The sequence below is a fragment of the Stegodyphus dumicola genome, chromosome 11 (assembly GCF_044657685.1).
Source record: "Stegodyphus dumicola isolate Sdum_Otavi_A_Nest chromosome 11, ASM4465768v1".
Lineage (NCBI taxonomy): Eukaryota > Metazoa > Arthropoda > Arachnida > Araneae > Eresidae > Stegodyphus > Stegodyphus dumicola.
Window position 1 is genome coordinate 162,614,461 of NC_140778.1, and position 144,179 is coordinate 162,758,639.

Below are 144,179 nucleotides of genomic sequence, written 5' to 3' on the forward strand. Positions count from 1 at the left end.
GTATAAACTTCCATTGTATACCTTCCTCGGCTAGAAAATTAGCTAAAGTTCCATTCTGCTTTAGAAAAATACTCATTATTTTTTTTATTTCTGTATTTGCACTAACAAAGTTTTTTGCATTGTCACTAAATATTTTTTTTGGTTTACCTCGTCGGGCAAAGAACCTCTTCAGACAAGCAATGAATGCTTCTGCGGTTAAGTCATTGACAATCTCTAGATGAATTGCTTTTGTCACCATACAAACAAAAATACAAACATATATCTTATGATAGTTACCCTTGCGTTGCCCTTTGTACTTTATCAAAAATGGGCCGCAGTAATCAATAGCACAACAATTAAATGTAAAGTTAATATTAATTCTCTCTTTAGGTAATTCTCCCATTAGTTGTTGAGAAATTATTGGTTTTGCCTTAAAGCAAATTATGCAGCTTTGGACTATCTTTCTAGCTATATTCCTGCCATTAATGGGCCAATAAATTTGTCTAATAGAATTTAATAGTGATAAATAAATAAATATAAGTTCAGTTAACTTATTCTTGGCAGGCAAAATAATGGGATGTCTTTGACTATTACTTAAATTAGAATTCTTTATCCTACCACCTACCCTTAACAGACCTTTTTCATCTAAGAAGGGATCAAAATATTTTAACTTACTCCTTGATGTTATCTGTAGACCTTTCTGCAACGAAGAAATTTCTTCTGCAAAATACCTACCTTGGATATATTTAAGGAGTGTATTCCTTGACAGTTCCATTTCATCTATACTAATACTACCTGTTCGTTTCTCACTTGTGTTCCTACAGTTGTAGATAAATCTGAAAAGTAAACTAAGAATTCGTATTAGTTTCAAGAAATCATTAGTTATTTTTAGGAAGTCATCAAAGAATGAATCAGTTTTTAAAGTCAACAAGGAAGTCGTAACTGGTTTCAGTTCTGAAGAATAAAGCTCATCACTAAGTCCATTTTTATCTTGAAAATTGTCCTTGTTCAAAAAATCAGGACCTTTCCACCACAGCTTGTTAGATCCAAGAGTTGTAGCATCTGATCCTCTGGAAATGATGTCGGCTGGGTTCATTTCTGAAGACACATGTCCCCACTGATAGTTAGAAGTAAGTTGAATTTGTGAGACTCTATTACTCACAAAGGTTTTCAAAAGATGCGGTGATGTATTGATCCAGGCTAAAGCAATGCTTGAATCTGACCAGAGCTTAACGTCATCAATTTTGAGTTTCAAAGCTTCTAAAACCTTTTGCATAAGTTTGGACAGGAGTAGACATGCTGATAGTTCTAATCTAGGAATATTCATAGTCTTGATTGATGCTACACGAGATTTGCTACAAAGAAGTTTACTACAATATTCACCAGGGCTTGTAATGCTTTGAAGATATATCACTGCCCCAAATGCCTTCTCGGAGGCATCCGCAAATCCCTGTAAAATGAGCATTGAAAAGGTCTCCTTTACAATGCAACGAGGTACTTGTATATTTTCTATACTCTGAAGAGTTTTAATAAGCACATTCCATTCATTGGCAAGAGGTGGTGGTAACTGTTCCGCCCAGTCTAGCTTAAGCAACCAAAGTGCTTGCATGAATATCTTTGCCTTGCTAATAATAGGACCGAGTAGGCCTAAAGGATCATATAATCTTGCTATTTGAGATAAAACATCTCTTTTCGTAACATCAGGCTTTTCATTAACAGTAACTTTATATTGCAATGTATCCTTCTTATTATTCCACAACATACCTAACGTCTTCACAGTTGTATTACTATTACGATCAAATGAAAAATTCTGTAAATCAGAGTTCTGAGAATCAAAACTAGTACACCACTTGTGTAGATTCATTCCTCCTCTTTGGAGCAATTCTGTCTCTTTCTGGAGCTGAATGCATTCCATCAAATTCGAAGATCCAGTAAGACAGTCGCCTACATAGAAATCTTCCAAGACCACTTTCGATGCTACAGGAAAATCCTTTTCTTCATCCTTCGCTAGCTGTTGAAGAGTCCTTTGTGCCAAATATGGAGCGCATGCTGTGCCATAAGTTACCGTTTTGAGTCTGTATATTTCTATAGGCTTATCTTCATCTTCCTTCCAAAGTATTTTCTGATATTTGGTCTGCGATGGCAATATTTCAATTTGTCGAAACATCTTCTCAATATCGGCAGTAAATGCATAAATATGCTTTCTAAACCGTATCATGATGGAAAAAAGTTCCTCTTGAATCATTCCACCTTTACATAATATGTCGTTCAATGAACAACCGTTAGTAGTTTTGGCACTAGCGTCGAACACAACGCGTAACTTTGTTGTTTTACTATCAGGTTTCAGCACGCCATGATGAGGAAGAAAATATCCTCCTTCAGTTTCAGAATAGTCTTCCATCCTTTCCATATGATTTAATGATTCATATTCCCTTAAAAATGAAACATAAAGTTCTTTCATTACAGAATCACTCGACAAACGTTTCCACAACTGATTCAGTCTTTTTTCAGCGATTTCCTTTGAATCCCCTAATTGTATGTTTTCACCAATATCTGGCTTGAACGGCAATTTAACCACATATCTTCCATCCGCATGCCGGTAAAATGAGTTTTTAAAAAGTTCGTTGCAATAATTTAATTCAGAATTAACTGTAGATTTAGTTTCATTTACTTCTTCAACTTCCCAGAATGACTTTACTAAGTTATTTAACGAATTAATTTCTGTTGACAAAAAACAATAATTTAAGTCATAATTTTTTACATGTGGAATTCTAACGCTTCCAGAAACTAAAAAGCCGAAGCAGCTGTTTTGAAGAAGTAACTCATTATCTTCTAAACGTATTTTATCTGTTTTTAAAAATTCAAAAAATAATTCCGCACTTAATAATAAATCTACCTTTTTTGCCTTGAAAAACTCATCATCAGCTAACTTTATTCCTTTCGGAATATTTAATTTCGAAATATCAATAGATTTCGATGGTGTCATGTCAGTTATTTTGGGAACAACTAATAGCTCTATTTCCCATTCATTTTCCTTTTTTAAGTTCGATAAACTCGTCTTTATTTGCGATTTAACATTCAAAGTAGTGTTGCCTATTCCACTAACTGGAATAAATGCTCGTTCTTTTTTTATTCCTAATGAGTTCATAACACCTACAGTACAAAAATTAGAAGTCGAAGCTGAATCAAGCACGGCTCTAAAAGGAATTCGTTCATCGTTAACATCGCTGTATTTATTAACACAAATTTAGATTTATTTGCAGCTGCCATCAAAGTTGTGTGTGGGGGGGAGAGGGGCAGTCCTCTTTCCCATTCACTGACGAAAGGTTCAACGTCAATTCATTTTCTTTCGATGATTCATTTTGTTTTTCGTCAATTTTATGTAACAGCGAATGATGTGTGTCTTTCTTACAGACATAACAGCTAAATTTAGCCTTACACTGCGATAATACGTGTGATGGAGAAAGGCATTTAATGCATAATTTATATTCTTTAACAAAATCATACCGCTCAGAAACAGAAATACTCTTAAATTTCGAACAATGATAAATTGGGTGTGGTTCTTTACACATAATACACTTTCGAAAAGGGTTTGTTTTAGTTACCAAGGATTTTGAATTTCTAGAGCGACTTAATTGATTTGATACTTTAGTAGCATAGCTCTGCTTAGGAAAACTAACTTTGTTTATTTCTTCAAGAATGCGAATTCTTTCTTCGAGAAATTCTAAAAATTCATCAAGTTTGGGAATTTCATTTGATTTTACGTTTAGTTCAAATGCTTTCCTAGATTCTCTATCTAATTTATGCAATAAAATATTTAATATCAAAACATCAGATAAATTATTTCTATCAAATTCTAATACACTTAAAGATCTCAAACATCTTTTAACATTATCTACCAGTGATCTCAACTGAGAAGGTGAGTCATTTATTTTTTCAAAGTTCAACAAATTATTGATAAAGGCATCAACTACTGCTCTTTTGTTTTCATATCTGCTTTCAAGTGCAGAAAATAGCGACTCAAATGTATCCTGACATGATTCTAACATTTTTGCTTCACCTTTAAGTGATGCTTTCAAATAAAATAGTTTCTCAGTATCATTTAAATTATTATTATTACCAATCATAGACATAAATTGCACTTTAAATTTTTTAAAATCTTCATATTTACCATAAAATTGAGGAAGAGGTAAATCAGGCAGTTTAAAATTTGATTTAGAAACAGTTTTGGTTTCAAATTTATCTGTATTATTTGTTTCACAATTAGAAAGAAAAATTCTAAATCTTACTTCGAACTCTTCGATGCTTTCTTCCAATTCTTGTGTAATGCTTAGATTATCCTCATCTATTATCAGTTTCCTCTGGCAAATTGGTGTATTCCACTATGAGTTGTTTAACCCGAGATTTTAATTCCAACAAAGAATCCAATTTAGTCTTCATAATAACATCATGGTTGAGTTTATTCTCCTCCATTTTATACTCATCAAGGAATTTTATCAAAGCTCCGAGTTTCGTTTTCACTACGCCGCGTTGGCGATTCAATGAAACAATATTAGTAGCCATATTCTTCTCCGGCTAACGTGAGACCAAACTGTTCTTGCCAAAGATAGCTCGAACTTATTTAATGATACTTAACTTCAGTAAGTGGACTGTAATATTAACAATAACGATTTTATTTTAACAAAAACAACATTATTGAATACTAGCACACGCATGTGCTTATAGTTACCTATGTAACTTAGCTAAGAGCGAGCAACCATATGCTCTTACAGCAAGTCAGAAATCATTCATACTAATACAGCAAAAATGAAATAACTTTAGGGTTACACTAAAGCCAAACTCTGCTTGGCGTAAAACAATGCTGCCAAGCAATACTCTTTCAGACACCGAACATCCCGCCCGGCGTTGAAATATTAATTTCAATACAATAAGTAAAATTCAAAAAAATAATAAATGTTCATACAATACAAAATGATACAATGTAAATTAATACACAAATTATAATACATGTAATTACAATGTGAAAAGAACAAATATGATAGATTACAATTCAAACCTTCAAATAAACATAAAAATTCGTACATTATTTCTCAATTGGCAGTACAGCAATTTTAGTAACTGCTCGTTTATAAATACCATTTTTGGTTTTGACAGAGACAACTCGCACTAGGTTGTCCTTCCCATAAAACACATCTACAATTCTCCCTAACAACCATTTACAGGTAGGAAGATTTTCTTCCTTAATCACTATCCCCTATTTTAATATTTTGTTTAGCAATCATCCATTTATTTCTTTGAATCAAAGTGCTCAAGTAATTATTAGTCCAGTTCTTCCATATATTTTGTACCAATTTTGTAGTTTTTTGCCATAAACTAAGTCTGTTATTATCTACTTCTGTTAAATTGGGTTCAATTATTGAATTGATCGGTCGACCTATAAGGAAATGACCAGGGGTCAAAACATTTTAAATCATCAATATTAGAAGTTAACGGTGTAAGAGTGTGAGAATTTAAGATTCCCTCTACTTGAACTGTTACTGTCAAAAATTCTTCGTAGGTTAATACTGAATTTCCTACTGTTCGTTTAAAATGAAATTTAAAGGATTTTACTCCTGCTTCAGATAGACCATTAAAATTTGGTGCTCTTGGGGGTATAAACTTCCATTGTATACCTTCCTCGGCTAGAAAATTAGCTAAAGTTCCATTCTGCTTTAGAAAAATACTCATTATTTTTTTTATTTCTGTATTTGCACTAACAAAGTTTTTTGCATTGTCACTAAATATTTTTTTTGGTTTACCTCGTCGGGCAAAGAACCTCTTCAGACAAGCAATGAATGCTTCTGCGGTTAAGTCATTGACAATCTCTAGATGAATTGCTTTTGTCACCATACAAACAAAAATACAAACATATATCTTATGATAGTTACCCTTGCGTTGCCCTTTGTACTTTATCAAAAATGGGCCGCAGTAATCAATAGCACAACAATTAAATGTAAAGTTAATATTAATTCTCTCTTTAGGTAATTCTCCCATTAGTTGTTGAGAAATTATTGGTTTTGCCTTAAAGCAAATTATGCAGCTTTGGACTATCTTTCTAGCTATATTCCTGCCATTAATGGGCCAATAAATTTGTCTAATAGAATTTAATAGTGATAAATAAATAAATATAAGTTCAGTTAACTTATTCTTGGCAGGCAAAATAATGGGATGTCTTTGACTATTACTTAAATTAGAATTCTTTATCCTACCACCTACCCTTAACAGACCTTTTTCATCTAAGAAGGGATCAAAATATTTTAACTTACTCCTTGATGTTATCTGTAGACCTTTCTGCAACGAAGAAATTTCTTCTGCAAAATACCTACCTTGGATATATTTAAGGAGTGTATTCCTTGACAGTTCCATTTCATCTATACTAATACTACCTGTTCGTTTCTCACTTGTGTTCCTACAGTTGTAGATAAATCTGAAAAGTAAACTAAGAATTCGTATTAGTTTCAAGAAATCATTAGTTATTTTTAGGAAGTCATCAAAGAATGAATCAGTTTTTAAAGTCAACAAGGAAGTCGTAACTGGTTTCAGTTCTGAAGAATAAAGCTCATCACTAAGTCCATTTTTATCTTGAAAATTGTCCTTGTTCAAAAAATCAGGACCTTTCCACCACAGCTTGTTAGATCCAAGAGTTGTAGCATCTGATCCTCTGGAAATGATGTCGGCTGGGTTCATTTCTGAAGACACATGTCCCCACTGATAGTTAGAAGTAAGTTGAATTTGTGAGACTCTATTACTCACAAAGGTTTTCAAAAGATGCGGTGATGTATTGATCCAGGCTAAAGCAATGCTTGAATCTGACCAGAGCTTAACGTCATCAATTTTGAGTTTCAAAGCTTCTAAAACCTTTTGCATAAGTTTGGACAGGAGTAGACATGCTGATAGTTCTAATCTAGGAATATTCATAGTCTTGATTGATGCTACACGAGATTTGCTACAAAGAAGTTTACTACAATATTCACCAGGGCTTGTAATGCTTTGAAGATATATCACTGCCCCAAATGCCTTCTCGGAGGCATCCGCAAATCCCTGTAAAATGAGCATTGAAAAGGTCTCCTTTACAATGCAACGAGGTACTTGTATATTTTCTATACTCTGAAGAGTTTTAATAAGCACATTCCATTCATTGGCAAGAGGTGGTGGTAACTGTTCCGCCCAGTCTAGCTTAAGCAACCAAAGTGCTTGCATGAATATCTTTGCCTTGCTAATAATAGGACCGAGTAGGCCTAAAGGATCATATAATCTTGCTATTTGAGATAAAACATCTCTTTTCGTAACATCAGGCTTTTCATTAACAGTAACTTTATATTGCAATGTATCCTTCTTATTATTCCACAACATACCTAACGTCTTCACAGTTGTATTACTATTACGATCAAATGAAAAATTCTGTAAATCAGAGTTCTGAGAATCAAAACTAGTACACCACTTGTGTAGATTCATTCCTCCTCTTTGGAGCAATTCTGTCTCTTTCTGGAGCTGAATGCATTCCATCAAATTCGAAGATCCAGTAAGACAGTCGCCTACATAGAAATCTTCCAAGACCACTTTCGATGCTACAGGAAAATCCTTTTCTTCATCCTTCGCTAGCTGTTGAAGAGTCCTTTGTGCCAAATATGGAGCGCATGCTGTGCCATAAGTTACCGTTTTGAGTCTGTATATTTCTATAGGCTTATCTTCATCTTCCTTCCAAAGTATTTTCTGATATTTGGTCTGCGATGGCAATATTTCAATTTGTCGAAACATCTTCTCAATATCGGCAGTAAATGCATAAATATGCTTTCTAAACCGTATCATGATGGAAAAAAGTTCCTCTTGAATCATTCCACCTTTACATAATATGTCGTTCAATGAACAACCGTTAGTAGTTTTGGCACTAGCGTCGAACACAACGCGTAACTTTGTTGTTTTACTATCAGGTTTCAGCACGCCATGATGAGGAAGAAAATATCCTCCTTCAGTTTCAGAATAGTCTTCCATCCTTTCCATATGATTTAATGATTCATATTCCCTTAAAAATGAAACATAAAGTTCTTTCATTACAGAATCACTCGACAAACGTTTCCACAACTGATTCAGTCTTATTTCAGCGATTTCCTTTGAATCCCCTAATTGTATGTTTTCACCAATATCTGGCTTGAACGGCAATTTAACCACATATCTTCCATCCGCATGCCGGTAAAATGAGTTTTTAAAAAGTTCGTTGCAATAATTTAATTCAGAATTAACTGTAGATTTAGTTTCATTTACTTCTTCAACTTCCCAGAATGACTTTACTAAGTTATTTAACGAATTAATTTCTGTTGACAAAAAACAATAATTTAAGTCATAATTTTTTACATGTGGAATTCTAACGCTTCCAGAAACTAAAAAGCCGAAGCAGCTGTTTTGAAGAAGTAACTCATTATCTTCTAAACGTATTTTATCTGTTTTTAAAAATTCAAAAAATAATTCCGCACCTAATAATAAATCTACCTTTTTTGCCTTGAAAAACTCATCATCAGCTAACTTTATTCCTTTCGGAATATTTAATTTCGAAATATCAATAGATTTCGATGGTGTCATGTCAGTTATTTTGGGAACAACTAATAGCTCTATTTCCCATTCATTTTCCTTTTTTAAGTTCGATAAACTCGTCTTTATTTGCGATTTAACATTCAAAGTAGTGTTGCCTATTCCACTAACTGGAATAAATGCTCGTTCTTTTTTTATTCCTAATGAGTTCATAACACCTACAGTACAAAAATTAGAAGTCGAAGCTGAATCAAGCACGGCTCTAAAAGGAATTCGTTCATCGTTAACATCGCTGTATTTATTAACACAAATTTAGATTTATTTGCAGCTGCCATCAAAGTTGTGTGTGGGGGGGAGAGGGGCAGTCCTCTTTCCCATTCACTGACGAAAGGTTCAACGTCAATTCATTTTGTTTTTCGTCAATTTTATGTAACAGCGAATGATGTGTGTCTTTCTTACAGACATAAGAGCTAAATTTAGCCTTACACTGCGATAATACGTGTGATGGAGAAAGGCATTTAATGCATAATTTATATTCTTTAACAAAATCATACCGCTCAGAAACAGAAATACTCTTAAATTTCGAACAATGATAAATTGGGTGTGGTTCTTTACACATAATACACTTTCGAAAAGGGTTTGTTTTAGTTACCAAGGATTTTGAATTTCTAGAGCGACTTAATTGATTTGATACTTTAGTAGCATAGCTCTGCTTAGGAAAACTAACTTTGTTTATTTCTTCAAGAATGCGAATTCTTTCTTCGAGAAATTCTAAAAATTCATCAAGTTTGGGAATTTCATTTGATTTTACGTTTAGTTCAAATGCTTTCCTAGATTCTCTATCTAATTTATGCAATAAAATATTTAATATCAAAACATCAGATAAATTATTTCTATCAAATTCTAATACACTTAAAGATCTCAAACATCTTTTAACATTATCTACCAGTGATCTCAACTGAGAAGGCGAGTCATTTATTTTTTCAAAGTTCAACAAATTATTGATAAAGGCATCAACTACTGCTCTTTTGTTTTCATATCTGCTTTCAAGTGCAGAAAATAGCGACTCAAATGTATCCTGACATGATTCTAACATTTTTGCTTCACCTTTAAGTGATGCTTTCAAATAAAATAGTTTCTCAGTATCATTTAAATTATTATTATTACCAATCATAGACATAAATTGCACTTTAAATTTTTTAAAATCTTCATATTTACCATAAAATTGAGGAAGAGGTAAATCAGGCAGTTTAAAATTTGATTTAGAAACAGTTTTGGTTTCAAATTTATCTGTATTATTTGTTTCACAATTAGAAAGAAAAATTCTAAATCTTACTTCGAACTCTTCGATGCTTTCTTCCAATTCTTGTGTAATGCTTAGATTATCCTCATCTATTATCAGTTTCCTCTGGCAAATTGGTGTATTCAACTATGAGTTGTTTAACCCGAGATTTTAATTCCAACAAAGAATCCAATTTAGTCTTCATAATAACATCATGGTTGAGTTTATTCTCCTCCATTTTATACTCATCAAGGAATTTTATCAAAGCTCCGAGTTTCGTTTTCACTACGCCGCGTTGGCGATTCAATGAAACAATATTAGTAGCCATATTCTTCTCCGGCTAACGTGAGACCAAACTGTTCTTGCCAAAGATAGCTCGAACTTATTTAATGATACTTAACTTCAGTAAGTGGACTGTAATATTAACAATAACGATTTTATTTTAACAAAAACAACATTATTGAATACTAGCACACGCATGTGCTTATAGTTACCTATGTAACTTAGCTAAGAGCGAGCAACCATATGCTCTTACAGCAAGTCAGAAATCATTCATACTAATACAGCAAAAATGAAATAACTTTAGGGTTACACTAAAGCCAAACTCTGCTTGGCGTAAAACAATGCTGCCAAGCAATACTCTTTCAGACACCGAACACCTGCAAACACCACCCAAATAAAGATTCTGTGGCTACTACATTTCTTGAAATTCTTTTAATTTTACCAGTAATTATACAATAGTAGAAATCTACCCCTATGAGAATATCAATTTTGTCACTTTTCCTGCAACAATCTGCTAATCGTAAATTTTATAAAATTTTATTTTTCTTAGCAAAGTTCAAATCTGGAGGAGAGATAACAGTATTGGATATATTTTCGGTTTCAAGAAGCTCAATATATATATAAAGATTAGGATTGTTAACATTTGTAACTGATCTGATATCAAGTTTTCATTTACAATTACTTTCATAGTTAATAATTCACTATGATCATTATTTACTTTACCCTGCAAACACCACCCAAATAAAGATTCAGTGGCTACTACATTTCTTGAAATTCTTTTAATTTTACCAGTAATTATAGAATAGTAGAAATCTACCCCTATGAGAATATCAATTTTGTCACTTTTCCTGCAACAATCTGCTAATTGTAAATTTTATAAAATTTTATTTTTCTTAGCAAAGTTCAAATCTGGAGGAGAGATAACAGTATTGGATATATTTTCAGTTTCAAGAAGCTCAATATATATATATATAAAGATTAGGATCGTTAACATTTTCTAGTTTTGCTCTAACAACATTAAAGGTTTTTTTCTAACGCACTTTTATCATCAAAGGAATAAACAGAAAGTGATTCTTTTCTAACAATGGGAAGTTCCATTTTAGTAGATACATCTTTAGTTATGAAAGATCTCATTGAGCCATTATCAAAAAGAATTCTGACATTTTCAGATTTATCATTATTTCGGATCAATGCAGAAGCCGTTTGTAATAATATTTTATTAGATCTATTTTCATCGGAATTATATGACGAAACAGAGGAAATAACGCTCGAATCCGACGTTTTCTTTTCAGGTTTTTCATTATCTTTTTTTCTGATGAAATGAATAACAAATGGCTTTCGAGTGTTTATTAAAGCAGAAGGCACAGTTTATTTTTTGTTTACAATTTTGAATCCGGTGAAACCGACCCAAACATAAAAAACACCGCAATTCACGTTTTAAGATCTCTTTTTTCTTTTCTACACTTAAAATTTCGCAATCCGCAGATTTATAATTTGTGTTCCCACAGAACAGACACTGTGATTCGGATGACGCCGCTAATAACTCAACTGTAGACGGCTTGCTCGTTATGGCTGGAGAATGTTTATGTTTGAAGGCCAAATGCTTTTCCAATCGCAAATATTTTTCTCTAGAATTATAATTAACAGAAGCCGCGCGTTCTCTACTGAATACTTCATTCCTCAAAAAGGCTACCAAACCTTTAAAATCCCAATTTTCGTCTTTAATTTTTCGGCTATAATCAAGAACGAATTCATTAGGAAGTAATTTCAAAATTAAAGGCGTTAACAGATTTCCATAGGTATCAGAGTCTATTTTTAATGCTTCAAGATTTCTTATCTGTACTTCGGCATGATCTAGAAGTTTTCTTAAGCCGTTTATATCATTAGGATTTCTAACAGGAGAAGTACTTAAGAGTTGTCCTAAATGCGAATTAATTAAGATGTTCTTTTGACCAAATCTCGAACGTAACAGTTCAAGAGCAGCTTCGTAATTATTTTCGATGAGAGCGAAACCAGAAATAGCTTTGGCGGCTAGCCAATGCAACAACCCGGCTTCAATTATCAGAGGTTTTTGATGCCCTCTCTCTCTCTCTATATATATAAACATTACAAAAAATCAGGGCACATCTTTAAAAAAAGAAATTCAAAAATTTAATTTTATATGTATGGTAGTTTATGGTACAAAATACTGAACAAAGTTAATGTTAGCAATATTCTCCAAAATAAATTTTTAATATTTCTCAGGCTTTTGAAAGTTTAAATAAATTAAACTGCTTTCTGAACGAATATGGATCTGATAAAGGTTTCAGTGATATGCTCACCGAAAGTAAAGAATTGGCATCTTCTTTAGATGTTTATACAAATTTTAAAAGCCAAAAAATATTAAGGCCTAGAAAAATTTCAAAAAATAAATTAAAAAAATTAGGAAAGCGAAGCCCAGTCTATACAGAACAAAAAAGTAAACTTTAAAAAAAAAAAAAAAAAAAAAACATATATATATATATACAGTCAAAAGTCATTAATTCGGACCTCAAAGCTAAAAACTTTCTGCGCGTGCGCGTAAGACCTTGACTACTGCGCATATGCGTGTGCGCAAGTGCAGAATACGTTTTCGCCTGCGCGTTTAATGTATAACGGACGGTGTAAGCTAAAATTATCTATTTCAGTTAATGTTAATGATTGCGTTGTTCCTTAATCTTCGAATTGGATCTCGCTTATTATTTTTTGAAGACTGTAAGAGCAATTTTATAAAAGTAAACTTGAACCTTCGATTATGTCAAATAGAATTTCCAATGCTGTAACTTCCAAAGGATCTACAAAACGAAAGTATGTTTCGATGTCCAACAAACAAAAAGTGGAATTGCTGCAAAAAATGGATAAAGACATGAAGAATGTGACAGAGAGGTTAGTGAAAACGAAAAAATTTCGATTGACAAGTTAGTCAGTATTCTCGGCACAGCAATTAACGGGACTTGAACAGCGGAACTTTGTAACTGAACAAGAAATTATGTCTTTTTATAGAATTAAAGAGAAAGTATTATCACATAAAATGAAGCAACTTCAACAACTTACATTGAGAGAAATGTTTAATAAAGTAAACAAATAAATATTAAGCTCTTTTTTTTTTTTTTTTTTTTTTGTGTAAATTTTGATACCCTTTAGATCATAATTGTTCTTTATTTCATAAATTACGGTTTCATATTTTTAATTTTAGAATTTGTGCATGCCATCTTACCAGATTTAAACTGATGATCTATAATCCGGAATCGCCGAAGTCCCGACGAGTCCGGATTAACGACTTTTGACTGTATATATTTTTAAGATGTTGCAATATTATCTTTAAGTGAAAGGTTTGATTTCATCTTCTTCAGAAGTTTCTAATTTTTTTTGGAATATTTCCGATTTCAATAAATACACTGAACAAGATCAGCTCAATTTATGTCAAAAACTGCAAAAAGCATTAATTGATAAAAATCAAAGCGATATAAACAGTGTATATCTTATACATGAACCACAGTTTTTGCAATTACAATACAATTCTGAATACAAGACCTCTTATCTAAAATAGCAACTTAGTACAAGGGACAGAACGAGGGGCTGAAGATGCTCTCTTTCACAATCTAAACACCCTAACCAAGAATATATTATAATTGCATTATAGCAGGTAAACAAAAAGGGAGAAATGACAGCACAGATCCAAAACATATAACTGGTTAATTAACATAAAGGAACCTCACAAACTATTTAATTTTACTTATACACTGAAAATAACCAAAGTCTGTGTTTTACATTATTTATACAATTTACTATTCAGAATTTTGCAACTATATACAAAATTTCCAACTATATACAAATATAACTATTGCTTTCACAAAGGAATAAATAATTTGCACGAGTTTTTGTAACCAAATTATAATATTAAAAAGTTTCATATTAAAAACTTAAGAGAAAAATCATTCAGTTTATGATATTTTAAAACATTGAAATGTTTGCTCTAGAAGAAATAAAAATATCTAATCTGATGTGCATATAAAAAATTTATTTCACTTATATACATATTTTACAAAGTCCGGAACAACTGCACTAGCATAACTGTTCCTCATTTCTTAAATACTCTCCTATGTCTGCTTGGTGATATGCAATTATTGCCAGGGGATCAGCATTCCGCGTCTCTTCTGCAGATTTTGCTGCTACTCCAAAACCCTGAAAAAGTATGATTATTATAAGATATTGAGACTTGTCATTTTCAGGATATTTTATAATTTACTTTCAAATATATATCACCATAAATGTTTAATATTATAGAAATATGGTACAGAACTAAATAAAAATATTACAAAGATTACACATATTTTTTCTTCATAAAAATTTTGTTACTTTAAATTTGTTTCACACTTTTTTCAAAAAATATTTTGATTTTTTTTTCAAAAATATGCTTTATATATACAAAAGTTTTATATATACTGTTTAATATTTCTAACCAAAATTAATATGCAGTCTGATTTTTAATAGTTTTTATTGATTTTTGTACATGCACACATAAACACATAGGGCATTATTTTAACTCCATGTACATTTCGAAACTGACATAAAATGTATATGGTTCTTGATGATGATTACATTTATCTAAGGTGCAATAAAAGACAGGTTTGCATTTTGATACATCAAGATTTTCAAAAGGTTTCTTATCCTTAATTTGTTAGAAAAGTTGGAGATGCCTGTACACACATATGCAACACAGTCTCAATCTATTATTTCCACAATGACCTTTTTCAACACGTACGATTCAAAATTTTTAGTTTCCAATCAAGTTCTACATTATTTATTTCCACATTATCACCTGTAAGTTGCAGGACCAGCGCTGCATTTCATGAATGGATGTTTAAGGAAAAAGTGCAAAATACATATTTGTGTCATTTTATTTTTGAATTATACTGTCAGCACAGCAATACAGTAATATTTTATATATGACTCTTAGCTTTATGTCCAGATTAATGACTTTTGAATATTATTTCATTATAGACTGGGATAAGTTCAGGACTGGCAGGTTAAAACAGCAATGGCCCAAACAAGCTTCTACCATAAAAATGACTTGAAATAACTGAAAACAGATCAAATTATTGCTAAGTAGTAGTAGGAAGATAACAAGTTCAGCTGCAATGTTTACAATATTTATTTAAAGGTTAAATATCATCATCAAAGTTTAGCTCAACATTTCCTATAAAGTAGTCTATAGTAGAATACCATTCAGCTACTCTTTTAAAATTCAAAGAATTTTTTCAATTTATTGTGAATAAATTAAAAAGCTAATAAAAAGCTTTTTCAAGCCACAGGATTCATACATATTTCTGCACACAGAAGTCAAGTACCTTTAAGGATTATCAATAAAAAAATTAGGAATCTATCAGAAAATGGGAAATGAATAAATTAAAGCAATTATCTACTCCTGAACTTTACTTTTGTAATTTCATTTTAGGAATACAACATACCTATATGCTGAATGCATTATTATTAAATATAATTTAATATTTAAAATAATTATACAACAAACTCAAGAATAAAATCAAATTTGTAAAATTTATCAAATAATTAGCATAAAGTTATAAAATTTATTGAAATAGTTATATTAAGTTTTACTAACAATTTTATGTTGATTCTTTCTTTTATGCCCTGTTTTATCATATACTCATTAAGTCTAGAGGTTTATGCAGATTTGATGTCAAGTGGTTAAAATGAGAAGTAAAACCATAAGAGCATGATTCATAACAGATGCATGGCCGTTGTCACCACTCACAATGCTGGTGCAGTTAGTAAGGATTGAAAGTTAGTTGTGCTTTGTCCATCTGAAGCAGTTAATAGCTTTGTGTAGGAATTGCTGGAGTCGAACTCACTTAATATACTGTAAAGTTCCACTAAGCCATTGAAGCACCTGAAGTGATAAGTTGTTTCATACTATTTCTAGTCTCATTAGGTGTAGAGAATAATGTTTGTCATGACGTGATGACCACGCATGCGCAGTTTAGCCGAACGGCCTGCAACGCCTCTCTCTCATGAGACTTACTAGAGAAGTAGTTAGTAGGGAGTAGTTAGTAGGGAGTAGTGAAGTAACGAAGGAAACGTGTTGTATGTCAGCTTAGATGCAAAATACGAAGTTATACTTGTGTGTTAATCGCTTGTACTTATTATTTTTATTTGTGTGTTAATAAAGTTTTGTGCCGTTAAAATGGCTGTTTTATGCAACGCACACAATACGATACGTCTACGGTAGGAATTAAATATGTATCCAGAATCTACACACCCAAGAAAAAGAAGGATATGACAGTGGTGTCAGAACAGGAGGATATGTCATGCAAAGTTCACGGATAAATGCGTAAGTGAGTCTTCAGAAAGGTAAGAAATTTGTTCAATTTACTTTGTGGTAAAGTGGAATTCAAGGTTACAAAAATGGCTGAAGAGCTAACGAAATCTAAGAAAGAACAGAAAGTTATTCGTTCAGCCATTACTAAAGTAACAAATGCTATTACTAAAGTAAAAAATGCTAAAGTAACTATGCCTATAACAATCATTAATTGCAGCAGGTAACCTTGAAGACCTTGAAGAATCACTGGAAATTTTAAAAGTAAAAGCTATTTCTTTGAAAGCGTTAGACGAAAAAATTAAAACTTTGACTGATGTTAATGACATTGAAACCGAAATCGAAAGTGCCTTGGAATACGAAGAAAAAATTGCGAAATGGAGCTTTAGAGGCACAAAATTATTGAAAGAAAAAAGAAATAGCAATAATTCGCTAGTTTCTAATGGTTCTTCTAATGATAGTAACAATTTATCTATTTCTGGTGTCGATAAAAGTTCTGATTATAATGTTAAATTGCCAAAGATTATGATTGATAAATTTTATGGGAATGCTGAAGTGTGGCAGACATTTTACAATTCTTTTGACATGGCAATAAATCAAAACGAAAAACTATCTAAAGTAGATAAGTTTAATTACTTGCTTAGCCTGTTAGGCGGTGCAGCTTTAAAAACAATAGAAGGCTTTTCTTTATCTCCAGAAAACTACGACGAAGCTTTTAAAATTCTCAAAGATAGGTATGGTCGAAAAGATCTCCTTATTAATTCTTACATACATAAACTTTTAAATTTACGGCCTGTCCGAAGTTCTAATGACATTAATTCTTTGAGGGAATTATATGATACCTGCAACGTACAAGTAAGGTCACTAAATTCGATAGGGGTCAAGACCGAATCGTATGGAAAGTTACTATACCCTTTGTTAATGAAATGCATACCTCAGGATATAACGCTTGATTTTGCTCGTCAAAACGCAGATGAGGAAACTTTTAATGTCGGCAACCTCATGAAATTTCTAAAACGGGAAATTGAAAGTCGCGAACGAACTTCATTAAATTTATTTTATTCTAAGAGTCACGCTAATTCTCTTGGAAGGCATTCACAACCAAATGAAAAGCGAAACAACTTCCACACTCAGAATTCATTCAACGCCAACAAATTTGGCACCAGCTATTCCCCTAATGTAAGCAAAATTGCAGTTGTTCGAACTTTCCTTTGCTTATTTTGCGAAAGCGAGAATCATGCTTCGGAAAAATGCGTTATGTCTCCGGAAGAAAGGAAAAAGAGTTTAATGGCTTCTAATCGGTGCTTTCTTTGTTTCGAAAGGAATTGTAGAATAAAAAATTGCCCTTCTCAATTAAAATGTAATTCTAAGTATCATAATATATTGTTGCATGAAGATAAGGAAAGGGTTGCTAAAGAAGAAATTAAGAATAATTCTAACGCCATAACTGCAAAGATTTCTTCTAAATATTTTACTGCGAATCAAGAAGTTAAAGAATTAATAGATGACTTGCTAACCGTTAAACTTATATGTGATGGTAAATTAATTAATGCAGTAGCAGATACAGGCACGCAATTAACCGTTGTCAAGGCCGACATTGTACCAGAAAAATACCGTACGCCACATGGAAGTGTTATCCTTACGTCAGCTTTCGGGCAAGCTTTAAAAGCTCCTCTCATTAACCTACCTTTAGTAATATATTCTGAAAATGATAAATTTATGTCACCTATTTTTATAACATGTGCAATGGTGGATAAGTTATGTAATGATTTACTCTTGTCGTTAAGTGCTTTTAATGAGTTAAGGGGAGATGATAAAAGAAAGTTTAATTTTGAATGTAAAAATGTAAACATTGCTACTGATAGTTTCGGTGAAATGCCTTTTCATGAAACTGAAAATTTTGACGAAATACTTAACCATGATAGGGAAAACCTAATTAATGAAAAAATGTAATGAAACTGTTAAGAAGATATTAGAATGTTGTGCGCTTGTATATGAAGATACAGGTAAGGATGATTCCAAAGGTAGCACGGGACACGATCAATGTGCTTCGGATTCAGAACTGTTTCGAGTGCAACAAATGAATGACCCATCTTTAAAAACATGCTGGCAAAATGTTAAGAACGGAAGTAATAACTTTATTGTTATTGACAACTTTTTGTATCATAAAGATAAAGTTCTAGGAGAAAGAGTTTACCAGTTAGTCGTTCCTAAAGAAAGAAGAAAACAAATTTTGGACTTAGCTCATTCTAGCTTATGGGGAAGCCACCTGCGAACCAAGAAGACAGCCGAACGTTTGAGATATTCGTTCTATTGGCCGGAAATCAAGAAAGATGTAAATGAATACTGCAGTGCTTGTACTTCTTGTCAACTTCAAGCGAAAAAGCGTCCCTTTGATGAAGTTCCGATTACGCCAGTAACACGTCCTAAAGAACCATTCCAGGTAATTAATGTGGATATCCTAGGACCTGTAGAGCCAAGCTGTAGAGGTTACAAATATGTTCTGTGTGCTGTTGATCAATGTACAAGATGGCCCGAAGCGGTGCCATTGAAGAATTTGAATGCCAAAGCAACATACGATGCATTGTTGCAAATCTTTTCATGCACAGGAATTCCTGAAATTGTTGCTTCAGATCAAGGAACTAATTTTACTGCTTCGTTGACCCAAGAGTTTTTGAAAAGGATCGGATCGTCCCCAAGGTTCTCGACTCCTTATCATCCAAGTTCAAATGGCCTGGTAGAAAGATTTAATGCTGTTTTAAAGGGAATGATACATCATACCGTTAGAGAACATTCGAAAGATTGGGAGAAACATCTACCGTATTTACTTTGGGCCTACCGAGAAGTTCCTAATGCTACGACTGGTGTTAGTCCGTTCCAAATGCTTTATGGAAGACGTCCTAATGGCCCGTTGTCTATTTTGAAAACGTCTAATGGACTAATGAAACTCCTGTTCCTCATGGACAGTTAAGTTCAGTTACCGATTATCTGAATGATTTGAAGACGAAATTGGAAAAAGCTGCTGAATACGCAGGACTTACAGATGTTGGAAAGCAAAAAGCTTATGCATTCTACCGTAACTGAAAGACTCGTCATAAAGAATTCAAGGAAGGTGACAGGGTTATAGTTTTAATCCCTGATAGCCAAAGCAAAGTTTATGCCAAATGGACGGGATCTGCTACGATCATCAAAAAGCATACTTAAAAAGCATATCAAAAAGCATTTGTTACATAGTACAAATGCTTGACAATTCATCGAAGCACGTTCACGCAAACAAGATACGAGAGTTCAATACCGCTGTGAATAATGTCGGTGTGATATATGATACAGATATTGATTTCGGCGAAGTTGAAAACGTTCCAAGAATTGTTCCACGGAAAGCAAAAGAACACTATTCTAATGAGGAATGTGATTTTACACACCTTGAACCGCATAAGAAGAAAGAACTTATGGAAATTTTAAGAAGGCATAAGAACCTAAGAACTGGTATTCCGAAAATCGCCAATGTGGGAGAACACAGCATGAAACTGAAACCTGGATGTATGCCAAGAAAGCAGAAACCGTATCGAATACCTGAAGTTCTAAGAAATGAAGTTGATCGACAAATAGATGAGCTATTGCAGCTAGGGCTAATTGTTGAGTCGGAGAGTGAATATGCACATCCGGTAGTTTGTGTATCCAAAAAAGACGGAACTGTTAGATTATGTGTGGACTATCGATACCTGAACTCACAGACGGAAACCGATGCCTTCCTGATGAAAAACACTGTAGACCTAATTTACCAGGTGTCAAAGTCCAAATACATCACTTTGATTGATCTTCTTAAAGGGAACTGGCAGATACGACTGAAGCCCGAGTGCCAACCTTTGACGTCGTTTGTGACCCACAGAGGACAATATGCCTTTATAGTTTTACCCTTTGGATTAAAGAATGCCGCTGCAACTTTTCAGAGAACTATGAACAAACTTCTCGCCGAACATAAAGACTACGCCGATTCTTATATTGATGACGTGATTATAGTTTCTGAAGACTGGAATACACATCTGGAACATCTTAACAAAGTCTTAAGTACGCTAGAAAAGGCAAATTTCACGGTTAATTTCAATAAGTGTGACTTTGCAAAGCATAAAATCAAATTTCTAGGACACATAGTTGGTTCCGGTTCACATGAACCTGACCCAGAAAAAGTTGAAGCCATGCAGAATTTAGAAGTTCCCCGGACTAAGAAAGATGTAAGAAGTATTTTAGGACTATTATCGTATTACCGGTCTTACGTACCCAATTTTTCTGCGATAGCACAACCTTTAACGGCAATAACAAAAAGAAGGGCTTTGAACGAAATTACTTGGTTGAAGGAACACGATGAAGCGTTTATTCAACTAAAACGTGCCATTTGCAATGCCCCTAAATGTTACTCTCCAAATTTTAGTTTGCCTTTCATCATTTACGCAGACGCATCGGCATACGCTGTAGGAGCTTGTTTAGCTCAACAAGATGAAAATAGTGTAGAACACCCAATAGCCTTCACTAGTAAAAAGTTGACCGAGACACAAAGAAATTACGCTGTTATTGAAAAGGAAGCGTTTGCCGTTATCTTTGCCCTGAAGAAGTTTGAAGCTTATATCTTCAGTTCTGAGATAGTCATCGTTAGTGATCATAACCCTCTTAGATTTCTCACCGAATGTTCTTCACATAGTTCTCATTTACAACGCTGGTCTTTAGCATTACAGCGATTTCATGCAGTGGGAGCATGACTGACGTTATGAACTATGAACTATAAGACATTTTGACTGTTTAGTTTGATTTTTTTTTTTTTGCTAAAATGCTAAATTTTGTTTTTCTAACGTTAGGTAATGTGTTTATAGATTTAGCCAGGGTTTGCTAAAGTATTATGTTTAATGGTAATGATTGATTTGCATTGTCTCGTTTATATGATAACTGCTTATATGACTATGATTATGTGAAGGATTTAAGATTTAAGTTTGAAAAGTTAATTGAATGTTACATCCTTTTAAATGAATAGGATTACTGAATTTATGTTGAAGTAATTTTAATTTAAAATGGTAAGAATTGGTTAATTAAGTTTGAAAATTTCATAAATGTTATTTTATTTTGTTTCAAGAAATGTTTATATATGTGAATTTGACAAGTCATTGAAAGACGCAATCAAATCTTTTCGAGGGGAGGTGTCATGACGTGATGACCACGCATGCGCAGTTTAGCCGAATGGCCTGCAACGCCTCTCTCTCATGAGACTTACTAGAGAAGAGTAGTTAGTAGGGAGTAGTGAAGTAACGAAGGAAACGTGTTGTATGTCAGCTTAGATGCAAAATACGAAGTTATACTTGTGTGTTAATCGTTTGTACTTATTATTTTTATTTGTGTGTTAATAAAGTTTTGTGCCGTTAAAATGGCTGTTTTATGCAACGCACACAATACGATACGTCTACGGTAGGAATTAAATACGTATCCAGAATCTACACACCCAAGAAAAAGAAGGATATGACAATGTTTAATGTTAACTTTTACAATTACGCAATCTGAAATCAGCACGTATGCTAGATTCAATGCGCTGATAAATGGGCACGTTTGCTAGATTTGGCGCTTTTGCGCATACATTTTCGCTGAAATTCTTTTTACGGTCCTCAAAACGGAATAGTACCGACAATTCTTAAATATAGGCAAATAAATGTTCTATTTAATAAAAATGAATTAAATGCATAAATGTGTAATATAAAATAAAGAATTACATAACTTTGAGTTCATGGAAATTCGGATTTTATACATAAAATGAAACCATAATCATATTTTTACCCACTCATTTAACCCTTTAGTTCCTAATGGACACATAAGTCCCAGAGATTAGATTTCATTCTCTATTAGAAAATAAAAGCAACTTTTAATTATTATTATTATTTATTATTTTTTGCATTTGCAGTATTTTTAAGGATTTAGGGAACAAACAAATATAAGACTAAAGAAACCTGGCCTATTTTGCCACATGTGTCAGGTTGTACTTTGTAAAGATAGCTTTATGCCATATCATATTTAATTTGTACTGCAAGAATAAAATATTTGGTACATTTCATATAACTTTATTATTTATTCGCATGCAGTGTTAAGGTTATTGGAACAACGATCCTAGATGATTGGGACAAATTGTCCCTGGAGATTTCCAGAAAATGGAAAAAAGTTAAAAACTTTAAACTCGTATTACACTTTTCATAGTTAAATTTTAATCATGCAAGAGTCGGGCGAAAATGGTTATGAAACAAGGAAAGAGATGGAAATGGGAAAACTTTAACCTTACGAGTATTTCATAAAATTGGTAACAAAGTATTTAAAGCAATACAACTTTAAACAAAATTTAACAAACCTAAATCACACAAAAGTACTTACAAGGGGAAGATCATTCAAAGAGTAAACAACAACACCTCGATATTTAATTGTGTTTTCAGAAATTCTTGCTAGACCAGTCTTTAATATATTATGACCATATAAAAATTGCTGTTCAGCATTAGCCTTCAGCCATATTTTGTGCTAGAAGAAGATATAAATTCATACATTACATGTTTGATATACACAGATCACAACTGCAAAATAAGACTTTTTATTCATATTTACCTAAAAAATGCTTATCACATCTTTTAATTAGGATATATATGCTAAGTATCTATGCTATATTTTATTACTATAAAATACAGCTATACTGGATTTTATTACATAATCAGTTTAAATGATACTTATATTTAATTTCATTTAAAGATTAAATCTAGTTAAAAATTAAACCTTTTTACTTCTATAAGATATAATTTAAAAAAAATTCTATTCTTTAATTCTGTGAAAGCATACAAACTCACACCTACCAACATTACAGAATTATTTTATTTCATAAAGCATTCAAGCCGTTTGCATTTCAATTAAAATAAAGCAATGAAATTCACATTTCTTTCTGAAGATTTAAAATAAATTTAATCTTGTTTATTCTCCATAAAAATTGAACTAAGAAATTATTTCCTTTTTGCCTAAAATAAAACTCACAGCCTCTTTTATTACAGTACAAAGTCTTTAATCCGGACCTCAAAGCTACAACCTTTCTGCGCATGCGTAGCGTTTAATATATAACGGACAGTATAAGCTAGGCTAAAATTATCTATTTCAGTTAATGTTGCAGATTGCGTTGTTTCTTAATCTTCTAATTGGATTCGGCTTATTATTTTTTGCAGACTGTTAGAGCAATTTTATAAAAAGTAAGCTTGAACTTTCGATTATGTCAAAAAGAGTTTCCGATTCTGGAGCTGCCAAAGGATCTACAAACCGAAAGCATGTTTTGATGTCATCAAACAAAAAGTGGAATTGCTGCAAAAAATGGATAAAGGCATGAAGAATGTGACAGAAAGGTTAGTGAAAACAGAAAAATTTTGATTGACCAGTTAGTCAATATTCTCGGCATAGCAATTACAGGACTTGAACAGCGGAACACTGAAACTGAACAAGAAATTATGTCTGTTTACAGAATTAAAGAGAAAGTATTAGCACATAAAACGAAGCAACTTAAACAGCTTGCATTGAAAGAAATGTTTAATAAAGTAAACAAATAAATATTAAGCCTTTTTTTGTAAATTTTGATACCCTTTAGATCATAATTGCTCTTATTTCATAAATTATGGTTTCATATTTTTATTTTTATAATTTCTGAATGCCATCTTACCAGATTTAAATTGATGATCTATAATCCGGAAAATCCCCTAATCCGGAATCGTCGAAGTCCCGACAGGTCCGGATTAAAGACTTTGTACTGTACCAATCAACTAAAACTAATACGTTTTTTTCAATTAGTGAAACAATACAAATTATATTTTTTTGCACTCAGGTTTGCCTGAAATTTATGGCCCGCCGTCTATATATAACAAAGTGTATTCAACAAATGTTTTAATGGGATGCCACACTTTTTATCAAAACACTTTGCATTCCAAGTCCATTTTTTATTCAATGAATTAAAAAAAAATCTACCGATATTTTCATTCTATCATGAAAAGAATATTTCATTGGTTGAATTTACTACGCTACATACAGTTATGTACAAATATCTATTAATAACAAATTTAAATATCTCAGGAACTGTGTTAACTATAGCATGATCTAGATTTGTTTTCTGAAAGAGAAACTTTAAGTTCTATTACCAACACAAAATAATTCCCTCATTTAATTACAGGTGAAAAATTCTGCATATCTACTTTAGTTATTTGACACGTCACGCTGAGATTCAGTCTCTCTTGAAATGTTCTGCAACATATCACAGATTAATAGTGACAATACTTTCCTGAAGGTTATCCAAGCCTTGCATAATTGAATAATGGGCTGTTATGCAATATGCAACTAGACATTTTTGGTCATGGGTAAAAAGTAAATACAGACTCCACTAACTTAAATATTAAAAATTGGAGATGTATTCTAAGCACGTAGATACAATGAAAAGCCACAGAAAGAAGGTGAATACTGACCTAAAGCTAGTGTATAATAAAGAAACTTAAAATTCTAATATAATTTTTATTTAGGCTTCAGATTTGACATTACCTCTTCTATGGAGATAAAAAAGCTGAGAAATTCTGGTAGTTTGGCATGGATTTTGTCTTGATGTATCCCTAAAAAATCTATGGGAATCATTAAATGGAGCTTTCTCTCTAATTGAAAATGATGGTTATGATTTTGGAAATTTCAATTTGGTGAAACCAATAAAAATGTACATAACCCCTAAAAAGGTGATAAGTTTCATCAAGAAGTCCCAGACGACATACGGCTGTACAGAATCATAAAAGTATTTTGATTACTGATACTGTCTTGCTGCCCTATTAATAACAAAATATGTAAGTTCGTGACTTTTCTGCATGTGTGTGCAAATAATCAAAAAATACCAATATTTTGCATTAAAAACTTATAAAACAAATATTGTTTATGATATCAGTTTAGTGTTTAAAACATTCATAGAAACCTAATTTGATAAATCTCCATTTAAGAAACATTTTTATAAGATTACTTCACTTTGTCAACTAGAGTCTTCCAAGACTTCTAAATTATAATTTTTAAAGCATATCTTTATTAAAAATATTACTAAATAATACAGACCTTAGCATAAGGGGCAATGTAATCTAAAGCTGTGATATGAAACTTAAACTGTAAAGACTTTGTAAATTTTCCAAAGCAGGTTCCCAAGCTCAAAATTGCTTCTTTGGGTATATTACAGGCAAGTTTCATATTTACTTCACTGGAAAAATAGATATTACATAAATTGTAACTTATCTGCAAACATAAAAATATACTAAAGAGAAGAGTTATTACTTTATATTTACCTGACATAAAATACTCTGTTCTTGTGTAATCTGAAGCAATAAATGCCGTCTGGACGATCTATTAATAATTTCACATTCTCTCCAATACTGAAAAAGATATTTTAAAGTGATTTGAATGCATAACTATTAACCATGTCACTTTATATTATCTATCTGGTTAGTAACAATAAAAACACAGTCATTATCAAAATACTTAATTAAAAAATCATTTCCTGAAACAAAAAATAATAATAGTTAACAATATACGTATACATGTACAGTGGGAACTCTATAAAATATCTGGCATACAGAGAGGGGGTCCAAAACCAACAGTTTTTATAAAGAAATGTGTGTGCAGAAATGACACATTGCGGTGATATGTCATTTGAAATCTTCACACCTATTTCTGCGTTAATGGATGGGGAACCCCACCAAATTGCATCAAGATAGTTGCATTAATACATAAGTATCTACTTACCTACTGCTACTTTTCATGTAGTTTAATATTACAATACCAATAGTTTCTTTTGGTTCCAATAATGGCTCATGGGGAGTAGGTCACCCGATGCGGGAATATCCTTAATTCTTCAACAATGATCAAATTTTTATTTCCTTCTTATGACTGTCATCTCTCTTTCAGGAGGAGGGGACTAAGGAAGGGTGGGGTGGCTTTTTAATTTCAAAGTCAATTTCCATCATGAGACGTGTCCCCATTTAAACAATGGGATGCATATGAGGATTAGACGGAAAAATGAATGGAAGCTTGCCACCGCTTTACTCATTATCATTTATTTGCTTATTTATCACAGTTCATGCCATGGCACAGATAATCTGTCGAGAACAGCAATGCATTTGAAGCCATTTTGAATGCAATGCTACACGTTACGCAAATCAAAACACAGATTTTTATCACCAAAAGATTGTTTGTGGTGTACCTGCAAAGATACTTATGAGTTATACAAACCACTTTAGTAGAAGCTGCCATATTCTGGTAATCATGGTCATAATAATCCTCAGATTTTGTAGGTACATATTTTGTAGAGAAGTGTGCATTATGATGAATGATAATATTCTGATTCATGGTAAAGGAGCAATAGTTAAAGTGGATGAGAGTAAGTTTGGAAAAATTATATATGGAAGAGAAAAGCCTGTAGACGGCCACTGGGTACTATTGAAAGAGGGATGAACTGATTTTTTTTTAGAGATTGAAAACAGATTAAAGATGAGTTTTGAGAGAACGATAGTTGGATGAGTGTTGCCAAGATCCTCTGTGGTTTTAGACTGCTGGAAAGCATTATGGTGGGCTGAAAAAATTTAGGTTTTGACCATATTATCATCAACCACTGTCTGCCCTTTGAGGATACTGAGACGGGTACGCACACCAATTCCATGCAGGGTCCAAACATAATTTGCATCGAAGTACAAATCACATTGATGGCAAATTTGGTTCATACTTAGCTGAATATATGTAAAGAAAATGGCACAATCTCTGAATGATGAAACTCTTTATGCGTTTCTAATTGTGATTATAAACCTTTATTTGCCAGAAACTACAGATAAACATGAGTAATTTTTTTTCAAAGTGGGAGGTTGCCGGGGTGTCCTGCCTGACATGAAATTTGTAAAAAGAATATCAAACTCCTCAAAAAAGACGTTTTATTCCAGTTTTGCTGAAAACAGTAAGGGGAAAAAACATCAGATTTTTTTCAATTACGTTTCTTTAAATTTAAAAAATTTGTGTAATTTTTTTAAATATTTGTTCATTTCTTGGTTGCCATTTTATTTACATTTCTGATGAGTGTCTCGGGGAGGTTACAATCCTAAAGATGTCCCCAGAAAAATGGCAAATTGCCAATTTTCAAAAAATTGCCAAGCAGTGGGCTAAAGTACATTTTCACCTTAAAACAATTTTCTTATTTATTATTACACTTTTTTCCTTATGTTAGGTTATTATAATTATTTTTGGTAAGAGTCTGGTGATTTTTTACAGTTCCGGTAACAGAACTGTATCCTTTTATCTGGTACTTGCAGAACAATTCACACAGAACGTGTTGCAATTTAAAAATTGTGGCTTATTTTTTATGACAGCAATTACTACACTTATTCCTCCAAAATCCGAAAAACTTAATCATCCAGTATGTAAGTGCAAATTTCAAATGTCAACGGAGGCTTAATTTAAAAAGGAAGTCACATTGTAGTATTATACTAAACATTGAAGGATGTGGGTGAAAACTTTTACAGTATTATAATAAATACAGTCAAAAGTCGTTAATCCGGACTTCGGTGATTCCGGATTATAGATCATCAGTTTAAATCTGATATGATGGCATGCAGAAATTATAAAATTAAAAATATGAAACCGTAATTTATGAAATAAAGAATAATTATGATCTAAAGGGTATCAAAATTTACAAAAAAAAAAAAGCTTAATATTTATTTTTTTACTTTATTAAACATTTCTCTGAATGAAAGTTGTTTAAGTTGCTTCATTTTATGTGATAATACTTTCTCTAATTCTATAAAAAGACATAATTTCTTGTTCAGTTACAAAGTTCCGCTGTTCAAGCCCAATAATTGCTGTGTCGGGAATACTGACTAATTTGTCAATCAAAATTTTTTCGGTTTCAATAACATCTGTGTCACTTTCTTCACTATCGGAAGCGAATTATAATGATGAGGAATTTGATTTAAATCATATCAAAGACGGAGTACATCGAGATGAAATACTACAATTAGTAAGGAATTATAAGCCAAATATAATAAAAACATCTGCCCTGAAGATAAGGATAGTGCTGACAGATCAACTTCCAATTCATTGCGCGCTGCTGCTCCCCCCCTCCACCACAAAGCAGCGTGAAATTGATAAACAGATTTCGTAACGGTTAGAGAAACAAATGCCTTTATCCATTTTTTGCAGCAATCCACTTTTTCTTTAATGGACTTCGAAACATACTTTCGCTTTGTAGATCCTTTACATATTAGTAAATATATATCGGAAATTCTATTTGACATAATCGAAAGTTCAAGCTTACTTTTATAAAATTGCTCTAACAGTCTGCAAAAAATAATAAGCCGGATCCAATTCGAAGATTAAGGAACAACCCAATCTGCAATATTAACTGAATTAGATAATTTTAGCTTAGCTTATACCGTCCGTTATACATTAAATGCGCATGCGCACACACATATTCGCAGCCGTAAAGGTCTTGCGTGCATGCGTCAACGTGACGCATGAACAGAAAGTTTATAGCTTTGAGGTCCGGATTATGGGTTTCCGAATTAACGACTTTTGACTGTATAAGTGACAACAAGAAGAACCGACACACAGCATAGTTAAAACGTACATTTATGAGGGAAAGGACAGGCTTGCTGATGTCGCATTAGAGAAAACAGGTGTAGTGTCTTTTGATGGAAGCAAAAGTAATTAATTCCTCAAGCTTTCCAACAAGACTTTACGCATCGGAAACTGCTAAGTGTTAAAACTTATTAGTGTGTTATTCAACTTAACCATGAACTGCACATTTCTGTTTATTCCTGACAGTAAATGATAAAACATACTAGAATGATGCATATTGTATGCACTCATAATACAGCATAACTAGTTCTAATGTTAGAAAAAGGGAGTCCATTTGGATTCACACCAAATATCAACCTTGGTTTTTTGCTAACCCAGAATCAACTGTTTCCCCAATGTTACAGCAACCATATTTTTGTTATGTGCCAAAGTTTCTCTTAAGTTTAATCTGACTAGTACTTCGTAGTTTAGAGATCGAGGGCTACATGATTTGTAGTATGTGTATCACATGCTACAAATTGCATACTTTGAATTTTGACTATATTTCGAACTGCTGTTGGTTTTCGTGGGGGAACGTGCAGAATCAGCCATTGCTTGGCGCGTTTTTAAGAATTGCACAAATTTGGTATTCGTTACACATCGACTTATTTTCACTTTCACTAACATAAGAGGACTGCACTAATTCAGCACTGTGCACTTCCTCGATTTTGTCCATGTACACATCGATGGATTTTCACTTAAAAAGTCAAAGGAAATTGAAAAAAATCCAATTCTTCTTACTCTTGTAAAAAGCGCCAAACATAACGCATCAAATAAGGGGGCGATTATGCACTTCACCCATTTTCGTTAGCTGGCAGGTTCTAATTAATTGCTGGGTTGTCACTTTCACAAAGATTTATTGCTCGTAAGATAAATATTCATTTTTCTTTCTCATGATTAGGAGTGAAATGACAGGAAAGTTATTATTGACTGGAGATGAATGAAGATTCATACTATACACACAGTATATACCATCAAAAGTCGTTAATTCGGACACCCATAATCCGGACCTCAAAGCTAAAAACTTTCTGCACATGCGCCCGTAAGACCTTGACTACTGCACATATGCGTGTGCGCAAGTGCAGAATACGTTTTTGCCTGCGCGTTTAATGTTAACGGACGGTGTAAGCTAAAATTATCTAATTAGCTATTTCAGTTAATGTTAATGATTGCGTTGTTCCTTAATCTTCGAATTGGATCCCGCTTATTATTTTTTGCAGACTGTAAGAACAATTTTATAAAAGTAAACTTGAACTTTCGATTATGTCAAATAGAATTTCCGATGCTGGAACTTCCAAAGGATCTACAAAACGAAAGTATGTTTCGATGTCCAACAAACAAAAAGTGGAATTGCTGCAAAAAAATTGATAAAGATATGAAGAATGTGAGGTTGATCTTTACAATAATGGTAACTGGTAGTTTGGCGACATTTTGGAGGCGATAAAGGTTACTACCTGGGACTTTGGTAATAATGTGAGCAGTACTCAGTTCCGATTACGCATTATTTTGCGTGAGGGAAATGAGAGATCATGGGATATGTCGTGATATTAATGGACGAATTACGGCTCTTTAATCGGAAAAGGGGGGAAATCGGGAAAAAATGTGGAAATTTTGTATTTAGCTTTATTCTGTGTTGTGTGAAACAGTGTTGTTAAATTTTTGGATCCCATGGCCCTAACTAAAGTGAATTCGAAATGGGTATTTAGGCATTGTGATAAAGAGAAGTTTGCTTTTTATTTAGCGGAGGAAGTATGGAGGAAAAATTCGCAGAAAAAATCTTTCAATAATTTTATTGAATGAATTAGAAAAGTGTATCCGCCACGTAATCAAGATTCTGAAGAAGATTAGGTAAGTTAGTATTTTTAATTATTTGAGGATATTATTTTTATGCATTGTTCTAAATGTAATGTGGAAAGGAATTTGGTATTATTGGGAAAATTGTAATTAGCAATGATTTAGTTTAAAGTAATTAGGATTGTAAGGTAATTTTTATTAATTTAATGTATGTGCTCATTTATATTTTAGGTAGTGTTTTTGAATTTAATTATATTTTAATGAAATGATAGTTATTTTGTGAATTTTATGTTTGTAGGAATTTGGTATACGTTTCAGTTGAAGTAAACGTGCATGGAAATAATTTAAATATTTGATACTAAGTATTTGTAATGCTTGTGGTATGAATTCGTTGGTGACGTTTATAATATAATAGATGATTTAGAGGTAAAAGTTTTTGGATATTTTATTTATTTTATATGTGGAAATGTTCATATTTGAAAAGGGTAAATACTTTTTCGCGATCAGCTAATTTCATATATGTTCTTTTTACCGGGTTTAAAGATTGAGAAAATTGTCATGTATTTTCGTGAAATTTTTCTAATTTATGAGAAAAAAGGGTACTATTCGGTTTTGAGGGCCGTAAAAAAATTGCAACAAAAATGTATGCGCAAAAGCGCCAAATCTAGCAAACGCGCCCATTTAACAGCGCGCCAAATCTAGCGTACACGTTGATTTCAGATTGCGTAAGTTTACATAGTTCTATATTTCTTAAGCCGCCATTGACATACTAGTTTAATTTTTAAATCCTTTTTTGATATCCTACAGATTTAACAATTTGGGAATTGCCCATGACGAAAAGTCGGCAATAGAATTTTGGGTAAAGTCCAGATTCACCCACTGCTTGACGCGTTTTTAAGAACTGCACATGCTCGGTATTCATGTGCACATCGACCTATTTTCACTTAAAAAAAGTCCTAGAATTAAACAAAAATGGCACCGCGCACACCCTTGACTTTATCTATGTACACATCCACCTATTTTCACTTAAAAAGTAAAAGAAAATTGACAAAAATCCAATTGATTTTACCCTTGTAAAAAGGGGCAAACAAATAAGTGAGCGATTCTGCACTTTACCGAAAATATTTTCAAAGAAAAGGCATCATTCATTATAGACAATTACGTTTGAACAACCAACGAGATGAAATTATGCTTTAGCAATAAGTCGGTAGCGAAATTATGCTTTAGCGATAGTCGGTAGCGAAATAGCGAATAATTTATCCATTCAGTTATGTTTAGCAATTTTTATATAAATATAATAATGATCTGAAATAGTTATTCACTCTTATGCTTCCATTCAGTCATATTTAGCCTTTTTCATATAAATTATAATAATAAAAAAGTATTATATGAAATTAACCTTTCATCTAAATGAAAACATCAATCTTAGATAGTTATTTACTATTATACTTCCTTTCTTGCCGAAATTATTTTTGGCAGCATTGGCATCAACAATAGTTTGGCGATTTTTTACGGCCCTCGAAACCGAATAGTACCGAAAAAAGCAGTGTACATGGATATAGTGAAGAGTGTGCGAAATGCCATTTTTGTGCAATTCTGGGATGTTTTTTTAAGTAAAAATAAGTCGGCATGTACATGGTTTATGTGTATGTGTTATTTTGAAAAACGCATAAGGAGTATGGTATTGTGCACTTTTTCCCAATTTTGCAGTGAATATTTGTCATGATTAAGCAGTTTTGTTTGATAAAATTTCTAGCATAAGTGTAATTCGGCTAGTAGATTGTTGGAAGAAGTGTTCAGTAGATAAGAAGAAAAGAAACATGTCTTTACTTCGTGAAGACAAAATGGTGGTGGGGAAAAAAAAAATAGAGGGTTGCTGTAGGAGAGTTGGTTGCCAAATTTTCGCCAAGTTACCATAATGTAAAGATCAACCGAATGTGACAGAGAGGTTAGTGAAAACGAAAAAATTTCGATTGACAAGTTAGTCGGTATTCTCGGCACAGCAATTAACGGGACTTGAACAGCGGAACTTTGTAACTGAACAAGAATTTATGTCTGTTTATAGAACTAAAGAGAAAGTATTATCACATAAAACGAAGCAACTTAAACAACTTACATTGAAAGAAATGTTTAATAAAGTAAACAAATAAATATTAAGCCTTTTTTTTGTAAATTTTGATAACCTTTAGATCATAATTGTTCTTTATTTCATAAATTACGGTTTCATATTTTTAATTTTAGAATTTCTGCATGCGATCTTACGAGATTTAAACTGACGATCTATAATCCGGAAAAATCGATAATCCGGAATCGCCGAAGTCCCGACGAGTCTGGATTAACGACTTTTGACTGTACTATGCATAACTATACATATTCTTTGAATGAACTGTTTACTACTCATCATATATGTCCCGTTTTTACTCCTCATCATAAACTCGTCAAATCCATGTGCACAGCCATCTTGGTAACATTGTTTTTTTTGGCGTTATAAAAATTGTCAACAATATCAAGGGGCACCCAAGTGCAAATTTTTACTGCATGACTTTTCAAAGTTTATCGTTATTTGTAGACTACATGATTTGTTTGCAAAATGTTTTGAATTCGAAGTTTTAAAAATCTCTTCCAGGACATTTACCTGAAAGTATCCGTGCAGAAATGGCCCCGTTCACTTAAGAAATCAACTGATTAGGAAACAGGGTGAATCTTCACATTATGGTAACTTGGCGATTTTTTGACGACCAACCCTGCAAAAGCAACCTGCTAGGGTACTCTTCTGTTTTGAGGGCCGTAAAAAAATTGCGGCGAAAATGTATGCACAAAAGCGCCAAATCTAGCGTACGCGCTGGTTTCAGATTCCATAAGTTTATATAGTTCTATATTTCTTAAGATGCCAATGAAATACTAGTTTAATTTTTAAATCCTTTTTTGATATCCTATAGATTTAACAATTTGGGAATTGCCCATGATGAAAAGTCTGCAATAGAATTTTGGGTAAAGTTCAGAATCACTCATTGCTTGACGCGTTTTTAAGAATTGCACATATTCGATATCCATGTGCAAATCGACATATTTTCACTTTAAAAAAAATCTAGAATTGCACAAAAATGGCACTACACACACCCTTCACTTTATCTATGTACACATCGACCTATTTTCACTTAAAAAGTAAAAGACAATTGACAAAAAACCAATTGTTTTTACCCTTGTAAAAAGCGGCAAACAAATAAGCGAGCGATTCTACACTTTACTGAGAATATTTTCAAAGAAAAAGCATCATTCGTTATAGAAAATTACGTTTGAACAACCAACGAGATCAAATTATGCTTTAGTGATAAGTCGGTAGCGAAAGAGCGATGCAGGCATCCATTCGGTTATGTTTAGCAATTCTTATATAAATTATAATAATGATCTGTAATAGTTAACACCTGTTACTTGTCTTTTGCTTCCATTCAGTCATGTTTAGTCTTTTTCATATAAATTATAATAATAAAATAGTATTATATGAAATTAACCTTTTATCTAAATTAAAACATCAATCTTAGATAGTTATTTGCCATTATTATACTTCCTTTCTTGGCGCAATTATTTTTGGCAGCATTGGCATCAACAATAGTTTGGCGATTTTTTACGACACTCAGTGTTGGTGTATTTAATTATGGCAAAGCACACAAGGGCTATCTGCCTAAGGGGAGGGATGCCTTCATGGAGGACATTCTAAGGAAAACTGGCTCGTATACATGTTACACATGGGGAAAACCACGAAAACGCCCATGCAGCCAGCCCGTTCGCGGGATTCGAACCTCGGACTGAGCTACCAGTGTTCAGCGACTTTACCGCTCGACCGTTGGTGGGCCTTACAGCCTTCGAAACCGAAGAGTACTCCTGCTAGTTTTTTTTTTTTTGGACGCCATTTTGTTTTCACAAACCCTTTTTTTTTTTACTCAACATTTTTTTCAACAATCTGCTAGCCGAATTACGCTTATGCTAGAACTTTTATGGAACAAAAGTGCTTGATCATGACGAAGATTAGGTGCGAAATTGGGAGAAAGTGCAGAATCGCCCACTGCTTCGCACGTTTTTAAGAATTGCACATACACGCTATCCATGTACACGTCGACCTATTTTCACTTAAAAAACATGCCAGAATTTCACAAAATGGCATTGCGCACACTCTTCATTTTATTCATGTACACATCGACCTATTTTTATTTAAAAGTCAAAGAAAATTGACAAAAATCCATATTCTTCTTACTCTTGTAAAAAGCGCCAAACAAATAAGTGGGCGATTCTGCACTTTAGCAGCGAAATCGTTTCTAAGTGATTATTAGCTAAAATCACGATTGGAATTTTCCGGAAAATGTCACATGACATGTCTCATGATATCTCAGACAAAATAATCTGTGATTCGAACTGTGTACTTCTCAGATTATTGTTAAAGTCCTACCTAGTAACCTTTATCGCCTTACCAAAATGTCGCCAAATTACCTGTTACCATATTCCAAAGATTAGCCGGAAACAGTTATACTAAAAAAATGCCTCATTAAAATTTTATTAAGATTTAACTGTTTATAACAAGTAGTTATAAATACTTACTATTTTGATAATTTTTCAAATAGAACTCTTGTCTCCTCATCCGTAAGCGGTCGCATATTAAAATGCTTCAAAAGGCAAGAATATAATCACAGTACTTAATTATAACTAGCTTACAATTACAAATTCAAATTTTCGGTTTTACACGTGCAGTTTTTATTTTTTTTCGAAACGTCAGAGTGTTGAGTTGAACAAACGCTGCTCTTCCGTTTCTAATAAATGATAACGATGTTGATTTAAAAAAAATGAGAAATTAAAACTCAAAAACATTCTTTTTCTGTATGGCAAATGTAGCAATAAATTTATATCAAGTTTTCCCCTTCATTTAGACTTCATCTTTGTATTTAAGAACTATGGCCATTTATTATATTAAGAAAAAAAAATGGTGTGGCAATACTAAGCCAAAACGAAAGTTGTGAAATTTGAAGATTTAAAAGAAAAATACAAATTTCCTCATAATAAACTGCAAAAAAAGAATCAGAAATAGTTACATTTATAACTTTCCTTTGATTTAATTGTAAAATCAGTCTTGATTTTTTTAAAGAGGCATTGATTTTTAATATTAGACACTTTAATTCAGTGCGTTATGATCAATGAGTATTAATTCTCTCCCAAGATCTTAGAATTCTGACACCCGTGAACGAAACAATGGTTACCAATGGTGAAGCAAGTAGCATATTTAAAGATTTTTGGGCCTGGCGTTTGAAAGATAGTCCAGAATTTGCTACTCTCATTGGTGTACATTTACATGATGGATGTTTGCAGGAATATAGCTTAGACTCGTTTGCAAAAAGAAAGGTATGATTTATGAACAATTTTTCATTTATGGTTATTTCTGTTTTAATGTGTATCATTTATAGATCTTCAGGAATTTGCTTTAATAATGTTGCAATGCTTAATATAGGTTTTAGAATATGTTTAGACATTAGAATGTGTTTTTTTAGAATATGTTCACCTGTAACACCTGTAAAAATGTAATTATTCTTTTTTGATTGCTAATATCCATTCACTTGTAAATATTTAACCTTTTTATATTGTGAAATTTGTATTTAGACCACATATTAATTGGCTAAATTTTTTTCAGCTTATCATTTAATTTATAAATTAATATTTATTTTTGAAATTATTGTTTAGAGAAATATAATCTGATATCTTCATTATAATCTTTAATGCCATACTAGTGCATAACTCTTGTGTTTGAATGACCATATATACTAATACCAGTTTACATATGCTTTATTTATAAATTGAAAACTTTTAAAATAAGTAACGTGCAGTTTTGTTTTGCATTTTTGGTCATCAGGAAAGATATTTTGAAGGAATGACATGGATTATGAATTATCTGAAGATAATTGCTGTCTGGAAAGATAACTGCTCTCTGTGTGGAAAGAGCAGATTGGCAGGACTTGAACTGCATAGATATACCTTGTGCATAAGTATGGTGGATTTGTTTTCACCTCTTATTGGGTAATCAGAGTGATGTTAGTATTGATTCCTTGAAGATCAATGAGGTCTTCTATTTTTCTTTTGCTGTTTAACTCTTGAGAAGATTTCTATATGTTTTTGTCTGATCCAGACCATTTTTCAACCTTATTTGACCTCTATGCTAATCAAAGCAGCTAGGTGGAATTATTATGCAAAAGATATAACAGTAAAAGTTTACAATTGACTGCCCCTTGTTTTTTTTTGGTGATTCTTTTTTGACACCAAGATTGGTGCGTAGAATGTACAATTTCAAGATGGCCACTGCACAAAACCAAAATAAGAAGTCAAAGAATTGCATGAACTCTGTGTCCATGTACACATCGATTTATTTTCACTTCAAAAAACATCAGAGAATTGCACAAACTCGTCATTGCACTTGCTTTGACTTTGTCTATGTATCTTTGTACACCGATCTGTTTTCACTTTAAAAAAAGTCAGGAAGCTGAAAACAAATTAAAACTATCATGGTAATCAGAAATGGGGGAATTACTCATATATATGCCCTTGGTTGGTGACAAATTTCTTGCCAAACATTTTTTGCGAGAAACTAGACAGCACCATATTATAACCTAAATTTTTTGTCTATATTTTGAAACATTCAGTTTATGCCAAAAATCCGAAACAAAAACAAAAAATTTAGATAGCGAAAACATAAAATTTCTAACCAAAAATATTTGACAAGAATCTATGTACACAGCGATCTGTTTTAACTTAAACCTGTTAGGACGGGTGTCCCATATACGCATTCCTTAAGAACGTCTATTACAGCCGGGGGTCCCATCCACTCATCGCTAGAGATTGCATTCAGAGGACGGGTGATGTGTATACTCATTTTAAGCTGGAACATTTTTTGAAGGCCACTAGATGGCATCCTATGTCCATTACTTTTGAATAAACACACAGTTTTAGGTTCCTGACCTTGAGTTTGATATATTCTGCTTGACTTTGGTATTTTACTCATCAGCTCTTGCGAGGGTGGGGGGTAGAAAGCGTAAACATAGGTGAGCTCTTTAAATTGCTGCGTGCTAATGAAAACATTTGCATGTCTGATTTATATCCAATTCCTTTTTTTATTCTATTTTTTTTTTCCTTTACTATGTATGGTCTTTTAGGTTTAGTATGTGGAGTATTCTTACGTTTTGCATTGCCTTCAGATATATTTCCGTTTCGTCTCTTTTTATTTCGGAAAGCCTCACCTCCAGTCTTTTATGGCGGGAAGGTGCTATTTATCAGAGGAAGAATACTCTCGTATGGTCAATGAACCATTTACTCATGCAGATGAGAGTGATGATTCATTTTCTAAAGAGTGTTAGAAAGCGATATTTTTTCTAAGAGTTAGAAAATGATTCTGCTCTGTGCTTCGAGATTTACCACAGTCTTCATTTTGTTACTTCTTACCGTAAATAGTCTTTATTGTGTTGTTTTATTAATTTTAAACTTTACTAACGAATTTTATCAATTAAACTTTCGAATAATTTGGATAGCGCTTCCAAAAATTATTTTACAAGGTAAGCAATTTTTTAAGTATATTTTCATGTAAAATAAAGAAAAAAAAAACGTTATTAAGTGCTAATTTGAACATATATAAGAGCTCAAGTAATAATCTAAAATGATACAAAAAATTATAATGCTAGAAGCAAAACTTTTTTTTTTCTGTTTTTTTTATAAAATTAGGCTTAGCGACGCAAAACCTCCATCCTATATGGTGACTGCCTTCCATTCCGCACGAGCATCTTAAACAAAGTTGCGCCATCGCGAAAAGGTTAAAAAAAAAATCAGAGAATTGTGCAATCCAAGCAGCGAAGGAATCTAGAAATTACGCACACCTCGCTAAAATAAACTAACATAACAACAATAAATTTCAAACAATACCATGTACACAGCATTCTGTTTAATAAAAAAAATATCACCAAATTGCACAATCTAGGCATTGCGCACAGCCTCAGCATTAGGCACAAATCAACAAAATAAACTTAAAAAAAAAAAAAAAGTGAACGTAACATTCTGCAAAATAACAATAAAATAAAATGTACTTATCATTGTGAATTCTTCTTCAAACAGCAGAAATATCAATTTCAAACATCAGCAAAATTTCAACCACTTTATCCTTTTCTCTATCTTTTGAGACACGGAGCATAAATTCGTGAATAAAATTTTGGCAGTCACACAACATCTGTGAACAAGAATGCCATGATTTTTGTATATCACACATCTTTTTGCAATTAAAAATTTCAAAAGTAACAATAAAAACTTCCTGCAAAGTTAACTTACTACACGAAAACCATGATCTAAATCTTAAACTTTGCTGACAGTTATGAAGCTATTTCAAAATGCCCACCAAACCAACCAGCAGATAAAACCACTACAGAAAAATCAAGTTTCAACGTGAAAAGAGTTGCATACAAACACACAGAACATACGATAGTGCCAAAAACTAGCGTAGAACACATATCGCCACGTTTGGCGTTATATAAAGTATATAAAAGTAGTACCGAAAGGGAGTTTCATCACCAAAATTGAACAAAATCGAAGGGGCACCCAATTGTATACTGGAGCCAATATAACTTAATTTAATCAAAGTGCTACATTTTTTAATATACAGTGGAACTTCAAGATACGAGCTTAGTTCGTTTCAACATTGAGCTTGTATAAAGAATTACTTGTATCTAGAAACAAACTTCCCCATTGAAATTAATGGAAATCCAATTAATCTCTTCTGCACCCCCAAAGATGTTAACATAAAAATTAATTTTTCTAATAAATAACACTGGTAAGTAATATAACGGTAGTTTACCTTTATAGAAGCTTCCGATAAATGATAACTGTCAACACTGAATCTCCTTTTAACTGCCTCTTGTTAATCCACACCAAGCTTCTCAACATCTTCTAGGTGTTTTGGGCAGTTCTTGGAAATAACAGTAACTCCTTTGGCCACATCAAGTTTTTTAATTTCTTTCTTCTTCTTCAGAATAGTGCAGATTGTTGGATATTGAACAGCCGTAAGTCTTCCCCAGTTCCTTCACTCTTAACCACATTTATGTTTATCTATAATTTCTTTCTCTATTTTAATGACCATGGCTTCCTTCTTTTTCTTTGCAGCACTATCTGAGACAACAATCTTCTTGGGAGGTATTGTGAAGTAATTATTTTCGCGTTAAATGTAAAAAATAATTAACTTACAAGCACAAAAACACAAAGAACAAAGAACACTGAGTGATCTGACGAGATTATTCCCCGAGTGAAGCCGAATCGGGAAATAGCTCCACGCATACCAACAACATGGCTCTTTGCTCGTTGCTTGAGTCGGTGCTCGTATTTAGAGACGAAGGTTTCGCTCATACTTTCCTCGTATCTCTAATTTCTCATATATAGAGGTGCTCATATTTTGAGGTTCCACTTTATTATCGTTAAAACAGTACTTGAAGAAAATCACGAAAATTTATGAGATAAGTAATAGGTTTAAATATGTGCCATAACCATTAGAGATAGGCAAGAGGGCAGGTACAGATACAGGTGGGTGGTATGTGAGAGTTTCACTATTGTCTGTGCAGATATAGTCCCAATGAATGCAGTTCCATTCTATCTAATACAAAATGAAAATTTGTATTAGAGGTTTGCCATTGCTGCAAAATTAAAATATCTTATATATACATATCTTGAATCCATACTTTTCAGATGCTATTTGACTATAGATAACATGGCCAGGAGCATAAATATATGTGTACAGCTCATGCCAGTTTATTTATGAAATGGGCAGAGCTTATCTAGGGTTTTCAGCATCTGGATACAACTGAAGATTTCATGCTGCCTCTTGTTTGCCAAGAATGGAAAATATTTCATTCTAAAATTTTGTAACATGAATTTGGCATCCCGTAGATGCTGCACCAGGGCACAGATATCCTCGCTAGTTATACAGCTGGAAATGCAGTTGATATGATCTTTTCAAGAGGATTTTATTTTATTTTTATGTGCTTCCTAGAAATTCGTGAAAAGTGAAGGTAGAGCAAAACAAATAAAAAACTATGAACTGTTTTTCATGTTCCTTCAGATATCCATTTTTCCAACTAGTGATCCTTCTCTGCAGGTCTAAGGGGTTTTGCAGAGAGCTGACTAGGGCTATGGTAATAAGATAATACCTTTTTTCTTTTAAATGAGTTTCCTGAAAGCAGATATATGTATATATACAGGGTGATTCTAAATTGTTTTTACAAATTAAAAGGGTCTGATAGTACTCATCCAGATGAGCAAAAATTACCATAGAAAATAGGGTCGCATTCCACTCTGAGAGGCAGAAAAGAGAAATATTAGAATTCCAACCTGAACTTGCAACAATGTCGAGTGAGCGAATGAACGAGACCAAAAGTTGCATAATCAGTTTAGTGAAAAACTCTCTGAGGACTCAAAACAGATAAAACCAAAAACTTGGAGTTCGAGTGTTAATTCGAGCTCAGACTTTGATGGCAAACACTCAAATGCACATCTTTGGTTAGCAAGGTGTCACCCTTGCAAATGATTACAGCAAGTTAATTATCTAAATTATTAGGGGAAAAATTGCTACCTTAATATCAAGTATCAATGTAGCAGTTTCCCCCCCCCCTTCGCCATCTTTTATCCTGTTCTCCTAAATTTACTGTGCAGCACTCATTTTACTTGAAGCACCCTTCTATGGGACACGAAGTTCTGACAGCCCGAACACAGCATGAACTTTTTATGCTAATCTCAGCATACAGCAGAAGTTAGAATTAGTTTATAATATTCAGCCCTTGATTAGATAATTAACTTGTTGCAATTGTTTGCAAGGTTGAGACCTTGCCAACCAAAGATGTGCATCTCAGTGTTAGCCATCTTAATCTGATCTTGAATTAACTCTCGAACGCCAAGTTTTTGGTTTTATCAGTTTTGTGCACTCTATGAGGTTTTTACTAAACTAATTGTGCAACTTTTGGTCTCGTTCATTTGCTCTCCCAACATTGTTGTAAGTTCAGGTTGGAATTCTAATATTCCTCTTTTCTGCCTCTCAGAGTGGAATGCGACCGTATGTTCTGTGGTAATTACTGCTCATCTGAATGAGTACTATCACCACTCTTAATTTTTAAAAACAATTTAGAGTCACCCTGTATAAGAATTACTTATTTAAAAACTTTTGGCTGATTTAAAATTATTTTGTTGTAATAATACTAAATATTATTCATGGCTGTTTTGTACACATTAAAAAAATTTTTGATTTTAATCATATGTGGTAATTTTAATTTCAGAAAAAGTGTAAAATGTTTTTAGAGGAAGCTATCCAGTATGCTTCACATGTTAAAGAAGATAATGAATTAAAAGAAAATCTACAACTGTTTATTGATGAATTATCTAATTATATAAAAGGACTGGATGCGAAAGGGTAAAATATATTGTAACTTTTTAAAACTTGGATATATTCATGATATTTTAGATCTAATGCATGTAACATTTTAAAACTGAGAAATTTTCTGAATATGTTAGATCTGCATATAATTTTCCTTATACTATTCTCTTTTTGAAAGCAGCATGAGTTTAGCAATATTTAAAATGCACTGTTGTCTAAAAATTGAACATAATTAAAAAAATGGGCAACATAAAGGATTAATGGATACGCATATATTACCCAGCAGTCATAAATGTTGGCTAACATTGAGCATGAAAGTTAGTAGAGATCCCACCAAAGGATCACTAAACAATCTGTTTCAATTTTTTGCTGCATAAAAAGGCTTATATCAGTTTGTACTATTTTGTTAGGACTCTACCAGAAGCTGTTTTAGAATGCTGTGAGAATGGAGACTTTCCCCAGGTTATTGTTCCCATCTATTACTGTTTTGTTGGCCATATCCAGTTGTTCATTTCTCTGTTTAACATATCTTGGTAAAAATATATTTACGTGTGCCCCTTGGTGACAATTGGCGATTTTTGGCGGTACGTGGACACTGAGTTTGTGCATTTCTTTGACTTGATATTTTGGCTTTGTGTAGCAGTGATTTTTGTGGCAAAAATCGTTGCTACACAAATCCAAAATAAAAACTTAAAGAATTACACAGACTCGGTAGCCATGTACATATCGACCTATTTTCACTTTAAAAAAAATCAGGGAATTGTGCAAACTAGGCATTGCGCATTTTTTTAACTTTGCCCGTGTACACATCAATCTATATTCACTTAAAAAGTCAAAGGAGCAGCGAAAAAAACATATATAATTTCAATAAATTACATTTTTTAAGTCAAACAATGATATAATATAAAAAAGGAAATTTATCTTAGTAAATGTCCACTTACCTTATTTACAAACTTCCATCTCTTCAGTCAAACAAAATTCCTTAACAGCATCCAAAAACTAACTAAAATTGTCCAAACTAGAATCTGTGTACTGGCATCACCACATGAATTCACAAAAATAAGAGTAAAAAATATCCTCCGTAGTGGCAGTATCCTCCAATGTTCGACCATATGCATTTCCTTTCTACAAACAGGACACTTATAATGACTACTAATTAAACCTTCATTTACACACCAGTCAATTAATGCTTTTTCCCTTTTTGTACCAAATTGTACAGAAACTTCAAATTAATCTTACCATGTAATGTTGCGCGGCCCCAACCTGCACGCAACAATAGTGGTGACTGCTGAGAACTGGAAAGAACTGGAAAGTCTTGAGAAGGGTTTAAATCCCTTTTTATTCAACTTTAAAAATTACAGATGCGTGCTCTTGACGCTCACAAACTACGCCGACTCGGCGGTAAAATAAAAATAAGAAACTAAAAATGAATAATAACAAGTGACTACCTACGAGGCTCTCTAAACGTAACTAACCTAACCGCGTTCTAAGATACCGCTGATAATTCAACAAACTTCTGAATATTACGTTGAAAGATTTAACTATCTGCCGAGGCAAGCACACAGGCCGAAACGCGCGGTTCTTCAATTTCTACCTAGCCACCTCCACGCTCGTGAAGCAAGAAAGCACACTTTCGAACTCGTTTCCCTTCTATTTAACTCAGAATACTTCCGCTGACTATTTTGAATACTTTGCGCGTTCTACTAAAATTTACATACTCTGGCATTGGCAATTCCAGGGGAAAGTAAGGCTTGACAGGAAAGAAAGTTTAAATTTAAAATAAATGTTAGTTAAAATAAATATAAACCCTACAACCATATTCAGCTATTTCACCATGTAAACCACAAAATAACAATATACTTCTTATCCAAAATCCGACACAAACAAGCATTTCAAAATCTTTTCCCATCATTCAAATTCACTGCAATCATGCAACCAATTACAAGTAACCCTCGTATAACAGGGTAGATAGGTTATGAGAAAATGCCGTGCTGTGTGAAACCGTGTTGTACGAGACCCAGAGGTAGTATAAAATGGGGGGTTATGTTCCGAAAATTTATTAAAACAAACTTTTTAAAATTGTATTTAAACATTTAAATTTTTATTAAAAATATACACAAAACAAAAAATATTACATATTAATGCAACTTTAGTTTAATAAATTTTTTCATTGTCACTGCTCCGTATAATCAACAGAGAACGCTTTTTCGTTGGAAAGAGATTGGTTTGGATGCCATTTCTATCGAAATCTTTGTCAATTTCTTCTTCTACTGTTAAATCTTGAATGTCCTCAATAGCCATGTTCACAAAGTTTTCACCTCCAATTGATTTAGCAAGTTCTAATATGCCACCACTTTCATTTTCTGACAATTCACGCATGTTTTCTAGTTGAACTGAAGAGGGCCATATCTTCTTCGAACATGCATATAACGTTGATGCTTTCAGTTCTTTCAGCGACAAAGAGATGAAGTCGATTCAGTTCTTGATTGAAATGTCTTCCACGCATCCATTATATTAATCAGTTTTGAATCAGTTACGTCTAAAATCTTCTGCAATGCTCTTCTTATGTAATATGTTTTAAAGGTATAAATAATATCTTGATCCAATGGTTGGAGTAACAAAGTAGTGTTATGTGGTCGGAACAGTATTTTAACATTGAGATGATTGAAATCCTGTGGGTGACATGGAGCATTATCTAATAGTAATAGAGCCTTAAAGTTCAAATTTTTCTGCCTCAAATAACGTTCAGCGTTTGGCACAGAATAATTTTAAAACCTTTAAATATATTCCCATCTACCCAAGCTCTTGATTTTGCTTTCCAATACACTGGTAAGGTGTTTTTATTTACGCTTTTAAGTGCACGAGGATTTAAAGATCTATAAATCAACAAGGTTTTTGTCATAAAGTTCAAAGTCATGCTGCAGAAAAATACAAAAATAGCGTTAGACAATTTTTAGACACCTTTAAATCAGGATGCAATTTTTTTCTTTTTTCAATATAAAGGTTCTATTGGGCATTTTTGTTCCACCAAAACCCAGTTTTGTCGGCATTGAAAACTTGAACTGCTGTATATCCTTGTTCTGTAATATTCTGAAATTTTTCAGGTAACTTCCTAGCAGCTTCATAATCAGCCGATGCAGATTCTCTTTGAATTCTTATGCTATGAATTGCAAAATGCTTTTTGAAATTTTTGAACCAACCTTTCCTTACCAGAAAATCTGGGTTGACGGAGGGTTCTCATGTTCTTTGAGGTGCTTGAAAATTTTGATTGTTTTTTGTTTAATGATATTACCAACCGACAAAATTCTTTTTTGACAGCTATCATCAATCCAAATGCTGAGTGCCTTTTCCATCTTGTCAATTATTGGTGGCCCCAGGGGCGAACTGCACATTTTGCGGATGTTGAAGATTCTTCAGCAATTGCACTTGTTATTTCTTTTTCATTTTTTTTTTAATTGTCTGAACTGTTTCTTCATTCCAATTAAAACATGTGAGATTAAATTAAACAATGTGAGATATCTTTTCTCCTTTTAGAAGACGGTCAAAGATTTGTATCTGTTCTTCAAAAGAAATTAATATCCTTTTAAACGTTTTTTTTTTTTAAATATTTATTGGACATGTTTCGGGACTGAAACTTAATGTTCTAAAGATGAAAAAGTTATTCTTTAACACACTGGGAGACTGCCAACCAGCAGCGTGAGACACTTCTGTTTTTAATCCATGGAGACGAAAATTTTAATTTTGGAAGCCGAACTTGCAGGTTGTGTATTTTAGAGCACTTATTGTGACCTTATGTTGCTCACCTTCTGCGATAGTGAGGTTTTTTCATTGTTATCTGGAACATTTGTTCATACGGGTCATCTGAGGACATTTGTTCTTACGGCGACCAGATCTTGGAAGACATCTGGCAGAACTTACGAAACAAGGATTCTTATGTATTAAATGACTATATGGGTGCTTTGCACAATATGGAAAAACTTCGTGCGGAATTCGTTGAATTTCTTTGGATTGCTTGGGCAGTTTTCTTACCGTGTTAGAGCGAAACCGTGCTATACGAAAACTGTGTTATGGGAGGGTTCTCGCAATTTATGAATCATGTTATAGTGAAACTGTGTTGTAGGTGGGCTACCTGTATATCGTAATAGGGTTTCCATAGCATTCAACTACTCAGGTTACCATAAATGAAACAACAACTTGGCAATGAATGAAACAACAACTTGGCAATAAATGAAACAATGTAGCGATAATCCAAGGGGCACCCTTAAATCTACTCTAACCCAGATGTTAATTCTCTCAACCAGCTGTAAAAGAACTATGGGGCTATCACAAATGTTAAATCCCCATTGTTTATCCATTTTCAAATAAAGTACCGTATCATGTCCATTAATACTCATTTTTGATGGTAGAATCCCGTAACTTTCAAAATAATCCAATGTCTGCTATTCTGTAGAAGCCAGGTCCTGAATTTTAATATTTTTTTTGTTTTCAAAATGCAAGAAAAAATTTTAGTAATAGCAGTAAATTTATATCCATGTTTGTAAAAACAAAACGTAGCCTATCGAGGATCAGTTGGGGTTACATCAAATAAAAGCTCATATGTTCATGCTTATTCATAACTAGCATTAAGTCATACTGCTTGTCGATAGTTTCAAGATCAGTGGAGTAATATGTAAGTATTAATTAATCTAAACTGAGCATGGATAAATGGATTATCCATTGACTTTAACAAATCTCTGTTATTTCAGGTAACATTATATACATATAATTATAATTCATAGATGCAGTTCATAATACTATAATCAGTGAATCAAGTTTTGCTCTCCACTCCTGCAACTTAATGCAACTGTGGATAACCTAAGCCCTCTGTATTATGTGGGAGGAGTAGGTTTAAGCAGACTGGTCGTTATGGCTTACAAGTGGTGTTTGAATCCACGTGGACACTCAGATTATCGCCCTCCATATTAGGTTGGAGGAGAAAGATCTAGTGTTGCAAATTAGTTCTGCGATAATAACAGTGCATGCCTTTGGCACAAACATTTAAGACAGAGGCACCACGTGGCGAAATTTATCTGTCAGTTTTACATCCACATTATGACCTCTCCGACTGGAAGATTTGTCTGCTATAATGGTCTCACCATCAAGCCACTTTATTTTAAGCCAGTATCTTCTTAACTTTATTTTATTAATAATATCAAAAATATAGAGCAAGATTAAATTTATGTACAATATTTTAATGAGGAGATGTCATGGTGGAGCCATGCATTTACATGCATTATAGATCAATTTTTTTATTTTACATACCTTTAGCATACTCAATGCTCCTCGTCTACTGCAAGTTTAATGATCATTTTAATCCTCTTAACTCCTGCTGGGAATTTTTCTAAATTTTTCCATTGCTAATGATGAAGAGAAGGTAGTCTTCCTTTTCTGGTCTAGTAGAGGACAGCTGCTGACGTAATGTGTTGCATCTGCCAGCGAGCCATTCGTTCTGCTGGTGCATCTCACTTGCCTTTTTTGGAATCTGGTATAATAACAGGAATTTCTGGTGATTAATAAGGGCTTGGTTTTCATAATATTCACACTTAAGTCTGTTTGTTGACATTTTTGGGAAAACCCAAAAAGTCATCTTGCCTGTTTGATCCTCTTCCCAACTGGTTTGCCATTGTCTTCCAAGCCAAGATTTCCTGGTATACCTTGGTCTTTACCGCGTCTTCTGAAAGTGGCACTTCAATGTCTGTGTCTTCTTTTTGGTATTGCAGCTTTGGTTTCTTAGTCGGTTTTCTCATTCCCTATTGTACCTCATGCTTTGATCCAGTTGATCAATACTGCATGGGTATTTCTTAGCATTATAATTAGTTCTTTTAAGGCTTGGATATTTCTTTTGCTTATTTTTGAACTGTTCAAGGTGGAGGGCACTTTGGCTATCTGTGAATGTCTTTATTGGGATATCCTGCCAAGCATATTGTTTAAGCCAGAATGATACTTTCTTTAAGGCTGGAACTTCTGCTTGGTAAACTGTGGCATCATAATAAAGTTGAAGACTTTAACAAACTTGAAGATTCGAAAACTTATGTATATAATTTAAAATCATGGTTAGAGCTGAAACAAAGGTTGGAAACAAAGGAGGTCAAGGTTACGAGGTCTCATTCTTGAACCATGATCCAAAAGCTGTATATATTTTTTGCATTGACAACTTTTTTGTGGCCCATATTAAGAAAACACCTCAAAGCTCTTAGATTGAAACCATTAAGCGACACTTATTGAGAAAGTCATGTAGATTCTCTAAAACCTTTACGTTTTGAAATAGAAAATATTAGCTGTACTTTATTTAGTGTTTATGAAAATATAGAAGTAGATAATTTGATTTGATATGAAGCCAGTGTTTTTTTTTTTTTTGGTCACAATAAAACAATTTAAGTTTTTATGTTTGATCATCATTTGGGATAATTTTGAGTCATATTAATTCGATAAATAAGGGACTTCATTCAAAAGATTTTGATTTAAACTCAGCTATTGATTTATTAAATAGTTCATTAATGTTTTTTAAAGATTTAGGATTGGATGAATCCTTTGACAGCCTTATCTTAGAAGCTGAAAAATTAGCTAATGAAGGGAGCATAGGAAAACACTTTGAGTTGACTATGCCACATCATTGTGTTTGATGTAAGAAACAAAATTTTTCATATGAATTTTCTAAAAACCTCTTTATCATCGAATTATGTACTTCCTTGTCGTGCTGCTTGATCAATAGTTGCTGTTTTTCCTGCTCGCTTCCTAAGAATGGCATCAATTTTGGGAGTTATTGCTGCTTACCTAAATTTACCAGTGAGATTTGTAACTAAATGAATCAGTTTAATGACTAATGGCAAATATCCCATTCATCCTCCTCCTTTATATTTATTTATTAGTATGTCAATAAAATAGAAAATAACTATTTATTAATGTATATAGTTCATAAATAAAAATAATAACTCAGCTTGTCATTAATTTTTTTCAATTAATTTTAATTTCATTTCAAATTCAAACTGTCCAACAAAAACTGGAATCGGAGTCAACCTGTTTTTAGAGACTCCAGCTCCGACTCCTTTTACCCCAAAATCATCATCGACTACGACTCCACAGCCCTGCTCAAAAGTTGATATTTTCGCCCCATAAATACATAATACTGATACAAAATCACTGATATTTAGTACATAAAACCAAGGTTATGTTGTTAGCAAATATCTAACCTTAAAATATGACGTTGTCGTTGTCTTGCCCATATTACATGGAACTTTGATTGCCAGAGCCTACTCCAAAGAGAGGTTGACATCTATTTTCCACCTTCAATTTTGAGGGAAAACACCCCAGGGGTATTTAGGAGGGGTCTCCCACCCCTCTCCCCTTCCACCAGTTCACAAGAGAGGACTTTCAGCATGCTGCATATTTAGATTGCAGCCATGCCACACAAACACTATACATTTAAAACATCCACGTCTCCTCCAGGATTCAAACCCGGTCCCTTCGGTACCTTAGTAGACTTCCCTAAACACTATACTGTCTGGGCGACACGATGTGACATTTTACTTCAGTTTTAACCATAACTTACTGGTGGCGCCATTTTTTTTTTATCAAAGTGGAGAGTTATTTGTACTTCCAGTAAAAAAAATAGATCTGAAAGAAGTTATGCATGATTTTACAGAAAAAAAAAGTTCGAAAAAGGTTATTTTAATTTAGGTTTTAACTTTGTATATTGTACGGGTATTTTTTATTCTTTGTTATTTTAAAAGTATTGTTTTGTACTAGCTTTAGTTCCAAAGTTTGTCTGTTTTTATATATAAAAAAAAATTTAATTAATATTTTATGTGTGTTATTGTCTTAATTTAATTAGATTAGAGTACATTTTTCTGGTTATTATTATTATTTTTTCTAAATCTGTTTGTAGAGTATTTAAAGCTTGTATACTCTTTTGAGGTTTGCCTATGATGGCAAAAATGCTAGAGGTGGCGGTGGCATTATATAAATGACAAATGCTCTTTAGACAAAATATTAAAAGGTTTTTATTGAAAAGACGAGATGTTAAACTTATGATGATGACAAGATGTTAAGCATTAATGGCTTCTTTAACAAGATAAATCAATTTTTATTTTTCTCTAACATTACATTATAACAATTCAATAACAAATGCATAGTTCATGGTTCTTTCTTAGTAGTCATTTTGACATTTTCCTTGCTAACATCTGTTAAGTAGTTTTGCAGTAGACAGAATCATCATTGCATATCAACATGCTATGATTTCTTCTTGAATATTACACCTTGTCTTTCCATTTTCATACAGACAATAGCGTGGAGGTTTTGCTGAGCAAATTCAGAGTAGCATATTTTGTCACTTCCCAACAAAGACTGAACTGTAAATGGTGAACTCTGTATCTGAAGCAAGCATCAGTCAGTGCCTTGTCATGCAGTTGTTAGTATGAGTATTTTATATTGTGCCAGTTGTCTTTTGGCAATCCACAGAATGCCTAGGAAATTTGTCAAATATTAATTGTTTTGTACTTCAGCATTAAATTTTTGGCATTCTATTAAGTGCTGCTTATATACATTAATTAATATTAATTATTATTGGACAAGTCAAACAACAAGAATCAGTATAATATTTGTAAATTTTGCAGACCTACTTGTTAACTATAGAATCATCTCCTCAGCTGCCTAAGTGCAAATGAACGAGATAAGATATGATGATAAGAATTACTAGAAAGAAATTAAGGTACTGGTGCCATCTATTGATGAAACAAGAAAACTAAAACAAAATTTCCATAAAGGCTGAAGGTAAAGATGGGTTGGAATTAGGGTCATCAACTAGAACATAAAGATTTTTTTGAATGTGAATTGCACCTAGAAAATCTAATTATAATGACAGGAGCTTTTCAACCAACATTATTAACCAAGCAGTTAAAAAAAGTTCTTATTTCAGCACATCAAAAGGCATACTCTCATTTTTTGAGATTGTAGGAATTCTGTTGTCATTCCTTTATTTCCATCGATTAGCTATAAAACTGCATGTATTTTATAGAAATTTAACTTTCTGATTATTTTTTTTCCTTAGCAATAAAATTCGCAATTTCGTACTTAAGGATCCCATTCAGGATATGAATTCCTGGAGTATTTACAGGATCCCTTGCCAGTGTGGTTTAATTTACATTAATCAAACTAAGGCAGCCTTAAAATATCATGTTAAAGAATATGAGGCATATATTAGGAAAAAGGCTCCAGAAATCTTCTATTGCCAAGCATTGTTGGTCAGGAATTCACACTTTCCATTTTTCTGCAGCCAAAATTATTCAAAAAACATCTTCCATTGGTGAATTAGATTTTCTAGAGGTGTTTCACATTGGGGGGGGGGGGAAAGAGCTTTTTCATCTAATTAACAACCCTAATTCCAATCCATCTTTACCTTCAGCTTTTAAGGAAATTATGTTTTAGTTTTTGTTTCATCAATGGGTGGCTCCAGTAGCTTAACTTTTTCCAGCCGTTCTTATCTTATCTCGTTCATTTGCACTTAAGCAGCTGAGAAAGATGATTTTATAGTTAAACCACCAAAACAAGTCCTGCAAAATTTATAACTATTACTCTGATTCTTGTTTTTGACTTCTCAAGTAAATCATTATTTGGTGTGTTATTTTAACCTAAACTAATATTAATTAATATGCATCTTGGTGAGTGTTGCTGAAGACAGAGATTATAGTTTAAGCAAATTAATAAGGTAACTGGATTAAAATCACATAAAATCGTATAAATTTTAGGGTTACCTTAATCCAGAAACTTCTGCAGGAATTAGGTGATACAGTGTTGATGTAAACTCACCAATATATGCATCTACATTTTGTGGGTGGCAGAATAATATGAAGATGTCTTTTATATAAGTTTAAATAATTGACTTTTATATTTCTTTTTAGCCCAAAAGGGCTTTGTACCTGAAGGACTATTGTTTACTTTTTGTGATTTTGTGTTGAAAACTTTAAAAAGCTGTATGACTTTTCAAATCATTGCCACCAAATACTATCGCCCTGTATTATATTTGGTGAAATTAAATAATGAAAAATCTGCATAAATATATGTATGTTTCTCACATTGTGATAAAATAATGGTACCTAGAGCCGTCCAGTTTTGAATGGCGTAATCCTACTGAAGCCCAAATTTGATATTTCGAATTTGTTTTATTATCGATTTCATATTTTGTAAAACTTTAATGAATTTTTGATTAACAGATTCAATTATTTCAAAGCGAGCAATGGCAACGTTGTACGGAAAAAACATTTTATATCCAGCTCGTGAGACTGTGTATCGGAAATTCTAAAGATATGCTCATTTTAAAATTATTTTGCGATATTGCTCTTGAACTGAATTTTATGGTTTCAGTGCAAAAACATGATATTTAATGGAACATGATATTAAAGGTAACACACAAAATGTTAAAAAAAGCACCCCTTTGGACGTAATTTACAATCTGAAACCTTTCAGTTTTATTATTATTATTATTGTAGTAGTGTTTTTAAAAGTAGTATCCTGAATTTTTCTAATGATATGCTTTATATGCTTTTTAAATATTAAAACTAACATTTTTATGCTTTATAGATATGTGTTTCCAATTAATTATCTCGAAGGAGTGCAGTTAGAATTTGTGAGACTAATTGAATTAATGAAATTTGAAAATGAGCGTGATTATCGTAACCTTTTTGCCAGGTATGGAGGACTAGCAGGACAGGTTGGTAAAAATATTTACTTACAAGTAATTCTTTTTATTTTGTGTGTATTCATTTGATTTTTATATAATGTGGTCATTCATATACAGAGCCATTGAAAAAATGCTGTAAGTGTAGAAGTACACGTTTTAAAAATTCAAATGCATTGAAATAAATATTGAAAAATGTCTGAAATTTTCATCTGGTTTTAATAGCATTGCAACATCAAAACATAACAAAATTTTTACTGATAAATTGAGACTTTTTTGCTGGGCCTGTTCAAATAACATATATAATATATGTGTGATATGCATATGCTTTTTCCTTTTACACTGTCAGTAGTACTACAGAAGATACGCTCTGCATGTTTTCAAGAATTTTTTTATAGTTAGAAACTGATGTCTTTTTATCATAGAAAAATCAGAAAATTCTTTTAATTTTTGGTTAATTTCAGCCATTGTAATTTTTAACTGAAATACTTAACGCATCACTCAATAAGTCTGCAAACTAGCTATGCTCCTCTAACTTTAGGATGTCCTTTTTGTAGAGCGATTTGTCTTTGCTCCCAAAATGGGCCTCACTTTCAGCAATCACTTCCCCATTTGAGGCAGATTTCTTTTCCTGGAGCATCTTTCTGATCATTGGGGGGGGGCAGGTTTGGGGAGTGTGATGGGTGGGGAAACAATTTGAAGTGTAATTTATTCAATTTAACCATTGTTTTCATCAACTTGTGTGACACAAGGCATTGTCTTCGTGAAACAGCATTTTTTTCTTTTGCATATGATGCCATTTTTTCTTGATCCAGTAGTGCCATGTAACATTCACTTAGTTGATCCAGTAATGCCACGTAATATTTGCTATTGATAGTTTAATAGTTCAATCTTTCTCGAGATAGTCAATGAGCAAAATGCCGCAAAATACCTACTACTATCCAGAAATCTAATGGGTCTTTTCAACAGTATTGCCATATATGTGTCAGACTGGAGACTTGAGTGATGTGTTGTGCCTTTAATAATTTATTTGGTACAACTCTGATATACGCCTTAATTTCAACAAATGTGGTGATATATGTTCTGCGCTGGTTTTTGGCATGATTGCGTGTTCTATGGCAACCCTGTTGACGTTGAACAATCTTTCGCTGGAGCTCGTCTGTGTCTGAGAAGATGGGAGGGAAAGATAAAATGGTAGAAGTTGTTGAATTGAAGTTCGGCAAAAGGAAATATCATTGTGGCTATCCTGTTGAGGGGTAGTGGGTATTTGGAGGTGTGGAAAGAGGGTCTGGGAGATTATTTTTAATGGCTGTGCATGATAGAAGTAGGGATTTGTGATTTTATTTATTTGTGAACCATAGTATGAATTTTCTGGAGTGCATCTGGCTGTCATGTAAATATGATAGTGATTACGTGACGGCATGTTAAAGGCGGTATGAAATTGGTATTTCTGCTGCTCGAAAAAGCATTAATTCATGGTAAGTGCATTTTATTTTATTCTTGTTCTTATTTTGTAGAATGTTATGATCATTGGTTATTTAGTATGAATTTCTGTCGTTGTTGTTTTTGAAACAGAACGCTGTGTACATGGTATTATTTGAAATTTATTGTTATTATGGTATTTTATTAAAGTGAGGTGTGCGTAGATCGTAGATTCGTTCCTTGCCTAAATTGTGCAATTCATAGATGTGTTTTTAAGTTTAAACAGGATGCTGTGTACATGATATTCTTTGAAATTTATTGTTGTTATGTTAATTTATTAAAGCGAGGTGTGCGTAGTTCGTAGATTTGTTCGTTGCCTAAATTGTGCAATTCGTAGATTTTTTTTAAGTTTAAACAGGATGCTGTGTACATGGTATTCTTTGAAATTTATTGTTATGTTAATTTATTAAAGCAAGGTGTGCGTAGTTCGTAGATTCGTTCCTTGCCTACATTGTGCCATTCATAGATTTTTTTTTAAGTTAAAACATGTCACTGTGTACATGGATTCTTGTCAAATATTTTTGGTTAGAACTTGACATTTTTGCTATCTAAATTTTTAGTTTTTGTTTCGGATTTTTAGCTTAAATCATGTGTTCGAAACGTAGTTTTTGCATGTGCGAAAACCGCATTTTTGGAGACATTTTAGGCTTAAAGTTTGAAATATAGACAAAAAATTTAGATAGTAATATGGCAGTGTGAAGTTTCTCGCCAAAAATGTTTGCCGAGAAATTTGCTGACTTGAGGGCGCATATCAGAGTAGTTCCATTTATTTTGCAGTGCTCTTAAATGCTTATTCTTTTACAAGCAAAACATTCTTATTGGTTTTAAAACATCCAAGTTTTATTTTTTAAATCTGTCTATAATGCATTTTTATAGAGAATGAATTTATACTGTTGTTTGATGCAATTTTAGCATTAGCAGTTAATTTGCTTCAGCTGCAAGTTTCTTTGATAAAAATTAAAATTGCTGTTAAAATATTTTGCTGTAAAACATTAATTTATAAATTTCCTGACATTAAATGAAATGCAGAATGCACATGCACATTATTTGTGGATGATTTGATACACAAGTAATGTGCAGCCTCTGTTTTTCGAGTAGCACAAAAGGAATTAGTCTGCAGTTGTCAAATTTGGAAAGTGGGATGGCCAAATCAGATCACTAGAGTGAGAAATTGTATGATTTAGAAATTCGTATAGTATTACAGCCATACCATGTTTGCCTTTTCAATTTTGAGAATCTTCATTGTTCCACTGTAATACACACTGTGAACATCTGTCACTTAGTCTGTTTGAATAAAGGCTTTTTGCAACTGTGGTCTGCAAATGTATGCCAACAATATATGGCATACTAGTTGCTTGATTCCTGTCGTGCATTCTAGGAGGATTGTCTGTTCAAACTGATATATTCTATTTGTGCCCACCTTTTTCTATATCCACTAGTTTCCAAAAATTAAGTGAAAATCACAAAAATAGTCATAACTTGTTTTAAAATAAGCCAGTTCATATAAAATTTGAATATGTTATCAAATAAGAATTGCTGTCACTGAGTAAAAATACATCATCTGCGAGGAGCTTAAAGTTACACATTTGAGAGCAGGCCTGTGAATTTTGCTGTGATGCTAAGATAAGAAATCTGGAATAGCCAATTCATAACAGTGACCTCCAGGCATTATTTGCCTGAAGAACTGCAGTGGAGAGCTATTGAAAGACTAGACACATGTGTCAGACAGAAGTAGCCAAATGTGAATGTGACTGGCTAAGTGTGAATTCACCGTGGTTCGTAGACTTTGGCGACAATTTCTGACCACAGATTTGGCATCCAAGAAGTTTGGCGAAGGATGGCCAACCACTAGGCTGTGCGCTGCTGGTTGATTTTTGTTGTTATGTTCACGAAGAAATAGAACCACAGCGCCAATAACTCAGTTCCTCCCTTACTGCAGCTACCAGAATGTTGGTATTGATGTCAGCGGTCTATAGAAGGCTTCATGAAGGAGGTCTGTATGCGAAGCGACTAACCATTTACGTGCTACTACTTGTGTGATGTCATAGAAGGGAATGTTTGAGTTGGGCACATCAACATGCCCACTTGACGGCTGATCAATGGAGGGCTGTTCTGTTTATGTATGAATCCAGCTTTAGGCTCCAAAGCAATAGCAGGCATTATTTGATTTGATGAGAACCTGGAACCTGTTATCATCCAAAAAGATGCTTGCAGAGGAGACAGTGTTTGTGCTTGAGATCTTATCTCTTTGGGTAAACACATAGACCTTTATGTCTTAACCACGTGGAACTGTGAATGCTCAGGCCTAGTGAATGCTTAGGCTCAGTGAATGCTCAGAGATGAAATTCTTGATGCTTATGTGTGCCCTTATGCTGGAGCAATAGGTGGTTTGCTACAGGATGACAGTGCTAGACCACATACGACTCGCATTGTGGATGATTATCTTCAGCAGCAAACAATTCAGCACATGCAGTGGCTACTCGAACACTGGATCTGAATCCTATCAAGCATGTTTGGGATGCTTTAGGAAGACATATAGCTGCTCTAAGTCCTCCTCTTCAGACCCTTGCCATGCTTGCAACTGCTTTGCAAGAGCAATTGCTTCTAAGGGAGATCATACTCCATATTGAAAGTAATTTTCCGGTACCAAACTTACACATCCGATTTGTTCGTTTTATATGTATGTTAATTTCTATAACACCATTGTCTGGTAATTTCTTTATGTGTTATTTTATACCTTACTATGTGTCGTATATTGTGAATCAGTTTCATTAAAGTCTACTTAAAACTTGTTGAGTAATTGCGATTTTCGTGGTATTTCAATAATTGATGATAACCAGTGTAAGTTGCCAACTTACCCAATTTAGACAGGAGACTTCTGATTTTTGATCGTTCTCCCGCCAACCTGATTTAAAGCATATTTCTCCCAACTTTCTCTTTTTCTTAAAATTTCTCACGATTTTTATGTAGCTTGACTTAAAATGAGTTTCAGCATCTGAAAGCACTTGGTTTTTCTCCAGATTACATATAAAAGTAAACTAAAGTCCTTTCATCAGTGAGAAATAATGCCGCGCTTCTGCTTTGTGAGTAAGAGCACACATACAATTCCAAAATGTCATGTTCCAGTTCTTCAGTCAGCACAGAACAAGATCAAGGTTGTTATCTTGTTGCTGAGCAGTGTTGAGTCATGTGCTTTTGAGAAAAAGTTTAAGAAATTAAATGTTTTGTTTTAGTTATGTCTGTGAAAAAGGTAAACTTTCAAAAATCATACACAGATGACAGCTTTATTTAAAAAATTGTTTCCTGGAAGCGAAATCGCTAATAAATACTCTAGCGCAAGGACCAAAATGCCTGCTTGTTAAAGAAATGGGAATGAAAAATAAATCTTCGGTTATTGATTGCATTAAAACAGTTCTACTCATGGAAGCCAGTAATATCAATTCAAAACTGTATCCAATTGTTGTTTCGGTTGATCTTTACATTATGGTAACTTGGCGATTTTTTGGCGAAAATGTGGCGACCAACTCTCCTACAGCAACCCTCTATTTTTTTTTCCCGCCGCCATTGTGTCTTCACGAAGTAAAGACACGTTTCTTTTCTTTTTATCTACAGAACACTTCTTCCAACAATCTACTAGCCAAATTACACTTATGCTAGAAATTTTATCTAACAAAACTGCTTAATCATGACAAATATTCACTGCAAAATTGGAAAAAAGTGCACAATACCATACTCCTTACGCGTTTTTCAAAATAACACACACACATAAACCATGTACACATCGACTTATTTTTACTTAAAGAAACATCCCAGAATTACACAAAAATGGCATTGCACACACTCTTCACTATATCCATGTACACTGCTTTTTTCTCATAAATTAGAAAAATTTCACGAAAATACATGACAATTTTCTGAATCTTTAAATCCGGTAAAAAGAACATATATGAAATTACCTGATCGCAAAAAAGTATATACCCTTTCCAAATATGAACATTTCCACATATAAAATAAATAAAATATCCAAAATCTTTTACCTCTAAATCATCTATTATATTATAAACGTCACCAACGAATTCATACCGCAAGCATTACAAATACTTAGTGTCAAATATTTAAATTATTTCCATGCACGTTTACTTCAACTAAAACGTATACCAAATTCCTACAAACATAAAATTCACAAAATAACTATCATTTAATTAAAATATCACTAAACCATGTACACGTCGACTTATTTTTACTTAAAAAAAAATCCCAGAATTGCACAAAAATGGCATTGTGCACACTCTTCACCATATCCATGTACACTCCTTTTTTTCTCATAAATTAGAAAAATTTCACGAAAATGCATGACAATTTTCTGAATCTTTAAACCCGTTAAAAAGAACATATATGAAATTACCTAATAACAAAAAAGTATATACCCTTTCCAAATATGAACATTTCTACGTATAAAATAAATAAAATATCCAAAAACTTTTACCTCTAAATTATCTATTATATTATAAATTTCACCAACGAATTCATACCGCAAACATTACAAATACTTAGTGTCAAAGAAATAGAATTAAATTCAAAAACACTACTTAAAATATAAATAAGCACATACATTAAATTAATAAAAGTTAGCTTACAATCCTAATTACTTTAAACTAAATCATTGCTAATAACAATTTTCCCAATAATATCTTTACTTCCACCTTACATTTAGAACAATGCATAAAAATAATATCCTCAAATAATTAAAAATACTAACTTACCTAATCTTCTTCAGAATCTTGATTACGTGTCCGATAAACTTTTCTTATTTCTGTTTCAGGATCTTTAAATTCATACTTATAGTTCACAGCAAGGTACCAGGTAAAATAAATAACTTAATAAAACATCTTTACTTCTATCTCGCAGAACCTTAAAGAAACACTTATTACTACCTCTTTCAATCCCACTAAATACCCATTTCGAATTCACTTTAGTTAGGGCCATGGGATCCAAAAATTAATGAACACTGTTTCACATAACACAAAATGAAGCCAAATACAAAATTTCCAGATTTTTTCCCGATTTCCCCCCTTTTCCTATTAAAGAACCGTAATTCGTCCATTAATATCACATGACATATCCCATGATCTCTCATTTCCCTCACACAAAATAATGCGTAATCGGAACTGAGTACTGCTCACATTATTACCAAAGTGCCAGGTAGTAACCTTTATCGCCTCCAAAATGTTGCCAAACTACCAGTTACCATATTCTAAAGATCAGCCTTAACTTTATATGAAGAGAGAATATTTGTTAAATTCAAATTTAATTCTTTGCAGCAATGGCGCATGAGAATTATTTAAATTTAACTTTACTTTTTATTCTTATGAAACAATATATATATATATTCTGTAACTGTAGGGGAAAAAGCATGAATTTTTCTCAGCTGTTTAAACAGTTCCCATGTGTAAAATAGTATTTCATCTCCCAAAATATTAGTTAATTTTCTCCTAATGTTTAATGTCTTGCCTGTTCGTACAGTGTAATTAATGTCATGGTAATTTTGGATACTTTCTATAGATCTTGCATAATAACTACACATGTAAGTTATATGCACATTCGTAAATCTCTTATGATATGAAAAGTTATTGCAGACTTTCACATAAATATTAATAACTTGATATTCTTGCAACAGGTGACTTACTTCCATAGACCATGATCAGAATTAAATAAACTTATAAGTTTATCATACTAAATTACACGAAAAGCAGCATGACATAAATAAATGCAAAGAAATTAAATGTATTTACTGTACTAATAGATTATTATATTACACGACATTGGTTTTGCCCATGTATAATGGGAATGAAAGCCAGTTTTCCGTAGGAAGGAAAACTGGGTCATCAACATCCTCTACAGAGGCATCTGTTTTCTTAAGCAGATTGCTTTTACCACATTTCAGTGACCTTGATTTAAGTATGCAACTGGATAATATTTTCTTTCTGCATGAAATGTGTTAACTGAGTTTTAGAAATATAAGCTACTTGAAGTTACTGTGATAATACTAATTTTTGGTACCTCCATATTATACCATCAACCATGAAAGTTGTGCCAATTGCTGCTGTGGAATTCTGAGCCAGACATTTGTATACAGCAGTTACAACAAACCGTACATCAGTCTCTCTGCAGAATACATGAAATAGCCCTGCTGTGAAAGTATTGGACCCACTTCGTGAAAAAACATTTGTTCATTACTACTGTTTTACTTGCCGTCAAATTTTACCAAAAGCTCATTTTAGAATGCTATGAATACAAGTTGTCCACAGGTAATTGTTTCAATTTCTTACTGTTTTGTTCGCTATTTCCACATACAGTAGATGTTAATTCTCTCGACCAGCTGTAAAAGAACTGGAGTGCAATCACAAATGTGATTCTACCTAGCTTACCAAGAATTATTTTGGGTTACATTCAAATGAAACCGCAGATGTTGAGAGTGTGGTGTGATATTAATTTTTGTTTTGTCTTTATTAACCGGAAAAATAAATTTTCCATTAATGGTGAAAGGGTAAGAAATATATGATAATAAATATAATATTATAGTCATTTCAAATTACTGCAAGAATGTTTTATTATTATTATTATTCGAATAATAATAACAAAAAGCTATCTATACTATAATTATAGTGAAGTATAGATATTAAATAATGCAAAAGCTTTTAGAATCACCTATTTACTACAATTTAATGAAAAAAGGGTAGCTATAATGTTTTTTTGTTTGTTTGTTTGTTTTAACGTTTTATTGCATATTTTTAATAATGAAAAAACAGTGACATATTTTTGTTAAAAATGGAAAGTAAATTCCTTTATTAACTGCTCACATTATTACCAAAGTCCCAGGTAGTAACCTTTATCGCCTCCAAAATGTCGCCAAACTACCAGTTACCATATTCTAAAGATCAGCCATTGTTTCTTTTCCTAATTCAATGTCTTCAGAAAATGAATGTAGTTTACATTCTGTCTCCACTTTAGAAGCACTTTCGTTAGGCTTTAATGTAGCACAGCTAATTATTAAAACTTTAAAAGAAAATACAATTCCTCTGGATATTGCTTAGCACTTGATACTGATAATGCACCAGTAATGGTAGGTTGGAAGACCTGGTGTTGCAGGCATCTTAAAAAAAGAAAATTCAAATTTTCAGATTATGAGGTACACCTCTTAAATTCATTTGTTGAAAAAGGGGCAGCTTCTTTACCAACAATTGAAACAATTCCAACAGCTGTATAATACTGTATCCAGTTGTTGAAAAGATTTTGAAACATGAAGAAACTAAGGAAAATTTTGGACTAAGAAAAATTTTGAAACATGTATGTACACACTGGCTATCTTTAAAGAAATCTTTATCCAGAGTTTTTAATCGATGGAACCCCCTTCTCATATTTTTTAAAGAAGTAAATGCATCTAGAGTTAAGATAAAATAAGGTTGTCTGCACAGCATTCTAATTTATAAAAGTGGTCCTCATTTGGAAAAGAGTTTGAGAAATGTCATTCACACATCTTCATGAATCATGTCTGGCATTTCTCATGAAATATCTACACTGTGTGGTGAATGTGCTGTACTTAACCTCACAACTGTAAGGTAGTGTAAACAATTTGAAAATTATCATGTTTTAACCCACGAGAACGCGCGTCGGGCCTGCGAGGCTCGGTCGTTACAAAAACGTAATTCTCCCTATGATGAAATTTTTAGACCTTCTCAGTAGCTGCATTTAAGGTCATGTGCTTGTCATTCACAAGCATTTCCAGAATTTCACCCTTCATCTTGTATCAGAAACTGAGTAAATGGGCTTCCCAGACCCAAAGCGCTCGCTCACATTGTCATTTAAAATTGAGAAAGAGATCAGGCAGTTGCAAAAAGGTTGCGCTATTTGAGCAATGAGGATGAAATAAACAGAGAGAAAAGACTACAGAAACTATTAGCCGAAGTGTCGACTGATGAAGATGCAATTAATGAAGATGACGAAAAAATAGTTGGTGAAGAACAGTTTAGTGATCACCAATCGAATTCTGAAGAGGCAATCAAGCGATAAATCTAGCAGTTAATTAAGTAATTTTGTGTCCATCAGCGAATTGTTATCTTGGCAAATATAATGTGACAAAATGGAATAAAAAAGAACCAAGACTTGCTGTGAGAACTCTTGCTCACAGCATTGTGAGAAAATTGCCGGAAATGTTTGTGAAGCAAAATTTGTGTCTTTCCCCTATGAATTCTTGGCAACTGCTTATGGATAAAATAATAGTAAAGATTCTAGTAGATTGCGCAAACATTTATATCGAATCCATTGCCATCAAATTTGAAAGATAGAGAGATTCTCGATCCACAAATATTACAGAAATCAGAGCACTTATCAGTCTTCTTTATTTTGAAAGACTCCACAAGGTTTCTCACATAAATGTTCTCGACCTTTGGGTGACTGACAAAACAGTGCCTGACATTTTTCATAGAACAATGTCTAACAAACTTTTTTTTTTATTTTTAATGAGATGTTTGAGATTTGATGACATAAGAGATCGCTTTTCTAGAAGGGAAATAAATAAACTGGCTTCGATAAGATATGCCTTTGAAAAGTTCATTGAAAATTGCAAAAAAGTTTACAGTCTTAGCGTAACGGACCGAAAATCACAAATTTGCTGCGCTTTGTGCGAGAAAAATGTTTGTGATAAACACAACATGATTATTTGAAAAAGAAAAAAAAAAAAAAAAAAAAGTGAAATGTCAAATGTAAGTTTTATTTTGAAATTATTGGTGTAAAAATTTAATATTGCGTAAATTAGTACTAAATTTTATTTGCACTCAAAAAGAAATCAGTTTAATTTTTGTTAATGATAAATAATTTCAGTCTTTAAATTGTTTTAAAATAGAATTTTATTAGACTTATTAAATTAAAGGTATATATTTATATTTTATACACTCTGTTTTTATTATTTAAATGTTTTCTTCAATTACACAAGCAATTTTATTTTTGTTTTGTTAAGAAAAATGCTTCAAGCCTATGGAGCCCGACATGCGTCCTCGCGTAGCTAAAAGTAGCGCGCGTCTTCGTGGGTTAATCTGACTGGTGATATTATTACTGTAAATCATATCAACAGACCATCATCTTCCAGTTCTCTAAATCATATCTTGCAATTAAATGTCACAAATGGCCAAAACCTATAGCTCGTTTTTCTGTCTCATTTTCCAAAATGTTGCTGATGGTGTATTCTATGGGTGACTAAATTACACTTATGAGAAAGTGAAATCTGTTCCTCAATTTGGTTGAAAAACACCACTGAGGAGGGATCTGAAGGTCTCCTATCCCTCTTTCCCCAACCTTTGTAGAGAGCAGTCGCAGACACTATATAATTAACAAAATCTATGTCTTCGTTGGGGCTCATAAGAGTGCCATTAAATTGAAATTGGAAATTTAAAAATAGCTTATGGAGGTAGTGATTTGATTGAGAAGATTTTAAATTAATTTTTGCTTAAAGCAAAATCTTTGCATGTATACATTTATATTCTTTTCTGTTTTCATGTATATTACTATTTATTGATCATATATTATATATTTTTAAACAGAAGTGTGGAAGTTTTCTGCCTTTACATTCTAATTGCAGTCAGTTAAACAAATACATTCAAACAAGATTAATAAACATTGTTGTGCTTAAGTATAATTTTCATGAAACTTGGCAGCTTTAGCTGTGGACCTTTATTAATAATTAGAAGGATTAGGATAATTGATAAAAGACAATCTTGTTGAATGGTTTATATGCAAAAACACTTATTTTAAATTTATAATTTCTTTGTATTAAATGGAAAATAATTCTGTATAATGTGTGTGTAATTAGATGTAATGTAAAAAATAAAACTGAAGGTAGCAACTGTTTTAAATTTTTCCACAGCATTAATTTATAGGACTTGTAATTTTCTTATTGCTGCTAACATTATTCAGTTCTTAAAGAAAATTTCATTAAAAATTCAGTTATTATAAAACTTGTAAAATGTAACAAAGTATTTGGTCTTCATTGAGCTTGCAAAATTAAGATTCAGTTTATTTGTGCACCTTTTTTAAGCATATTTTTTCCCTTTCAGTTTTTGGATATGATACAGGTAATGCAAGAAGGAATGAGAACTGGGATGACTTACCATCCTGTGTCAATGGCAAGTAATTAAATCTATACATTTTTCTTAAATAACATTAGCATTTTACATACTGTTCTTAATATGATAATTTTTTTAATGTATTTAAAGGAAGGTGTAATTGACCAAATGAAACGTCTTCAAGAAGATGCACCTGAAAACAGTATTTTTTATAAGCCGTTATTGTCAATGCCTGATACCATATCTGAACAACGGAAGTATGTTTTCTTTTTCTTGTATTTTCTAAATTTATTTTCAATAAGCTTACATGCCTTGTTCCCCCATACTTGTAGAGATGCATAAAAGAACTTTTTTCTTTAATAATTTTCCCTATTGATATTCATGCAGGCAAAAAATTAAACTGGTATTTATATTTAACACAGCCATTTTATCACAGTGTAGTGTTTCTTTTACAGAAGGAAAAAAGGGGGGGGTTATGCCTAATGATTATAAAAAAAAACTATCACATACATATTTTATGTTTTAACCAAGTATTTGTCCCAAAAATTAATCAATAAACCAAGTTTTTAAAATTTGTTATCTATCTACTAATTTTTTTTTAAATATTTCCCCCCATTATATGATGAAAATTCATGGAAGTTGCTGTAATAGACTGAAAACAATTGTTCTCTTTTGCAGTTTTGTGTAAAATGCTATATTGACGGTTCTGGTGTATTTATATATAAGTTCCAATTAATTATTATGCACATTTGCTTTCTAAATTTCACTTTGAACTTCCTAGGAGATAATTTCCTTTATGTTCACTATTACTTTTTTGAATTGAATATTATCTTTGCAGCAATAATGCAGGATTTTACTTTTTAGTCATAATACATAAATTTTTAAATTCACTAATTTGAAGCTTTTTCTTCTTGTTTGTCTGTACTATATATATATGTGTGTGTGTGTGTGTGTGTGTGTGTAATATAAAAGAAAATAGACTTTAAATTTCTAATTTGAATTAAAAGGCAACCTCTTCGCTTCTGCACTGACGTCACTCTTTCCCTGTAGTATTCCGCATTGCTGTGAGCTTTAATCCGCTTATTATGTAGTACTCAAACAAAGAATTTCCGACTATTTCAGCTGACTTGTGCACACTCTCTTTTGCCGTACAGTGTGTTTCAAATACACACTGTATGGCAAAAGTGTTATACATAATTTATACAGTGTGTTTCAAAAAGAATATACGTATTTCAAATGCATATATTTATTAAACTGTATGACATGCGAATATGAAACTTTACACACATATGTACGAACCTGTTGAGTTTAGATTACAGATGTTACAGATATTCAGTATATCCTCCATCAGCGACACAAACAGTATCACATCGATACTCAAATTCCTCCCATACTCGAGTAAGCATGTCGTCGTCACTGATATTATGACAGTACGTATCCAGTTCTTCACCTCTTCCAGGTTATGTGGGAGTGGTGGCACATGAACATTGTCTTTAATGAAAACCTACAGGAATAAATCACAGGTTGTCAAATCCGGTGACCGTGGAGGCCAGCTGAGACATGCTAAGTCGCCAGCTCCTTGACGACCAAACCAGTGGTTCAGTAGAGTTTCATTCAGATAATTACGCACTTAGCGACACCAGTGAGAGGGTGCCCCATCTTGTTGAAAAATGAAGTTGTCTTCGTTCAGCCTCGGAAACAACCACTTTTATAACATAGACAGATACTGCTGATCATTAACCATGTTTCCATCAAAGAAGAATGGGTCGTAAACAGATGATCGGGATATCGCACAAAACACATTGATTTGGGGCAAATCTCGTGCGTGTTCAATGGCTGCATGTGGGTTCTGTAGACCCCAAATTCAAACATTGTGCTTGTTTTCATGACCACTAACATGAAAAGTCGCTTCATCACTGAACATGATGCATTGTGCAAAAGTGATATCATTGTCAGTAGCATCAAAAATCTCGTTACAAAATGCCACTCATTTGCGTTTGTCATCAGGACGCAGAGTCTGTAACAAATGTAACTTGTAAAGCTTCATAATTAACCGACATCTCAAAACACACCAAATTGCTGTTGTAACTCCCAACTCACACAACGATTTGATTTTGAAGGAGTACGTTGGAAAGCAGTTTGAATCCGGGCAACATTTTCGTCGGGAACACTATCACGCACTTCGCAAACTCGAGAACACAAAATGATTTCTGCTGTGGAGTAGCCATTTTAAACATGCGACGGTTACCACGTAAAACAGAAGACAGCTAACATCTAGTGGCTATTAATATAAACTAAACTATGTATTTGTTTCGCCAATAGCTGAGCCAAGGCACAGTGGTTGATAGTTTGGACAAAATAACTCTTTGTAATACATATATTCTTTTTGAAACACGATGTATTATCAGACATATATTATCAAACTAAGGCTATCTGAAAAGTAAGCTATATGAGAAAGCATTTTTATAGTCTATTCTGACTCTTCCATCTTAGTCCTAAGTTTGCGTTAATGCTTTTAACCATGGGAATTGTTTTCACAGTAGACATTAATGATAAAGTTTGATTAGATTGTTCACTGTCTTAACAGATTTAGAGCCTATGTTGTTGATACTGGACTTAGTTCAGCTTTTTGTATGTTTGCATTATAACAGTATTCAGAAACGAACATCATATTCAGTTATAATTTATTAGGTCATCTGAGGACATGGTTTTAACATGTTTACAGCAAATACTGTAAAAATTGGGAATGATGTATATGGTAGGGGTGTTTGCAAATGCCCATGATGGTTCTCTAAATCGTAATAAAAGCATTTTATCTTAAAGGATGCCAGCTGTACAGATACCCTATCTGTCTCTCTCTCTCTTTTTTAATGATATGCTTCAGCATATCATTAAAAAAACATGCTGTAACAAAATGCTGTAATCAACATGCTGTAACAAAATGAAATCCATATGCAACTGTTAAGAGTTGACAGAAAAGGTTAATTCATCATCATTAACTCTGCATCACCATTTGTAGGAAGTTGAAAGCTTTTCTGTGCTTGGCTAGTTAGTTCTGCATGAACTTAGTGATACTAATTGAAAGAGAACATGTAAATATCTATGCTGCTTTTCATTCATATGAAAACATTCTACTTTTTTTTAACTGTCTAGTATACATGGCGATAAGAAGTGACATGTGGCTCAAAGCTTGCAAAATTTCATGGATCGAAAAGATACAGCTCACTTGAGGTATTTGAAACAGATTTTCAAAAATTTTTCACCAATAAACTGGCTTATTTCTTTAGGAAGGGCATGAAAAATTATTAGAAATCTGGAAGAAAGTTATTGATTCAGTGAGAAATGCATAGTTGAATAAATGAGTCTTATTTTTTAGTTTTTCTTTCTTGAAAACCTACTTCAAAAAACAACGTTACATATGGTTAGATCTGAAAATTCTGTTCTCTTGCATTATAATTGCATATTCAAAGAAATGATTTTGAATTGCTGTCTTTAGAAAGTGATAAAATTACTAGTTTGAATTATGGTAATTTTATTGAAATATAGTAATTAAAATTATTAATACTGATTTCTGAAATAATACCATTTATACTTTAATTCTGTCTTAAATGTTGAATCATCAGTAATAATTTATTGTGAGTTCTCATATTATTATTATTCTCTTTTTTAAAATTTCTTTCTTTTTTTTTTAAATTTTTGTATTACAAGTGCTGTTATATTTCTTTATGATCATGTATACAATAAAATGTTTCATTATGCAAAAGTGACACTAATTTATTCTAACAGAGAGCATATGAAGAAGTACTATTATAATCTTTTTCTTGAGGAAAGAATTATGTATGCCTCCTATCTAATAAAATTTTATTAATCTGTAACTTTCATCTCAGTGTCAGTGAGCTGTTATTCACTTTTTTAATTAAAAATGTAATTCTTATTTTATCCTTTTATAAGTGTCATTTGACTGTCAAAAATAAATTATATAGTTAAGAAATCATTATATTATATGGTGGTACATCATAATAACTATTAATTAAGCTTTTTTATTTTCAACCCATTGTAGTCCTTAGCTCTTCCGCTTTATTTTAAAGTATTATAAGAGTAACATTTACTGTGAATGATGTTATAAATTTGTTTTAGAGAATGAAGTTTTTCTCAGTGTTTGCTACTACTTTTTTAAAAACCCTATATACATTTTTGAACACAGATACATTTTTCTTTCATGTATTTCTTTTATTTGCCTTGCTGTAATTATTTAGATATATTATATTATTATTTTTAATTATTTTTTATGGAAAAATTATTCAGTTATTCATACTTAATTTGATTACTAGTTCTTGTGTTTGGTCAGAGAAATTTTTCCATTTAGTCTTAGAAAGTCTGAGAATTTTATTTTCAGATGGCTGAACAATTTCTCTTCAAGCATTATTTGGAACAATTAAACTAGTTATTTAACTATCTAATTCCTGAGGCTGAATTTAGTATTTGAGAATGTTGCCTAAGGTACACTACAAGTGGTAGACTGGCATTATACCTGCAAGAAATGAGGGTGGACATATACAAATATCCATGCTTTCAAACTTGGATTGTAGGCTAAGGCAGCGGGTTTCCAGATCGCCATGCCAGTAGGGTGGCACGTGATGGAAATTAAGATGGAGTGGAAAATCTGTAAAGAGTTGTAACTTCCATATTTATGTTCAGTATACAATAGTAAAGATATGTTATTAATATTTAGATGTTGTTTAACTTTGCTTAGTGTTATTTGTAGCAGATGTTCTCTTCTTTTGAAGAAGTTGAGAAATTTTTTTATTTTTTAACAATGAAACAAATGTGACCCAAACTAGGTTACATTATAGATCTTGCTGTGCTATGCCATTAACAGTGTTACCCTATCCCATTTTATAAGGACACACTGGTGCTCAAAATTTCTAGATACCTTATGTTTTTGTAGGATTTCCCATTTACCTGGAAATTCATGGAAAGTGACAGAAATAAAAAAAAAAATTGTCATAGAAAGGAAACTATAAACATTTTTGAAAATTGTCGTATAACAGTATTTTTCCCTGAGAAAGTTAGAGAAATTAAAAAATGCACAGATCGATTCTCTCAAATTATAAAAATTTTATATTTTTGAATAGTACAAAATAAACAAAAATTACCTTTCCTCGACAGAAAGCAAATGAAAAATTACTGTAGTGTTCATTTTACTACGGAAAGTATTTTATCTCCTTCATATGTTATAAATTTTATCTCTTTTCCTCCTGGTAATGGGTTTTTCATCACTTCTTATCTTCAGAAATGTACTCTTCTACTATCTCTTTTTTCAGAAGTCTATCCTTCAGAAGTAAATAGTGTAATGTAATCCTTAGCTCTGTGTTTGGAAATCCATCGTTTTCTTTGGACTAAAAGTTAAAAAGTTTTCTAATATTATAAATGACATATTTCTCCACAATGAGTGTTTTTTTTTTTTTTTTTTTTTTTTTTTTAAGAATGGACAGTTTTTCCGGAATTTAGTTTTCTTGCCAAAAAATTCTCTGTATATTTTTTAATGTTGATATGCATATTTGTATTTTTAATTCTTTCATTTTCCTCACATCAACAAATAAGATAAATTTTCATAATGTATTGTGTTTTGTAGTAAATGTAAAGATTCCATTGCTTCAGTTTAATTTGAAGTTACATTATTTTGTTCTGGGGATTTTTCTGTTCGGTCAAGAAAAATTAAGAAAATTAAAAATTGGAATTTAGTGACAAACTTCTTTTCAAATGTAGCATGACTTCTAAATTCCTAATTGAAATTATAATTAATTTTCAGAAAAGTATCCAGTTGGGAAGAGAATATACTAATATTAAGTATACAGCAGAAGCAGCCGGTGCAACTGATCCTGTCAAAGTTGTTACAAATGCTTCAGCTTGTGCTACAACTCTAAGTCCGCCAACGCCAACAATGCCTCCTCTTGTTACTAGGTCTTCTTGTGAAAATTTGAAACCACCTGTGCCTCCAAGACCTAGTCCAGATTCAATAGTACCAAGGTATTCTTTATCTGTAATTCAAATATGCATTTGGATATTTATAATATTTGCCAGAGCTATGCTAGCTAAATATTTATCATTAAATATCATGTGTTAATATTGTAATTTTAAATTTGTAAATTATTTATGAAACATGAATCAAATTTGATAAGACTGACAGTATACTGTGTTTACTATAAAAAAACAAAATCACCAAGCATGAGTTGCATTTGACATATAAAAAATGCCACACAGAAATAACAGAAACCTTGTAGAAAAAAGCTAAATATAATAAAATTATACTCACATTTATTTTTTGCATACAGTTTCTGGTAGTTATATGCATGCAATTGCTATTAATATGACTTCGAAGCAATTTTGTTTCTTATATATTGCTGCTCAATAAATTCTGCTAGGTACAATTCAGTATGATTCTGAAGAAAAAAATAATTATATTTCATAATAATAGAGCATGCACAGATGGTCACAAAATGCATCTATTTATACAGTGTAACAGAATTAATGGTCATGTTTATAAGCAGTGAAGGACATGGAAAAAGTAACAATTTTCATAATAAAATGTGTAGTAGATTGTGAAATGTGAAGGCAACTAACACAGGAAATATGAAGATGATAGTTATTTTAATCATAGATCTTAATTAAAACAACTCATTATTTCTTATTATTACTATTTTCGTAAAACAGTGTTTGATATTTGTAAGAGTTGTTCAAATAAATGGCCAACAACTGCAATACATGCGGGACAATGATGATTGTTTATGAGAAGCAGATTGACATTTTTTAAGACTTTGTCACCAAAATTAGCATCACTGCTGCAGAAGCATATAACATGTCGGGCATCTGTCAATCACTTCATCATCAATATTCTGTTTGGTGATCATTTATTTGGATGGTTGTTGTAAATATCAAGCATTATTTCTTCTAAATATCCATCATTAAAATTACTTTTCACTTTCATGTTCTTCATACCTATTGTGTTTCTGCATTCATATTTCATGTTCTATCCCATATTGTATTACAGAAATTGTTACTTTCTGTCACCTTTTAAACTTATGACTATCAGTTCTGTTACATCTTATATATCAATGATAGAAATATTTGGAGATGCAGTGTTATGGAAGAAGAAAGGCATTTATTTATGCTAGAAACTGATTATGCGGCTCCTGGTTATTTTTTCTAATAATGTTGCAGTTTATTTACTTTTGAGAACTCCCATACATTTATTAGTTGCAGGAAGTATTTAAAAATGTGCAAAACATTTTTTGACTAAAATAATTTTATTGCGTGTGTGAGGTGCTAAGTAGAGGTAGTTTTTAGTCATAATCAACTTTGGTGATTGATCAGAGAAGCAGTAGTTTTCGTTCATGGTGGCCACTGCTGTATAAAATTATCAGATGGATATTTTTTTTTTTTTTTTTTTTTTTTCCATAAGGGTAGCTTTGAGAAGACAAAATTGAATAAAAATCAGCTGACTAAATTTAGACCATAATGAAAATCATTGCTAAATTTCCATTTCAGTTTTTAACCCATAAAATATGAGAACTAATATCTGTTTGCATACACTGAGATTCTCCTTTTCTTTTTTCTTCCCCCCCCCAGTAGTACTGTTTTTTTTTGGGGGGGGGATACATATTTTTAAAGTTGTGTTGAGTAAATTTATTGTCTACTTAATGTCCAATGCAGACACAGATGCAACCCTTCTAAAAAATATCATCATTATGAACATTTAAAGAAATTAGTATAATAAATCAATGTGTGTTTATATAATGTACAGTACAAAGTCTGTAATCCGGACTCGTTGGGACTTTGATGATTCCAGATTAGAGGTTTTTCCGGAATATAGATCATCAGTTTAAATCTGGTGAGATGACATGCAGAAATTATACAATTAAAAATATGAAACCATAATTTCTGAAATAAAGAGCAATTATGATCTAAAGGGTATCAAATTTTACAAAAAAAAAAAAAAAAAAAAAAAAAAAAAAGAAGCTTAATATTTATTTGTTTACTTTATTAGACATTTCTTTCAATGTGCGCATGAGTAAAGCATACATTACGCATAGTCGAAATTAGAAAATTCCAACCAGAAAACTATTTTATGTGTATTCCTGATATTTATAATGACGAGGCAATTGATTTAAATCATATCAAAGACGACGTACATCAAGATGAAATTCTACACTTAGTAAGGAATTACAAGCCGAATAAAATAAAAACATCTGCTCAGATGAGGATAGTGCTGGCAGATCAACTTCCAGTTCATTGCGCGCCATGATGTCACCCCCCCCCCCCACAGAGCAGCGTGAAATTGATAAACAGATTTCGGAATGGTTAGAGAAACAAATCGTTAAGCCAAGCTGTTCTGATTATGCAAGTAATATCATGCTAAGTAGAAAAAAATGCTGTTCATTTAGATTATGTCTGGACTTAAACAACACTGAAAACCTGGTGAATCCCTTTCCAAATATTTAATGGCCATGCGTGAAATAGCCAGTCGCGGTTCTGTTGATGATTCATCAATTCCTGATTATGTAATTAATGGGATACTCGATCAGAGTAGTAACAAAATTATTTTGTATGGACGTAAAACTATTTCTGAATTCAAAGAAAAATTAAAAATTTATGAGAAAATCCGTGTTCCAGATACGAAGAATAAGGGTTATTCAAGTACTAACGCACAAAATAAAGCACGCGCTGTACCTAATAAGAGTAATGAACCAAGGTGTTATAACTGTGGAAGTATGGGGTGCATAATGTATGTGCATTCTTTTGCACGCATGCATAAAGCATACAAAAGAAAGTTTGTGGCTTTCAGGTCCAGATTATAGATCATTCTGGATAATGGACGTCCGGATTACGAACTTTGTACTGCATTTACTTTCAGTAGTGAAGATTTCTGTTATTTAAGGAATTTACTTCTGCTTGTGAAAATGCCCATAAAATTTATACCTGTTGTTAATTAATATATATATTTTTTCTAGATTTAGTTTCAGAGAACTTTTCGTATCCAAGTTTCTTCTTGTAATTCAGCTGTTCTATTCTCCTATATATTTAAATGTGTTTTAAGATTTTATCGGAATTTACTAGAAAAAATCTGCATCAAAATTTATTATAAATAATTTTCTTACCATAAAAATCACCTAATGATTAACTCATGTTGCAGTGAATATTATGAATAAAATGCATAGTAAGTATAGAATTCTGTTTGCCAAATACTCTGTAAGATTAACTAATTGATATCAGCTTGCTTTGTATTGTAAAAGCCAGAATTAATTTTCATCATTTGTTTTTGATTTCAAAACATTAATCTGTTGTATGAAAATTTTACATGCTGTGCCATCTACATGCATAGTATAGATTCAGTTGGAAGAAATGCTCTTGTTTGTATTTCTTCATATTTTTTGTATGTTTCCTTTCAGGAATCTACTTCTTGTCAGCATTTTCCTTCCCTGTCAGTTAAAAATGCTTGACTGACTGCTCACATTTTCTTACATTATCCAGGTTGCCACATTTCTTTCTATTGTATACAACAGAAGCAATATCTTTATGTGTGCATTCATACAACTATATGCATTTCTAGGAAATTCAATTGTGTATCTGAAAACCTCAGCTGTTTTTTTTTTTTTATTATTTTTCTTCATGCTTTTTTCATTATGGTTTTTCGCCCACCAGCGGCCGAGCGGTAAAGTCGCTGAACACTGGTAGTTCGGTCCGAGGTTCGAATCCTGCGAACGGGCTGGCTGCATGGGCGTTTTCATGGTTTTCCCCATGTGTAACGTGTATACGAGCCAGTTTCCCTTAGAAAGTCCTCCACGAAAGGCATCCCTCCCCTTAGGCAGATAGCCCTAGTATGCTTTGCCATAACTAATACACCATTATGGTTTTTTCACCTTGAGAGAGTAGCATTTTTAATTCAAAATGTGAATTTGAAATGCTATTCTCTCAAAGTTAAATCCAACATTACACAAACCAACATTACACATCGGTTTCATATTTTAAGTAATTATGTCTTTCTTCTCTGTTTTTTCCAAAGTAGTTTAACACAAAATAAATAAATACAAGAGAAAAAAAGAGGTTGATTGGTTATTTAAATATATAAAAATATATAAAATTCTGAGCAAAGAAAAATCACATTTTTCTTAATAGCTATAATGCATCTCACTTTTTTTAATTAGTCAAAAATGTAAGATCATGTACCACTGTTAAAACTCCCTCTGATGAAAAGCATGGTAAGATAAAATTGTTTATATTCTTGCTTCTAAAAGTAAACTCTGCAGGAATAGATTTTAATTGTTTACACTATTATGGTAGTTTATATAATTTCAAGTTAATTTTTATTTATTTATGATTTCAGTTAATTTATTTTATTTATCTCTAAGATCTGTTGCTGATGCAGAAGCACGTGTGTGCAATATATAAAAGAAAAAAAAATGCATGTTGCCTGTATTATTTGCTTGTAATTAAATTTTAAAAAATAGCCACTTTTCTTTTTTGCTGCATGTTGTTGTTTTTGTTTTTGCTGCCTTTCTTAATTTCAGTTTCCTTAAAGGCCCCCCGATGAGCCCTTGCAATTGTATGAAAATATACCATTGAAGGATAAGCCTTTGGTAGTTCCTTTGACTGCATCATTCAACATTGGGCCTCCTCCAACAATAGCTCCACCTCCACCACCTCGAAAGTCATGACAGTTCCTAACTCCAGAATCTGATATTTGTGAAATAGTTTCTGTAGAAAGTAAGAAAATTACGTATTTTGATCTTATGACACGAGAGGTTATAGTAAGGAGGAATAAAAAGGAAATACATGAAATAAAAATCGTGATCAAGGCAAATATAACTCATACAGGAAAGCAGAATTATTTTGTGTTAAAATGTAGTTTGAATATTGGGGTTAAATTACTTAAGGTAGCACATTTGAAAGTATTCATAGGAGAGATGTCTTCACAGAAGGCTTCTTAAAAGAAATTGGCTTTTATTTGTGTTACAGATGAAAAAATAATTAAAAGCTTATGCAGGAAACCCTTTTAATTCTCAAGATACAAATTTTAAATCAAATACCTGTGTCAAGAATTTTATCCATTTGAGCATTGGTGATCCACTAATAAGTGTAAAGAAACATTTCAAAGTAAACATTTTCATCACCAAATTGAAAGTAATCACTAAACTGATTCCTTTTTAAAGTTGGAAAGATTCATGTTGTTATTTTTAAAGTTCATATTGTATATTTTTATTTTAATTTGAAAGCATTATTGCAATTAAAATGATTGCAATAATGAAATTGTAATGTGAATGATTGCAATAATGAAAGCATTATTGCATTTGTTACTTTTATGCATAATTTTAGTTTCTAATTTATTAGCATTCTAGAGCTAAAACAGTGCTGCTCATCATTCATTCTGAATATATAATAGTAACATTTTCTCAGGAAAATTCTCATAGAATATAGTTACACACTTTCAATTTGATTGAAATATTAGGATTAGTGGTTATTAAAAAAATCTACATGATTTAACAGATTTAACTCTTTGAATTAAAAAAAAATACCCTATTTTTTATTCAAGTGAACAAAATATGTCTATGTCATAAATAAGGTAAATTTAGCATTAGGGATATTTTTGACAAACGGTTTCCAAGCCAAAGGGACCGTTTCCAAGCCAAACACATATGTCTTAGCCATTGTTAATGATGGGATACACAAATCCCATATCTAGCGATCGACTTACTATAAGCACACCTATTATTCTCGAAAACTTTATTATATGAAATAGATTTTACATTGTAGGGTACAGGGTAAAGCATTCTTTGTATAACCCAACATTACACATTGGGCAACTCATATTTGTTCTTTTCTCTATGTTCATTTGTGTACAATGAGCACAGCTGCATCTTGATTTTCCAACTATTGGAAAATGATCCCCAACATTCAGAAGATTCTAAGTGCTTTTTAACCTAGCAATAATTTTTAAACTTTTAATGGGACATATATGCCTGGTTAGTAGTCAAAGAGTTAATCTTCTTAAAATAGGTTTTTTTTTTTTTTTTTTTTTTTTTTTTTTTTTTTTTTTCTTTCCATGAAGCCACAAATTGTATCCTGCATTGTTTTCATTGCAGGAAGCATACCTGGGATGCTTTTCTGGAATATAAACTACTGCCTCATTATGTTCTTATGAATTTTCTTGATATCTTGACATTTTCTTCCTTCAAATGGAATTTGATATTTTAAAAGAGAAAAATGTTGCAGGGGATGAGATTGGGAGAATATACAGTGGCTATCAGATCTACAAAATTTTGTGCATAGCCAAAAACTTGTGCATGCTGAGTTAAAGGGGTAAGTGCATTATCATGATGGAGTTACCCTTCACTGAGTGCATACAAATTACCCATATTAAAAAACAGACTTTCTTAAATACCACAGCACTTTATGGGAGTACATCTGAATTATATTATTCCAGATAGAAAAATTCATCATCAAAAATACTGTTGAAGTTAAAGAAAACAATCAACAGTATCTTCACATTGCTTCAACTCATTCATGCTTTCTTGGATCTCAGAGAAATTAGAATCTTCCATTGTAAAGACAGCCTTGGTTTCAGGGTCATAACTATTTAGTCAAGATTTGTCATCTGTTATGAGAATTTTCAGGAAGTTTTCATCATTCTTGCCATAATTGTACAGCTGAAATCAAATTTTGTTTTGTATCGTTTGAAAGCAGTTTTGAAGCAAACTTCACAGATGTGCATGGCATACTCAAATCTTCGCTAAGAATGAAATAAACTGAACCATATCTAATGTTGAACTCTTCAGCAGTTCCATAAATTATGATCTGATGATCTTTCTCTATTTCTGAAAGTACTACTTTGATGTCCTCTCTCTCTGTTTTGCTGCTTATGGGTCTTTAAGGATATTTATTACTTTGGATACTTTTTTTTTTTTTTTTTTTTTTTTTTTTTTTTTGCCATTTTGGAAATACAATATGTCAGTAAACCACATGTAGTTGATACACTTATTTTTGTACATTTTCTGAAACTTTAAAATCTCTGTAAAGAGTCAGCAATTTCAGCTTAACTTTCTATTCCATGATTACTGTGCCAATGAAACACTTAATGTGTTTGTTCAAAACATTCTTACATGGGTAGAGAGTTTAGGATATTATTGCATGGCCACACACTCAGCTTAATCCGAGATCAGTTTGTGACAAGTGGCTTCACTGTGAATGTTTTTGCTGTGACATGTGGTATCAGTCCCCTTTTTTTTCATACCTTGTCTATGAAATTGAATTACACCATTCAAGCACATATTTTTTCAATAAAGATTCAGGACACTTTTTTGGTTGATTTTAAAGCAGGATGAAACTTCAACAGATAGTTTATATAAATTACATATGTTTTTAAAAAAATGCGAAAGTGTTAGTCATGTCATGAGTGCATAGAATGTTTTTTATTCTAGTCTGTTTAAAATAAGTACAATTATGTTATAAAATGTTACATTTTTTCAACATGTGAACACTTAAACACTTGCAGATATACTACCAAATTCATTACCATATGTGTAATGCAATTAAATTAATTCTTTAACCAAAATTGTGTTAGTATTGGGGTGTTACCAGTATTGTTAGTATCTGCCAAAAACATGCATTAGTTATTTCTGTTTGAAGAATTTTTTTTCACTTCAGTAAATTGAGTATTGCTGCAAATCATACTATTTCAGCATTCTTAGTTAGTTTTCACTGTATTTAGTGTATTACTATAAATTTTAAGCAACAAAAAAGCTTAAAAAGCACAGTAATTTGCATATGAAGTACATCAAGTTATGCTAGTGCTGCTGCCCAAAACCAGACAAAAATCAAGCCATTTGAAAAAAAATATGAATGCTCATAATGTACTGTAATTTTTTCAAAAATTTTCATTTTTGATGTCTAGTGTTAGTTATGCATTCAATATGTAGAACGTTTTGCAACTGATAAGATAATAGTGAAGGATTTGAAGTTTTGCAAGTTAATTGCTTCAAACTTATGTTATGGATGAATGCAGTTTAGTACTATAGATGTGCTTTTTTCCCCTTGGGCTATTTTTTCCCCAAAGAAAAGAAAATTGTAATATTATTGTGAGAACAAAACGTACAAATATATATATATATATACCAGCATATGGGAAAATCTCTTAATGTTTATCATTAAGCATTGTGATCAGTAACAAGCTTTTCATTGTTAGGTTTCCGAGAAATCAAATCTTATGGAAATATATAGGTTGCTGATATTCCTAAACATTGAATGCTTCAAACGTCAGCCCTTTTTTATTTAAATGCACAGGTTAGACATTTTGTCCATTTTTAAAAGGTTTACAGAAAGCCCTTTTTTTGGAGGGGGGAAGCAATGCTTAGATTATCCATTATCAGATTGTTAAGTTCAGTAATTGAAAAAGAGCTTATCCCTTAGAGAACTAAGCAGTAATTGCAAGATATTAGCTCTTGTAGATGCAAAAGGATATTTTCATTATTTTTATGCTTGAATCTTGACTAACTTGAGCAGACAAAATGCAGTATGTAGGAACACTTTGTACAAATTTTTATACCCAAGAGATATTTCAGAGTGTTATCAACAGAATGAATGAATTTCTGCTTTTGCAGACATTTTTGCAAGTGTTATGATTCCTTGTATGGGAATTTTAGCTTATATGGTAGTGCACTGCATATTGCAGCGTTTGGCATCTTCAGTAAAATCTTGGGCTTAATTTTTTGCAAGTGAAAATAGGGAAAATGTGCATGGGGAAAACAACAGTGCAAGGGAAAAAGACCTTGTTTATAAAAAGAAGAATGTTAATAAAAATAGGCAGCACTGAATGGAATGTTGAAATAGACATTAATATACCCAAACAAACATTTCTCACCAACAGGTTTGCAAATGCTGCCCAATGTCACCAACAAGTTCACAATTTTTCAGTGAGGGTCCAGATTATCAGAAATTACTGACGGAAGATTGAGAGTAGTGAGCGTATTGGATATTTAGTGATGAAAAACTGAAAAATTATCACTGTCTGAAGAAACATAAACAGTGTCCACAAGTCAAACATAAACTGCATGCAGGTCGATTAGTATAGGCATTTAACGCTAGAACAGCGGAAAATCTTACCTACTGAAACGGCAGTAAGGGGTCAGTTTGACCCTTCGATGAAAGTACTAAAACAACAACGGAAAACAGTTTTAAATGCCATACCTTGCCACAAATATGAACTTTATATGTATTTCATAATTTATATTTAATATCACATGATAATTTATTGACTTTTTAAAATACTGTAAATGTTAAGAATTGATTTCAAATAAATGGTTTCACAAATTAAAACTAATCTTAACTAAAATAAAACAAAATTTATGTAATATATTTTTTTATGTACTTACTCAGAGGAGAATTCATTCTCTAAATCCAGAGATGTTCTCTAATGTTTCATTTATATCATTATATGTTTCATTTATATCATATCTCTAATGTTTCATTTATATATTATATGTGTAGCTGAATGGAATATGTAAAGCATTTCATTTCAGTTCTATTTAATGTTTAAAATATTAGAGATTACACATACATATTAAGAATTAATGCAGTTGATGCAAAAATAATTTTAACAATTTTTCCAGTGCATTTTCCGCACACAACTTCGGAACAAGATGCACAATATTCTTGAGATTTGTTTCCATTGCATCTCTGTACATGACACTTTTTTCTCTTTATATCCATTTTCTTTTCATGTGTTTTTTCTGAAGACTCAGGAAGGATCTTTGGGAGTTTTGTAGCCATATGCACCACTCTTAACTCCTCTCCTAATTTCAGTAGAAAATCTCTCCTGTTAATGGTGTTTCCTGTTACACTTTTATAAATTATCCAGGTGTTCAAAGCTGCGCAATCCAAATTATTGAAAAAAAAAGTACAGGCCATCGTCTAGAAGCCGATTTAACTGAATATTTTCGGCACATCTGATCACGAATATATACCATACTTTGTTGCATTGTAAAATGCTATTGAATCGAACAACTTCTTGAGACTGTCTTCAGTTTTTTACAGTAGAATGTAATGAGCTCTGTAGAAAAACGCTTTTGTTTCTTTTGCCTTGATAAATGGTAAATGTGATATTATCATGTTCCACTGTCGTCGATGAATAAAGATTACCATGCATAAGATATAGGAATTTCTCTACTGTTCTTTTTGATTGTGCGTACCATAGTTGTATTTTTTGATTTTAGCATTTCTGCTAATTTAACGCTAGTAAAATAATTATCCGTGGTAATATTCCTCTCTTTGTTTAAATGTGGCTCCGTTAATTTTATGACAACATTTTCAGACAAACATAATTGAAGATTTAGACATATATTGTGTAAATATACGCATAGCTTTAGATGGGAATAATTGTTCATAAACTGTAATAACTTGTCCTGGCCGGTAGCACATTTTGCAGTTTTCAATAAATTTGTTCCACATGTCTGATGCAAGAGCAAATTTATCAGTCTGTAATTGAGTAGATCTTGTCGTCTTTTCATAGAACCTTAAAAAATCGTTTTATTTCTTTGAATCTATCTTTTGATATAGTTTCTTTGCAAAATGGTATTCCCCATGCTTCAGACCACAAGGAATATAAATCTAAGCCTTTTGCTCCTATTACTCCTCGAACATACAATATATCAACAAAAGCATCTATCTCTCAGCCAATGATAACTTCCAGTCTTTATTTCCAAGTTGCCAATGAGCTTTGGATTATGTACATTTCTTTATACGCAGCAAGGTATCATCATCATCAAACAGTTTGTCCTCAGAAACACGACTCTTTGCACAAGATGGTTGGTCCTTCTGTTTCATTTAGAACATTATAAGCAGGAACACAGCCGCAGACTGAATTTTTGGAATTTATTTTATTCCATATCGTGTTATCAGGAGTTGTAAAAACAGTTTTGCAAGTACCCTGATCCATTTTTGCCCGTTTATTTCAGCTGAGTTCTTCGTTTACTTCACTGTCCTCGGATTCACTAATAGTTTGTGTCTGGAATTCATCTTCAGTTTCTATAGAAAAATTATCAATTTCACCTCCATCACACTCATTTTCAGATAGCTCCTGCTACAATTTTTTTAATTTCTTCATCCGTAAGACCTCTTTTTTGCTTATTAGGCATATTTTGTAAAAGTTGAAAAAAGTAGAAAAATATCTGACTATCAGAAAATGATAGGGAATATATTTTAGCATATGATTCTTACAGCGTAAAGGAAAGGTGATAATGAACTTGACGGCAGAATTCATATTACTGAAATACTGATTTGGGATTACCAAGAAAACATCTGTCCTAACTGTTATCACCTGCTTTAAGTAAGCTGAACTAACAACTGTCTGTAAAATAAACTATTTCTGAAAAGAAATCTAGGCATGAAAAACCCTGCATCAACCTTCTGTGCAGTATTTTCTTATAACGAATAGGTAATTGCAAACAAAGAGACAACAACTTATGTAGACATTACAAAGTAGTGAGACCACCCAGGTTTTTATTCCTCTGGGAGATAATATGAATACAATCGAAAAATCCTTAACAGTGAGCTTTTTTCATTTGTTATTTGACAATGCCACGAGCAGAAAGAGTGATAAAAGTAAAGAGGTCAAATTGTCCGCCATTCTAGGAATACATTCCAATATTTCATAAACTAACAAACCAAGAATGGTCATAATTGTTTTACAAATATTTGTTATCTATTTAGGAAAAGTCAAAAAATTCCAAATGATTTCTTCTAATAAAACAAAAGTAATCAACAGTCAAAAGTGTTCAGGGGTCAAAATGACCCCTATCACCATTCTAGTGTTATTCCTTCTGTGCAGCTCAAAATGCATCATCAAATTCACTTTTAGTGTGTATGTTCCAGGTTATTTAATCTTGGCAGAGGTAGCCGGCTAGGAACAAAGTGCACTTTTTAAATGAATTTCTAAGAGAAATGGTCTCATATTTACATTACATGGTGTGTAATGTAAATTAAATGATAAAAATGAGTAAGCAGCCAGTGATTCTTCTAAAGGAAATAAAACCCAGGCTAAAATTACCAGTACTCTGTTGGCTGCTAGTGGGCCTTGCTTATATCAGTGTTAATTTTGTTGCTTTTTTTAAATGTGCTACTTTACTGGATTTGATGCTATTTTGGGATTTTCAAATTGTGTGGTTCATATGATGATTATCAAAACTAATTTTTGCACTGATAGCTTCAGATTTAGATCTGAATGAAGTATAACTATCTTTTGTCGATGTGCTGTTACCTTCTGGCAAATAATTAGTGAGTGCTTAACTACTAACTAGTTATTTGCCAATTGGTTGGGAAAAAAGAAGTCTTGAAAATTTTTTTTTTTCCCCTATGGGTGAAAGAAAAATTGGGAATAATGTACTGTATTCTATGATTATAGCACTCATAGAATTGAATTTAAAATATAGCATATATAATGTGGTGTGTGTTTTGATAGTGCTCCCCCTTTTTTTCTACAGTACAAAGTCCGTAATCCGGATGTCCATTATCCGGAATGATCTATAATCCGGACCTCAAAGCCACAAACATACGCATGCGCATTTGATGCGCGCGTCCGCTACACATGCGCGTAAAGCCAATAAAGCGTTTACCCATGTGTGTGCTTCCAATAGTGAAGAAAGTAACAGAGAACGTTATTGAAAACGAAAAAATTTCGATTGACAATTTAATCGGTATTCTCGACACAGCAATTACAGGACTTGAACAATGGAACTTTGTAACTGAACAAGAAATTATGTCTGTTTATAGATTTAAAGAGAAAGTATTAGCACAAAAAACAAAGCAACTTAAAAAACTTACATTGATAGAAATGTTTATTAAAATAAACAAATAAATATTAAGCTTCTTTTTTTTTTTTTTTTTTTTTTTTTTTGTGTGTGTGTAAATTTTGATACCCTTTAGATCACAATTGCTCTTTATTTCATAAATTATGGTTTCATATTTTTGATTGTATAATTTCTGCATGCCGTCTTACCAGATTTAAATTGATGATCTATAATCCAGAAAAACCCCTAATCCGGAATCAGCGAAGTCCTGACGAGTCCGGATTACGGACTTTGTACTGTAGTTCTTGGAGAACTGATAAAAACTTTTAGAGGACAACTGTTTGTGAGTAAATTCAGTATGTAGACTTCATAACATATCCTTCCAAGTAGGGAATTTAAAGAAAGATTGTATGAACATTCTAACGAGTAAATATTTTAAACCTTCATGTTTGCCTCCTATGTTGGGGAAATTTGGGGGGGGGGGATTGGAGATATAAGTTTTGCTGCTATGGGAAATGATAGGCATTCATTTATTATACTGCATTGATATATCTTTGTTGTGTTATTTAGAAGGAAACTTAGTTTTAAAAAAATGCATCACAGAATCATGAAATTGTCGTTATTTTTGTTGTGCTGAATTTTTACTGTGTAATTCTGGTAACAATAATTCTTACGTTTTCCACCAGGTAACCACAATTTATTAATTTTTTAAATATGAGCAATGCAAAATAATGTTCAAATAAAATTCAAATGTGCATAATAAGAAACAGGCAACAAAGCAGGAACTTAAGTAAACTGTTAAGAGAATTAAATAGAATTAAAAATTGAAAGAATATGAAAAAAATTTCTGTAAATGCATGGCTCTTTTAAATGACTGACCCAATTTCAGATCACTGTAGTCTAAAAATTTATGAAAAAGCACAGAATGGCTAATCTTATATGAAATTAAAGTTTATATCCAATTTTTTCCCACAGTGTTCTATGCATGTTCCATTGTTAAGTTATGCAAAGTCAGGATGGTACTGAAAGTTTTTGTCATGCTTGCTTCATATTCTTTTTCACTATCTTTACAGTAACAATGAGGGTTTTGTGATGATGTAGATTCGAGGGCAAAATGTGGTGAAAATGCATATTTAATAAACCTACAAAGTAAAAGTTATATAATGCAAGGTCTGCCAACATAAATTCAAAGTGTGAGAAACAACTTTGCAAAGAAAATTTATATTTCATTTATGATTTTGACCTTAAATAATTGGAGATTTGCTTTTCTTATGTGATGAATGCTAATGGGTACAGGATTATTTTTATCTATCATTTTGAACCACTGTATAATATTAAAAAAAAACTATTTTATTTGTTGTTTATATTTGTAGTATTTCTTCCCTTAATGCAACTTAAGATATACGAAATGTATTTAATGAATATTAATAAAGCTGACTTTTTGTCATGTTGTTGTTTCCAAATATATTATGAGTTTCTGATATCGTTGTAGACAGCTTTGATTGGTTTGCATTTCACTTGACATTTTTGCTAAAGGGTCTTTGCTAAAACAAGCATTAAACTTCATTTAATCTATGCAATATTTATGTTGCTACTGCAAGCTACTAAGAACATTAAACACAAGGCTATACAAAATGCCTCCAGTTTGTAAGCTTACATGGTGATCTTTCTGAATGCTCTAACTGTGACCTCAACTGTGAAGTAAACTGAAAACTGATGCTCTCCTCAGTCTAGTGTAATTTTTCCCCATCCACTGAGAAGTTTCCTTTGAATTTATTTAATGCAGTCGATTGAATCTCTTTTATGTCTTCAGTAATGTTCGCTGCAACATCTTTCTGTTCAGACTTTTCAACAATCACAATTCTTCAGATTCATCAGATGAGGAATGTTCAGCGTTCATTTTTCAAAAGGTTGACACAGATTTTCATTTGGGTGCAGATTCTTTAGTGTAGTACAGATTGCACTAACAGATATGTAACAGCAGTTCTCTGGCAAAGACAGACTCTGAGGCTTTTCATGTTGCATTATACAAGAGATACTGATCGCCGCTCAATTAGGCCTCCGAGTAGGATGTTAGCCACATGGAGTTTAGGTGCCAGATCGCCAGAAGATACTAGGGGTATGACAATGAGTTGGGTACTGATGAACTGACCAAATGTAGTTTGGAATTTATTAAAAGATGACAGTACACTTTGTTTTTGCAAAAGACTAGAGCACACAAGTCACTTTGAGCAATCAGGAAGAGACAAAACTGTAATGGCATTGTTTGTACAAAGTTAAATTGCAGCTGGGCATAAACTAATGCAGGAGAACATATCATTTAAACTTATGGACAGTTAATTAAAAAATAATCAATTTAGAAACTAAGATATTAATGCTGAATTATGTACAGAGTTAAATATAGTCAACAGCATTGAGTATAGGGGGAAGTGTGCTGCTATATTTTTATTGAGGCAGGCAGCATATGGTTTGGCTGAGTAGGCAGTGGCATAATAGGTAATGACTGAGACAATTATATTTTGTGCAGATCTGGTGCTGCTAATGTTAGTGGCCCATGCTGACAACTTCATGGGAGCTGGGTTTTTTAAGGTGGTATCCTGAAGTCTGTAGGCAGTCAAATACGTAATGGTCTGCTTTTCCTTCCCTACCACATATGCAAAGATCTGTGTCATTGCACTGGAAGCAGTGCAAATATGCTGAGAATGAACCATGTCCAGAGAAGTATTGTGTCAATGAAGCGGTGCTGCTGCATAACTCTATTGATACTTTTGGAAAGAAAAAGAATTTCACTGCGACCTGTGAGAGCTGTGAGCCATCTTTTCTACCACTTTTTGAGCATGTGCTCCTGAGTGGTCCAAGTATCCAGGCTTTCTTGTGCTGTGTTTTTAAGGCTGCTCCTACCAGTTACTATTAGAAGAAAGTTGTCAGTGTAGGCAATTGCCTTTGTAGCCTTTGCATTTGCCTTTGTAGTTGTCAGTGTAGGCATGCAGTTTTAAACAATGCTCCGTAGTTGTCAGTAGTCGGAGAACAAAACTGATGCCAGGAAGTTAATTTGGCAGCTTTTGTGTTGCACTTATACTCAGCTCTCGCTCAATGATGTGCTAGCATGCAAGAATTTCTGAGCATTTCTTCTAGCACCCTTCTCCTTAAAGCTGTCACACAGCTGTGTTCTGCCGTGAGAGCTGGGAACCACGAGGAAGTGTTTTTGGCTGGGACCAGTGACTTATATCTATAACCTATAAGCATGTTTGCAGGTGCTTATTGTGCATTCTGTCATGATTGTGTATAAGAGGTCTAATGTGGATGTGTCATTACTTTTCATTAAAGACATTATTAGGTTGTTAACATGTGTCCTCAGATTTCTATAGAACTGTGTATGTCCTCTGTAGGAAGTTTTAAAATGACATTTTATTAGATATAAGATGGTGGTACCTGTTGAGAAAGTAATAATCTTGTGGTCTGTAAAAGAGGGAATATCAGGATTTGACCTGCTGAACAAATTTCACAGAAGTCTCTGGGCTGAACTTAAAACATTACAAAAGAATTTTCTTTACATGTGTATAATTATCAAGCTCTTCTTCTGGCTCCTGTCAAATGATAGAAACAATGTCCATTGGCAGTTCAGCCATTAAATGAGACACGAGACACCTAGTCTCCTTTGTTTACATTTGCTTTGTGAACCTGACACTCAAACGTCACTTCAGTGAAATATCGGATAGTTTGGAATAATTGCGATTCTCTTATAGACCTTAGGAATATTATTTCGAGAATTTAGTTCTTATTAGAGTTTGGTTGTTATTCTAATTCAAACTCTTGTCTCCCTTTCCTTGAGTCTACATTCTTTGTTTTCATTGAGCCTATATGCTGTTTGATCTGAGCTTCAGTAATTGACTCCACCAATGCCTCAAAAAATTTTTCATCATATTGAGGACTCTGTACGATGAGTTTTTAAGATCTTGTAATTTTGCATTGGGTTGGGGAACCTCTAAACTTAATTCTACAGACAGATTTATGAGGTCTTGTTTTCTGCCCTTCATCCAGGTATGATATTTTGCAAATTCAGAAAAAAGCAAAAATCAAGATCATATGATACAGTGCAAAATAAATATTGGCTCTACAATGGTTAAAATTTGTTTTATAAACAGTTAAATTATGCCTCAGTTACAAAGATTATGTGAGAGAGATAGAAAGTCTTATCTCAAATGCTGTGATTTCCTGAGTCCAATCAGATATGTAGGAACTTGCATTATCATGATGGAATACCACTCTCTGATGATTGATCCTCAATGGGTACTTTTTCTACCAAACATTATGAAAATGATCAAGCTATTGGTAGTGCACCTTTCCATTTAATGTTTGGTTCAGTAGTAGAAATTTATGGTAGATCACTTCAGTAAAATCTTATCATAATCTTGATATAATCTTTTGTGCATAGTATCCTTGTTTTGTTATGGATCCTGGAGATGCATGTGTTCTATAAATAATCCTGCATTATTTAATATTGTTTAAGGAAAACATTTTTTATGTTACTATTTGATGCAGAGTTCCAAATGCATTTCGCAGGTCAAGGTTTAAAACACACCGCTTTACTGTTCTGTGTACATCTTTTTCCAGTAAATCATGTGTCCAAATTTATCACAAATCTGAAGGTGTGATTCAGTTTCTCCAGTGTCATCTTATAACCCTATACTGCTGTGCTAATTCTGCTGTAATAATTTTGCTGGCTTGCAGGTTCAGGGGTATTCATGATGTTTTTATTCTGAGATGCATTTCACCATCTCTGAAACTCTTAAATCAATATTAGCATGTGTCTTCAAATCTAGTGTTTAATTTTGTAATAGTAAATTTGCCATATATACTACATATATGTTCACATTCTTCTGCCTGTGGTGCTTTAGATCATATTTGCTCAAAAATTAATGCTTGATATATACTTCTTTTTTAAATTTTAATTTTTCTTTCTTGCTTATTATTTACAAGCAGCATGCTCTGACAATATATGTGCCTTTTACTAGTTATAAACACTGGATAATTCCATTCTGCTTCCAACCAGTCAATGAGCACAAATTAAAAGTTTCCAAGATCTACTCCCGTTAAAGTGCTGAAACTTTCCTACATATCCAGAATTATCCTCAAAGTGGAATATTGCCTCTTATTAGTAAAATGCAGTATCCTCAAAGTGGAATATTTCCCCTTATTAATAAAATGCAGCCATTTGTTGGTGTTCAAATTGTTTTGTCCATCACCTGTATTCTGAGCAGAAAGTATGCAATAAGTAAATAGTGAAGTCTGTTAAATTTTTAAATGACTCTTGAAATAGTTTTATTTGAATATTATATCAAGAGACTGTGCTTTATTTATTTCAGTGAAGGATTTTTAGCCCAAAGAGCTCTTAGTCTCAAAATGACATTTTGTGTCGTTTCACTTCCTTCATTGGTTCACTTTTCAAACTGTTGCCATCAAATATTATCGCCACATATTATATTTAAAGAAACTAAATAATCTTCATGAATTCATGAATCTTTCTCGCATTGTAGGAAAACAAAACTGGTACCTAGGGCCATCCAATTTTGAATAGCATAGTCCTCCAATTGAACATGAGCACTTGGAAGCCTGAATTTTGAGTTTTGAATTTGTTTTATTATCTATTTCAAATTTTGTTAAACTTTAATGAATTACTGAATAACAAACTCGGCGATTTGAAAGCGAGCAATGGCAACACTGTACGGAAAACATTTTTATCTCCAGCACGGGAGACTCTGTATCGGAAAGTCTGAAGATGTGCTGTTTTTAAATACTTTGTGATATTGCTGTTGAATTCAATTTTATGCTGTTTAAGTGCAAAGAACTTGATATTTAATAAAGGTAACACACAAGGCATTAAAAAAAGCCCTTTTGTGAGTAATATAATTTTTTTTAATGTTAATAAGCATTTTTTAAATACACCATAGTTAATGCTTTCTTTTTCTTTCTTGATTAGATCTCCAGAAGACTGAAGTTGCCATTTAGCTTATCATTGTGCAATTTGTACTGAGAATGATTGTGTCACTGTGTATTTGCACTAAAGGATGAAGGAGCTAACCTTCTGCATTGCTGTAAAGCATTTGCAGTATAATACAAAGTGTGCATTATTGGCTATTTTGTAGAATTTATAAAAGTGCTTTTGTATATATTTATGTTTGAAGTCATTCCACTTTGGACTTCTTTTAGCCTTCTGTAATTATAAATTTTGAGTCTATATAGAAATTTCTTTGGGCATTTTTGTTTTAGTTTTGGTAAACTGTTTAAGAATATGCAGTATTTTTCAAATTGCAATTCCCTACCCCAGGTCATTATTTATTTGATAAATTACAGAACCTTCAAGTCTTATTTTTGTTATATGATAGCTTCTTAGGAGCATTTGTGTGCTTTTCCTTTAGCTTTACTATATTAGCATTGTTACTAGAAAAGTTATATATTTGTATAATTTTCTTTATTTTTGTAAACTGTTACATACATTTTTTTAATGAAAAAAAGTTTCTATGGGTGAAATTTACAAGTGAGACTAGGCTGTTGTGTTACAGTGTTGTGTATAATTGTGTATTTTTATATTTTGTTTTTGTTTATTAAACCAAGTCAGAAAACATTTCATACATTTGAAATTCTCTATCTTTCTGTACAGAACTGTATTTTTCAAATGGGTATTGCATTTATTTATTTATTTGTAAAACTTTGCTCAGTTAATGGACTGCAATTGAAATAACAGATCATTTGGTATCCACTTTATATGTATTGTATTACCCAACTTAACACTGGGCCTTAAAATGTGGAGACTGTGCTCAAATTGTAGCTAGATGAAAATTCAAAATTTATGAAATGTATTGTGTGAAACAGTGGTCAGATCTTCATATATTTTTTGTTGGTATTAATGCCATTAGGCATTTATTGGCATGGTAAATGCCAACAAATGCCTAATGTTGGTAAATGAACACAATTTTAATGAATTTTGATGATTTTCAATAGGAATACTCCTGATGAAATTGAAAGCGCAAATAAGCAAAATTACTAATACAATGAAAAAGTAAAATAATGTTGAATCTTATATATAAATAAGGAATAAAGATAAAAATGTTCACATTAACAGTGATAGCCAAATATTATGCATTTTTTGCTATTTTGCTTTTGTGTGTGAATTATGTTTTCATATTATACAGTAATTTTCATATATTTTTATATCAGATGTATAATTTGTTTACAGCTTTAAAATAATTATTAGACTTGAAGAATTCTCTGTATATGCTGGGCTTAAAATTGTTTATCCACCAAAATTAATAACAGAATTTTTCTATTTTCTATTCCATTAAAATATAGTGAAGTCTGTCATCATGATAAGCTTTCTATGGTTGGCATAAAAAGTTCATTGTGTATCTGTTATGAAGGAGGAGGATCTATCTGTATGGTTTTCTTTTTTAAGGGCACATTCTTGTTTGAGTATATTCACATCTAGTTTATTGCTAGAGTACATTGCACATTAATGAAATAATCTTCAGATTGTCATTCCATATTGCTGCCTTGATTGGTATGATGATTAGTAATGCTGGCTATTATATCGTGGGACCCGTGCTCTAATCCCAGAGAAGCATAGATGTTTGTAAGTGGTATGCAGGCACTAGTTGAAGTACTGGTGAGACAAAATTCTAAATTTATGATTGCATATAAAAGCATATTAGAGGAAAGTAACCATAACAGTTAACTTTTAAATTATTCCTTTTGGATAAAACCAAAAAAAGAAGGGGGGATAATTATACTCTTTCTCTCTCTCTTTCATGTGTGCTCTTTCTTTCATATTTTATTTTTGTTCTGAAAATGAAGTATTTAATCTTATAACAAATAATAAAGCCAAAAACAATAAATATGTAGGAGAATGAAAAGAATTAACCAATGAAGTAAAATATTATATTTTCTCGATGTTTTATTTTTATCCAAAGTTAAATAATTTTGTATTCAGCTGCTAGAATAACATGTAAATACTTAATTTTATTAAAATAGTTGTTTATATTTCTTAACAGCATCAAAATATTATTGTTGATGAAAGAAATATTTTTTGATTTTATGAGACAATCAAAACTTCAAGTAATAATATTGGATATCAAGGTATATTGAAATAATTAAGATTATTACTAAAGATGTATTCTATTTTATACATTATCTGTACATTTACAGAAACTGTATAATCTGGTTATTTAGGAGCTACAAATGATAGTGCACTTTATGTGATTAGTACCTGAGGTTTAGGTTCTTATTTAGAATTTAAATCATTTTGTTAATATTCTTGTATACTATCTGTTAAAAAATCGCTTTCAACAACAATAATTTTTTATTGTATCTGCTAGCTACCAGACATATTTCTCGATTTAGGAATTAAAAAGGGAAACATTTGTGTGATGATCGGAAAAATGAATTAACAAGTGCTATACTTTGAATTCTAAGATAATGAGCAAAGTTTCAAACTGATTTTCAAATTTTTTAATTCAAATTTACTTTTTACTGGTGTACAGTGGAATTTGTATGTGGAGAATGTTTTTGTAAATTGCAAAGTTTTGTGGATATTGATTACCCCTGCCCCCAACAGAAAGTTGAAACTAGTATGTATGATTTTTCAAATATTAAAATTATATCGTTTAAAATATACTGGATGGAAAATAAAATAACATGCTACCAAACCTGAAGTTATAGCTTCAGTTTTTATTTTCATTTTGAAGATATTTTAGAAGGAAAAGAAAGTTTTTGCTATAAGATGGCATTACATAACATTTAATATGTGTAAGATGTTCTTCAAATAGTAGAATGGTCCAAATATTGTATCTTGGAATAAAGCTAGGTAATATATTTTATTTTTTCTTCTAGTGTAAGCGTTAGTCTTAAATTTTATTAACACATTTTTAAATGTTTTCCTGTGTATATAGGAGCGATGATTTTTAGCATTTTAAAGAAGAAAAGGTAATATTTTATATTCCAATCAATATACATTATTCAAATTTATTGTGGAATTTTTATTCTTATCCTGCAAATAAGTTAACAAGGTATTCATGTTTGACAGTTAGCTTTTGGTTTGCAGGGTATACTAATTTCTACATCTTAATTTATTTTGATATTTGTAATATCTAAAATAAACTATTTCAATTAATTATTTTTTAATTTAATTACACTATTGTGTAATAAATGAAAATCAGTTTTAAAGCCAAATGAAATAAAAAATTATCATTACTAGGGAGTTTGTTATCAAGTTGAAACAGGATACTCTTAAATTATAATTCAGAGAAGTTTACTGTTTCATAAGAGTTTTAAAATATGTCAGAGCCTTTTGAATATCAGTTTGGAAAATTTCGCAGAGCAACCCTCATACTTTCTATCTTGATTTCTCTCTTGATAGTAACTGGTTCTTGACTTAAGAGCGCAAGTTTTTTACAAGCCTAAGACACAACAAGCTTAGATTATTTAAGACCAATGACACAGACAGTGACCAACAACACAGAAGAGATAAGAGAATCACAAATACAAATTTTTATATGATTCAAACTGGCTTTAACTATTAGTTAAATTCCCTTCAAGAAAAGAAACTATAAATTCCTGGAAGGGAGATAGGAAAAATGGAGGGAATTGAAACAGCAAAAAATAAAGATTACATAATCAAAATTGCATGGGGCAAAAAGGTTAAATCTTGGCATCATGTAAGTACAGCAAAGCAAACAGAAAACTTTCCATATTGTTATTTATTAAATATATCAGTAATTAGTTATATTTAATTACATGTAAATAAAGAAACTTGTAGTTGAACCTCTATTAACCCTCTGAGTGGCGCTGTATTTTAGTTCCGTCATGAAGACCGGTATTTAAACAGTATTTATTAATTTAGTTTGTATAATTACTTATTTTAGTCTGTATTTTCATAAACTTTCATTCATTAAGATTATATTTACATTATTAAAGAAAGTAAGAAAGCAAAATATCTTAAATTATTAGCTATTATATGCCAAGTAGCTAAACTTCTGATAACCAGATAAACTCGGTCATAACGATCAGAGGGTTAATGGATATTACAATTTAGTAAACACTTCCTAAATTTCCAGATCCTTGAAATAAGAGATCAGTGCATTCCTGGACAATAGATCCCATGAATGTGTTAATGAAGGTTCATCTGCATTTATATGTATTAGATCAGTTTATTACCAAGACATATATAAATAGTATGTATGTATTTGTAAAATTTTTGCATTCACCTCTGTAATTATATGGCTAGACATTCAAGAACTATAGTTAGATATTTTGGTTTTATATATTATTTGAATCAGTCAGAAAATATTAAGTGGGATAACATTGTGACATGTGGTAAAAAGGAGGATGAAATGAAAAGTTTTAAGAACTACCAAATTAGATAAAAGAAAATACTTTGCATCTGAAATATAAAGAATTGCATTAAATTATAACAAAGCATACAAGGGCTATATTCCTAAAGGAAAGGATGCCTTTGCAAAAAAAAACTTTTGAAGAGAAATTAGCTCATAGTTGCATTGCATGTTGGGAAAATCACGGAAATTCTCATGCAACCAGCTCATTTGTCAAGATTTGAACATAGATTGAACTACCAGGATCAAGTGATTTTCTCTCTTGGTTGAAATTTTTTCTACTATCTTGTATATACTTCATTTCCGAGGTTACGGCCTTCTTTACCATCCTCTTTTTTTAGCATCATCTCTCCTGCCCTTGAGCAACCTCTTAAGTAGTAAGCTTCTCGGCCAAGGGGATAACGAGACCTTTTTTACCTCCGATACCACCAAATGTGGGCAGAAGTATAAATAAATAAAGCCTATCTGTTCTAGGATTATATATTGGACACAGCCCCCTAGCCTACCTAGCTGCCGAAGCTGATCACATGAATAATGGGGAACAGGCCAGTTTAACCACAAAAGATGGCAGCCAGCAGCCCAGCTGTTCTCATAGAAAATCTAAAGCTATTGTAATAATTAATTAAAATTTAAGCATCAAAATTAGCTAGTCTCCAGAAAACCAAGCCCTAGGTCTGAGTAATAAAAATGTTAGAAAAATGAAACAAAGTACTAAAATATGACCAATGAGTGACAATCCACTCACTCATCAAGCCTAAACTTACAAACCACACCAAAACGAACCCCCCTCCAAAAGAAGGTTTAATACATATGTAAAAACAACACAGAATTAAAAAAATCATACATTCATAAACATCCACATTAAAAAAAATCAAAATATCCCTATTATTTCTCAATTCTTGGTCTGCATGATCTTCCTGCAAAATCTAATAAATTTTTGATTTTCTCAAAACCTTCACAATATATTCTTCTGTATATCTCTTCCTTGCGCTCATGGTCAAAACACATTCAACAACAAAGTGCTTAGTGACCCCATATATAAAAGCTATTGTAGGATTGTCTGAGTAGACCTTTCCAGAAAAAATTGCAAGCTAGAATATTTAATCATTTTCATTACAGATTTAACTGTTTAACTAATTTGGGCATACACTGTGCAAGGGTTGCTATTTGTATTTCTGGCCTAATGTTGAAAACAAAAATTATGACTGAAATTTGTTTTATTGTTTTTCAAAATATTTTCCTTGAAGATCAATACATTTCTGCATGCGTTTGAACTAATTTTCGAAGCACTTTTACCACTCCGATTGAGGTAACTCCAAAGCATGCATTTTGAATGCATCAACCACTTCTTCAGGTTTCACAGATTGCTGATCATATAATTTATTTTTGATGTGCGGGAATTAAAAAAAAAGTCATTGGATGCAAAATCAGGGCTGTACAGCAGATGACACATCGATTCGATGTTTTAGTGTGTCAAAAATTTCTTCGTTTAAGCCAATGTGTGAAAGCTTGCATTGTCGTGATGAAGAATGATTCGCCTCTTCTACTTTTTTTTTTTTTTTTTTTTAATTTCTCTGATGACTTCTGGCAAACAATTTGCTCATGTACAATTCGGAATTGACTGTCCAGCATTGCTGTAATACCACTGTCGCACGTGGCCGGTGTGCCGAACAAACAGGCAACCATTTGCTTCATCCGCAAACAACTTTTGTTGGATTTGGCTCATCTTGGAAGAACCATACAGTCGACTGCTGTTTTATTTGAGGCTTATATACTAGATTCATGATTCCTCACCTCTGTTGATGTTATACACAGCCTTTGATGGACCTTGAATGTATTTTTCCAATATTTCCTTGCACCAATCGACACAAGCCTTCTTTTGAGCGTTTGTCAGATTATGTGATATCTATCGTGAACAAGTCTTTTTTTTATGGCCAAATGTTCATGTAATATCTTATTGATGCTTGTCATGCTAATGCCCTAAGATACCTCAATCTTATGGTATCTCACATGATAATCATGCTTTATCAATTCACACACAGCATCGATATTTTCTGGCACAACAACCGATTTTGGACAACCTTCACTGAATTCGTCCTGGAGTGAATATCAACTAAGACTGAATTCATTATTCCAGTTTTTTACAATGTTGTAGGATAATGCTTTATCTTTGCATAAAGAAGTTCATTGAAGCACTCTTGTCTTAATAATCCACATCAGAAATTATGAAAAATAAGTTAACGAGTCAGTTCCATTTTTTGCCCGAGACGAATTTTTCAGTTTACCATAAATAACACATACCACACTAAAATGACAAAATGTTCTGAAGAATTTATAGTTAAAAATATCAAACTTTCGATTAGAATTGTATGCGGTCACCTAGCAACACTTACAGTTGCCAAGGCTAGAAATATAAATAGCAACCTTTTTACTTGTGTTGCATCTTGACTTGTCTGTGTGCCATATATATAAAAGAATTTTCATGTTTGGTTACTGGCTTAAATATTTGTCCCTGATTAGCATATAGTGCTTCAAAAAGATGGCACTAATAGTCCATTGAAATATTGCCATATTTTTTCCCTAATTAGTTTATAAAACTGGGGGCAAAATAGAAAGGATACTAATAGTCCTTTAAAGCATTATTTGTATTTTAAAATTCCTTTAGTTAACACGTTTTCATTATGTTCATTTTCAATTTTGTGCTGTCTTTTTCATTTTAATGGAAGGTATTGTTAGCATACATTTGTAGTGATGGGAATTCTGATTGGAAATCAAGTATATCAAAATAGCAAAAGTAAATATAATAAAGGTGACTTTCATTCTGTAAAGCAGTTGTTGAAAAGTGATTGCAATAATCCTTCACCTGCACTGGTCAGTTAGGTTTACTTTTATTGGAAGTCTTGCAGCTCATTTGAAGATCAAAATAACTGCTGGAAAAGTACAGTTTATGATGATTCCATGGACTGATTTCACTGGATGTTATTCTTACAGAAGCAAGGTTGCCAACTGAAGTATAAAAAAAGTCATCTCGGCACCAGGGTATTATAAAAAATTTAATACTTGAATAATAATGGAGTTAAAGGCTGTCCACACCAACTCCATTTTTTTTTATCTATGTCTCATACCTTGCTTCAAATTATATCATTTTGAAAAACAGACCTGTAATAAACAAGAAAATGTGTGAGAGTTTAAAATTTCAAATAAATTCCTTTTCCCCCCTTATTTCTGTGCTTATAACTGTAATGTATATTTATGTATGCAATACCTGAGTATACCTAAAATGTTAGCTTTCACGAAAATAGTTTTTAGTTAAGAACACAGAACATATAAATTGAGGTAAGCATATTTTAAAGCTAAATAAGCAATTTAAGCTGCATTTGAATCTGTATAATAAAGAAGTAAATTGTTTCGACTAAATTGCCATAAAAAAAGAAACAGTTTAATGGTTATACAGTTATACCTGAAATTCGTGTCAATTAATTAATCATTTATATTTTAATTGTTGCATTTGTTTTACGCATTCACCTTAACTTTAGGACTTACATCTCCAACAAACATATGTTTAGTTTCTAATGTGAAATGATTTGTATGAAACTGAGAACCTAAAATTCTATGAAACTTCAATGATTTTTGTTACTGATATTGTCAATGAAGAATTATATTTCTTAATATTTCCTTTTATTTATCTGTGATTTGTGGATTGAATAGCTTTTTATTCTTAAAAGTGTGAAATATACTAGTTTATATAGTGTAAGGTAATTGTGATGCATAGAACTAAGATTTTTTATCTTAAACTTCTGATTACAGTCAAAAGTCGTTAATCCGGACTCGTCGGGACTTCGGCGATTCCGGATTATCGATTTTTCCGGATTATAGATCATCAGTTTAAATCTCGTAAGATGGCATGCAGAAATTCTAAAATTAAAAATATAAAACCATAATTAATGAAATAAAGAACAATTATGATCTAAAGGGTATCAAAATTTACAAAAAAAAAAAAAAAAAAGCTTAATATTTATTTGTTTATTTGTTTACTTTATTAAACATTTCTTTCAATGTAAGTTGTTTAAGTTGCTTCGTTTTATGTGATAATACTTTCTCTTTAATTCTATAAACAGACATAATTTCTTTTTCAGTTACAAAGTTCCGCTATTCAAGTCCCGTTAATTGCTGTGCCGAGAATACCGACTAACTTGTCAAACGAAATTTTTTCGTTTTCACTAACCTCTCTGTCACATTCTTCATGTCTTTATCCATTTTTTGGAGCAGTTCCACTTTTTGTTTGTTGGACATCGAAACACTTTCGTTTTGTAGATCCTTTGGAAGTTCCAGCATCGGAAATTCTATTTGACATAATGGAAATTTCAGGTTTACTTTTATAAAATTGCTCTTACAGTCTGCAAAAAATAATAAGCGAGATCCAATTCGAAGATTAAGGAACAACGCAATCATTAACATTAACTGAAATAGATAATTAGATAATTTTAGCTTACACCGTCCGTTATACATTAAACGCGCAGGCGAAAACGTATTCTGCACTTGCGCACACGCATATGCGCAGTAATCAAGGTCTTACGCGCATGCGTAAAACGCCTGTGCGCATGTGCCAACGCAGCGCATGCGCAGAAAGTTTTTAGCTTTGAGGTCCGGATTATAGTTCATTCCGGATTATGGGTGTCCGAATTAACGACTTTTGACTGTACTTCAGAATATCTAACTATGACTTAATTGAAGAATGTTTCTTTTCTTGAAATCTGTGATTATATTTATTTATTAAACAAAAGGAGTGCCAAGCTTTTCATGATATTTTTGATTGCGAAAATTATTTCTGATACAAATTAGAAATTAATAATATACTGTAAGTGTATTTACTAAATAAAATATTTTATATATTGAAAACAAATCTTGTATTTAAATGTTTTACTTTAGCAATAAAAGCTACAGTGTTAAATTTTTAATATCTTATATGAACTAAATGTTATAATTTATTGTATGTGATATCTATCCGTAACTATATATATATATATATGGCCTAATAATATAGCATGACATGATGCACATGTAATGCTAAAAGCCAATTAAATAATGTTTTGTCTATTTAATGTTATCTATAAATTAACATTTAAAATAAAGTCAGTGTTTAGGAAAAAATATAATTACCGTAATTTCCGGAAGAAAGGCCGCATCAGCGTAAATGCCGCACTCGAGAAAAATGGCGGGAAAAAATTTAAAATTACACAGAAACGCCGCTGTAGATTAAATTGCGTGTGACATCGTCATGGGCCGTATAGATGCAAAAACTCAATCTAAGTCCTGATATATGACATACCAGTTAAGAAAAATGCATGAAATGAAATCATAACTCAAAAATAAATTAAAGGTAAGAAATGTATAGCTTCTGTGCCGTTTAGAGACATTTTCAAAAATTTTCCGCTCCCTAATTAAAAACTATCCAACAAGTACTTGTACCCAAGCTGATGGGATCTGTATTTAGCAGAATGCCAAGAAAAATCCATTCATGCTGAAGAGGAAATACGTCAGAGTTTGTTATTGCGAGGCAGGTGGAGTCGTGTCCGCCTTTGAAAAAAATTGCAGAAAAGGCAGGGGTGGGGAGAGGATGGTTATGGAATGGCAGAGGAGAGAGACTATTCAAACTGATGAGAATGTTGATTTGAAAGGAGGAAGAATGTTATTGTTCTGAGATCTCGTTTAGGGTGAATAAGGCGTGTAGGTCCGTTCAAGGGAAAGAATGTAAACAAAATAACGTTCGCAAAAAGCAACTGAGTGGTCTTTTGTGTGGGAACAGCACCAGTCTATGCACAATGACAAGACCATCCAAACAACGTACAATGACCATCATAGGAAATATTTTATTTTTAGTGCACCTAAACGCCACACCCGCTGAAAATTTAAGTTTTAAACACGTAAACGCCGCGGCGTTTCTTCCGGAAATTACGGTAGTATCATTAATGCAATACATTAATTTTTATTTAGTGATTTTTATACAGATTGTAAAATGATTGACATATACCCATATTTGAAGAAGGAAATTGTTGAACTTTTTTGCAAGCTTTGTTGAGCAAATTCTTTAACTTTCCATAAACTAAAATTCGTTCATTCAATTATTTTTCAATGTACTTTTTTAATGAAAGAATTTATCATAGAAATATCTATATAATATTTTTAATGCTCACAAAATCAAAATAACTCAAACTCTAATTTTCAAGTACTTCCAATTATTTTTTGTGTTAGTTAATAGTAATAAAAAAACTGAACTAAGCAACATGGTAAAAACTGCTGTGTGTTTAGTAGGAATAGTACAAGATAGCAAAAGAAATTTTATAAACTTTCTGATCAGCTAAAACTCATTACTTTATTTTACCTTTATCTTGTGGTACCAGTCCCCAAAAGAGATGGATATGACCTGTAACACCTTGACGTTTTTAATTCTTTTGATTATTCTTGCCCCTCCCCCCTTTTTTATGTATCAAGTTCTTATTTTATTTTGTAATTTTTTGTGGTACTGTTCCGTTTTAGGAACCGTAAAAAATTACAGCTAAAATATATGAGCAACGCCAAATCTAGCAAATGGGCTCATTTAACCGCACACCAAATCTAGCGAATGTGCCGAAGTGCATAAATTTAGATAGTTCTATATTTATAAGTCGCCATTGAAATACTAGTTTAATTTTTTGATTCTTTTCTAATAATGCTATGAGTTTAACAATTTGGGAATTACCTAATGACGAAAAGTCTGCAATAGAATTTTTTCAAAGAACAGGCATCATTCATGATAGAAAATTATGTTTGAACAACCACGAGATGACATTGTGCTTTAGCGGTAACTCAGTAGCGAAATGGCAGTGCAGGAAAGAAACCTGTAAGAAAGGATTAAGAAGAAGAAAGGCAATAAGAAAAAGGCTGTAAGAAAGGATATGGAAGTCAAAATTGGTTCGAAGGATCGAAAATCCCCTAACCGTTAGGTTCATCTGTTTTTGGTGTCAGGAGATGACATCTATTGAATTTTGTGAACTCCAGTGAAGATGAACCACAATACAAGTGTAAACTGGAACAGTTACATGCGTGAAGGGTGTGCCGCAACTTTATTTACTCAATCTAACTTGAAAATCGGCAGATGGGGCAAAATTATTGAAGTAAATGAAAGCCTTTTCAGTAAAAGAAAGAATAACATTGGATGGGTTCTTCCGCCACAATGTGTTTTCGGCGAATTATGCAGAGAATCAAATTAAGGTTTCTGTCTAATCTCTGTTCCAAAATGATCGAAATGAAAACTTTGTTCAATGTCATAAAAGAAAATATCGCAGAAAGAAGCATTAATTATACATATGTGTGTGTGATTATGGCAAAGCCTAGAGGGCTATCTGTCTAAGGGGAGGGATGCCTTCGTGGAGGACTTTCTAAGGGAAACTGGCTCATATACACGTTACCCATGGCGAAAACCACGAAAACGCCCATGCAGCCATCCCGTTCGTGGGATTCGAACCTCAGACCGAACTACCAGTGTTCAGCGACTTTACCACTCGGCCGTTGGTGGGTCTTATTTATACATACTGCTGGAAATCATACAAATCGGTTGAACTGCAAAATACCAGTTTTTTTAACATTTAAAATCTTATCACTAAACCCTTATCACTAAACCTTATCACTCTTATCACTAAACCCTTAATGGTTTCGTTCATTTTTCTTTAGCCATTGCTCTTTCTTAATTAATTCAGTTTTCTTAACAAAGTTGTGGAGGTAATTGCATTAATTTGCAAAGGTACTCCGGAAGCCAACGCCTTGAACCTTAGGCCGTAATTATTTTTGGCAGCACTGGCATGAACAGTAGTTTGTCGATTTTTTACGGCCCTTATAACGGAATTGTACCTTTTTTATTTCTCATACGGTTAAATTCTATTTGGTGAAAAAAGTCTGTAAACTATTTTCTGCTACTTTGTGTATTTGTGTATGTAGCTATATATTGAATGATTGCAACTTTATATTTTATTTTCATAAAATTTAGCTCATGATAGTGGTCTTTCTATTAACTTATGATATGCTTTGGATAATTTTGTATCCACTTCTTCAGACTCCAAAGCTGTTAGAAATTCAAGAAGATTAAATCTATTTTTTCTTGATTATTTATTAAATTTATAATTCATTGTGATAAATTCAGTTAATTGCAGATGCTGGCTGAACTTGCTGAACAAGAAATGAGATCAAATTTTTATTTCTTTATACATTTCTACATGCATATGTTTTATAATATAATCCTATGATGTAAATGGGACAAAGCAAAAAATATACTGCAAAGAATCTGTTGATTATACTTTTAAAAAAGTAATACATTAAAAATGCTTTAAAAAAAGTATAAGTAAAAGCCCTTTTTAAACTGGCATCCATTAATTGTACTGTTCATAAAAATTTTGTTGCTAAAACATACTACAAACGTATTGTGTTAGAAATGTCTTTTAAATTATACTAATAGTAAATTATATTAGAAATAACTCATTATAATTATAGGTAAATATGTGTAAAAATTAAAGTAAAATAATTTGTTTTTAAATAATTTAGAGGTAGTACTGTTTAAGAAAGGAGTGACTGAATTGTGTTAGAAAGATCTTCTTACAATAAACGTGAATAAAAAGCAATAAAATAGTTATTTTAGATAAAGTGTTGGTTTATGATAGCTGAAATGTTATACAGTACAAAGTCTTTAATCCAAACATCTATAATCCGGAATGATCTATATAATCCGGACCTCAAAGCTACAAACTTTCTGCGCATGCGTAATGTTTACGTTTAATGTATAACGGACGGTATAAGCTAGGCTAAAATTATCTAATTATCTATTTCAGTTAATGTTGCAGATTGCGCTGTTCCTTGATCTTCTAATTGGATCCGGCTTATTATTTTTTGCAGACTGTTAGAGCAATTTTATAAAAAGTAAGCTTGAACTTTCAATTATATCAAAAAGAGTTTCCGATCCTGGAGCTGCCAAAGGATCTACAAAGCGAAACCATGTTTTGATGTCCATCAAACAAAAAGTGGAATTGCTGCAAAAAAATGGATAAAGGCATGAAGAAAGTGACAGAGAGGTTAGTGAAAATGAAAAAATTTCAATTGACAAATTAGTCGATATTCTCGGCACAATTACAGGACTTGAACAGCGGAACTTTGTAACTGAACAAAAAATTGTCTGTTTATAGAATTAAAGAGAAAGTATTAGCAACTTTAACAACTTGCATTGAAAGAAATGTTTAATAAAGTAAACAAGTAAATATTAAGCTTTTTTTTTTTTTTTTTTTTTTTTTTTTTTTTTTGTAAATTTTGATACCCTTTAGATCATAATTGCTCTTTACTTCATAAATTACAATTTCATAGTTTTAATTTTATAATTTCTGCATGCCATCTTACCAGATTTAAATTGATGATCTATAATCCCGAAAAACCCCTAATACAGAATCGCCGAAGTCCCGACGAGTCCGGATTAAAGACTTTGTACTGTATATTTCTTGAACGAAATACATTACTTTAGAAGAATTGGAAGTCTTGCTATAAATAGGAGTTTCAAATATTGATGTATTATTTAGAATATTTTATTTACTTATGAGATTAACAAACAATGATACGGATTGTTGCTGAAATAATTTAATATGTGGGATGTATGGCTGAGCACAGTGTATACATAGTTATGGGTAGAACATTCATTTCAAAGCAAAACTAAAAATTTTTAATTTTCTTCTATGTTGCACCATTTCCCGTGTGCTTCACTTAACTATAGATATAAATTTGCAGTTTTAACTCAAATATAGTGAGCTAATGTTTCATTGATTCAAGTATTAAATTTCTAATTTTTGTACATGCTTTGTATGAGTTTTTTTAGCATTATAAATTTGTAAATCAAGAATCTTTTAGAAGCCTGTTATTTTTAGCAAGGGGATATTCCAGCTGATTACAGATGAAACATATAATTAATAGTAATAATAATTAATATTTTTTCCTTTTTGTAAAATAAATGAAGCAATTTTTTACATTACAAAATAAAAGCAAATTTTGATAACTAATTTCACTAATTTATTGTACATCATCAGTGAAATTTTTCTGCAGTTTTTGACTTCTGCCAATTTTATATTTATTCAAAAAGTTAAAATTGATAGAAATCTGAAAACAATATAAGCTAGTAAAAAAAAATGTAGAATACATTAAGAAACTTTTTTTAGTTTAAGCATATTTTTAAGTTTTGTTCATGTGTATAAAATTTAAGCATTCCATATTGGCCTGAAGATAAGACAACCTGATAAGCATGCATCTTGCATGTCGAAGGAATAAAATTATATTGTCTAAATACCATATCTTGATGTAAAACTAAATAAATGAATTTTCTTTTGATGCAAAATTTAAGTAGTTGATAAATTATCTTAATACATTTCTTAAATATTACTGAAGTGATACTGATGCCTTCTAAGGATGTTATTTACAGCATTAGCATGCACCCGTCCTTCCAAGTGCTATATGTTACATCCTAGAATTTCACTGGGACTTATTTACTTGGTTCACACAACAGTATGTAGAGTTACTGTGAAGGCTTAAGAATCATTTTTATCACTTCTTGCTGGTAAGCTCATAAACTTCCTATTAGCTTTCTACAAGATAATAAAGGATATTGTGAGTACTGTATGATATTTTATAATACCCTTATAATAAAATTTAGTTATATATATGTAATGTAGGAAAATATAGTTTTATGTTCAGGTTAATTACAGAACATCAAATGAAAGAATTCTTTTTTCTAGAATTTTACATCTTTTTTCAGAAAAAGTTTATGAAACTTATGATGCCTCGTAATTGCAGCACTTTCATTCAATTTTTCTATATTTTTTTTTCTTTAAATTATTAAGCAAAAATGCAAAGCTAGAAGCCTTTAAACAAATTGCAGTTTTGTTTAAAGTACTAATTGCTGGCTTTTAAAATGTTACTGTATTTATCAAAGTGTTTTAACAATTCTCAGGATCCAAGCACAAAAATCAGTGTTATAATGCATATGTCTGCATTTTAATTCTTTTCAGCATTTTTATATATCTCTAGTTGGTTATTGATACTTTTTTAAAATTAATAAAAATTTCTGTAAAGTTGATTTAAATATGCATTTACATGTGATTGTGCGCAATGATAAAATAGAACCAGAAATATAGATATTTTATATAGCCTGGATCCAGTTGGATCTAGATATATTTGCCCTAATGACTTTTCTTTATGCTAATTGTGATGAATGTTATGTGACATAGTTAAAGTTTGTGTTTCAGTGTTAATAAAATACACTTAACTGCTATGTAACATTCAAGTTGGTAAAATATAAATTCTATTGTATATAAATTGTTTTGCCTAATAAATATAATTTCTGAGAAATATCGCAGTATTCTTTGCTTTAACTAAGTCTTGAATGCAATCCATTAAATTATTGACATTAAATTGTCATCTCTATCAACATTATATTCATATTCTAAGTCATTATTAGAACAATTTTATGTTACAGTACATATCAATTTTTAGTGAAATATAAATTTATAAACATTTTTAGCTGATTTCTTATTCAACAGGCAGAATACTGCATTTCTTGCCTTATCTCACAGTCAATTATTGTAGTTATTTCTGTTACCGATAGACTGTGTTCAAAAGAAATTTAAAAAAAAAAAAAAAAATAGAAGATTAACCATTGTAAAATAGAGAATGTTTCACATTCCTTGGGAATGTTATACAGTACAAAGTCCAAAATCCAGACGTCTATTATCCGGACCTCAAAGCCACAAACAATTTTTTTTAACTGTTTGATTGCCACGCAACGCAAAAGCGCTGCGTTCATTTGCCTCGAAAACCGCCCCACAGCGCTTTTTCGCTGCGAGTTTCAGTGTGTCTTTGTTGCTCCGTGGGTGTCAACGTACGTAGTGACTGACTGACTGACTGACTGGCAGGTTATTGCCGGCAATGCAGTCCTGTGAACTGCGTATCCGGCTCTATCAAACTAGCCCCAATGGCGACATCACGATAAGTCTATCGTCACGTACATACAGTAAATAGGAGGTGGCAAAAAAAAAGGAGGGGACCGGCATCATTCGGTCAGGAGCGCTGAGCATTATGAACAGAGGTGGAGATGTTGTCATGTAATACAAACAAACTATTTTCATATATATACAAATTTATCAAGTGGGGAAGTTCGAGTTACAGACGTGGGCCGCGAATGGACGTAGGTCTTTATCTTATCCTCCATTAATATGACATAGTTGAAAGTCAAAAAAATATTCATGTGATCACACTTAAATGCCTTATCATAAAAGTGCCTATTAAGTTTGCGTATGTGCTCCTCAAGTGTATCCAGACGCAAGTCATGGTGAAGAGTTAAGTTACTGACATACATATGCGCGTTAGTAATAGTACGAAGCACTCTATTCTCTATTAGTTGCAGCCTTTTAATATCATTTTTACGTATCGTCGACCAAGCAGGCGATGCAAATGTGATGACTGGCCTAATAGTAGTGAGTTAAATTAAACGCTTTCTTCTCAGGTCAAGACTTGAAAACTTCCCTAGAAGGGGCTTTAAGCTATTAATAACATGGAACGCCTTTTTGCGAACATGTGTGATGTGGTCCTTCCAGGTAAGCTGTTCATTAAAGACTACCAAGATAGGTGGCATTTCGAACTTTTGGGACAACTTCATTAAATAATGTAATATTCTCCTGCACAGGCGTCCTGGTGTGTTTTTGTCGCACTGTGATCAAGTTAGATTTTTGGGCGTTTATGGATATTCTCCAATTTGCGCACCAGTTCTCAATACTAGGCATGATGTTCTGCAGCTTACGAATAGCAAAATTTGCATTTGCGGACTTAACGGCCAAGGCCGTGTCGTCCGCGTAACATCCCAGGAAGAAATTATTATCTAGCTGCGACCTAGGAAAATCTGCTACATACAAAAGATACAATATGGGACCTAAAATGGATCCTTGAGGGACCTCTGCATTTATTGGCCTGACGCTGGAGTGATCTTTTCCAATAACCACCGTAAAAGTTCTATCTTGGATGAAAGACGCAATTAGCTGAATTAGCTCTCTCTCTCTATTATAATGGATTAATTTGAAGATAAGTCCCTCATGCCAGACGCGGTCGAAAGCTTTCGCCACGTCTAGCATGAGGATTGCCACATTCTGTTTCTTATGAAGTGCGTCTCCTCAAAACTCTGTAAGTCTTACTAACTGCTTTGTGGTGGATAACTTGCTTCGAAACCCGAACTGCTCCGGGGGAAGGACGTTCAGATAAGGCTTTAATCTGTTAAATATAACTCTTTCGTAAATCTTTCCAAAGCCTGGAAGCAAACTGATAGGCCTGAATCCATCAGGTTTTGTTTTATCTTTGCCGGGGTTTGAAAGAAGTATGACCTTCGCATGCTTCCATTTAACGGGAAAGTAACTTAACTTTAAACTTGCATTTATGATGCTAGTAAATATCGTGATGCAATTGACAGGCAGATTTCTAATAGCCGTGTTACTAATCATGTCATAGCCAGGTGTCTTTCGTCTCTTTAATTTCTTAATAATATCCTGGACCTCAGAGGGCGATGAAAATTTTGGGAGATTTGTGACTGACGGCGCGTTTAGCCAGTCGCGTAAATAATCGCAAACTTCGTAGGTAAAATCAATATTACGTGGGATGCGGTTTGGCATAAATTGCTGTTCAAGGTGCTCCGCCAGTACGTGTGCTTTTGCGTTGTTAGTAGTGGCAATATTGTTGTCAGTATAAATGGGCTTGTTGCAAGTAGCAGTACCTTTAAGGTTTTTAATAAACTTCCATAGCGAACCGTCCTCTGGGTTTAAATTCAAGATCCTTTCTTCTCAAACCTCATTTCTATGCTCAGCAATTTTCTTTTTAATGAGCCTGTTTAATTGATTTAACTCTCTCTTAACAAGAGGACTCCAAGTCAAATTCCATCTTTTCCTTAGTCGGTTTCTATCTTTAATTAAGTTCCTAATGCTCTTCGGCAGTCTACCGGCAAATTCCTCCTTATTAACCTGACGAGAGGCGTTATTGACTGCAATATTTATGCTGTCTGTCAAATTATCAATGGCTGCATCTATATCATTTCTGGTTCTTAGGACTTCCAATATTCGGAGGGTTCACCTGCAAGATGTCTTTGAAAAGGTTCCAATCAGTAAGATTAATTTTCTCGCAGCTTCTTTCTTTGGTCGTACCAAATGTAACGAGGACCGGCAAATGATCAGAAGTCAGCTCATGTACAACTTCAGTGAACATCGGAATTGAGGTGTTAGTAAGTAGTAAGTCGAGGATATCTGCCTGATGAGTATTATCAGGACGATATGTAAATTCTGCAGGCGCTTCTAGTGTAATTGTTCAAAAAGTCATACAGGGTTTTCCCGTTTTTATTTGTAGAACGACAACCCCATTCTCTGTGCTTAGCATTGAGATCGCCTGCTAAGATTAACTGGTTCTGTTCAAGACAAATATTCTTAAGAATATCTTCGTTGAATTTCACTTGAGGAGGATTGTAGAAGGCACTAAAATAGATGGTACCCAGAAAGGGTAATAAAACCGAAACTGTAACTAACTCGTGAGAGTTGTTTCTATCCTCGGCAATTAAGCAAGACTGAAGGGAGTTTCGAACGTACACCGCAACACCCCCCCCTGTGACTCAGCCTGTCGCAACGATATGTACGAAAGTTGTTGATCCTTGTGCTACTACACGGAGTAGCGTAGGTCTCCGTAATCAGGGCGATGTCAACTTCATGATCAAATAGAAAATTTTCAAACTCCATTAATTTATTTTGAATGCTGTGCGCATTCCAATACACTAATCTGATGGGAGCCTTAGTAATGGTGTTATTGGCCATTATGTTCACCGGATTTGGGAGTTTCATCAATTAAATTTTTGGCGTGTTGTAATTGTTTTGAAAGTAAGAAGCCGGAGCTTTTAATGACACTTACTAATTCCGCTAAATCCTCGAAGACCTTTTTTGCTTCTTTGATAGTGTCCGTGTAGAGGCCAGCGGATAAAGCCTGCGCAAATGTTTTATTTTCGACTACACAGCTTGGGAAGGTCTTAACCTTGTCTTGTTTCTTCTTAGGGAACTTTTCACACCCCCTGAAGTTCGAAGTGTGTTCTAATTGACAGTTCGCGCACTTCGGGGGTTTCTCCTTACTTTTATTTAGACATTCATAAGAATAATGTTCTTCCGCGCATCTCACACACTTGGGTGTAAAGTAGCAACCGGCCTGGGTGTGGTGGAACCCCTGGCAACGGTAACATTGCAGGGGCCCAGCCCGATCGCGGTAATCCTCAATTTTGGTACCAAGTCCACATAAATTAGTGATATTATAAATTTCTTTCGATTCGTCTTTTTTGGGAAGTGTAATTAAGAATAATGGTAACTTTATAACGTCACCGTTACGCCTACGGGTCATCTGCTTAATAGATTTAACAGTAAAGTTTTGAGCTTCGAGTGCGTCTTGTATGTCATTGATTTCAGTATCAATCAGTAAACCCCGGATTACAACCTTTAAGTCTCTATCCTGAGGGAGTATAAATGAGTGGTGTTCAATTTTGGCAGCACGAAGTAGTCTAACAATGACTTTGTAGTCATTAGCATCCTTTGCAAAAATTTTAATACCTTTAGGGGTATTTTTACTCGTGACATCTATATTTCTCTCAATGAATGTGTTTCTTAAATTTTGAAAATTTTTATTACTAACTCTGATGGTAATGGGCGGAACTCTACTTTTCTTAACAAATTCCGCTTCAAGGTCATCATTTTGCGTGGTAGTGTCTATTTTTGAAGTGCTAATCTGCTCATTAGCAGCAGAGGAAGTATCCATTATTTCGTTATCAGCTGTATTTGCATTTTCTACATTCTCTTCAATATCAGAATTTTTAGCGTTATTCATTTTATCCTCATCATTATTGTTCACCTTAGAAGGAGATTTAGTAATATTTTTATTTTTACCCGTACTCTCTGTGTTGCTTTTAGCGGGTGCAATATAGGGTTTAGTTAAGGGAGGTAAGTTACTTATAACAAGTGCTTTGTGCTCTTGTTTTGATTTCATCACCGTCGCCTTAACAGTAAGACTACGTACATTTTGATCGCCTCGCCTTTTCCTGTAAAATTCCTCATCGGAGCTTACATCTTGATCTAATGTTATTTCATGATCCGAATTAACCTCAGAGTTTTCATTCAACTTTATAGGGCTACGAGAACGATCGTTCTCACTGTGTGTAGCATTCCTGTCATCTTTATGTGCATCAGTGTTATGTCTAGTAACTCCACGTGTGTCACTATCTGATCCTGCAATGTAATTTTCAATACTTGCAAGCATTTGTTGATAAAATTTATAATCGCGCTCCTTATCACTCGCAAGTGCACCAGCAACGCTACGTACCTCATCCAATTCAGCTAGAAGCTGCTGAAAATCTAGCCTTACTCTATCCATGATCAAAACGATAAAGGAAATCGAAGCGCCCAAAAACGCTCAAAAGAAACCTGCGCCCTGTATCAGGGCCCGCTCGACGGCGTCTCGGCAGACAGATGGGCAGGCGGAAAACTCACTGGGCTCCTGACGAACGCGTAACTATGATGAACGCGTAACTGCGAAAGCTATGGAGTAATTAAGTAAGCTAAAAATCCAGCTAAAAATCAAATAAAACAAATCAGTGCTAAACAAACACCAATAAGCAAGCAGACGTTTTAGAGCAACGACGTGATAAATCAATTCTATGGCGTTGAGTTGAACCGAGCATCCACTAAGCCTAGCACGTGGCTGTACTCATCAAAGTGTGAAATCATCGCAGAGACCGACAATTTCAGATCGAAAAGAAAGCACAAATTTGTAGGCTTGTATCCCACACAAGGCCTTTTTACAGATCTCAGAACGCAAGGTTCAACGAGAATCTAACCTTTTCAGAGCGAGATACAAGGAAAGCTAAAATAGTAGATAAATCAGCAAGGCTTAGCACAGAGCGAGGGGACTGAGCACCTTCACGCTCAGCGTCTAGCAAGCCGATGATACGTAGTCTGACCTCACGCGTACTTTGTATCCTTTAATTTCCTTTTCCCACTATTGCCGTGTGTAGCTTGCAGATAGCAAGCTGTATACCGGCTGTCATAAATTAAAAAGTACATTGCAGGTATAGCAAATGCATGAGTGTGTCCGGAGGACAGATGCAAAATGAAAGAGGGTGTGACTACTTTGTCACGTGAGGCTATAGCGGCGTCTGGTAGGCTGGAGAGATGCTGGTCCAAGTTTCAGGTACAGTGTGCATTTTTACAAATATTCAGTGCATAAACACATCAAAGTGCATTTTTCTCACAATTAGAAAGACTATATACAAAATAAAATATGTATTTACAAAGTAAAATTACGCAGGGAGTCCAGCAGAAGCAGTCAAAGATATCTTTTAGTAGAGGTCTTTTGATTGGCTGTTGAGATGTGTATGCGAAAATCTTGAAAAGTTGCTATTTACAAAATATTCAATTGCAGAGACATAAAAACATATTTTCCAGTAAACTAGAAGTTAAATTAAATAAAATAAAAGAAATTTGAAACTAATAGGAGCAGTGAGAGATCTACATGCGACATGCGACGGGGGACGTGGGCACCACCCCTTTACCGTCGGTTAATTGGTGTAGCGCCACGTCCACCAATATCTAGAGTTGAACCTTGAGTCTTTCAAAAGAGCAATTACATGGCCATACAAGGGCTGTTAATATTTAGTATTACATTCTTGTTTGCTGGTTAACATATTCTATGGATAACGTGATTTACAGAGTTACATACTGACTTTGTCTCTCATTTCCGGCATACAATGCATATGCATTACCTGAATTACATTAATCTTACATTGCGTTGGATTACTTTTGTGTACAATTACAGTTTTTAGCTGTACATTTCAATAAATATACCTACATTACTTGTAGATTGCATATAAATACAGTTTGCATGTACAGTTACATATGCCAATATTACATGTGCCTTGCGTTACATTATTTTTATATACATACATAGTCAGGCACGCCTGCTTCACATATTACTTAATTTTACCTACACTGCTTAACCTTAGGTTACATATACTTGCAGTTGCATATAGATACATGCAGATACATTCTCATTAATTTTTTAGATACAAATATTTACAAACATAATAGTCTTACAGGTTACTTACATTACATGTTATTTGGGTACTTATTGCATAATTTTCCAGTACATGAAATAGACATTCCAATATATACATTGCTTTGCGTTAGACATCCTATATCCCTTATTCATAATACAAAACATATATGTTACCCATGCATTTTTATTAGACATTTCTGCATTTATATTGCATTACTTTAAATTGCATAACTTACTTATACATAGCTTACTGATACACAAAAATATTTACATATATTACACTCCCTTACATTACTTTGCTTACAGATATATGCACTTTCATACATTCGTTATGCCTACATTATATATCGGTTCATTATATATGGTCTTACGGTATAATTTGCCGAAATTTATTTACACAGTACATGCACATTGTTAAATGCAACTGACTTTCCAGGTATGAATACAGGCAGTCTTTATACTGTGAGTTTCTAGTCTACATTATAGTTTCTTACAATTCACTTGAATGACAGTTTTCCTACATTGCAATACATGTCCTTTTTAAAATGCTTAAGTTGTTTTTACATGCTGGGTTGTTCTATGGCTGACACAAGTCTGTATCTAAGTCGGACAGTCTGTCCATCAACTGTACCAGCTTTTTAATAAAGTGCCGCTGTTTTATCATATATTTACAGGACGGCTGGCGATTTGTTTGAGGGAGATTGATATGCAGTCCTTCTGTTAATGGGCATGACGTTAGATAGTGCTCTGGTGAGCCTGAGTCGCCGCATGCACATTGACTTGTGTGACTTATGCCACTCTTGAAGAAATATTCCGGGTAGGGCCCATGCCCGGAAATGAACCTTACCAACTGTGCGTTCGCTACATTTCGGCTAGTGTCCACATAGCCGATGAAGTAGTGGGTCCTTCTCCCTGTGGTGCATTGGTCCCATTCGTTCTGCCACATGCCAGTAGCCCTTAGGCGTAGTGTCTTCTTTAAATACGAATGCGGCCATGGGATGATAATTGGTGCATCAGGCGGGTCAGTTGTTGCCTCTTTGGCGAGTTGGTCGGCAAGTTCATTGCCATAGTGACCAACATGAGCCTTTATCCACTCTAATTTTGTGCGGTACTGAGGTTACTTCTAAGATCTCTCTGGATTCCCTGTATAATCTCCGAGGGATGATCTGCATTCCAAATGGCATATAACGATGATAAGCTGTCCGTTTTAATGGTGACATGGCTATGCTGGTGCGAGTGCAGGTAGCGAATCGCTTGTGCAATTGCCACTGCTTCGCTTTGAAAGACACTGTTATGTTGTCTTAACTGTCCCTTCCATTTCTCGACTGCGTTGTCTTGTTTCGTGGCGACATAGGCGCATCCCACTCTTTCGTCCAATCTAGACCCGTCTGTATAGATGGTCATTTCCCTTGAGTGATGAGTTGCAGTGGGATTAATTGAGATAAGTATCCCTTTGCCTTTCTCTGCCGGGTGGACGTCAAGAGGGCAGAAGTTTGTTTCGTACTCATCCGGGTAGTATGTTTCATCGTCAAAAGTAACTGCCTTCTTAAGTTGCAAAATGTGTTGGCGTGCTGCCTCCTCCTCAACCCGGATGTGCAGGGGAAGGAGACCAGCAAGTACGTTAATGGCATCGGTGGAGGTGGTGCGGTAGGCCCGTGTGATTCCCAATGCGAATGGTCGTTGTATGCTGTTAAGATGTCTGACCTTCCTTCCTTGCATTGGGTAGGCCCATACTGCGGCAGCATACGTCACTATCTTCTCGATGACTGTCGTGTACAATACCTTTTGAATATGGGGGTTAAGCCCCCATTTGTGACCATAAAAGAGTTTCATTTGTTTGGCTATGGCTGCCGTCCGGAGTTTGAAATCCTGCACGTGAGGGATCCAAGTCATCTTATGATCAAAAGTGACCCCTAAATATCTTAGCTGGTCCACTATCTGCAGGCGTTGGTTGTTAATCTTTATGGTGGGGCGTCTTACTAAGGATCCTCCTTTTTTCGGAATTAAAAGGACTTTTGACTTATGTTCTGCAATTGTGAGCTTAAGTTTGGTACACTGGTCATGAAAGATCGCGCAAACTTCATTGCAATTTTTCTGTAATTTTTCTCGCGTGGTACCTTTACGATAAGCGCCGCGTCATCCGCGTATGCAATGATTTTAGTGTGCGCCGGCCACGTCGCTGTCAGTACTTCATTCAACGTTAAGTTCCATAAATGCAGCCCGGCGCACGATCCTTGCGGACATCCTCTAGTTTGCACCTTTTCGATAATGCCTGCATTATGCACCGCTAATAGCTTCCGATCCTGCAGGTAGTTGCTTATTATACTATATATGTTACTTGGGCAATTGGCCCTTCGTAATGCCTGCTTGATAGCCGGCCACCACAGCGTATCGAAAGCATTCTTTAGGTCTATGCTGACCATAGCCGTGTGGTGGCCGCTGTGTCTATTTTCCAGAATTGCCTCCTTTATATTATGGAGGGCATGCACCGTCGATGAACCAGTCCTGAAGCCATATTGGCTGCTGCTGAGATAACCGTTGAGATGCAAGTGGTGGCGCAGTCTGTTGATGATTAGCTTCTCCAACACCTTCCCCATCGCCGACAAAAGGCAGATGGGTCTGAATGATGAGGCTTCTGAAGGATCTCTGTTTTTCTTGAGGAATAATACCACTTGCCCTATTTTATATGGTGTTGGAAAAAGTCCTACTGACAGAAGCTTATTGAAATAGCTTACGAAGAATGTAGGGTATGCCTTTATGGTAGCTTTTACGATTGTGTAGTCCATGCCGTCTGTCCCGGGGGCTTTCTTTCGCGGCAGACTTGCCAGCACTCTCTGCAGTTCTTGAAGCGTGAATTCCGGATCTGCTTCTGTGTCTACACTATTTGTATCTGCTCGAAGGGCAGCTTGTTCGGCGGTGTCTTGCTCTGCATCGTCCTGACTGAACACAGTATTTAAAACTACAAGCAGTAGAAGACTTTAGTTCGTAGTCACGTGGGAGGTCACCCTCCCGTGCCTTGACCCCGATAGTGGCTGCTTAACTTTAAGCGTTTCAGTTTTCCAAGTAAACACAGGGTAAAAACTTAGGTTGGAAAGTTCTGATTTGCATTGAGGATAAATGCAGTAAATGGTCTAAGGTGCCTGTTTTCGTGCAATATTTCATATTCAAAGAGGTTAAATTGACGCATATGATTGCAGTCCTGGGCTTCTCTGAAGAAATTCCGATTTTGCTTTGCGATGAACTTATCCAAGGGGTCGATCTTGAGGTCATCTTGTAGACACTTATTTGTCATGAAATAGTGAGCATTCGTAATAATCCTGAGATAGCGGTTCTGCAAAACACATAATTTATTGAGGTCAGTTTTCGTCAGGGCGGCCCGCCCTGGGGAGGCGTAAGTCATGATCGGTCTGATCGCAGACGTGTAGATGAGCCGCTTTTTTCCCAGGTCGAGAGTGGAGTATTTACCAATAATTGGGAAGAGACATTTGATAATTTGTAAAGCCTTATCCCTGACGTAATTTATATGGTTAGTCCACGTTAAGCGATCATTTATAATCACTCCGAGGTACTTGGCATAGGGAACAATTGGAACAATTTCGTTAAATAGATAAAAGTCCTCTTTCGACAGGTGTGTTCCTTTTATTTCTGCGTATGAGGAGAAGTTGAGATTTGGCTGCGTTTATTTGGACTTTCCATTGCGCGCATCATTTTCAATGCTAGGAATGATATCTTGTAGTTTTTTGATGGCGTGATTCATATTAACCCTCCAGGCGGCAAGGCCGTATATATGCGTTCGAAAATAATGGCTCTCATAGCGGCAAGGCAGCATATATGCGTCCAAATATTTTGGTCCTCATGGCGGCAAGGCAGCATATATACGTAAACCTAAATTTTGGCACGAAACGGCAAAGCAGCATATATACGGCCTGTCTCAGAATGCCCTCCCCTCACTGCTCTTAATGTAAACTGACAGGTGATAATTTTTCTCTGCGTTAGGTAATTGAGGAGAGGAATCTATCTATTCGCTGGGGGCAAATGGGTTTTATCGTTAGGTTTTGAATAACAGTTCGAAATAAATAGCTCGTTCAAAACTTCCAGCTGTTCCAGATGTTCTGTGCTTATACCAGCTATAGTAAACTTAAATGTTTATATATAAATGTAAAGAGAATTTTCATTTTCCAGCCTAATTATTCTCCAAATTTTAGATGCAGTTTGGCAAAATGTAATTGGAATTAAAATTAAAATTGCAAGAAACTGCAACAATATTTTGAAATATGTGATTTCAATTATATTGCAATTGTAATTAGCTTCGCAATTACAATTAGAAAGTAAGTACTTTTTAAATGCAACAATAATGTATGTAATTGCATTTTAATTCTTAAGTCTTACAATTACAATGCAATGATAATCACAAACATTATAATTATATAATCTAATTACAATTAAAAATTTTATTGCATCTAATCACAACTACGGTAATATTAGCTAATTATAACGTAATTTTAACTGCAATTGCAGTTGGTAATTATAACTACGCAATTAGGAAAGTAATTGTCTCTGATAATTAGAATTACTTAACATAGTGAAATTGTGATGATAATTGTAATTCTAAGTGTAGTATGCAATTGTAATAAAATTATGCAATTACTAAGTAGTTATAGTTAAAAAGTAGCTGTTTTTTTAATTACAATTACAATTTACGTAATTTCATTTAAATTACAATTACTCTATATTTGTGAAATCCAATTTCATATTCAATGCAACTGCAATCATATAATCTAATTACAATTAGACTGTCATTGTAACTCCAGTAAGTAATTATAATAATGTAATTAGGATAGCAATTGTTTCTGATAAAAGCAGTTACGTAGCCCAGGAAAATCATGATCTTAATTGCAAATGTAATTGCAGAATGCAATTGAAAACACATAGTAATTGGAATAATATTATGCAATTATCTTGCAATTACAATGTAACAATTTTTAATTACATATACAATTTACTCATATGCATTTTAATTATAATTGCATTTTAATTGTGAAATCTAATTGAATAAACAGTATAACTGTAATTATATAATCTAATAAAAATTACAATGCAATTGTAATGACCTCTTAATTAAAATTGCGCAGCAGATGATTGTAACTATTTAATCAGAAAAACAACTGCCCCTTATAATTTCAGTGACATAGGCTAAGGAAATCGTGATAATTTTTGAAAATTACAGTCAATAATATTATATTCGAAATGTTTCTCCATTTTGGATAATGTCCCTCAGGGGGCTCACTTTTGTGAGTACGGGTGTGGCAATCCCGAGGTACCCTAGCCCTTCAGGTGATCATCTTCTTGGTGAGACGGGTGTCACGATCCTGGAGCCCCAGTGATCTATCCTCTTTTCCGTCTCCTCTCCTCTTGGCTGGTACTTTTTCCCTTCCCTTCTCCCTCGTGGTTTCTCTCTACGGAGTTTGGGGCTCGTCACAAGAAACTGGAACAGCCCTTGTTTCTAGTTCTCGAGTGGCGAGAAAACTGCCCACGTGTTTGCCGTGCGTGGAGACCCGTGTCGCTGGAAAGGAAGGTCCTGGTAGTTGAGGGGCGAGGTACTGTCCCCAACACACTGCTTTGGCCTCTGCTTCAGCTAAATGGGAGGCACCTTAGTCGTCCTCACGGGTGTCAATCGGCTGGTCACTAGTCCTTGTGTCAGTGGCTTGGGGTCAAGCTCTCGGGAGTACCTGCTTTCGGGAAAGCCGACTGTGGGGCTTCAGTTTGCGTATAGGTCCGGCTAGCCCTAACACAGGAATCTGTTCCCTTGTTGGGCTCCGTGGTGGGCGGGGCCGTCGGACCCGAATCTTTCTTCTCTTCAATATGGCTTCATCACATATATATTTAATTAAAGATTTCGAGGTCACTCCAGTTACTCAAGTCACTCCTGTAACTCAACATAGTTCTGAAACTTCTACTGCTAAACCAGTCACTCAACCTAGTTCTGAAACTTCTACTGCTAAACCAGTCACTCAACCTAGTTCTGAAACATCTACTGCTAAACCAGTCACTCATCCTAGTTCTGAAACGTCTACTGCTAAACCAGTCACTCAACCTAGTTCTGAAGAGTCTACTGCAAAAAAATTACGTACAGATTCAAATAAAAAAAATCATAACAATAGTCCCCGTTTCCTAGTCATCTCTAGTCCTTCTGGCGAAATGCATAAGATGTCTCCTTTCGTAATAAACAAATATATCCTATCTTGTATTGGTGAGCCGAGAAATATAAAGCGTCTCCGCTCCGGAGACTTGCTTATTGATACAAACTCAGCCACCCAGTCTGCTTCTTTACTTCAGATAACTAAACTTGGGCAAGCGAATGTCACTGTAACACCACATAAGTCACTCAACTATTGTCGGGGTGTAATCTCAGAATTCGACCTTCTGTATGTTTCTGAAGAAGAGATCGCTTTTGAGCTCTCCGAACAAAATGTCTGCGGTGTAAGGCGGATCAAGATGCGTAAGGAAGGTAAGTTGATAGACACGAAACACGTGATCCTTACCTTCAACACGCCTGATCTGCCTAAGAATATTAAGGCCGGATATCTAAATATTCCTGTAAGACCTTATATTCCAAACCCTATGCGATGTTTCCAATGCCAGCGTTTCGGCCATTCTAAGACGTCTTGTCGTGGCAACCTCACATGCGCCCGATGCTCACAGATTGGCCACGATTCTGAAAATTGTACCGCTGCGCCTCTTTGTATAAATTGCAAGGGTGAGCACCCAGCATTTTCACGCCTGTGCCCAAAATGGAAATTGGAAAAAGAAGTGCAGACTGCAAAGGTTACGAGGAACATCTCATATACCGAAGCCAGAAGATTAGCCCAGAGCACACAGCTTCGACCAAATACATCATATGCCAGTGCTGTAAAATCATCTCGTACAGTCGCCACCCAAACATCAACAGGCACACAGACCCTACCAAATAAACCCCAACCGTCTACATCCAACAAGAAAAAAGAAAATGCGACCCATATAGTACAAAAGAAAGAAACAGTTATTCAAAGTAAGCCCAAAACTACTACACATAAAATATCCAATAAAAATAGAAGTCGCAGCAATAGCTCTCTTGATGAGATGATTTCTGAATCTGCGGATTCAGACTTTATGGAAGTCGAAGAGGGTCTAGAAGTTCCCAGGCATCTACTTCCACGAAAAACAAAAGAACAGCACAGAAAAAACAAAAATCATTCATAATGGCCACCCTCATGTCATGGAACTGTCGCGGTTTCCACCGAAATTTGCTTGACATCAAATCTATTATAAATGCGTATCATCCTGTGTGCTTAGCTATACAGGAAACAAATCTGAAACCGGAACACCATGCAAAACTTCGGAGGTTTTCTTTCGTAAGGAAGGATAGCCTTGCAGGTGAGCGTGCCAGTGGAGGAGTGGGTCTCCTCTCCTCACTCGATTATCCCTCAAATGTACTTCCTTTGACGACATCCCTCCAAGTTGTCGCTACTCAAATAAATTTTGATATTGTTGTTTTATTTGTTTCTTTGTATTTGCCTCCAAATGAGCGCATTTATCAGCAAGAATTAAATAATCTAATAGAGCAGCTGCCTGAGCCTTTTATCATAATAGGAGATTTTAACGGCCATAGTCCACTCTGGGGTAGCAAAGATACAAATTGCCGAGGAAGACAAATTGAGCAGATGATCGAAGATCACAGCCTTTGTCTCCTAAATAATGGGCAAGATACGTACTTCCATGAGCCTTCAAGGACATTCCACGCTCTCGATCTTGCCATCTGTTCACCATCTCTGTTGCCATTTTGCACTTTTAGTGTCGGAAATGACCTGTACAACAGCGATCATTATCCCATTTTTGTATCTCTTGCACGAAGAGGAGCAAACCCCATGTCGAGACTCCCTCGGTTTATACTGGACAGGGCAGACTGGGAACTCTTCTCTTCCATTGCAGAGCTCAGAGATCAAATGGTAGAAGATCGGCATATCGATGACGCTGTGGAAGCTGTTACTAATACTATTATTCAGGCAGCTATGCTTTCGATTCCTAGAACTTCAGGAAAAATGCTTAAATATACGAAACCATGGTGGAATCGCGACTGTCATGAAGCACTGAAAAAACAGAAAAAAGCATGGGGTATTTTTCGTAGATATCCTACTCTGCGAAACCTCATAGCCTATAAAAGAGCCAAAGCAAATGCACGAAAAGTAAGAAGGCAGAGCCAGAGGGATTCCTGGATTTCATATGTGTCCTCAATAACATCCTCTACGCCTAGTAAGCGGGTTTCGGAAAGAGTTCGAAAAGCATGCGGAATGTATAAAGACCACTCACTTTCCTTTCTGGAAAAAGATGGCCGAGTGATTAGCTCCATAGAAGAAATTGCAAATACTATTGGTGAGACATTTGCTGCCATTTCTTCAAGCAGAAACTATTCACCTGCATTTCTCTCTATCAAGCAACACTCTGAAATAAATCCCATCGCATTCACCTCTTCCAAATCTGAGCCGTACAATAGAGACTTTACTATGGTTGAATTAAGGAGAGCTTTGTTGCAGACACATAGGTCTTGTCCTGGTCTAGATGGCGTGTATTATGAAATGCTAAAGCATCTGTCCTATAAGTCACTGAGTGCCCTTCTCACACTTTACAATAGAGTGTGGAAGGAGCGTACATTTCCCAGTGCATGGAGGAGAGCTGTTGTCATTCCTATTGCGAAGCCAGGGAAAGACCCGAGGAATCCCTCGAACTATCGGCCAATTGCCCTTACCAGTTGCGTTTGCAAACTGTTTGAAAAGATGGCAAACAGCCGCCTAGTCTACTTGGAAAAGAATAATATTATATCGCCTTATCAGAGCGGTTTTCGAAAGGGGAGAACGACCGTAGACAATATGCTTCTATTAGAGACATCTATTCGAAAAGCCTTTGTCAGAAGAAGTCACCTTGTCTCAATATTCTTCGACATTGAGAAAGCTTATGATAAGGCATGGAGATACGGTATACTCCGGGATCTTCACGAGAGTGGCTTGCGCGGCAACCTACCAATTTTCATTCAGAATTTCTTGAACGCTAGAACTTTTCAAGTAAGGATTGGCTCTGTTTTTTGGGATGTTTTTCAACAGGAAGAGGGTGTGCCTCAAGGCTGTGTGCTTAGTGTAATGCTGTTCAGTTTAAAAATAAATTCTGTATTAAAAGAACTTCCTCATACCATCTTGGAATCACTATATGTAGATGATTTACAGATTAGCTGTCGAGGAGCAGACATGAGATACATAGAGAGGCAATTGCAGATGGCTCTGAATAAGATCCAAGAATGGTCAGACAAACAGGGATTTACTTTTTCGAAACAGAAAACTGTGTGCGTGCACTTTTGTAGGAAGCGAGGTCTCCATCCTGAACCTGAGTTATATCTAAATGGTACAATTATTCCAGTTGCGCCCGAAGTAAAATTTTTAGGAGTGACGTTCGACCAGAAATTGACTTTCCTTTCTCATGTTTTAAACCTGAGAAAGAAGTGTCTCAAAACACTAAATATTTTAAAAGTGTTGGCGAACACCTCCTGGGGTGCAGAGCGTTGCTCCATGCTTCGCATTTACAGAGCGCTTATCCGCTCTAGACTGGACTATGGCTCAGCTGTTTATGGATCCGCTCGCTCATCTGTTTTGTTAAAACTGGATCCTGTTCACCATCAGGGTTTGCGGATTTGTTCAGGAGCTTTCAGGACTTCTCCTGTACACAGCCTATATGTTGACTCTAACGAACCATCTTTTTATCTGAGGCGTGAGCAATTGTCCCTTTTACAATATTTTAATATTTTATCCCAACCTGAACATCCCAATAAGCTGTGCTTACTTGATAATGAATGTAACACACTATTTGACACACGTCCATCCTCTTTTCCTACTTTTCCTTTAAGAGTTCGCCCTGTCATTGAGAAATTTTCCCTCTCTGATATGCACCCCCAAGCAGTACAGGATTTTGAAATTCCACCTTGGGAAAATTCACGGATTCAGCTCATTGATGTTTTCAAACATCACGTGAAGGCGAGCACTAACGAGATCGTTTACAGAGAGCTCTTCGCTGAGCACAGGCACAGATATAGCAGTTATTATCCGATATACACAGACGGATCAAAGTCAAATGATCATGTCGGGATGGCTTTTGTATTTGAAGATAACATTGAGGGCAGATGCCTGCACCATGCTTGCTCAGTCCTAACATCTGAACTAACTGCAATATATTATGCTCTTTTGTACATCTCGAAGCTCTGCCACAAGAAGTTCATAGTTTATACAGACTCGTATAGTGCTCTTAAATCTTTGGAAGCTTTTCTCAAAACTCAGAATCCTGTGGTAGTAGATGTCCTGAAAATTCATATAAATTTAACGATTCGTGGATATGAAGTCCTGTACTGCTGGGTTCCTGGACATGCTGGAATAAAGGGAAATGAGCTTGCAGATATTACAGCCAAATCTGCTGATGAACTGACTAGTCGCCTTATCCCTTTTAGAGATATCTGCTGTGTCATCAAGGGAAAAGTCCGTGAAAAATGGCAGCAAATTTGGGATGTTCAGCTTCAAAACAAGTTAAGACATGTAAAACCTAGAATTGAGCATTGGGAATCAACCAAAAATCGTAAGGAGGAAGCTCTTTTGACTCGCCTCAGAATTGGTCACACTAGAGTGACACATAACTATCTTCTCAAAGCTGAAAATGAGCCTGTGTGTTTTAATTGTAATGTTTGTTTATCTGTTCGTCATATTTTAATTGAGTGTCCATGTTTTAATAGTCTTCGCCAGAAATATTTTAAGAGCTGTGACTTACCTCTCGACCGTTTAATCGGAAGAGAGGTCAATTGTAATTTATTTTCTTATTTGAAAGAAACTGGCTTTTATCACCTAATGTAATTTGTTTTAAAGATTGTATCTTGAATTTTAAATGTGTGGTTTTAACTTGTGTTTATATGAGATCATCCTCTGGATTTGATACATTTGTCTACTTGTTTTTATTTATTGTATTTTAATTTCATCAATTGTACTCACCCCATCACGTGTTTGGCGTACTATAATCATCTTTGGTTTTGCGCCATAATCTCTCACTCACTCACCCATTTTGGATAATGAGTTTTTAAATAATACAAAGGGATAATCACCTATAAGGAAAATATTAATATTTTCTGTCATGTCTTCTGAATCATCTTACATATATTGTAGTTTGTGGTACCAGCATAAATAGGAGTTTATTTAAAGGAAATATTTTATATAGACCGAAATGCACATAACGTTAGTAAGCAAATATGTATGTTTATGATCTTCGATATACATGTGAACTTAAATTACAAGATTAAGGAAAAGCAAGCAAAGAGTTTATGCCAGTGCAAAGGGATGTTTTCGCAAAGGATTTGTTACGGGACGCTTGTCTTGTTTACATTACACAATAAATAAATCATAAAAATTACATTTATCCTTTTCTTTTCAGAAAGGTTTGGTTTGGTTTATTTAATTATGGCAAAGCACACTAGGGCTATCTGCCTATGAGGAGGGATGCCTTCGTGGAGGACTTTCTAAGGGAAACTGGCTCGTATACACGTTACACATGGGGAAAACCACGAAAACAGCCAGCCCGTTCGCGAGATTCGAACCTCGGACCGAACTACCAGTGTTCAGCGACTTTACCGCTCGGCCGCTGGTGGGTCTCTTTTCAGAAAGGAGATCATCAAGGACTAAACTAAGCCTCATAATTTTATCCAACCTATTGCTTTAGCTGGTAAAAAAGGATTCTGATCAGCAATCAGTATGCTTAATTGCTGTGTGTATTAGACATTTTACTAGATCCATTTATTATGAATTACCGCCCAGACAGTAAAGCGGTTCGTGACTCTGGTTGCCGTACCGAAGAGCATGGGTTCGAATCCCGGATAGGGCATGAATGTAATTTCTTCGTCCTCTTCATAGGTGGCAACGGTGGTCCACGTATTAGTTCCCTCCTTAATAACATGACCGGCCTTAGTAGTGATCAATGTTTTTAAACGGCTACTACCTGCCATTGGAAAAAAAAAAAAAAAATTACGAATTGGTCTTTTATTCAACATAACACACATATTCCATAAATAGTTAAAATGCATTATTCAGTTACAAGTGAAAGTACTTGCATGAACTATTTTCCATCATTGTTTCACGTAAGAACAAATAAAAGTACAATTTTCTTATGCACCTGTGATTGTCATATTATTTGGATTACGGTAAAGACTGCAAAGATGCTTCTGTGGAGGACTTTCTAAGGGAAACTGGCTCATGTTCACATCACCCGTTAATAAAAGCAGAAAAAGATCTTTACTTAATTGAATGCAACGAAACGTTTAAGAAGAATGGTGTACTCATAGAGAACTTTCTAAAATAAAATGATTTGTATTCATGTTACACATAAGGAAATCCACGGAGCTATCTAAACATTTAGATTGTTTGCCAAAATGGGCATCCGATTTGAACTAGTAGTATTCAAAAGACGACTTATTACTCTGCTGAGCGAAAAATCTAATTGCTTTTGAAGTTATATTGTAATTCGAACAAGCATTGTATTACAATTATTATTTTTTCCCCAAAGGCAGATTGTGAACAGTTACAGTGCAACACATTCCATTAGTCTATACAAGGCCAGAAGTTGCAGTCACTTTATTATGGAGGCATCTAATATGTGGGATCATCGCCTCCTATGAAAGGACGAACAGTTAAAGCCATGCCTTCTCCGGGATTCGAACCCAGGCCCTTCGGTATCGCAGTCAGGCTTCCCTAACCACTATACCATCTGGGCGGCACAATTACAATTATAACTGCATTAGTTGTAGTTTTAACTACAATGAATAACCAGCTTTTCTCAGTCAATAACAGATAGCTTAAACTTTAAAGATAAATGGAAGGTCTTATAATTTGTCGAATGGCAATATTCTAAGAAAGTGTAGTCTCCAGGATTTTCGAAGTTTAATTACAGTCTTACATTTCACATACTCGCAGCACTTGCCCAAAGGCTGTTCCAAGATTATTTCTGTTCACCTCATCCATTAATTTTGGAGCAGAATCATGTCTAGAGACATTTTTTTCTGAGGACAGTATTTTATATAATAGAAAAAAAATAATAATAATGCGTCTCCCTCAAGGTGCAGGAAACAACAAGTACTGATAAGTTTAATTGAAATTACAATTATAATTTTAGTTAATACAAATACAATGTTACTTTGACGGTTAGAATTACATTATAGTTCTAATGGCAAAAATATCAAATGAGTGTTATAGATTAGTATACTTTTACTTATCACAATATTAAACTTTTAATGTCGTTTTATTTTATTTAGCTTATCACAATATTGAGCTTTTTAATACCGTCGGTACTGAAAAAAATGTTTTACTACTGTCATGAAATGTATATTCGATAATAGTTTCTCATTGATGTTTTTCTTATATATTTTTCTGCATAATTCATAAATGTTTGCAATGGAAATAATTCTGAGGCTTTTATAATACTTCTAAATTTTCATGAAATAAAGTTCCATTAAAGTTTACTTGAAGGAGACTTTCAGTGCAAGCACTCGAAAAGAAGTTATGCTACATTTACATATTATGAAACGATTGAATGTACAGTATTTACTTGTAACAGCGGTGCTCAATATATCGCGTTTTCTGAAAGAATGCATATGTTGCCTAAAATCGAATTTAAATCACTATAATCAGAATAATTGGCTAAAGTATTAAATTGTAATTTTTACAGCATCAATCGAATTAGTGGATTTTATTTAAGATAAAAATGTGTTGATATTGACAAGCTATATTAGTTTTTGTACTATAATGAGTGCTAGCTAGTAGCTATATGAATATAATGAATGTACTATAATGAATGCTACCTAGTAGATACTCTAGTTAATGGCTAGAGTAAAACTCAGGATATGGTAACATTAAATAAATAAATAAATAAAATTAAAAAAAAAAAAAAAGAAGAAGCAGAAAACGAAAGCGAAAAGGAACTGAATACATTCGGAAAGAGAAGGCTTACTATGGTGAAACATTAGAAACGTGTAGACAAAGTGTTAATACTATATGTGAGAAAATACTAAGGACAAATTGAAATACATCATAGCTACGTTTGGTGCTTTCTATATTATTTGTATCAATATTAATATAAGTACCGAAAAATACTTAAAAAATAGGTATTTTCGAAACTTTAAAGGAACAAAATTGCAGTCTGAAAATTTATAGCAGCGGAACTTTTGAAGTAATTTCATGCCTTCTGAAGGTCGCCATGAACATAACAATTTATAACTGTCAGCTTTTACAACTAGGAATCAGATAAACTCTATTGTCTGGTAAACCGGACTGTCTAGTAATGTTTTCGGTACTGTCTAGTTTCCGGGAATGGCGATGTATGCAAGCTTTTTCCTCTTTCTGCCCTAAGAATAAACAGCTCATAGGGGAATTCTGAAAAATATATAACCCTTTCATATATGTACTCATACCCTGATATTTACAATAGCGTTTCTTTATTTAGATAGCTTTGAGCATGCAAATTCAGTAAAAATTAGAAAACAAGTACCATACTTATAACAAAGCAGGTTATCTCAGTAAATGAAGGGAATTATAAGTACCGGCGATGGCAAGATTTTCCCATGGTTTGAAGACTAAGTAATTTATTCCTTTCAGAAAATTTTCTCGGAAAGCAAATCATCACTTACGGATAGAAGAATGTTCTAAGAACTACGGGACAAATTTATAATGGGAATAAAAGAATGAAAGAAATCGGAAACTCTTTTCTAGTAATCATTTTACTCCTCGAAAGTTGGTTTCAGTATCACCTTTTTAAGGAAATGACACATGAAATGGATTTCAGAAACTGAATCTCGAAATCATCAATAACTATCCAATATTCTGCATTTGTAAATATTTATTTAATTTGCATTTCAACCAAATGTTGAAAACAAAGCGGAAAAAAAGGAAATGACACATGAAATGGATTTCAGAAACTGAATCTCGAAATCATCAATAACTATCCAATATTCTGCATTTGTAAATATTTATTTAATTTGCATTTCAACCAAATGTTGAAAACAAAGCGGAAAAAATCTCCTTACAAAAGGAAAAAGAAAAAAAAGATTCCCATTTTTTTTACAGTGATATTCCATTAAATTATATCAGAAAATCATATCACTGATGGATGCAATAAATACTAATTTCAGACATGTTGCCTGTTTATGTTGTTAACTCTCTTTTGCAACTGAACACTGGTAGTTTTGCCTAAGTTTGAATTCCAGCGAATGCGTTCGTTGCTTGGTATTTTGGTGAATTTTAGGTTGAATATATCAAACCAGTTTCTCTGAAAAAGTCATCTACAAACGCATCCTTTTCCTCAAGCAGGTGCCCATCGTATGCTGCCTGACGAATGTGCAAGAATTTTTCTTCTTTTACACAGCTTTCATAATCATATATTACCCACCAGCGGCCGAGCGGTAAAGACGCTGAACACTGGTAGTTCGGTCCGAGGTTCGAATCCCGCAAACGGGCTGGCTGCATGGTCGTTTTCGCGGTTTCCCCCATGTGTAACGTGTATACGAGCCAGTTTCCCTTAGAAAGTCCTCCACGAAAGCATCTCTCCATTTAGGCAGATAACCCTCGTGTGCTTTGCCTTGAATAGCACCATACCAATAATACCATAATCACATATTATATTATTGAACATTTTTAATTTGCAAAACTATAAGTTATGGAAAACTCAATGACATGTTTATTTAGATAAATAAAAAGATAAAAATTAAATGCGTCATCGACATCATTTTGTTAGTAATATCATTATATAATCTATTGTACTTTTTTTTTTTTTTAGTGTACTGGGGAATTAAAGAAAATTTCTCAAAAGTATCATCATGTTTTCGTAAACTGATATATAGTGTTAAATTATTATATTAAATTTCAGTTTATTATAGCAGAAATCGTAAATAGCTGCATTATGTATAGCTCTTGCTTCGCTGAGCTTTCAGAAGTTAATCTGCGTCCATCCGCATAATCGAGGAGCAGGTCGATTTGTTTCTCAGTGCAATCGCTGTGGGATCTTAATTCTACTGACCGATGTTCTATAAATTTAAAATATTTTGCCTTGCCTAAATTCTGTAGCTCTCTACATTCTAAAACTTTTGCCGTTGTCAAGTGCCAAATTCTTAGAATTTCGCCATCCCTAAATTTTCTTGTTCGATGCCTCTTTAAATTCTAAGAATTTTTCAGCCATTAATCTGCCTCCTGGCCAGACGTGTTTTTCGATGCCACATATGTCACTGAAAAAGTTGAAAAATCGGAATTTTAAAAGCAAACTTCCTACTTTTCATCAAATAAATTTTATCGATTAGCAGTGCTATGGAAGCATTAAAACATTTATGTAATAAATACACAAATACTTCAGAAACATTTTTTTCTCTCTACTGAAGAAAGGCCTGTCTCTGACTACCTGCGAATTTGATTAAGTTTTATCCAAAATCTACGTCAAAGCATTTCTTTTTGGCCTAATATTAAATTTTACATTGGCATGTTCCTGTCCCTGCTTGATGTTGACAAGATTTATTCAAAACTTACTGTTCTTATTTTTTATTTTAAAACAAACAATTTAAATGGAAATCCTCAGCTTGCTTTTATTTATTTAAATAATAACATTTGATAATGTGAATTGAGATCAAGAAGTAATTTGCGTATTTGAACCCAAAAAAATGTTAAACACCAATTTTGAAGCTTTTATTTTGGTTTGTGGTTTTCTCTGTGCATAATGTGGGCGTGAGTAAGTTTTTCTTAGAATGTCCTCCACGGAGGCATTCCTCCCTTTAGGCAGATAGCTCTCGCGTGCTTTGAAGGTGTTTTTTTTTTGGGGGGGGGTTTGCTTTATTTTTCCTTCAAAGCACGCGAGAGCTATCTGCCTAAAGGGAGGAATGCCTCCGTGGAGGACATTCTAAGAAAAACTTACTCGCGGCCACATTATGCACAGAGAAAACCACAAAAATTCCACTTTGAAAGCTAAAAGTGTCTAATTTTTTTGAGCGAGATTTTCCTAACAATGAATTTTAGCAATTTAATATAAGTGCTATATTTAATTAAGAATTAAAACAATGTTCTTTTGTGGTTAACGTAAGGTAACTCTTTCTGTCAAAAATAATCATATGAAAATGCACCGAATTTCAGTACCATGTAATTTAGTTCGGAAACTGAGAGGTATCTGTGACTTCTTGTCTATATGTAGAAAATTTTTAATAAGGTTATTATAACTGAAATTTGTTTCAAAATATTCAATATTTCATAACTTCTATCAACCAATAAATGCGATAAAGGTAAACTCATCTTTTATAAATATGAAACAAGATAAACGAAATAAATTTGTGATAAAATGAATTACAAACATTATGTCGAAATGACTGACACTGAGCATGTGTTTGTTATTTTAATAGTAATTTAATTATCAATTACATGTAGCTTTCAATAGAAATTGGGTATTTTAAGCCTCTTATAAATTTTTTCTTAGCGTTAAAGCTCGATAACATGAATCAAAAGCAGAAAATTAGTTAAACTACACTGTCTCACTAGTCGTAAGATTATATTACTGAAATATGCATATAAAAACAAATTAACATTCTATAAACGTACATTAAAATACCGAAACGCAATAAAAATCAATAACATTTATACTTAAAAAGCAACAAAGCCGGGCTCATGTGAATCACTAGAAGAGGCGCCAAATTGGCTATACGAATTCGAAAATTACCTTAATTATTAGAGGAAATAGGCTTCGTCAAACTTAAATCAATAAAACAAACCAAAAAAATTGCAAGAAAACCTGGAAATTAATGCAATATGCATTTCAGTGTTATTTCTTATTTATCAAAAACGAATTTTTTAACGTTTTCATTTGAAAATTATAAATAATTGGCTACATTATTTCTCTGAATTTATAAAACTACGATTAAAAAATACTTTAAGAATTATGGTATAATTATGCTATAAGAGTTACGACATTTTGATTTAATACAATTACTTTTGCTTAATACAAGTGTAGTTATTTTTATATTTATATGGACGCGCATTGACCTTTCTGCCTCGGGTGAAAAATTATCTTGGCACGGCTCTGATAAGCAATTAAGATTAGAAATATGCACAAAATTAGTAACAAGGCAATACAAAACTTCCTTTTCTGTTTTGGATTTCCAGAAAAAAATATCTTTTTTCGTCTAACCAAAGCATGGACAAAAAACGTGTTCCTTCCTCCGTAAGGGCAAAAGCAGCCCATCTGCTTACTCGCCTCTAGGCGGTAATCAAAGGACAGTAGGAAACCAACACTTAAGTGAAACGACTTGTTGATCGCCCTACAAGGAGGGGGAAAGAAAATCTAACAAAGGCCGTTTTCAGGACAATTTTGGTTCACACTAAATGAAAAAAAATTGTAAACATGGTTAATTTTTACTGCAGTTTTCGAGACGTAAATAGATTTGAATGCGAGCCGCCCGGTGGGTTAACAGACTTTACTGCCAGGGCAGTGTCGTCTGCATAACAGGCCAAAATAGCGTTATTTTGAGATGCTTGAGGAAAGTCAGCAGCATAAAATAGATACATATAAGGTCCTAGAACTGACCCTTGTGGAATACCGCTATGGATATTTCTAGACGAGGAGATAGCACCGTTCACACAAACACAAAAAGTCCGGTTTGTAATGAAGGAGTGAATTTTCAAGATCATTTCTCGGTCCACGTTAGCAGTAATTAATTTGGATATGAACCCCTCATGCCAGATGCGGTCGAAGGCTTTCGCCACGTCCAACATGAGGAGAGCAACACTTTGTTTGTTATGCAAAGCAGGGCCACAAAAGTCAGTAATGCGTAACAATTGCTTCGTAGTAGAAAGGTGCTGGCGGAAACCAAATTGTTCCGGAGGCAGCATGTTTAGATAGGATTGCATACGTGAGAGAATAATGCTCTCATAAATTTTTCCGAGCACAGGCAGGAGACTAATAGGTCGATAGCCATCTGGTTTCGTGTGGTCCTTTCCGGGTTTAGGAATTAAAATAATTTTTGCACTTTTCCACTGCTGTGGAAAGTAGCAGTTAAATAAAGACGCATTTAAAATGCTAGTGAAATTCGCTACTGCACAGGGAGGTAACATTTTAACTGCAGCATTAGAAATGCCATCATTTCCGGAAGCTTTGCGTGATTTGAGATTTTTAATAATTTGAGACACTTCTACAGGGGTAGCAAATTTGGGAATATTTCGTGCTGGGGGGGGCATTTAGCCAATCTTTCACATGAGTAAGGGTGAAAAGTTCAAAGTTTCTGTCCACAAGCCAATCATTTGGCGTAAATTGTAGTTCCAAATGCGAGGCGAAAACATTTGCTTTATCTTCATTTGAAAGGGCAACAACTCCGTTGTGGAAGATGGGACGATTGGTAACAAAATTTGCTTTGAGGTTTTTTATTAAAGTCCAAAGAGATTCGTCACGGAAATCTAAGTTGCACATTTTTTCACCCCAAAGTTCGTCCTTTTGTTGCTTCACAGCAGTTTTGATGTCCCGGTTTAGGCAATTTATCGCCCTTTTGGCGACAGGATCCCAGGTAATGTTGTAAATTTTTCTGAGGCGATTTCTATGCCTCATCATTTGACGTATTTTAGGCGGCAGTCGGAAGAGCGTATTTGTATTTACAACTGTATCACTAGCATTTTCAATAGCCCTTTGAATTTTTGAGGTAAATGAGGATACTGCAGAGTCGATGTTATCAACACAGTTCAAATTTCTGACATCAAGAACACTGTCTTTCATGAAGAGTTCATAGCGCTGCCAGTCAGTAATTTTCCCAGTGGAAGCAGTATTATTTTTGTTCACTCCTAAAGTAGCAATGATAGCAATTCACTGCTAAAGTAGCAATATTTTTGTTCACTCCTAAAGTAGCAAGAAGTGATCCGAGGATAGTTCGTGCAATACTTCAAGCTTGATAGGGATAGCTGTGGTGGACAAGACAATCCAGAATCACATCCAGAATGTCGGAATATTCTATTCTGTCCGGGCGATAAGTGTATTCGTTCGGTGTGTAAATAACAACAGGATGGCTTAAGATGTAATTTTGTAGAGTTTTACCGTTTGTATTTCCTTTACGGCAATTCCATGCGATGCTCTTAGCATTTAGGTCTCCTGCCAGGATCGTAGGAGTATCACGAGGAAGGATTGAGTCTAGTAGGTTATAAGTTAACACATTATGCGGTGGATTATAAAAAGCACTGAAATAAATATTTTTGTACACCGGAAGGGTAATGCACACTATAATCAGCTCGCAACCAAAGTCTTTACAATCTTTAACTAGGCAAGATGGTAAATTTCTCTTCACATAGATGGCGACACATCCGCCTCGATGGCTAGTTCTATTACAGCGATAGATTCTGTAGTTGGAGATATTCAGACTCTAACATCTTTGAGCATGTGTCTCAGTAATGAGCGCGAAGTCAATATCGTGCTCGTACATAAATTCTTGCAGTTCTGAGATTTTATTGCGGAGACTTTTTGAATTCCACACCATGAAGCGGATTAAATTTGCGTTATTAGTGTGTTGGCCCATTATCTGAGATCACATTTTCTTGAGGTAGAGCGTTTTTTTCTTGGGTTAGTTGCTTGAAGAGCAGGGTAAGTCCAGAATTTTGAATAATTGCGACAAAGCTTTTAAGTTCATGCAGAATGGTTTTAGCTTCGCTTACCGCTTCAGAGGCAAGTCCACTGGCTAAGGCTTGCGAGTAGGATTTGTTACTGATTATTCGATCTGCATAAAATGATGGCTGAACGTGAGCTTTAGGCTTTGGAAACTTTTCACAACCACGAAAGTTCGCAGTGTGTCCAGTCATCTTACAATTCGCACACGTAGGGGGAGTATTCTTGTCTTTTTTACATAAAAACGATTGATGAGCATCCCCACACTTAACGCACCGAGGTTCATGGTTCATGGTGTCTGAGCATGGTGAACTCCCTGGCACCGGAAACACTGCAGGGGTCCAGCTCTACCTCGGTATCTTTCTACTTTAATCCTCATTCCTAGGATGAATTCTTCGTCGAAGATATTTTTACTTTTTTCCCTACGATCCAGGGTGATCAAGAAGAGAGGCATATTTATGACTTTTCTGTCTCGTCTTCGTTTGAGTTGATTCACTCTGATGATGCTATAACCTTTTTGAGTTCAACACTCAGCAATTTCGCTTTCGTCCGTGTCATTGGGGAGATCTCTAATAACAGCCTTAACATATTTGTTTTCAGGCAATTCGAAGCAGTGATATCGAATACCTTTGTCTTTGAAGACCTGTATGATTTGTTTATAAAGCGCAGGGGATTTGGATTGGATTTTAAATCCACTCTGAATTAATCGACCAAAGTAATCCTTTTCAGCCTGCAGATTATAGCCGATGAGGAGTGCTTTGACTTCTGAAAATTTGAATCTTTCATCTTTAACCATGATAGGCGGTGGTTTTCTTGAGCTCGTGATTGGTCGATGGTAGCGTCAGCATTGGTTGCGGACTGGGAGAAGTGTCCATGACGTTATTTTTTGGTGTTTCGGTAGCCGGATCTGCGACCTGTACTTCTGGGGCTGTATCCATATTATCAGAAGTTGTTTCCGTGGTCGGCTCAGCTGTCGAATCAGAGGAATCCGTCAGGGTAGGCTTTCGAAAGGGTTTTCTTGGTCTTCTAGTAATATCTCCTTTAGGACCTGAGTCCGTATCGGAGCTGTCTTCATCCAATGCTTTATATTTTTTCGACTGCTCTTCATCTGAGCGCGCAGGGCTGCTGGCTCGTCTGGCATTAGTTTTGTTGATTCCAGTTATTGAAGAATCGTTGTCATTAACCTTAGGAGCAGAGATGTTTGGTTTGGGAAGAGAAGTAGAAGAACGATCAGCGTACAATTCTCTGTCGATGAAAAGTTTGAGACGACGAAGGAATTTAAGGTCTCGCGCATCTTTAGATGAGAGAGATCCATCAGCTTCTTCGACGCATTCTAAGTTGGTAATCTCAGCGGCAATAAAATCAACCATTCGATCCATGGTGGAGCGGATGGCAGAGAATATAGCAACGGGGAAAGCAATCAGAGTCTAATGCAATGCCGGCCTACTGTTACAGCGGCCTGCACTCTGATCAGGTTAGTAAAAGAAGAGTTCCAATAGCACAAAATCAGGAGCGAGCAAATGTACGTCTTACACGTACGACAGTCAAAACTCGAATCCACGAGTGCATTCTAAAATAACTAACTGCGTCGCGGTTTTCGAGACAAATGAACTTTTTGCGCCGCGTAGCAGTCAAACGGTTAAATGCTTTACGCAAGCTCATTTTATTTTTCCTTCCATAATAAAACGTGTGGAGATTTTCAATTAAAAATTCCGATTCTTAATTTCGCTTAGACTCTAAATAAAATACCTCGTTATGGAAAAACAATCATATAAGCAAAAATTTGTGAGATTAATCATTTGGATCCATAGTTGAGTATCTGCTTGGCATACATATCAAACCAAGCATTCACCTATTTTATATCTCTGACGCCGACTTGGCGAGTCATTATTCATTATATTTTGCTTTCAGCACCGCATGTTTATCAATACATGACAGCTTCAGTAATAACTCATGCTGTGATGTCTAAACTTTTTTTTTATATTAGTAATTGAATAACAAGAGTATAGCAATCTTTTATGCTAACATTACGCTTGGCGATGATTATCGATTTTTAAATGCTCTAAAACAGTGTTTCTCAACCGCTGGTCCGCGAAATATCCAGCTATCTGTCCAAAATCCAAAGTGTCATCGGCCGACCACCGATATTACAATAACAATAATTTACTAGTTTACAAAATAATATGATCGATGATGATTTATTTATGTTAAACAATTGTGCCAATGGGTCGAATCATTAAACTTACCGGTCCTTGGAGTAAATCCAGTTGAGAAACACTGCTCTACGAAATGATGACGACGAAAAATTCAGCAAAAATTTCTTTTCATATGCTAAAAATAGATTTTGTTAATATAATTCAGGCCAAAATATTACATTTAGTGCTATTTTAATTAAGAATAGCTGATATGTTACTCACCATAAACCCAGAAACGGCGGCAGAGTATGTCGGAACCGGACGGCAGAATTTCTGGAAGCACCGAGCGGCAAAATTAAGGGATGAGAAGTTTTTTATGGTTTAGGGAAAGCACCTGAGATCCAAAGTTTAAGCGCGGTGAAAATTTAGAATTTAGACTCTTTGTAGCAGAATTTAGGACCCGTAGAGACACTGCACCAGGCGGTATCTAGCGCCGGCCCTAGATAAAGCCTTAAGTATATGTGGGAGTTTATTTATTCAGGACTCAGATTAGTTTTAAGTATGTGCAAGAAATAAACGTAGGTATAGTAAATAACTAATATAATTCAGGCTTAATTCAGTACGCAGTAGGAGCAAGACAAAATTTAGCGAAACATTTTGAATTTCGTCGCCAATCTTGTGATACACAGCCAATAATGTACAAAGTCCGGCTATTAATTTCCAAGACTCATGGAATAAATCAGAAGAAAAAAAGGTTAAATACATAGCCATTTAATATGATTCAAAGTAATCCCCATCAGCCGTAATGCACGTCTGTGCTCGGCTGTACAAATTTCGGAAAGACGTTTTAAAGTCCTCATTTGGAATGCTCTGTAATAGTGACGTTACAGTTTCCTTGATGGCTTCGACATTCTGAAATCTTGTTCCCTTCAGCGAATTTTTCAGCTTAGGAAACAGGAAAATGTCTGCGGGTGCTAGGTCTGGAGAGTATGGTGGATGCTGCATTTCAACGACACCATGCTGGGCTAAGAATCGCCTCACAGGCAACGAAATGTGCGGGCGGGAATTGTCATGTAGCAGCAGCCAACTCCCATTTTGTTGAAAATGAGGCCTTGCTCTACGAATTCGTTTTCGAAGTCGGTCAAGAAATTCTGCGTAGAACTGTCCATTGACAGTCATGTTAGGAGAAAGAAATTCATGATGAATGAGTCCATCGCAATCGAAGAAAGCGATTAACATGACCTTGATTTTGGACTTTTCAAATCGAAATTTTTTCTGTCTTGGTAAGCTTGGAGACCGCCTTTCGGAGCTTTGACGCTTGGTTTCAGGGTCATATTGATAACACCAAGACTTGTCTACCGTGACTATTCTATCCAGGAACGCAAGGTCAGCATCAGCGTTGTCGATAAGTTCGCCACATGCGTCCAGTCTCAGTTGCTTTTGTTCGTCCCTTAAATGGTGAGGAACGAATCTGGAACAAATCTTGAGTTTGCCTAGGTCTTGCGTCAAAATTCCCCGAACCGTGTCTTTGTCCATGTTCAGTTCATTGGCGAGTATTCGAATAGTCAATCGACGATCACATTTCACCATATCGCGACCTTTTTCAGTTGCTTCCGGCGTGCGTACGGACTGCGGCCGACCTGTGTGTGGATCATCTTCGACGCTTTCGCGGCCGTCCCGAAAGTGTTTAAACCATTCTAAAGTTCTTGAGCGGGATAATGCTTCCTCGCCGTAAACTTGTTTTAACATTTCGTAGGTTTCCGCAGCTGTCTTGCCCAATTGGAAGCAAAATTTAATGTTAATTCTTTGCTCCATTTTCACTTCGACAATAGGAATTTAAGAGCTACGTTTTAATGCGCCTTTCCACGAGAACCACTTACTTCAGAATGGCGCCAGTTGCACTGCACATGCGCAAGAAAACGCTCTTCAATATGCAATCATTAATGCCATCTTCCGACTTTTCGTTCTCCTACAGTTACGTCAGTCCTGGAAATTAATAGCCGGACCTTGTATAACGGACGCTATTAAGCTAAACTAAAATTATCTTTGCTGATTCTAAGGTATTTCTGTTAATGTAGCAGACTGCGCTGCTCCCTAATCTTCTAATTTGATGGAGCTGATTGTTTTTTGCAGACTGTTATTATTACGGCAATTTTATAAAAATTAAGCTTGAACTTTCGATTATGTCGAAAAGAGTTTCCAATTCTGGGGCTGTCTAAGGATCTACAAAGTGAAACCATGTTTCAATGTCCAGTAAACAAAAAGTGGAATTGCTGCAAAAAATGAATAAAGGCATATCCGTCTCAAAATTATGCGAGGAGTATGGTATTAGAAAGTCGACTGTATATGACATAAGAAAAAAGGGAGAAAGTGCAGAATGACCCACTGCTTGGCGCGTTTTTAAGAATAGCACAAACTCTGTATCCATGTACACATCGACCTATTTTCACTTTAAAAAAATATCCCAGAATTGCACAAAAATGGCATTGCGCACTCCCTTTATCCATGCACACATCGACCAATTTTCATTTAAAAAGTCAAAGGAAATTGACAAAAATCCAATTCCTCTTACTCTTGTAAAAAGCGCCAAATAAATAAGTGGGCGATTCTGCACCCGAAAAAAGGAACTTTTAGAATTTTTTGTGGAAGCAACTTAAACAAATTACATTGAAAGAAGTTTTCAATAAAGTAAGCAAATAAATATTAATCTTTTTTTTCTTGTAAATTTTACTACCAGTAGTAAGCCACGGTACTCGTCCGGTGGAAGTGACTTCACAGAAAAGGGACGTGACCAGTATCCAGAGGGACCTGTAATGCGAAAGGTGGTTCTAATTCTAAATGAATTGAAATACTTCAACAATCTACAAAAATAATCATTTTATTTACAAAGCAACCTGGATTGCACCGAAGGTTCACTGCTCACTGACTACGTCGCAAACTAAAAAAACTAACATTCTTTTTCAGAAGCGAAGCGCCCTCTAACGGCGATACATAAATCATTTGGGGGATTTTTCCACACTCCCCACCTGATAATTTTTGCAAAAATTATCACTATTTCAGCATACAAATAATAAAATATAAGAAAGCAACTTACATATCAAATACATTCAACTGATGTAAATATAAACTGCAAAAGGAAATTCTATAAAATAAACAAATATAGTTAACTGCATCAACTCAAATGTTACTCAATACGTAAATATTAATTCAAATTACAAACAGTAAATTATTAGTAATAACTAAACTAATTATCTAAAATTAATGTTAGTGAATATGAAATATAAGAAATAAAATTAAAAGGTTACAAATTTAGTTCATTTTCAGTCTGATAGTTCAAGGGGGTATATCAATTGCACAGGTCTCTTAAGGTCCCCTTTTTTAGTTTTTACCATACATGATCGTACAAGACCATCACGTCCTTTGAAGACTTGAATTACTCGACCTAAATCCCAGAGGAACTTAGATTTAGATGTTCCTTCAAGTAAAACTATATTACAAATTTTAAGATTTTTCTTGGCTTCTGGTGTACCAAAGAAGTGAGCATTTCTCAACTCAAGAAGATACTGATTTTTCCATTTTTTCCAGAACTGTTTTATAAGTGTTGTTTGATATTCTTTTCGTTTTATTAGACTCTTTCTTGCTGGAGAGTTATTCAGGATCTCAGCAAAGTTGTATGAATATTCATCCTTATGTCCAATCAATAGAAAATCAGCTGGTGCAAGCGGTTCAGGTTCATGTAAATCGTTGTAAACGTAGGTCAAAGGACGTCTATTCACAATATTTTCGACCTCTGTCAACACACTCATAAATTCTTCAAAATTCAATTGAGCTCTGCCTAATATCTTTTTCAACGGTTCCTTTATGGTTTTCATAAGGCGTTCATAAAAAGCTCCCCACCATGGAGCAAGCTCGACGATAAATTTCCAAGTCAAGCCTTCATTTGCTAGAAAATTTTGAAAGTCTGTACCTTTAATTATGCTGTAAAAATACTGTAAATCTTTGGCAGCATATTTGAAAGTTTTCGCGTTATCTGAATAAAAGGTGCGACAGTTTCCTCTTCTCGAAATGAAACGTCTGAGAGCCAAAATGAATTTGTTTGCAGACATATTGGAAATGAGTTCTAGATGTAACGCTCGTGTAACAGCGAACGTAAACAATACGATGTATGATTTCTGAATTTCGTTTCCAGACCTGATGTAAACTGGACCTGTGAAATCCACGCCTGTAACATAGAAAGGTGGAGTTTCAACAATTCGATCTTTAGGTAACTGAGCTGCCATTTGTTTCGCTGGTTTTACTGCGTATTTCCGACAAATTAAACAGTTCCCTAAGACTTTCTTTACCAACTGACGGCCTTTAGGAATCCAAAATTTCTGTCTTAGTTTGGCTAAAGTTGCTGCAACTCCCGCATGCAGAACGTTATTATGTTCCCTTTTTACAATTAATTCAGTAAATTTGGAATCTTTAGGAAGAACTGGATGTTTCTCGTCAACTGTATATTCGGTTTCTTCTAATCTTCCCTTAATTCGAAGAATTTCATTTTCATCAAGAAACGGTGCCAAGCTGAATATATCAGAGCTTGGAGAAATTGACTTGTTAGACTGAAGAGCCTTAATTTCAGGTGTGAAGAAATCCATCTGGGCTTTACGAACACAAAAAATTTCAGTGTCCTGAATTTCAAAAGCACTTAATGTTCCACTATTAGCAGGCAGTTTTCTTGCCTTAGCAACGAAACGTCTAATCCATGCCATAATTCTGAGATATTTCAGCACATTACTGAATTTTGTTATATCCAATAGTTGATCATCTCTTTTCACAACAACGTCATAAACAGATATCTTACTACGGAGTTCTAGTTGCTTATCGTTTCCCACGTCAAACTTCGGTTGAACTGGCCAGTCTATACGTTTGTTTTGTAACCATTCCGGTCCAAACCACCAAAGTGAACAATTTCTTAAATTAGCAACAGTAGTTCCTCGTGATATGAGGTCGGAGGGGTTATCTTTCCCACGGCAATAATGCCAATTATTGCTTTCAGTTAGTTTCTGAATTTCATAAACTCTGTTTTTGATGAAAGATTTAAATCTTTCGGGAGATCCCTGAATCCAAAAATACGTTATTTGAGAATCAGTCCAGTGGAAGGGGATTACTTCGTATTTTAAAGATTTTGCTATTTTATCACTCAATCTAGCGGATAAAAGCGCACCCAAAAGCTCCAATCTAGGAAGTGTAAGGGATTTCAGAGGTGCAACTCTACTCTTGGAAGCAACAAAAACTGTTTGAAAAGTTCCATTGTTCAAAACTATTCTCAGATATACCACGCATCCATAAGCTTTCAAACTAGCATCAGAAAAGCTATGGAGTTCTATTTGTTTCACATCTGCATCTAATATTCCTTCTAAATAGTAGCGGGGAATTCGAGGTGGTTCAGTTCTACAATTTCTTCGTACCAGGCTTTCCATTTATAACTAAGATCAGGTGGAAGTTCATCGTCCCAATCAATTTTGGCAGACCAGATTTTCTGAATCAGACACTTTATTCTTATAGTGAAAGGGCCATAAAATCCGACAGGATCAAAAATACGGCCTGCGGTTTGCAATAGAAAACGTTTTGAGTTGATTGACGAGGAAATGAAATTTGTCAAGTGCTGAGTGTGAAAATAAAAATCATCATTATCCGTATCCCAGTTAATTCCTAACACTTTGATCGGGACAACTTCAGGAGATTTTTGCATCGAAAATTCTTTGCGATGCCAAATATCTTTGAGTTCTTTGGAATTAGTATGCCACTTATGTAGTGACATGCTAGCTTCATTAAAAATGTTCACAATTTCTAAACTTGTTTTCAGGGCTTGTTCTAAATTTTGTTGACCACCAATAATGTCATCAACATACAGGCAGTTCTTTAAGAGTTCTACTGTTTCAGGATATATTTCTGAATATTTTTTAAGGTGATGCTTAATAGTAGCAGCGAGAAGAAAGGGACTAGATTTTACTCCAAACAAAACTCTTGTAAATCTAAAGGTTTTCAAACTTTCATTGTTATCACCGGGATCATCTTTCCAAAAGAATCGTGTAACGTCCCTGTCTTCTTCATTTAACTCTATCTGTAAGAATGCTTGTGTAATGTCCGCTGTAAAGGCTATCAAATTTTGTCTAAATTTTATCAATAAAACAAAAATATCAGGATATAGGTTCGGACCAGTATATAAACAGTCATTTAGAGAGAGTGTTTTTGGTTTATGGGCTGAAGCATCATAAACTATTCTTAGTTTGCTTGTTGCTCTATCATTTCTGATGACTGTTCTATGAGGTAAATAAAATAGGGTTTTATCATTTTGATTGTTTTCTTGAACTGGTTCAATAATATGTTTTAACTCGTAATCCTTTAAAACCTCTGTGTATTGAACAAACAAAGAGTTATCAATTTTAAATTTGTTACTCAATTTCTTAAATCTTTCAAATGCTATATCCCTATTATCTTCCATTAAATGTTTTGAATTCGGTTTCCAAGGTAATTTTACTTGGTATCTGCAGTTCTTATACCTGATATCAGATTCGAAAGATTTCATAATTTCTAAATCAACAGTTTTGCCGTTTTGAGTATCACTTTCCAAACCAAGTTTTCTAACTTCCAAAACTGTTGTAACTGATCTGATATCAAGTTTTCATTTACAATTACTTTCATACTTAATAATTCACTATGATCATTATTTACTTTACCCTGCTGTTCTTGCCGAAGATAGCTCGAACTTATTTAATGATACTTAACTTCAGTAAGTGGACTGTAATATTAACAATAACGATTTTATTTTAACAAAAACAACATTATTGAATACTAGCACACGCATGTGCTTATAGTTACCTATGTAACTTAGCTAAGAGCGAGCAACCATATGCTCTTACAGCAAGTCAGAAATCATTCATACTAATACAGCAAAAACGAAATAACTTTAGGGTTACACTAAAGCCAAACTCTGCTTGGCGTAAAACAATGCTGCCAAGCAATACTCTTTCAGACACCGAACATCCCGCCCGGCGTTGAAATATTAATTTCAATACAATAAGTAAAATTCAAAAAAGTAATAAATGTTCATACAATACAAAATGATACAATGTAAATTAATACACAAATTATAATACATGTAATTACAATGTGAAAAGAACAAATATGATAGATTACAATTCAAACCTTCAAATAAACATAAAAATTCGTACATTATTTCTCAATTGGCAGTACAGCAATTTTAGTAACTGCTCGTTTATAAATACCATTTTTGGTTTTGACAGAGACAACTCGCACTAGGTTGTCCTTCCCATAAAACACATCTACAATTCTCCCTAACAACCATTTACAGGTAGGAAGATTTTCTTCCTTAATCACTATCCCCTATTTTAATATTTTGTTTAGCAATCATCCATTTATTTCTTTGAATCAAAGTGCTCAAGTAATTATTAGTCCAGTTCTTCCATATATTTTGTACCAATTTTGTAGTTTTTTGCCATAAACTAAGTCTGTTATTATCTACTTCTGTTAAATTGGGTTCAATTATTGAATTGATCGGTCGACCTATAAGGAAATGACCAGGGGTCAAAACATTTTAAATCATCAATATTAGAAGTTAACGGTGTAAGAGTGTGAGAATTTAAGATTCCCTCTACTTGAACTGTTACTGTCAAAAATTCTTCGTAGGTTAATACTGAATTTCCTACTGTTCGTTTAAAATGAAATTTAAAGGATTTTACTCCTGCTTCAGATAGACCATTAAAATTTGGTGCTCTTGGGGGTATAAACTTCCATTGTATACCTTCCTCGGCTAGAAAATTAGCTAAAGTTCCATTCTGCTTTAGAAAAATACTCATTATTTTTTTTATTTCTGTATTTGCACTAACAAAGTTTTTTGCATTGTCACTAAATATTTTTTTTGGTTTACCTCGTCGGGCAAAGAACCTCTTCAGACAAGCAATGAATGCTTCTGCGGTTAAGTCATTGACAATCTCTAGATGAATTGCTTTTGTCACCATACAAACAAAAATACAAACATATATCTTATGATAGTTACCCTTGCGTTGCCCTTTGTACTTTATCAAAAATGGGCCGCAGTAATCAATAGCACAACAATTAAATGTAAAGTTAATATTAATTCTCTCTTTAGGTAATTCTCCCATTAGTTGTTGAGAAATTATTGGTTTTGCCTTAAAGCAAATTATGCAGCTTTGGACTATCTTTCTAGCTATATTCCTGCCATTAATGGGCCAATAAATTTGTCTAATAGAATTTAATAGTGATAAATAAATAAATATAAGTTCAGTTAACTTATTCTTGGCAGGCAAAATAATGGGATGTCTTTGACTATAACTTAAATTAGAATTCTTTATCCTACCACCTACCCTTAACAGACCTTTTTCATCTAAGAAGGGATCAAAATATTTTAACTTACTCCTTGATGTTATCTGTAGACCTTTCTGCAACGAAGAAATTTCTTCTGCAAAATACCTACCTTGGATATATTTAAGGAGTGTATTCCTTGACAGTTCCATTTCATCTATACTAATACTACCTGTTCGTTTCTCACTTGTGTTCCTACAGTTGTAGATAAATCTGAAAAGTAAACTAAGAATTCGTATTAGTTTCAAGAAATCATTAGTTATTTTTAGGAAGTCATCAAAGAATGAATCAGTTTTTAAAGTCAACAAGGAAGTCGTAACTGGTTTCAGTTCTGAAGAATAAAGCTCATCACTAAGTCCATTTTTATCTTGAAAATTGTCCTTGTTCAAAAAATCAGGACCTTTCCACCACAGCTTGTTAGATCCAAGAGTTGTAGCATCTGATCCTCTGGAAATGATGTCGGCTGGGTTCATTTCTGAAGACACATGTCCCCACTGATAGTTAGAAGTAAGTTGTTGAATTTGTGAGACTCTATTACTCACAAAGGTTTTCAAAAGATGCGGTGATGTATTGATCCAGGCTAAAGCAATGCTTGAATCTGACCAGAGCTTAACGTCATCAATTTTGAGTTTCAAAGCTTCTAAAACCTTTTGCATAAGTTTGGACAGGAGTAGACATGCTGATAGTTCTAATCTAGGAATATTCATAGTCTTGATTGATGCTACACGAGATTTGCTACAAAGAAGTTTACTACAATATTCACCAGGGCTTGTAATGCTTTGAAGATATATCACTGCCCCAAATGCCTTCTCGGAGGCATCCGCAAATCCCTGTAAAATGAGCATTGAAAAGGTCTCCTTTACAATGCAACGAGGTACTTGTATATTTTCTATACT

At 33.7% G+C, this 144,179-nt stretch overlaps 3 protein-coding genes across 4 annotated transcripts; 1 reads left to right on the top strand and 2 right to left on the bottom strand.

Moving 5' to 3' along the window:
• Positions 1–14,127: 14,127 nt before the first annotated feature.
• Positions 14,128–35,698, bottom strand: LOC118190471 (60S ribosome subunit biogenesis protein NIP7 homolog). Its single transcript, XM_035361181.2, has 5 exons — positions 35,514–35,698; positions 25,814–25,900; positions 25,590–25,728; positions 22,863–23,003; positions 14,128–14,311 (listed from the first exon to the last, which is right to left on the bottom strand). Exons 1-5 carry the CDS (start codon positions 35,567–35,569, stop codon positions 14,192–14,194), a joined length of 543 nt encoding a protein of 180 aa, XP_035217072.1. The 5' UTR covers positions 35,570–35,698; the 3' UTR covers positions 14,128–14,191.
• Positions 35,699–35,883: 185 nt separating this feature from the next.
• On the top strand, positions 35,884–105,289 carry LOC146994483 (uncharacterized). 2 transcript variants are annotated; one of them, XM_085826201.1, is made up of 7 exons: positions 35,884–36,308; positions 42,251–42,384; positions 52,963–53,092; positions 64,651–64,723; positions 64,814–64,916; positions 70,472–70,689; positions 89,476–105,289. In XM_085826201.1, the coding sequence occupies exons 1-6, from the start codon at positions 36,159–36,161 to the stop codon at positions 70,584–70,586; spliced, it is 705 nt and encodes a 234-aa protein (XP_085682327.1). In that variant the 5' UTR covers positions 35,884–36,158; the 3' UTR covers positions 70,587–70,689; positions 89,476–105,289. The 2 variants fall into 2 exon arrangements, with proteins under 2 accessions (XP_085682327.1, XP_085682326.1); XM_085826200.1 differs by lacking the exon at positions 89,476–105,289 and adding an exon at positions 75,239–75,375.
• Positions 105,290–135,666: 30,377 nt separating this feature from the next.
• LOC146994484 (histone-lysine N-methyltransferase SETMAR-like) lies at positions 135,667–136,710 on the bottom strand. The gene has a single exon (XM_085826388.1). The coding sequence runs from the start codon at positions 136,708–136,710 to the stop codon at positions 135,667–135,669; it is 1,044 nt and encodes a 347-aa protein (XP_085682514.1).
• Between the last annotated feature and the right edge of the window lie 7,469 nt (positions 136,711–144,179).

Coding starts and splice junctions, on each gene's coding strand:
- LOC118190471 (XM_035361181.2), bottom strand. CDS start 35,569: ATGCGACCGCTTACGGATGAGGAGACAAGAGTTCTATTTGAAAAATTA. Junction 25,729..25,813: donor AACAGAGTATTTTATGTCAG/GTAAATATAAAG, acceptor CTATTTTTCCAG/TGAAGTAAATATGAAACTTG. Junction 14,312..22,862: donor CTTTGAATGATCTTCCCCTT/GTAAGTACTTTT, acceptor ATACTTTTTCAG/GGTTTTGGAGTAGCAGCAAA.
- LOC146994483 (XM_085826201.1), top strand. CDS start 36,159: ATGGTTACCAATGGTGAAGCAAGTAGCATATTTAAAGATTTTTGGGCC. Junction 64,724..64,813: donor CCATCCTGTGTCAATGGCAA/GTAATTAAATCT, acceptor ATTTAAAGGAAG/GTGTAATTGACCAAATGAAA. Junction 64,917..70,471: donor ACCATATCTGAACAACGGAA/GTATGTTTTCTT, acceptor ATTAATTTTCAG/AAAAGTATCCAGTTGGGAAG.
- LOC146994484 (XM_085826388.1), bottom strand. CDS start 136,710: ATGGAGCAAAGAATTAACATTAAATTTTGCTTCCAATTGGGCAAGACA.